The sequence below is a fragment of the Argopecten irradians genome, chromosome 5 (assembly GCF_041381155.1).
Source record: "Argopecten irradians isolate NY chromosome 5, Ai_NY, whole genome shotgun sequence".
NCBI lineage: Eukaryota > Metazoa > Mollusca > Bivalvia > Pectinida > Pectinidae > Argopecten > Argopecten irradians.
Window position 1 is genome coordinate 44,167,087 of NC_091138.1, and position 107,876 is coordinate 44,274,962.

At 35.3% G+C, this 107,876-nt stretch overlaps 4 protein-coding genes and 2 pseudogenes across 4 annotated transcripts; 2 read left to right on the forward strand and 4 right to left on the reverse strand.

Annotated features, from left to right (window-relative positions):
• Positions 1-7,763: 7,763 nt before the first annotated feature.
• On the reverse strand, positions 7,764-8,424 carry LOC138324445 (uncharacterized; annotated as a pseudogene).
• Positions 8,425-12,893: 4,469 nt separating this feature from the next.
• On the reverse strand, positions 12,894-14,610 carry LOC138324446 (chitin deacetylase 8-like; annotated as a pseudogene).
• Positions 14,611-15,388: 778 nt separating this feature from the next.
• Positions 15,389-36,251, reverse strand: LOC138324597 (indoleamine 2,3-dioxygenase 2-like). The gene is made up of 14 exons (XM_069269648.1): positions 36,112-36,251; positions 34,963-35,058; positions 34,317-34,436; positions 33,835-33,953; positions 33,227-33,241; positions 32,871-32,970; positions 29,156-29,273; positions 28,248-28,299; positions 25,629-25,695; positions 20,253-20,328; positions 18,750-18,848; positions 18,261-18,357; positions 15,937-15,980; positions 15,389-15,497 (listed from the first exon to the last, which is right to left on the reverse strand). Exons 1-14 carry the CDS (start codon positions 36,190-36,192, stop codon positions 15,448-15,450), a joined length of 1,134 nt encoding a protein of 377 aa, XP_069125749.1. The 5' UTR covers positions 36,193-36,251; the 3' UTR covers positions 15,389-15,447.
• Positions 36,252-52,366: 16,115 nt separating this feature from the next.
• Positions 52,367-60,520, forward strand: LOC138324598 (carbohydrate sulfotransferase 11-like). The gene is made up of 3 exons (XM_069269649.1): positions 52,367-52,792; positions 56,836-56,915; positions 57,994-60,520. The coding sequence occupies exons 1-3, from the start codon at positions 52,696-52,698 to the stop codon at positions 59,101-59,103; spliced, it is 1,287 nt and encodes a 428-aa protein (XP_069125750.1). The 5' UTR covers positions 52,367-52,695; the 3' UTR covers positions 59,104-60,520.
• Positions 60,521-71,448: 10,928 nt separating this feature from the next.
• Positions 71,449-92,796, reverse strand: LOC138323974 (indoleamine 2,3-dioxygenase 2-like). The gene is made up of 14 exons (XM_069268942.1): positions 92,532-92,796; positions 89,451-89,546; positions 87,386-87,505; positions 86,868-86,986; positions 86,150-86,164; positions 84,029-84,128; positions 83,628-83,745; positions 81,699-81,750; positions 78,974-79,040; positions 76,293-76,368; positions 75,155-75,253; positions 74,709-74,805; positions 73,662-73,705; positions 71,449-72,975 (listed from the first exon to the last, which is right to left on the reverse strand). Exons 1-14 carry the CDS (start codon positions 92,616-92,618, stop codon positions 72,926-72,928), a joined length of 1,140 nt encoding a protein of 379 aa, XP_069125043.1. The 5' UTR covers positions 92,619-92,796; the 3' UTR covers positions 71,449-72,925.
• A 10,275-nt stretch (positions 92,797-103,071) lies between these two features.
• Positions 103,072-103,746, forward strand: LOC138324447 (uncharacterized). Its single transcript, XM_069269513.1, has one exon. It carries the CDS (start codon positions 103,072-103,074, stop codon positions 103,744-103,746), a length of 675 nt encoding a protein of 224 aa, XP_069125614.1.
• Positions 103,747-107,876: the final 4,130 nt, after the last annotated feature.

The following is a 107,876-nucleotide window of genomic DNA, read 5'->3' on the forward strand; positions in this document are numbered from 1 at the left end:
AAGTGCCATACCGCCGACAGGGCATAAATGATTCCCATCATTTAACAATAATTAGTGGTTAATCGTATATATATGACTAATTAACAAAAAATAATTTAAAATAATTTTATTTGCATTTGGTGCATACGCAAGCAGTACTTCATTCCGTATAGGACATAGTGCTACGGATTTTTTTCGGGATGCAATTAATTATTTTTAATATTTTTATATTGAAGTAAAATTGGAAGCTCAAACTTTTTATGGTGGTAATTGTGTAAAGTAAATAACATTTGTAACTGAAAAAAAATACAAAATCGTTTTGCTAGATAAAAAATACCATTTGTCAGCGGTGGAGCACATTCTTAACAATTACTTGGAATCGTCAATATTATCTATTTAATTTTCCTTAAGAAATGCATAACAATAGTTAACAATATTTACATGTGATAATTTGCTTCTTTGATATGTGCGAAAATTTACCTTACTAAAAATAGCATGGATTATTGTTGAATCATCAAAATAAAATTAAAAGAAAACAAATTCTGCAGACATTTGCTATCGATTACGTCCTATGTCAAGCTGTGGTTCTTGTATTTTAAACATCAATGCGATACAATTGCATTGTGTTCAGAAATTTACAGCATCAATGTTAACCATCACATAGCAGTTAGAATTCGACGGAACATTACGCTTACAATAATGTCATAAAAAATTCTTTAAGTTTTATATGCCTTAATTTTCATACTCACGAATCAAGAAGAGTTATTGATATTTAATTTCTCACACTGATTACTAAAGAAAAAATAATGCGTCAAAATGTTCGCCCAGTTACGGCTCATATTACTTTATATCAATCAATAACATGTAAGAATTACCCAACCTAGGGATATGTTAGTCTTCTCCTTTGTTGGCACCACCACGACGGATAAAATATACCCTTAACTATGTGTCGAGGTTACATGATAAAACCACCATTGGTTTTTATCTCCCTTCCAGAAGAGTTGCAGGCCTGAACAACGTAATTAGCGTATTGTATTAACCTATATGTAAACTGTGATGTACATCAGTTATATTGTCAGTCTATATATTCGTCAACAATTAAGGTATTGTTAAGATGTGTGTAGTTGTTGTGTCTTTTCCACACAATCACCGAATTTGCAATGTTTTCCCGTTGATCACGAGCTTCTTTGAGCACTTTTTCGTACGTATCAATGTTTGAATGAGTGACACTATGAACGCCAAGCTCAAATCCGCGCTCGTAATACATTTTCACAATGTTGTAATCTGTATAGGCGTGAAAAATATTTAAGGATGCACTAATTGGACACCCGTTTGGATTTGTCCGATTACGTCCAAAAAGGAAATCGTAGTGTTGAATAGCTTGCACGTTAACGCCATCATCAAACCCAAAATATACCATTTGGGGGATGTTATATCGGTCCATCGGATGTTCAAATGTGCTACAGAAACAGTTCGGAAGTCTGAGCTGGGATGTTGTTGAAAACATGTTTTTTCGAATACCTTCTTTCAGATGACCTGTTCAACAATGACTGAGTTTTGATTGTCATTTGCCGTGATTTTTACACAGATACAGGCATAATAAATGGTATCATTATTTAAATGTTTTGTCCTTTTAATGGGTTCATATTAGCCACAAGCATAGCGTCGTCGATATAATGTCGACAAATGAAAGCCACTCCTACAAATCTAATATGCCTTTTCTCAAGCGTTTGCTGCGGAACTGTGATTGACATTAATTTTCGCCACACTTGTGTTGTGATTTTGATATTTTGTTGGTTTTGTTGAAGGTTCAGTGTAGTGTAGAAATGTAGGACTCAAACGCAGATTCGTAGGATCATATAAAACGAACTCAATCTCAGAATCAGAAATGTTATCTATATTATTTAAGATATATACAGGAAGAAAATATTGTAATATTGTCTCCCTTATACATGTTTTTACTATATTCAAATACTCTTGTTCCTGTAAAAGATTATTATTATTAAATTTCCAAAATCCCCTGCCTGGAACAAATTCATTAAGTTTCAACGATATGGTTGGGAATGAATGATTGCTTCATTCTTAGACTTATCTGGAGATGAAGTTTTCAGATATCAAGAAAAAATCAAGACGAGTCTGCTTGAACGGATTGGTTTTTCTACAAGAATATCTTCTAATGTCTTCAATCTGTTCTCTAAAAATATATACTAATGAAAAATTGTCTATAATTTCTAAAATCTTCTCTCTCGCATTAGTGTTATTGATATGTTTGTAATTTTTATCATAGTCTATATCAGGGTTAAGAACTAAGTTAAAATCTCCACAGACAATAGTATATCGATTATCAAAGACTTCAAGGATCATCCTTATTCGGGCCGTACAAGTTAATAAGTATAATTATGAAAGACTCAATTTCAATTTCTAAGGCTAAAAAATTACCAGTATTGTCTTTCTTCTCCTTGCGAACCTTGAATTCAAAATTGTTCCTAAACATAATGGCTACACCTCTAGCATTTGATCTGAAAGAACTAAAGTAGCACTGAAAACCCCATTCACTTCGTATAATGTTTTCTAGTTCATTACTAAAATGTGTACCTTGCAAGCAAAATACATTACTGTTAGTGGACAACAGATAGGAAAAACATCTTTACGCTTAATTTTGTCACCTAGGCCTTGATTATTAGCAGATAGAAACCGTATAGATGTCATAACTTTGTCTATAAATAAAGTATACTTGTTCCATCCCGGAGTAAGATAGAAGAAAGGAGAAAGAGTAAGAAATTACAAACATGAACAGAGAAAACATAAAATACATTGATATAGTGGTGGTCATAACAAGGTTCTACTGCAAACAGTACAAAATCATCATTGCTTTTCTTCCATAGCATAAAAATACCTGAACATGTATCTGAGAAAATATGCATGAGCACGCCGATATCTGTAAAACTGTAACAGGAAGTATAGCTATACTGGAAGTAGTACAATAATTAACCGATAGGGAGATTATTAAAATCCGGAAACGGTTTTACTAAAACAGCGAAAACGAAAGAGAGAGAAAAAGAAAACAAAAGAAAGATAATTATAGGATTAACTGAGTGTGAATAATAACGTAATGATAATATTATAAATTAAAAAAAAATCTTGAATTTTCCTTTACCAGAAGCATTATAAAGCACGAACTTTAGAAAATTTGTTTTTTATACTAATAATAAACAAAAAATCAAATTAACTTATATTTTTGTAGTTGCCATATAAAATCTGTATAGCAAGTGTATATATATATATATATATGAAACCATAATAAGATTAGAAATAAGTAGACTTACCGGAATTTAGAAAGATAAATCCCACACATACAAAACACACATTAATCACAAATTATCCAAAAGAATAAAACTTTGACACACAAAGACACCACAGAAGTAGCAGTTTCACGTATATTATCCAAACTTTTAGTAGGAATATCGGTAAAACCAGGATACAATTCCTGGCGGCACCAATGTGCCTAGTCCGTTACCGATCATGAGCTAGTACGATTTGTCACATAATATTTACACAAAGTTTGAGTCCTTCATAAGGAATTCGTCTGTGAGAGGTGTGCCAACCTGCAGTCGTCTTTTCTTTCTGTCATACAGAATTGTAAAAAGTTTACCGTCCATGCTAAAGGAGTGCTTCACACACTGAAGTCTGTACGCGTCCTTTAAGATCTGCTGGTTGATCTTCGTGAGGTCCTCAAAGATATAGTGTATCTTGTCTTCTTCAGCTTCGAGCGGGCTCTGATAATCTCAATCTTTTTGCGGCGATGTGTAAACTTAACGATTACATTCCTCGGTCTGTCCATGTTTAACTTCCCTAGGCGATGAGCTATATCAATGTCTCCACTAGAAATGTCTACGTCCAGTTTTGACGAAACAAACTTCACAATTTTGTCTACACATTCCTCCACGTTCTCAGAATCAGATATATCTTCAAGTCCATGAATTCTGAGGGAATTCTTTCGTCCGTGTTGTTCCGAATCGTTGAGACGAGTGATATTGGACCCCTGGAGACTGCAAACCTCAGATTCCAAATTTCCAATAGTCTGACGGAGTTTCTCATTTTCCGATTCCAAATCAAATACTCTTCCTCTTCAACCAATTCTCTATTCTCCTGTCGAATAGTGTAACTCAACTTCTTCATTTTGTAATCAAAGTCGGACTTTGTAATGAGAGATGTTAACAAAGTCGAGATATCATTAAGTCTTTCCTCAATATTTCCCCTAGTCCTAACACCAGTATCTCCTCCAGTGTTGTTTTTCCTGTGGCTTGACATTACCAAAGAATTACACAGAATATGTTACACAAAGTAAAGTTCTCACACTCAGGCAAGCCAATGTATAGATCCAGGTATTCAGTACATGTACTGTGAGTAGTAGTCACTAGCCTGGGTATCAGATCATAGTCCTAACATTCATGTTCCAAACTACACATTTCCGTCATATATTTCAGGAAAGAGAGTCCATCCACGTGTAATATGTGTACTTATGTACACTATCATCCAGAAATTATTTTACCACAAATGTGATAAAATATGAAAAAAATCACTTTTTCACAGGAGCACCTGACAAAGGACTACCCAGGTCGAACGTGACCTTGACCTCCTCCTTTGGTCGAAAAGAACCTGTTATACGGTATTTATTTGTTTGCTTGTTTGTTTGTTTGATTAATTAACGTCCTATTAACAGCCAGGGTTATGTAAGGACGGTCTCCCATGTATGTGGTGTGTAGTGTGTAAGAAATGCGTGGTGTGTGTTTTGGGAGACTGCGGTATATTCGTGTTGTGTCGTCTTGCAATGTGGAACTCGTTACAATTCTATATCACTGAAGCATGCCGCTGAAGATAACGAGCAACACATCCCAACCGGTCACATTATACTGATAACGGGCGAACCAGTCGTTCCACTCCTTGTATGCTGAGGGCTAAGAAGGGGTAGAGACTATCCTTTTATTGACTTTGTTGTGTCTCGGTCAAGGACATAACCCTGATCCTACCTCAAAAACGGACAAACTAGTCATCACTCTCCTTTTTTCTGGGCGTTAAGCAGGAGCAGAAACTATCTCTTTTATTAAGTATTGTGCGTCTCCGCCAAGGGACAGAACCTACAGCCTTCCTCACAGGGGCGAGCGCTCAACTGAAGACTTACATTTTACTTAAAGCCCCATTATGTTTTGGGGTGAAAAAATATCGTCTTGAAGTACCAATCTTTGCTAAACGGTAGAGCACATATCCTTATGAAGATATCCCCTAATAAAAAATGCCCAACATTTCTATGGTTTTCAAAAACAATACAAAACCCCTATTCGGACAGGAGGGGAACCCGTAGTTCCGCAACAGAGTCAAAACCATCTAGTACGTATGCGTAGGCACATAAAAAAGTGGAATTTCACTAACAAACTTCAACATCATGGTGAACGCACTTAAGACTCACCAAATACGTGTCAGCGAACACACATGGGTCCGTTGTCTTCAAACAACGACAATTTAGCGGTCAAGTTTTTCAAGTTTTATTATAACCAAATGCGATACAGCATATAGGCAACAATATACATAATTATATTAAATCAAAATTCACATATACAACAGGGTCAACGGCGATATCGGCATTATCGGATTATATATCCATGACAAGTGATCATGATCATAAATTACTAACTGTCTAATAAACATAATTCACGCTAAGCGTAAAATGGAATGCACACTCAAGAAATTTGAGAAATTTCGGTTTCAATTCCCTATTCCTTTTTACTACGTACATGTATACGGTACTAAGAATTACGTACTGACGGCAAATGATAGTCCACCAGGTAGCATCAAGGGTCAAAATAATATATGTTGTGTGTTTTAATGACGAAACTCCAGTAGTCTGACAATATTTATATCCCCTTGTAGTTCATTCTAATACTGACATTTGTATTAATATAAATCTTTGATTAGTTTAATTCGCTCAGTGCACATAAAATTATAGGCCTATATTTAAAAGTGCCCATACGATAATAAGGACACATGCACCTGGTGATCAATATACTTGATTATACACGCATACTCTGATGAAATGTATGATGATCCTTTTCTAATCACACGAAACGTAATCGAGAAACATTTAATCAGTTTATTATACAAAAATGAAATCTCGACAGGTATCGGTATATACAATATACCAGAAAATGTTTACACGTATAATTGATATAAAAAATAAAGTAGGTAACAGCACTGGTATCTATGTCAATCAAGTGCTGGGTCCTAACAAACACATATCTGTGGCGAACATGAATACTGAGAAAAGATATTTATATATATATATATATAGATGTAATATGCGATATGTATACATGTACATGTATATACAAATAATGTATACATGCAGTAACCATGTTGATCATGAGCATGTACAGTAATATAATAGACATGTCTCAACATACAGATCGACGTATCTTTCATCTACATGTATGCGCTATCTCATATTTTATAGACGTAAGAATATCTTTTTAAAATACCCAAAGAAGAAATAGAAAGCAGTTATAATACATAAATGGTAAGCTATTAGTCAACCTCTTTAAGTATTTAGATATATTGTGCTCTCTTAACTCTCAAATTATGAATAGATTAGTAGTTTCAAGATATTTGTTGATATGTTTTTGTTTGGGACAAAAAATGTATTTATCTCAAATTATTAGACGAGGGGAAAGAAAATCAACCGAACATCACCATCATTGACACGGCCACGTGTTTATATTTGTACGATAAAATACCCTATATGGTGCCCCATATATGCATTTCAATATGTACATCCACTATTTTTCGATTAATACGTATTTTGTATTAAACTTTATATAAAACTTTATGTCACCTTTGACAGGACACATCTATAATATGTGAAATCTAATATGTATCATATACTAAAACAATTATATAACATTGTACTACCCAACGCTTGCTCAAAACTGTCCTCTCTCTCGGCCATGCTTGTTTTGTTGGGGTGTTCTCTAAACGCCAACATATTTATCAACAATAGGTAGGTATTGTTTTAGAAAACAATAGGAAGGCAATTATATACTGTTTCATATAAGTCTTACCTGTAGATTTACCTGAGATTCACCTGTGGTACTCAACAAAATATGAAGTGTATGCAAAAGGGACTATACTTCTACTTATTATTGAAAGGACAACAAATTTATACATACATATAGCTCTACATTACAGAACTAAATAAATATTTTCATATTTATAAAGTTTGAAAAATAAAACAATGTTAGCACTAACCACATGCATTAATTTTACAAAAATGAAGTTATGGAGGAAATACACTTGTTCTTATTAATGAAAGGACAACACATGAAATAGATATTGATTTAAAATTTAAACATCTGAAACTGAAAAATTACACAAAATAGGTTAAAACATCTTAAACTAAAACAATACATACAGAAAATTAAAATATCTGAAACTGGAAAAACTACACTGAGAAAGTTAAAACATCTGAAACTAAAAAATTACTTACAGAAAATTAAAAATATCTGAAACTGAAGAATTACTTACAGAAAATTAAAAATATCTGAAACTGAAGAATTACTCACAGAAAATTAAAACATGTGGAACTTAAAAACTACATAGAGAAAGTTAAAACATCTGAAACTAAAAAATTACTTACAGGAATATAAAAACCTGAAACTGAATAATTACATACAAAAAGTAAAAACTTCTTAAACTAGAACGGCGAAATTGGAGACAGGTAAGATGTTGTTGTCTCATCCCAGGTGAAGAAGAGTGGATGCAGCATCGGCGTAGTCCATTAAGTCCATAGCTCCAGTTTCCAGCCTCTGTTTCAGAACAGTCAATCTGAAGTCAATTCTTCGGTACTCCCTAGCGTGGTCGTTGACTTCCTCCGGCCCTCTTCTGGATGTTGGGAGATCTCGTTAGAAGCCTCAGTGTCTTTGAAAACCTGGATGATTGTGTAGAGGTTTGGATGGGCGTGCTGGACCTTCTTCTTCAGTTTGGCGTGCCATGACTCCAGATGGTTCGTGGTGCGTGGTCCCTCTGTTGTGTAGTGGTTCCGCATGGTCGTGTCGCCCTCAATCCATTGGTTGACTACGGTTTCTGTAAAGGGTGTGGTGTCGTTCGGTAGCTCAGCATCTTCGAGGTCATCTAAGGCATTGAACCAAACATCTTCATCTCGTTCCTGGGGTATCAATGGAAGGAGTGCTGCTCGTCGCACTAACTTCCGGATGTCATCATTCTCCCTGTAGGCTGTCTAGAGTCCTGTCTGTTGTACCTTACGCCAGATGCACTGTGTGTATTGGAAAAAGCATCCCATCATGGAGATTCCAGGGAAGACTTGGCGCATCGCGTTGTGGAGGGCAATCTCAAAGTCCGCGGGTTGGGAAAAACTGTGGTTGGAGACAGTTGGAGTTACCAATGGGGTCATTGCTCCATCAACCTCCGCATGTATTGTGTATATCTGATGAAATAGGGTATGACAGGTGTAGAATGTCCCATCGCAGAAGACTTTATCAGCAGCAGCAAGATTTGTCAAGTTTCCAAATGTGGCGAAGGCTAAGATGCGTGCATCGTCTCCATCATCAAATAACAGGAAGCGCTCTCCGGTCACAGTCTCCGTCCATCGTCCATCGAGGTCGATCTCAGCTCTGGTCTTTGGACGTCTAGGAGTCTGTTTCCTTCTTGCTCTGTATAAAGCTGATCTGGCCGCTCTGAAAGTAGGGATCTGCTGCACAACGGCTCTGGCTTCGTCGTCCCAATCACTACCACGCAGCCAGCTTGGTTACTTCCTCCTGGTATATGAATGGAATGGTCTGACTTCTCGCTGACTTCTTGTCTTGACATATGACATGATTTCCTTGGCGACGATAGAAGCATGGTTGGCAGGGTGACTGTCGTGGATGTCGTCAGTGCTGGCAAGTGGAGAAAACCCACTGAAATGAGAATCCGGTTACCGTTTGTTTTACAGTGACTGGGAAAGTAATCAGACGGTAACAACGCCAGTAGGTCAGTTGATGAAAAGCGAATAAAAATTAATTACAAACTTCAGATTGATCTGAGCATTAGCCATGTTACAAGAGAGAAATGTGTGTGATAAAAATCAGATCAGAATTAAATGCAATCAATATAGAGAGCAAAAACCTGAATGATGAATTTTGGGATTCATCATAGCTTTATATAACACATTTGATTAATAAGCTTGGGGTACTTACCTCATTTAGTAATAAGAGGCCATTAGTACCACTCCTTCCTTGTAATTGATGGTGAACACACAATCACATAAAGCTGCTGCTGATTGATTGTTTATGAAATCTGGTCAAAGCTTATTTTCAAAACAAGGGTGCACGCTGAACATTTGTTCAAAGTTGATATTTATAGATCTAATTATTGGGATATATCAATAATACCTTATACAGGTTTCTGAATATGTTTTTCCTCCATATATCTTTTTTTTAATTTAAACATACAACAGAGATAATACGTTTCAATAGAAGAAAACAATACTTTACTCTCATAAATCATTAATAGAATTTAATAAAAAAAAAAAAAACACATATTTATTGACACATTATTATTTTTTTTATAATTATTATTATTATAAACATAATATATGAAAAGCAAAAACTGAAATAGAATTTACTGCAATTTAATACAATTACATTTACATTTACATATGTATATCTGTACAGGTAAGTACCAACAGGTAACTTTTACAGGTAAATTTACCTGTTGGCATTGGGACCCCTTTTGGGAAAAATAATATAATCACTGTCACAACAAACTACCTTACAGGTAATTTAAATTGGCGTTCAGAGATACACCCGTTTTGTTTACCCTCCGGGTATCGAGCGTATACGTACACGAGGTATTTTTAACTATGCAAACCAAACCGTTTTATTTTAAGAACTCTTTACTAATTAATTATTGCGTAATTATCTTTATTGGAAAGAAACCAAATGAAGAACCTTTCATAAGGGACGATAATGTATATTTTAACAAAGTTTGGTGAAAGCATAATGGGACTTTAAGTTTCTGCTCCTTTTTAGCGTCAGTATAATATGGCTAGGTTGGATGTTGTTTTGTGTATCTGGTCGTACACTTTAATGAATCATTGAAATAACGATACACTCACAACTCAAACATACCGCAGCCTTCTAAAACTTTTCTGTTCTTAAGTAGCAAATACCACAACGGATAATCAAAACGAGCGCGTTGCTGAACACCAATCCAAAGAAATATATTGATTGAAAATGTAATTTAATAGAATGGTGACATTTCAAAGGTTTCACAACATCTTATTAAATCAAGATTATAAAGTTCTGATTAATTATATGTTTTTTTCTGGTTTAGGATCGACAAATTCGCATACTAATATATATATCTCCTTCTTAAAGTGCTATATCACTGAAGCATGCTGCCGGAGACACCAAGCAGCAACACACCCCACCCGGTATCATTATACTGACAACGCGCAAACCAGTATTCTTAATCCATGTTTGCTGAACGCTAGGCAGGAGCAGAAACTACCACTTCTATAGGTTTGAGTATCTCGGCCAGGGGACAGGACTAGGAGCCTACCACTACATAATCTTTTCCAGGACCTTTACATACAGATTGATATACAAATACGTAAATGCATCAGAATAATTATTATGATTATGTGCAGACAAGACCTGTGTCAGCGGAATAAAGTAACGTTTCTCTACAACTATTTTAGATTCACGATAATGTGTGAAAAATATTTTATATTTTGAAAAGAGGCAAATGTATATAGCAATTCAAAGTTAGCTATTAGTAACACTTGCGAATCCTATGGGAGTCCGGTTTGTTTAAAGGCAAAGAATACACATCAAAAATAGCTAATACATATAACTATCTGATTAGAAATTTGAACAGTATATAATCGGTCAATATTATTTATTTGATTTTCATAAGAAATACATAACAATAGCTACATGTTATATTTCTTGCTTCGTGGTTATGTGCGAACAATTGCCTTACTAAAATCAATGTGAATTTTGTTGAATAATTGAAATTCAAATATATATTCTTCAGACATTTGCTATCAAACAACCTATGTCAAAGTGTGGTTTTTGTAATAATAAACCAATGCGATAAATTATGTTGTGTTCAGAAATTTACAGCACCCACGTTAACCGTCACCTAGAAGTTTGAACGGAACCAGATATACGCTCAGAATAATTTCATGAAACTACTTGTCTTAAAATCAGTAACAAATACGAATTACCCAACTTAAGGATATTTAGTCTCTTCCTTTGTTGTCATCGCCGCAACGAAAAAGATATACCCTAAATTACTATGTATCGAGGTCACATGATAAAACCACCACTGTTTTTCATCTCCTTTTCAGAAGAGTTCCATGCCTGTATAAGGTAATTAGCGTATTTTATTAACGTATGTGTTAACCGTGATATATATCAGTTATATTGTCAGTCTATATATTCGTCAACAATTAACGTATTATTAAGAATTGTGTAGCTGTTGCGTATTTTCCATACTACCAAATATATTATTGCAACAGACGCGAAGGTGAGAACAAGGCAAAGGGAAACAATCAAAGACAATCGCAGACTGCTATCTAATCCTGACTTAAAAATATGTTCATTACAATCCCAGTATTTAAAATCTTTGATCTCAGAAATATTGGTCGGATGCCTCATCCAGTCCAGAAGTTGTTTAGCTGTTATAATGTAGACATCTCCATACGTCAACATCTTTTCTATGGCCATGTCCATTCCTACCCGTGTATATGGATGGAAAAACCAAGCCATGTGCATATGAATTTCTAAGGGTGCACGGTTACTATTGTAATTTCTGTAGAAGTTGTCCATGATAAAATTGTATGCTTCGTCAATATTATTTGGTCTCTCAAGGCAGCCACCTGTATATACAACAACCGTATCCAGGGCTAGCTCTGGGTCAAAAATTGGATTCGGTGTCAGCGGAATAAGTTAACGTTTCTCTACAACTATTTTAGATTCACGATAATGTGTGAAAAATATTTTATATTTTGAAAAGAGGCAAATGTATATAGCAATTCAAAGTTAGCTATTAGTAACACTTGCGAATCCTATGGGAGTCCGGTTTGTTTAAAGGCAAAGAATACACATCAAAAATAGCTAATACATATAACTATCTGATTAGAAATTTGAACAGTATATAATCGGTCAATATTATTTATTTGATTTTCATAAGAAATACATAACAATAGCTATATGTTATATTTCTTGCTTCGTGGTTATGTGCGAACAATTGCCTTACTAAAATCAATGTGAATTTTGTTGAATAATTGAAATTAAAATATATATTCTTCAGACATTTGCTATCAAACAACCTATGTCAAAGTGTGGTTTTTGTAATAATAAACCAATGCGATACAATTATGTTGTGTTCAGAAATTTACAGCATCCACGTTAACCGTCACCTAGAAGTTTGAACGGAACCCGATATATGCTCAGAATGATTTCATGAAATTACTTGTCTTAAAATCAGTAACAAATACGAATTACCCAACTTAAGGATATTTAGTCTCTTCCTTTGTTGTCATCGCCGCAACGAAAAAGATATACCCTAAATTACTATGTATCGAGGTCACATGATAAAACCACCACTGTTTTTCATCTCCTTTTCAGAAGAGTTCCAGGCCTGTATAAGGTAATTAGCGTATTTTATTAACGTATATGTTAACCGTGATGTACATCAGTTATATTGTCAGTCTATATATTCGTCAACAATTAACGTATTATTAAGAATTGTGTAGCTGTTGCGTATTTTCCACACAATCAAATATATTATTGCAACAGACGCAAAGGTGAGAACAAGGCAAAGGGAAACAATCAAAGACAGTCGCAGACCGCTATCTAATCTTGACTTAAAATATGTTCATCACAATCCCAGTATTTAAAATCTTTGATCTCAGAAATATTGGTCGGATGCCTCATCCAGTCCAGAAGTTGTTTAGCTGTTATAATGTAGACATCTCCATACGTCAACATCTTTTCTATGGCCATGTCCATTCCTACCCGTGTATATGGATGGAAAAACCAAGCCATGTGCATATGAATTTCTAAGGGTGCACGGTTACTATTGTAATTTCTGTAGAAGTTGTCCATGATAAAATTGTATGCTTCGTCAGTATTATTTGGTCTCTCAAGGCAGCCACCTGTATATACACAACCGTATCCAGGGCTAGCTCTGGGTCAAAAATTGGATTCGCCAATTGAAAGTTGCGAGTCGCGTGTCAATCTACCTGGATATTCTTCACGGGGACAATTTTTTATATCTTTTATATTGATTACAAGAAGGGAAAACAATGCCAATTAAACATGTACATGTATTTCAATCCTAATACATTGATATTTTATATATCTTTTATTGAAATATATATATATAAAAAATACTGGGCTTAATTGAATTGAAATATTTGCTTAATTTTCATCACTACAGAAGTACTAAATAAAAAAAGAAATGTGTCAAACCTGTTACAGTATCAGTTGAAATAATAAAAAAATAATCTAATTTGAGAGAGAGGAAAAGTGAAAATTTCTTTGAAATTTAATTGATTAAAAAATGTATTTATATTTACTATTAATATTTTTTCATAATGTGATTTTTTTTTCTCGTAGATGTACACAAAAATTCTGGAAAAAATTGCCCTTCCTATTTTTTCAAACATGATTTTTAATGAAATCCTGAAGTTGTACCGATCCGGGCCGACTATTACAATTATCCAAAATAGCGGCCATTACGATTGCAAAACTTTGTGACTTGGGGGACAGTTAGGCCTATTAAACTTTAAAAACGTGAGTAAATCATTAACAGTTGTAAGCTGTGTTTGTTGGGGACATTGGCCAAATTCGCAATGTTTTCCCGTTGATCACAAGCTTCTTTGAGTACTTTTTCGTACGTATCAATAGCTGAATGAGTAACACTATGAAGGCCCATCTCATATCCGCGCTCGTAATACATTTTTACAATACATTTTTACAATGTTGTGATCTGTACTGCCGTGAGAGATATATAAGGATGCACTAATTGGACACCCGTTTGGATTTGTCCGATTACGTCCAAAAAGGAAATCGTAGTGGTGAATAGCTTGCACGTTAACTCCATCATCAAACCCAAAATATACTATTTGGGGAATGTTATATCGGCCCATCGGATGTTCAAACGTGTTACAGAAACAGTCCGGTAGGTGACAGTTTACTCCTTGGACACATGATACGTCCGCTGGAGTAACGAATTTTGTCGAAAAATACACAAAACAAAATTAGTCCGAGCTGGGATGTTCTTGAAAACATGGTTTTCGAGTAACTTCCCTCAGATGATCACCAGCGACTGGATTCCTATCGTCTTTTGACGTTATATCTAAGCAGACATGTACATATTTGAGGTAATTTAATTGTCCTCCAAATGGAGTTACATGAGCATTATCAAATTGAAATCGGCTTTTGATTAAAATCAAATTGACCAATGTAAATGCCCGCAGGTTAATTGGTAGTGAGGCATCGAAAACAATCGAAACATTAATCACTAAGTACCTGTTACGTATTGTTTGTGGTTTTGGCTTAAAGTCATTGTATCTTCTGATTGGATACGATTACCTGGTATGTACATTAGACCAATAGCAGAGCCACCTCGCTACACTTATTTAGACACGACTCCAAATTCATTCCATCATGATAGGGCGTAAGATGTTGTGCCTACTGCCTTTATTTCATAAGGGGCATGTTGCTTAGTGTCTTCGGCAGTATGCTTCAGTGATATAGCTCTATAAAAGGGGCAAAAGGTCCACTAAACAAGAAGACACAACACAAAATAACCACAGCCTTCTTAAAATATTCTGTTCTTAAATAGCAAATACTACAAAAAATGGATCAAAACAAGCACCTTGATGGACATCAATCCGAAACAAATATTTCGTTTTAATATGTAAGTTTTACAGAGTAGTGACATTTCAAAGATTTAAATATATTTCAAAATACCTATTGTTATATTTATTTTAATCATTAACACGATTGTAAAGTTCGGATTAATTACTTAAGGAACACATTTTTATTTTGTTGAGGTTATGAGGGTATAATGATAATGGGGTCCGTGTAAATTTTATTAATTATTCTCGCAACAGTTGCATATTTGTTTTATTAATTAAGACATATTTTTCTCTCCTGTCATCGTCAACGAATTCGATTGAACAGCTGATTGTAATCGAGTCAATCATATCTTCCAAAAGTCAATGCTACGCCAGCGACGATTCCCGTAGCAATAAGATCGCTGCACGTGTTGTACTATCATTATACACTGATAATGATAATACTAGAGAGCATTGTTATTGAGTCCATGTCAGTGCAAACTGTATATACAGGAGTTTATTCTGGTTAAGGATCGACAAATCTTCGTATCATAATCAGTATTCTAGTTAATTGTCGATTCATTTCTCATACTTTTGAGGAAGGCCATTGTATCTGAAACAAAATATGTAAATCATAATAATTAATCAAGACGCCTCGACATAATTTCTATATTCAATATAGTCTAAAATATTAGTATGATGCATATACTTCATAAATGCATGTTTATACAAGAAAATAGTAATCTTTTCGGGACCTTTACATACACATTGATATACAAATATGTAAATGCATATTAATAGTCATTATCACCGATTATGTGGCATCGTTAAAGTTCGCGTCTTTATTGTTATCTGATCGGAATTGTACAACTTCCATCATATTTGTAAAAACAACGATGGCCAAATGACACCAACCTGGGGAGCTCAAAATTTGAGCAAACAAGTGAAGTATGACGTATGACATCACAGTTGTAGAATCAACTACAGGAAAATATTAATTATGCAAATATCAATGTAATCGTTACACTATTTAAGAAAAAGAAAATACATACTCTGTATGCCAGGGACACTTCCCTTGCTAGGGATCACGAAATACCTGTTAAACAAATTTGTTTCAAGAGACAATTCAGTCTAGGAATACATTAAAATTTGCATATAGATCGGAAACAAACCAGTTGTAAAAGAAATTAAATTAGTTGGTTTTACTGTGATATGCTAGAAAAGCCCACTGTAGTGAAATGTATGTGAAATATTCAAGCTCGCTTGCTGTGCCTCATTACACATTGTGGTCGGACGTCTTGTATGCCTAACCCTGACCCTTGCCAGTGTAGTGAAGGATTTTGTGTATAGAACTACTCAAATTGCTCCTACAGTAGTGTGTTTACGTTATTAGATGCATGTTCTTGTCTAAATATAATTTCAACAACTCGTCAGTCGTTATGTATTTCATTTGATGAACGTACGTGACTTTGGATGTACAGCATACATGTGAAACCTGCTTAATCGTATTGATCGACGATTTGGAATTTCAACGGTATCCATCAAAATACTTTACAATGTCGTGGAATTTGTCAATATTTCTTGTTATATGTTTCATAAGGAATATAGAACAATACATTTATGCCATATTTTGCTTCTTGGTTATGTAACAGAATTACGCTCATTGAATTGGAGTACAAATGAGAGCTCAAAATGATTTTCACAGCTTAATTCATCAAACCTTATGGTTTTTAAAAGAATACTGAAGAGAAAATTACGCGGCACATATAACTTAAGGTAAAGTAAATACACATATACCCACATCATTATGTAACAACTGAAAAATATATAATGGAACGAAACGTATAACATCCGCTACGTTACAATTTCATCAACATCGACAAATTATCTCTTTACAGTCAAACCTCGATGATTCGAACTTCGATGAATCGATTTTCTCGCTGTATCGAACTTTTTGCTTGGTCCCGAATTAGTTCACTATTATATAACATTACTAACAAACCCATGTATGAATCAGAGTTCTCGATGTATCAAACTTTTTTCATGGGCCATTTGTTATAGAATCATAGGTTACTGATACTGGATGATTCAAATAAAATTTGTTTATGCCCCGCGGCGTGCTGTCACACCCGTATCTCGCGGCGGCCCTTCGCCGGACAATAGGTATTATGACAGCTTTTGTTGCTTGCTTGATATCATCAAGATAATTAATATCACTGATCAGGCCGATACCAGGTGCTTTGTTTTTACAAGCTACGCTATTAAATTATTAGTACGGCAAAGATACTGTTAGTCGAGTTTGATGATCGCCGCCGCCATTGGTAGCAGTTTGTAGAATTTACGGAATGGTAAATAGCGTGTTACATAATATAGTAACTCATTCTCAAAATTGTTACATTCGAAAACTTCGGCATAAATACTAGAGCAGATCGATCATTCCAAATCAAAGTATTTTTGTTGGTGTTGTAGCGCATTCGGTTCCTCCTTTTTAGTTTCGTTCTTACGTGTTTTCGTTTTTTATATTCATTCCGTAACATTTAAACCATCGCTTCAATAGTCACCACATGTATGTACATATGGGTTAGGCCTAGTACACATAAGTCTTGTTTATAATATATTGCTTACGATAGTGATACACATGATTAATTGCATACTTCGTTTTGTTTTTGTTGTGGTAAATACAATGATTATAAACTTTAAGGAACGGAGACGACATGTACACAAGCTAAGTACCACAGTTGGTCATGGTAAGAAAAACTTCGGTTTAACTCCAACCATGAATAATTGGAAGTCTCAATGTTTCGAAATTTTTCTGCCGGTCCCTTGAACTTCGATACATCAAGGTTTGACTGTATTTATTTTAATGTACTGTGATATGGAAATAAAATAAAATACATTATTGCTTTACATATTAAGTCACATACATAACAGTTATTTAATTTGGGTATTTTATGATATCTAAAACGCAATGGATAGTTTATTCAGATATCGGCTCCAGCAGAAGTAGACTTATAATGAAGATACTACACATCAAGAGGCAATTCAGTGATAGAAGCAAGTTTAAACGCATAAATACAGCGGTTATTCAGTTAATCCATTCTATAAATCATACAAACCTTTTTGACAAAGTCCATGTTGTTACTATCGTTGCAATTCACAATCGCATAGCTACATAACGAATAAGTAGGTATAATATGTAAGTTATATTCATTCCTGAGCAGGATTCATGAATGGTACACAAATGCATAATGAATGCTGTTTAACTAAATTGCCCCTTGAATTGATAACGAAAATTAGCATCTCTTTTTGTCATGAAGTATATTTGGTATTCTCAGTAAGAATTCACAACTTTCAACCGTGTTGACCACCTACTTACTTGGCGACCATCTTGATGTGGTAACTACGAAAGTCGGCTAGTCCCTGTAGACAAGTTTCAAACGCTGACATCAGTGCCTTGTCTCCGGAATAATTGACTAAGAAATAAAATAATACATTTAAAAACATTTATTGAATACTAATAGCCTAGTGAATATACATGTAGTAATATTAACAGAAAATATATAAGGGAGGGTTTGTTGGTTGGTGCCTTCGGCTGTATACTTCAGTGATATAACAATAAAAAGGGCAACAGTTCAATTGTACAAGAAGACACAACACGAACGTATTGCAGTCTCCCAACACACGCAACACACTGTATACATAAGAGGCTGTCCTTACATGATCCTGGTTGTTCATAGGACATTAATTAAATCAATAAAAAAGCACGTGAACTATTTTGCTGTATTATGCGTATTGTTTGTGTATTTTTGCTATTATACTTGTATATTGCATGAAGCAAATTCTTGGTTTGTTTTTGCTAACTTACCGTATTGTCGTATTCTGGATCTCTGTTCTAATATTTCTATAAGCCGCCTGTGTCCTTGTGGCATGTTGTGTCTAAACGCAAGGAATCTAGTTCGGTTACCTGAAACAAGATGGATGCCATTACATATTGAATAGGTAGCACATGGTATTGCGATATAGATAATATTTGTGTCATTCAAATGAATTTCACACATTCGTCCATTATGATACCTTCTTCAATGTTTAATTACATGTGCCATAATTCTCATAATAAGGAATGAAGAAGAGCTAATATTTTATTCACCATAAAAAATTACCAACATTTGGGGAATTACAATACTTACGATTTAAAGGTTTAAATTAAAAGACAAAGTAAAACTGTAAATGAGTTTTGGCAATACTATGAAATGAGTACTCGTATATACGGTCAGATTATTCGACAATTTTATTTCAATTTTTTCTCGCGTTATCAAGTAATGTAAAATTGATTTCTGCAGGCAGTATTCCAATTGAACATACATAAGGCATAAAAAAACTAGATTTTTTATGTGCTTAAATTTTGTATTGTAACTAATGTATTTAAGCATCATACATATTATATGTGCATATGAATGATTTTCATATTCAAATTCATCAAAACTCATGGTTTTCAATAGATTACTGAAGAAGAACAAATAACTCGTCAAAATGTTATGGAACATATAATTTTAATATACATTGTAGTATGTTTATTGGTTATTGGTTTTTATTTTTTAAGTCGTACTTAAGCGAGCTATAATAAACCAAAAATATCAAATAAACGCACTACAATGGAATCAACCGAATAAATTTCATTATCTTAATAAGATACGTGTTCAAAATAATTAAATTACTTACTCTCTTTCTCTTTTTATAAAAACAACTGACAACATCGCATTAGGTTCACGTTTTGGCGACTATTTTGAATTGACCTATATGGAGAACGAAGTGGTTTGCATGAACTGTCAGAATCATTTTCGAGTATATAGCCATCTCAACAGCTAAATGCACATCGTATATGGCGAAAATACAATTGAGAACTGAAGTACAGGACACTAGTGTAAATGTCACCAAAACGTGACCTGTAATGGGATGTTGTCATCTCCACTATAAAACGGAGTTTTTAATCAAATTGACATTTTAGCAAAACTTCACGAATGGTAGATATTTCCTGAATGTTGTAACATGAATGAGAAGTAAAACGAGAGGAATAAACCCGAAAATTTTGGAGACAGCTAACGGTATATTAGAGTACAATGAGTTTAACTCGTATGGCCCGAATAAAGAAATTTCCTTTGGAGAAGGTGGGGTGTATAAATCTTGGCTCCGATCCCCTGGACTACAACCGAAATTCTTAAACGAAATAAAGATTTTTTGATAAAGATTGAATTATTCGAAAGTAGATAAGAGCAGAAATCAAATAATGAAAAATGTCAAAATTAAGATCTGTATAATATAAAATATTTTTTTAAATATTTTTAAACTTCTGTGCAAATGTTCAATTTACCTTCAGTGTGCTGTACCCCAAAAACGGCGTCTAATAATGAGAACGTGGATGTTTGAGCACCACTGCATGACATCGCCTGGAAAGTATAAATTTACGCATATTTTTGTCAACTGTCATATGGTTGCATATTACAGATTTGTCTCCCTTGCGGATAGGTATCCATTGTGACGCCATTAGTATGTGAATTACAATAGCTACCGCAAGGGCAGATATGTAATATGCAAATGCAGAATAATGTAGTTAGTTGTTTAACGGTTTGATTAAACGCATTTTATACATAAATATTTACATTTGGCCACTGCGACTCCCATTACTCTAACGGCGCTAATCTATTTAACTGCCACCCAGATTGCATTTATATCTCCAATAAATGTAATCTAACAATCCTTTAATTGTTAAATAATCCCACATCATTACTATTAATGAAATGGAAATATAATAGACAGTTATATAACAGGGGGTCGAACGTGTCTAGGTATGCGAAAGTGTCTTTTCTATGCTTCATGAAATACTCTTATACGTGTATATTGCGTTTCAGTGACAATATGATTGCAGTTTCTGAAAATGCAAGAGATTATTAATGTCTTTATTTATTTACAAATTTATTGCAAAAAGCCTCCGATTTTCTCGCAAAACAATACCTGAGCATGGTACATGACTTTGTTTGGCTGAATGTGAAATTGTAATTCGTTACACCAGCCGTATGATAGACAGTATCATGTAAAATAACCTTTCAAACAATGTTTACCCACTCCACTTCACTGTGAGAAATCGCTGAATTTACAGTATAGAATACTAAATTACACTTTCGCATACCAAGACACGTTCCACCTCCAGATAACAACCATGGGAGTGTATAGCAAAAAACATGACTTTATCAACAATTAAAAATGTGTATCAATGAATGCATTTGCTCAATGGAAAATCGTTATTTAATTATACCCCCGCAACGAGGTTAAGGGGGTATATTGGAATCGGGTTGTCCTTCCGTATGTCTTTAGACACATTTTAGTCCGACGAATTCCTCCTAAACTTCTTGACAGATTTTGATAAGTGCAGAGAACCCTGGGGGGATGAGTAAACTCTATAGTTGATTAGATCTCATTAAAACAAAAATTATCTATGATGCCAAATTGATGATGGGAACGGGATTTTTTCACAATCGATGGATTCAAATAGTTTAATAGTGTTAAAAGCAATATTAATCATCATCAAAACAATGTATTACTATCTATACACATGAAAGGAGGAGTATCAATTCGGGCCCTCTGGTGGACATGACCGATAAGCATTATTTTTTGTTTACAGATACCGGGGGTAAGGACATCATGATATGACATATGATTAAGGCAGGTCCGAGTCCCCTGTGAGTTATAGGGGGTTAAACAGGAGGGACAAGTTTCTCTTTTGTCCAGTTTTGTTGGAACCATGCTATATTTTTAATGATTTTTCGTTAATTATAAAATGCATTTCTATGTTGAAAATAAAGCATTTTGGAAAATATGACTTAGGTGTCAAAATAAAGGTCAAAGTGACATATTTTTGTAAAATGTCAATTATCTAAGAATAAAGTTCATCTGGTGCCATAATATACCACAAAAGGTGTTATATATCATATTAGATTCCATTGAGCTATATATTTACATATTTATAAACTTAGGTAAAGAATATTGTGGATGGGATGGGATTGGAGAGGGGGAGCAGGATCTTTTTTAATTTTTGAACTTCAAATCGTCTATAAATGTGTTGTTATGTTCATAATTAAGATAAACTGGCTCAAATTTTACTATTTTCTCCAATGAATGGCATTTGAGAGAATTAATTATATATAATGCAATGCACATTTAAAGTTATATGTGCCTTAACTGGCCGAAAATTTGGACATGTTTTTTTTCTTCAATTATCTATTGAAAACTATAAGTTTTAAAGTTTTAATAAAGCTGTGAAAATCATTCAAATGGACAGACAAACATATATAATGCCTTATAAACGTTAGTTGGAACACATAGGTTATGCACTGTGAAATTCTTGTTTTTTATGCCTTATACACGTTTAGATGGAGACATACCTTCAGAAATCACTTTACAATATTAATAAAAATGTAACTGTAAAAATGCGCAATGAAATTGTGGACAACAATATGGCTTCATGGTCTGACCGTATGAACTCATTTCACTACACTGAAGATGTTAATATAATGATTTTTGGCAGTACTGCCAAAAATCATTTTCAGCTCTCTTTTGTACTCGTAAAACTAAAACCTATACATTGAAAGTATTGTAATTCTCAATATGTTGGTAACTTTTGGAGTTGAATAACATATTAAAAGCTCTTCTTGTTTCGTCACTATGAAAAATACGGCACATATAACTTTAAAACATTTACAAAATAATTATTGCATTTCAAAATTTTATAGCAAAGTATTTGAGCAAGTATATGACCCTCTGAACATAAGAAAAAACACATAGTGTTGTTTTAAAGATTAAAAAATAAAAATCCCTCTCCTCCCCCATCCGATCTCAAAATATTCTTTATGATATGCAAATATGTTGCACAATGCAATCTAATATAATGTATATAACTTTTTTTTCAGGTATATTATGGCACCAGATGAACTTAATTCTTGAATAATTGACATTTAACAAAATTAGGTCACCTTGAGCTATTTTTTACATTAATTTATATTCTCCGAAATGTTTTCCTTTCAACATATAAATGCATCTTAATTCATGAAAAATCATTTAAAAATATCATTTGGTTTCAACGAAACGAGACAAAAAGAAAATTGCCTCTTCTATCTTACCCCCCACAACAAACAAGGGACTCCGACCTGATCTTAATCAAATGTCATATCATGATGTCTTAAACCCCGGGTATCTGTAAACAAAAAATAATGCTTATCGGTCATGGCCACCAGAGGGCCCAAATTGACACTCCTCCTTTAAACCTTGAACATTCGTCATAGTTGACGACTAATCCCCCCGCTGCACATATTTAGTAATAACCCAATTAATATTTTTGTTTGATTTATTAACGTCCTATTAACAGCCATAATCATGTAAGGACGACCTTCCATGTATGTGGAGTGTAGCGTGTATGAAGTGCGAGGTGCGTGTTTTGGGAAACATCGGTATGTTCGTGTTGTGTCTTCTTGTATAGTGGAACTGTTGTCCTTACTATAGTGATATATCACTGAAACATGCCGCCGAAGACATTAAGATTGGACATCAACAATTGATTTCACAAACAGCCTTGAGGTTATCATCTTGTCCTTTGATACTTTGTGCAATTAAACCCCATTAGTATGGTAACATATTATTATCGTTATTATGAAAGGTCAATGGCTAATGTATATCGCATTAAAGGAATAATTCAGTCCAACAGTACATGGAAATTTGCATACATAGTCTAGTTACCTTACCTTAAGTTAAAAAGTATCAATTATGACACCATAAAACACATACTTAAAATCGACAATGTGGCAATATTGAAAATTTTGATTTGAAATATTTTACGCATATACATTATCATTATAACTGTATACCTATCTTTTTTGTAAAATAGAAATAAAAGAGTAAAGGCACGAAGGGCAAAAACGCCTCCTATTCAATATTTTAATTAAATTGAATGATAAGGATTTCAATTCTCTTGCAAATGATGAAGCCCATCTCATTCCATTGGCGTGAAACTTTGCTCTCCGCTGATTGATATTTATTCATTTCCGTCTTCTGATATTCCTTTGTTAAATGGACGTGATTTAGTCTCTTTTCTAATTGCCCTAGCAACTTTGTCTTGCTGCTTCTAATAGAGACATTTTCGTCAGATTTACGCTTGCCAGTGGATCCTTTGTGGCTATGTGTGTCAACTGAAATATTTTCAATAGTTCTTTATGTTGAATTTGTCTCTGTCCATTCGGCATTCATATTGGCTTCGCTGTTCCAAATATCGATACCCTATACAACTTTATCCTTCGATAGAACCACTAGAAAAATCAAGTATCCACTTGCAAAATATACCATATACCCATTGGTTGTTCGCGTACATATTAAAATGATGTAAAATCTAAACTAGACCTAACTAATTAACTTTGTAACTGAAAACTCAAAAAAGAGTACTAGAAACTCAAATGTTGACTCGAAACAGTTGACTAGAAACTCGACAAAAAGAATTCCTTGCTAAACATACAGGGAGTAGGACGTATGGTTCGCCCGTTGTCCGTATGATGTGACGGGCAACATGTTTCGGTGATATAGCACTATAAAAAGGGCAACAGTTCCACTATACTTTTGTTTGTTTGTTTGTTTGATTAATTTACGTCCTATTAACAGCTATGGTCATGCAAGACACAACACGGATATACCGCAGTCTTCCAAAACACGAACCACACGCTTCATAGACATTGAGAAACAACACAAGACGTCGAGAATGAAACAAAAACACGTTCATGCCCCTCTCTTATTTTATTATCGAAGTATCTGAAAATCTTCAGAAGATTCACCGATTGTCCGGTAAAGCTTTCCCAATACTAGCAGACGACCAATCATTGTCGTCAAGTACCCATTCTCACCATCGACTAGTTGTATTTGTATTGTTATACGCGAATTTTACCTGAAGAAAGACATGACAGAAAATCTTACCGTGTAGGTTTCCTTAAAATATTACCAAGTACACACAAATTTTCAAGCGATGGTTACAATGGGTACTTTCAAAATTTGCAAGAATTCACTGGCAAAATTTGACCGTTGCCACTGTAGCTGGTTTTACATATATTTTGGAATTATTTATGATGAAAGAATCTAGGCCTACATTATTCTTGCTATCTTCTAAAATAAAAATCTTGTATTGTTTAGACACGTTGTTCACATATATAATTTAAAAAAATATATATATTTTAAGATCTCGATACTGTATTATTGCAAATTTAATGGAAGGACATTCACATCATTTTTCAAATAAGCGTTAGATACATACACGCAGGTAGCTCTAATGTTATCAACTTTGTAGTTTGGATATTGGTTAAGTGTTTCTGAAGAGGAACTTCACATATATAATAATGAAGCACCAATTTTGTACTGTAAAATGGACAATGCAATTAAATATTTTGTTTTGTTTTAAATTTTCAGTACCTAACGAAGAAATGGAATTTCTTGGAGATGGTAGACAAGACATTTTTCCACATTTTGGTTGTACGTATTTTCTATGCAGTTATTTCCACATTTTTGCGCATAACTCTGTATTTCCGATTTCCGTATTTTTCCACATTATGTTTTCTGAATTTTGTCTACTTCACATTTTTTCCCGTATTTTTCAAATTGTTCTAAATTTTACTGAAATTAGAAATAGAACGCGAGTTCGATTTCTCTTTAAAGAACTTACTTTAACCGGTTCATCACGCACACCTTCAAACACGAGTCCCTCTGGTAAGGGTGTGTTTGGTCCATATCTAAAACAGAAACCATAATAATTATCACAATTTTTGTTCGTTTGATTAAATAATGTGTTTTTGACAGGATCAGGAAAGGACTGCCTCCCACGTGTGCAGTGTGTTGCGTGTATGAAGTGCGGATGTGTGTTTTGGAAACAAGACTAAGAAAAACAATAAACGCCATATATATAGTTACAAAAAGCCGTTTTATCAATTTAGTCTGTATCGTTACGTGATCCTGATGTTACCTTTCATGTATTTGATATCAAGCTTTAAATGAGGTAGCCAATGCTTTACTTGTAAAAGTGGTATAAAACGATCGGTTAAATATAATAGAATCTTTCACCCCCTGTGGGCTGAGACAGGAGAATCTCAACCCGAGGGGTAATATTCTAAGATGTCAAACATAAGGCTTGTCGATTGTTTGACAGCTTAAGAATCCCATCCCGAGGGTTGGGATATCCTGTCTCACCTAGGTGAATGATTATTTTTCTCTTATCCTGTGCACTACTTTGTATCTCACGTGCAAAGATCTCGTGTAGCTTGTTTTTTACTCTAGTGTCAGATTTTTTTGTTTGTTTGTTTGATTAATTTACGTTCTATTAACAGCTATGGTCATGTAAGGACGGCCTCCCATGTATGCGGTGTGTTGCATGTATGTTGTGCAGGGTGCGTGTTTTTGGGAGACTGCAGTATATTCATGTTGTGTCTTCTTGTATAGTGGAACTGTTGCCCTTTTTATAGTGCTACATCACTGAAGCATGCCGCCGAAGACACACCAAGCAACACACCCCACCCGGTTACATTAAACTGACAACGGGCGAACCAGTCGTCCCCACTCCCTGTATGCTGAGCGCCAAGCAGGAGCAGAAACTACCACTTTTATAGACTTTTCAATACAAATTTTCACATTTTTTTCTTTTCAGAATATTTAGGACCTAACGTTTAGGTTAATTTTAATACTCCAATTCATTGAATTAATATATGAAACAAAGAAAAGAATTGTCAACTATAACTACATTTGAAGTTGACCCTGGTTCATTAAGATGTAATATTTTAATACTAATTAAATTAATATCAATCTGATTAAAATACAGATCCTTGTAACCACTCCGTTCAACATAGGATCTGACAATACCCGATATGGGGTCACGTTCGGATGACCTTTTATCACGTGTATTCCAGATCAAATACATTTTCTACATATTTCTACGTGAATTGTTAACGCCATTTCGTCCAAGTAAGCATACATATTTAGAATTGTTGTGCACTTTGGGCGACATGACTACGTACACGAAAATTATTCGGACAGTTTTTTTTCAAACTAGTTCGTCCCCACCCAAAGGGCATCCTGACGTGACCCCTAATGGGATGTTCTCAGATCCTCATATCGAACAAATGATAATAAGGATCTGTATTATAATCATTAATATATGAAACAAAGAAAAAAATTGTCAACTCAACTACAATTGTACAGTGTTAATATTAGAACCATTTTTACTTAATTTCCACGAAATGAAATATTTGTTTTATTTGAAAGTACAATGTATCAGGGAATGAAATCCATGTTAGAGCTGCACAAAAAATATTTTCTGATGTAAAAAAAAAAAGCCCAAAAATTCTGGATATCCCTGTCAGGGTAAGAGAAATAATATATTCCATATAACACTGGATTTTGGTAAACGCGTAAATTTTTGGCCCTGCAGGTAGGGCGTTAGAATTGTACCTGCTGCCCCTATTGCATGATCGTAAAAGGCGACTAAATTTAGGATCTTATCTTTTCTCTTCTTCCTAACTGACTTTATCTTTCCTAATGCCTCCCTTGGCACCGCCTCACTTTTGGCCTTGAGTTGAGCGTTCGCCCCTGTGAGGAAGGCTCTGGATTCTGTCCCCTGGCCGAGACACACCAAAGTCTATAAAAGTGGTAGTTTCTGCTCCTGCTTAGCGCTCAGCATACAGGGAGTGGGACGACTGGGTCGCCCGTTGTCAGTATAATGTGACCGGGTGGGGTGTGTTGCTTGGTCCGGGTAAGAGAAATAATATATTTCATATAACACTGGATTTTAGTAAACGCGTAAATCTTTAGTATTTGAATTGCTTGACGCAGTACATATGAATGAATTTCAAAAAAGTATTGTCAAATTGTCGAGGCGATCTATTCTAAGGTCATTCTCAAAATAAACATATAAACAAACAAGAGACCTACGAACCTTCACGTTCACCCGAGATTTTATACATGATGAAAGAATGAAATAAAAATACAAACATTATGAATATTGACCTATTGCACCCAGCATGCTCTTGAAGTCAATTAGTAAAGTGTTTTTACCAATTTGATTTTATATTATATGAAGAGTACATGTATTCCATCACATCTGTGAATTCAGAAGGTTCCTGAAATTGAAATACCTATGAAAAATCTGTTTTCCGTAGACATGTTCTATCTATCTCACACTTATACTGAAGCCAACACACATACATGCATATTGATTGCAGTAATGATGAACCTTACATTTATTGTCTTGAAACTATCGAACATGAGAAAATAAAAATAGAAACGGAATACATACCCTCCGAAGTAAACTTGAAGTACATTGAAAAACGTATTTGGCGAGATCAAATCTGTAAAACATCAAACAAAGTTTAATTGATAAGACAAATGTATTTAGGTAGTTAGCTCCCTTACCCATGTGTGTATCAATCGTTTTTCACCTATTTCCCAAGAACAAACACATACAGGGGAGGTCGTAATTAAAATACCCTAGCTGGTAATATAACGTTAACTCTTCGAAACAAATTGTTTGTTTGTTTGATTATTTTAACGTCCTATTAAGAGCCAGGGTCATGTAAGAACGGCCTCCCGTATGTATGCAGTGTGTAGCGTGTGTTTGTATGTTTGATTAATTTACGTCCTATCAACAGCTATGGTCATGTAAGGACGGCCTCCCATGTATGCGGTGTGTTGCGTGTATGTTGTGCGAGGTGCGTGTTTTGGGAGACTGCGGTATATTCATGTTTTGTCTTCTTGTATAGTGGAACTATTGTCCGTTTTATAGTGCTATATCACTGAAGCATGCCGCCGAAGACACCAAGCAACACACCCAACCCGGTCACATTATACTGACAACGGGCAAACCAGTTGTCCAACTCCCTGTTTGCTAAGCGCTAAGCAGGAGCAGAAACTACCACTTTATAGACTTTGGTGTGTCTTGGCCAGGGGACAGAGCCAAGAGCCTTCCTCACAGGGGCGAACGCTTAACTCAAGGCCAAAAGTGAGGCGGTGCCAAGGGAGGCATTAGGAAACAAAGTCAAGTAGGAAGAAGAGAAAAGATAAGATCCTAAATTTAGTTGCCTTTTACGATCATGCATTAGGGGCTGCAGGTACAATTCTAACGCTCTACCTGCAGGGCCATGTAGCGTGTGCAAACCAAATTAAGCTCCACACTGTAATTAGGGAAAATGTGTTGATTCAGTTTACCGTGATATTTGGGGAGCAGTTTTGTCATTTTCCCAAGCACGAGTCCTATGTCCTCTAAACAGCTCGTCAATGAGGCGGAATCGGAGGCTTCAGTGGCGTATATGGCATCCAATATCCGCTGTAAAGTAATATTTAGTATGACAATGCTTTCAAATTCAAATATACCACAGTCTCCCAAAAACACACACCTTGCACTACATACCCACTACACACCCTATACATGAGAGGCCGTCCTTACAAGACACTGGCTGTTTATAAGACGTTAATAAAACAAACAAACAAGTCGAATTCAAAACTGATCTTTATGGTTCACATTTATATTCTGGTGTTGTCAGCTTGTGCTAACAGCCCACGTCAGTAACCATTTGTTGTATCTAGAGAATGATTGGAAGTAAAAACAAGAGGCCAAAGAGTGACGGTCACCCGAGTGCTGGTTCAAATCTATAAAAAAATAAACTTTAAAGTTGAACTTTCGTATTAGAATTTTTCTATCTTTTTGTTTTTCATTTTGATAGTTAGTGTATTATGTTACCAAACCTTATGCTTAAAATTCCAATTTGCTTTGCTAACGTTAAACAACAAAACCAAACTAGAAGTCAATCAGTGTCAGTGATTTTATAAATTTCACTTTTTAATCTATGGCGATTATTTGGTTCCATCAAACCTGTGAATTCAGAAGAAATTTTTGAAATTTTAGCCATTTTGGCCCCGTCCCTCTGGTCCCTGGGGGTCGGCCAGGACTAATACGGATATGACGATAAAATGCTATCTCAGGCTAATAATTCTAACCCAGTTTGACTAATTTCCTATGAAAAATAAGCAGATAACATTCATAAATGTGTTTTTCCTATATAAACTATAGTAAACTTGACCCCCTCCCCAGGGGGAAACATGAGACCCCAGGGTCATATAATTCACAATTTTTGTAAAGGACCTTAAGAGCTTTCCATCTATGAAGAGTATTTGATTCTACCAGTTTAAGAATTTCAGAAGAAGATTTTTGAAGTTATAGCTTATTTGACCCCTTTTGGCCCCACCCCTAAGGCCCCTGGGAGGCAGTCATGGAAAAATAGGATTCAATGGCCATTTCATAGGGATAATTCTGACAACATTTGACTCATTTCCTTTTACAAATGACAAAATAAAGCTCAAAAATGTGTTTTCCCTACATAAACTATAGTAAACTTAGAGCTGAAACCCAAGGGTCATATAATTCACAATTTTTACCTTTAGACCTTTCTATCTATGAAGAGTATTTGACTCCATCACATCTGTGAGTGGAGAAGGAGATTTTTGAAATTATAGTCAATTTTACCCCTTTTGGCCCCTCCCACAGCCCCTTGGGGGGTGGGGACCATATAATTCACAATTTTGATTGGCCTTATGCCTTAGAAGGTTTGTGCAAAATTTCTTGAATTTACTTCAGCGGTTTTTGAGAAGAAGTCGAAAATGTAAATTGTTTATGGACATACGACACACGATGCACGACGGACGACGACGGATAAAAAGGCGATTAGAATAGGTCATTTAAGACTTCGTCTCAGGTGACCTAATAAAATCTTGTTGATATTTGGCTATATGGTATTTTTTGATAAAATTAACGTCCTAATAGCTATCAGGGTCATTTAAGGACAGTCCTCCATTAATATGGTGTGTCTGAGGTTAGGGAGACTGCTGTATATTCGTGATGTGTCGTCTTGCAATAGAGTAACTCTTGTCCCTTTCAGTGCTATTCCACTGAAGCATGCCGCCGAAGACTCACATCAGGGTCATACAAGGACGGCATCACATGTGTGCAGTGTATAGCCATAATGTAGTGCGTGGTGCATGTTTAAGGAGACTTTGGTATGTTTGTGTTGTGTCTTCTTGTATCGTAAAGCTATTGCCCTCTTGTTGGTTGTTGTGTCTTCTTGTATCGTAAAGCTATTGCCCTTTTGTTGGTTTGTTTGATTATTTTGACGTCTTTATATATTTATATATATTTATGGTCATGTAAGTACAGCCTCCCATGTACATGTATGCAAACGGTCAAATTATACTAACTTGCGAACCAGTCGTCCTACTCCCTGCATGTTGAATAGAAACTAACTGCTAAGCAGGAGTAGAAACTAACACTGTAAATCGGCCAGGTGACCAAACCAAGAGCTTACTTCACAGGGACGAACGCTCAACTAAAGGTCAAAAGTGAGGTTTTGTCAAGCGAGACGTTCGGATGTTATATTGAAGAAGAGGAAAAAAATGTACCTGCTTCCCCTATTGCATGACAGAAGGAGAAAACGAAGGGTAGGAAGGAACTGATAAAGGAAACGGATAATTTAATAAACGATGTGTTAAGACTTGTGCGATGGAGGAAGAATTGATGAAATTCAGAGAGGTGAATAAGAGATCAGGTGAATATATTGCAAGATTTGAGAAGACTAGAAATGGAAAGAGCCGAAGTTTTGGATTGTATGGGTTTTAGTTTGTTTGGTTAATTAACGTCTTATTGGCAGTCAGGATCATGTAAGGACGGCCTCCCATGCGTGTGTTAAGTGCTAGGTTCGTGTCCTTGGAGACTGCGTAAAGCAATATCGTGAGAAATAGAAGTGATTAGGGTTCGTTAAATATCTTTAACTTGTGCGTGCCTCGAAGGAGATGGCCGGGAAAATAACGTCATTGTAGGGATTGTACAACAACTAAGCGTTATTATGTGTGTTTGGGTTGGGATAATGTTATTAATAATGATCCGAGTATTGTAGAATAGGACTGCTGAGCATAATAAAGTCGTTATTATATATAGCCATTGTTCTATTTATTGTAGGAAGATTATATTATGTATATTTGACAATATGCTTTGTATAAAGGCGGTGCATGTTTTCGGATACTGCGGATTGCGTCTTCTTATGGTGCTATATCACTGGAGTATGTTGTCGAAGGCAGCATGCAACATTTAAGGACCTGTGATGGTGGAGGAAAACCAGAGTTCCGCCTACCAAACACTTTGATCAAACACAGCGATTAATGTTTTCGTGGCCATTACTTCGCATTTGAGAACTAAATGTTTAGCTTATTTTGTTTGTTTGTTTGATTCATTAACGTCCTATTAAGAGCTATGGTCATGTAAGGACGGCTTCCCGTGTATGTGGTGTGTTGCGTGTATGTTGTGCAAGGTGCGTGTTTTGGGAGACTGCGGTATATTCATGTTGTGTCTTCTTGTATAGTGGAACTGTTGCCCTTTTTATAGTGCTATATCACTGAAGCATGCCGCGGAAGACACCAAGCAACACATCCCACCCGGTCACATTATCCTGACAACGGGCGAACCAGTCGTCCCACTCCCTGTATGCTGAGCGCTAAGCTTGAGCAGAAACTACCACTTTTATAGACTTTGGTGTGTCTCGGCCAGGGGACAGAACCCAGAGCCTTCCTCACAGGGGCGAACGCTCAACTCAAGGCCAGAAGTGAGGCGGTGCCAAGGGAGGCATTAGGAAAGATAAAGTCAGTTAGGAAGAAGAGAAAAGAAAAGATCCGAAATTTAGTCGCCTCTTACGAGCGGCAGCAGGTACAGTTTAGTTTATTTATCTACGTCTTACATGTATCAAATATTGCCCGATGAAAAAGAGAGGAACTGTTCAATGGACTGAATAGGGCTTATATATCTTTTAACATAGCAATTATTTGGTGTAAGAATGATATTTTTTCTACACAAAATAATTTTATCTTCAAAGTAACCTACCTGAATTGCAGGAGCAAATGTAAGTTCAATCTCCATAGCTGCTGTAAGAAACCTGTCGGCTTCATTTCCCCCAGGTAGCTTGTAAATGGTTCGGAAGTTGCTGCAATAAGTTAAAAGTATGACTTTAAGATTATATTTTGTCGTGTTGGTAAAGTTTTATACAAACCCTTTACTCAAGCAATGATCAGTAGATCGAGATCTATATTATAAATATCATTGTTAGATTCGAATGATACTGATGAATTTTCGTCATCTTTGTGACATTTAGTCACTCTAGCATTAAATTCAAGATTGTTTTTCATGTCAGAGTTGCGTTCTAGCTACGAGTTCCGATTTGAATAAAGAGATGTACTTACCCCAGCGATAATGGTCTACAACAATCAAAGTATGGATTTCTTATTTTCTTCATTATTTTATATAAAAAGATTAGCATTTTGTTCTGGCCGAATATAAATCATTACACCAAATAAGTTTAGTAATTTAAGTTTTGACTATACCAAACATGATGTGCAAAGTTAAAAGTTTGATATTATTCAATATTTGAATACTTGCAACATTTGTTTGTTTGATTAATTAACGTCCTATTAACAGCTATGGTCATGTAAGGACGGCCTCCCAAGAATGTAGTGTGTTGTGTGTAAATTGTGTGTTTTGGAGACTGCGGTAAATTCATGTTGTGTCTTCTTGTATAGTGAAACAGTTGCCCTTTTCATAGTGCTATAACACTGAAACATGCCGCCGAAAATTACAAATACAATTTTAACATCAAAGCCTTTTGGTCAGTGGCAAAGGCACATTATAATGTCTTTTGATATTTATACTGTGTCGTATTTTTTCTTTGATCTTATTCCATAACAGTAAATAATAAAATTGAAACTAGAACTAGCTGTTAAATTTATTACGTAACTGATAAAAGTTGTACTGGACCTACATCGCATAAGGAATGTCATTGTAATCAACTTACGCTTCGGGGTCAATAGGTCGCCAGTTCCACACTATGATATCACAGTAACACATAACTGGTGCTAAGGACAACCTTTCAGAAACTCCGTAAAACGGTACAGCTATACATGCTGGTATTTTCTGAAATATGTCACAGCTATTCATGATGGTATTTGCTAAAATATGTACAAAATGTCACAGCTATTCATGCTGGTATTTGCTAAAATAGGCACAAAATGTCACAGCTATACTTTCTGGTATTTACTGAAATATGCATGATTAACGTACATATTATAGATCTTGCAACAATTGTATTAACAAAATTAAAACAAATGGTAAGATAATTGGATAGTAATAATTACTTTGTCCTAAGATACACTGTCGCATATTATTATCGCAATATCTACTTTTGTGAGGAAACTGAAATGAAATACTAGCTTTAAAACGAACTGATTTGCCATTTTTCGGGTTCTGAAAGTTTTCAAGTTTGTTATAAAGACTTACCCCAACAGGATCATCTGTCCCATTCTGCCAGATATAGCCGGCCACAAACAAGCACAACTGCATGTGAGCAAGTTGCAACTCTGCTTCTCCAGAAAGCTTCTTATGATCGAGCAATTCAAGCTTCAAACAAAATCATTTTTGTATACAAGATAAAAATAGTACAAGTAAAGACATTATCATATGTTATCGTATGTTATGTTACAATTGCGGTTTCAAAATAATTTTTAAGTTTGATAATTTTATTTACCACTTTATTCTTGCTGAACATTTTAAAGACGAAACGGGAATAGTAATATGCCGAATACCATTAAGCACAGGTTATATACACAATTAATACATTTTTATTTAAAGTAACTTATCCTGTCAAAGTAAAATTCCTAGTGAATTAGGGACCGGGATTTTGGTCGCATTCTTGCTGCACACTGTACTGTATATCTTCTCATTATGGATAATGAAGATATTCAACAAAAATTTCAAAAAAAATTAATGTGTTTGTGATTCCCAGTTTAGGGTCTAGTGTCTTGTCTTTATACTTTCTATTTGGGTGTTAAGAATCAACAAAGCGTTCATACTGGAATCTAAATTTGCTGTCATATTCCAATCCACCTGTGGTAGACATACATATGGGAATTCATTAAGATCATACCTTGTCTACATGTCCTCTTATAGTTCTGCTTTCCATCAGTTCTAAGATACGGCTTGACAGGTCGTTCCATGGCTTGAAATATTCCGGAAGCTTTTCCTGCTTGGAGATAAACAATTAAAAGAACGTTCTCTTAAAGCTTTTAGGATACAGCGAGTATGATACAGTAGTCCCTTCATCATTGTCTTTTGATTTCAACTGTACAACTAAGTGATATCAAGCTGATTTAGTTAATCTCTGCTTGATCTATAATGATAGTTGTTTTATTGTTAGAGTTCTAGTTCCCATGATTACCATTCTAAATATGCATAAATTAGGCGGATTTGAAATTTTGCCAATTTGCCCATTGTCAGCACTATGTGATTGGTGTGATGTGCTTGTTAGAGTTTCTGATGCTTTTTCCCAGTAAACAAAGCGCAATCATGTAGCCACTTCAGATGCATTTTTAAAATAAATAAAAAGTTTGATCAAAGATCAAGAGGTAATAATTAGGCAAAATTGATAAATCTTACAAATTTCTTAATGTATGCATAGTTCGCATGGATAACATGTTAACTACTCCTTTAAGAACGGAAATTGCATGCAATGCTTGAAGTAAGTGGTGCATGTATTAGGATATTCGGTATATTTGTGTAATCTTATAATAACTGAACGTTTTTATATTGTGTTTGTTTGTTTGATTAATTAACGTCCTATTAACAGTCATGGTCATTTCAGGACGGCCTCCTTTGTATTTGGTGTGTAGGTTATTTTAGAAGACTAGTATTTTTGTGTTGTTCCAATATAATGCAACTTAATATGATATTTGACATTTTTCCTGGTATTTTATTATAGTTTATGAAAAATTATTATTAAAAATATATTTGGTTCCAGCAAAACTGGACAAAACAGAAAATTGACCTCCCTGTTTAACCCCCATAACATACAAGGGACTCCGACCTGACGCTAACCCTCAGGTATCTGTAAGCAAAAATATGCAACCAACAAATTTTTATTATCAACTAAAATGTTTCATCTTACAATTGTTACTGCATTTATTCCTAAGCTTGCGATTCTGATCTATGATATCTGAAATGTGTAAAAGATATTACAATTCAAGTGTATACATAGCTGAATTATATCACACTTGTTTGTTTGTTGCGACATACTCACCAAATTATTGTTATTTAGAAATCCCGCATTTTCAGAGATGTTGAAATCCTCTAAGTTAAGCCTAATTTTGTTACCCTCCATTGCTCATTCATTCGATTTTAACATATATTTTTCAGAGAGGTCATCAATGCGGTTTGTTATCACGTAAACAAACACATAGGGCTATAGATTGACATATAATCTTCACACGTTTATGACCTATATCGTAGCTCTACTTGAATTGCGCCATAGCTAACTTTTAGTGTGTACGAACTTGGTCATGCATTAGATAAGGGGTCCCAGACCGGCTGTATCGCGCACCTGGATAATGCAATAATTACTAAAACATTAAGAGGAGAGAAGCATATCACATATCAATAAAGGACCTCTTTCACAAACAATAGCAATTTGCCCACGGTCAAATTTTACTAAAACTAAATGTTATATGTAGCAACATTAATGAAAACCCATGAAATACGTTTAAAAATTCAAAAGGTCACAGGTGCTATGGCCAAATTAAAATTACCTTGTAGAGGTGTATGACAGGGTTCCCTTTTTGATCCAAAACTGTATTATTGTTCGTGAAAGCGGTACTTCGTTTATTCGAATAATGATGACACAACAATTTTAGACTAAATTGGTTCCCTTAGCAACTCATTTAAGTGAAGGAGGGTCACTCTCTTATAAGAATATATATATCCATATGTTTCTGTCTATAGAGTGTAAATATCCTTTGAGAACATTTATTCCTTCTATTTTCCCTATAGACTAGACTGCATAATGCTGGAGTTTAAATACATAACTTCGTTTTTGCTTATTTTAACGTCCTATTAACAGCTAGGGTCGTGTAAGGATGGCCTCCCATGTATGCAGTGTGTAGCGCGTGTGAAGTGCGAAGTGCGTGCTTTGAGAGACTGCAGTATGCTCATGTTGTGTTTTTATTGTATAGTGGAACTGTTGCCCTTTTTATAGTGCTATATCACTGAAGCATACCGCCGAAGACACCAAGTAACACACCCCATCCGGTCCCATTATAGAGAGCAACCAACTAAATGATTTTACATAGACCACAGTGTTAAACTTTGTTAAAGTTTTGTACTGTATTATTAAAACAAATAAATATTAGTTAGGTATTGTGTCCTATAATTAAAGTCTATGTTCTCATATAACACTAGATAGAAAAAAAAAGTTTGGGTCCTTCTGCTCAAACTCCAACCAGGGTAGCTTTATTGAAATCAGGCGCATTTTGCACTAAAAAATCCGGAAATTCTTATGTTTTTACCTATTCATTATCAAAATTGATATTTTGAACCTAAATCTCGATATGAATTTCCAAATTGATATCATGGTTATCTAGGAATAATTACCTGTCAGAAAACATTTTTACTTTTGAAATTCATAATTAGCCAGCCAATCAGCGGCCGGGTTAAGATTCTATCATGGGCTCAATCTTGTATACACAGGGGCCATTTCAAAGGTCTTTTTTTAGTTGGTTGATCCCTATACTGACAACGGGTAAACCAGTCGCTCCGCTCCTTGTATGCTGAGCGCTAAGCAGCAGCAGAAGCTACCAATTTTATACACTTTGGTGTATCTCGGCCAGAGGACAGAACCAAGAGCCTTCCTCACATTGGCGAACGCTCAACTCGAAGGCCAAAAGGTAGGCGGTGCCAAGTGAGGTATTAAGAAAGATAAGGTCAGTTAGGAAGAGAGAAAACGATAACCTCAAATCGAACCTCTGGTAGCTGGTAACAAGATTTTGGTTATACGGTTTTATTTTACCACTCGGTGTCGGATCAACAACCAGCATTTATAAATGTCAATAAGTTATGTTAATAAATGTATTCAGAATCAAGATAACCATTCGCCTATGTTACAGTACACCCTCGACAAAAGTACATTTTTGGGAATTTATATGTTTTATTAAATTGACGTCCTATTAACAGCCACGGTTATGAAAGGATGGCTTCCTACATCGTATGTATGTGGTGTGTAGTGTCTGTGAAATGCAATGTGCGTGTTTTGGAAGATTGCGGTATGTTCGTGTTGTGTCTTCTTGTATAGTGAAACCCAAATCAAAATTACTATAGTAAAGCAGGTAGGGAACGTAATAAATGAATTCACTCATAAAAATTCATAACGCATGTAACCGTCCTTAAAGGTCCTGCCCGTTAATAAACACGACGTTAATCGAATCGCTTTGTTTGTTTTAGTTTTACGGCCCATCGACAACTAATGTCATTTCGAATCGCCCAACAACTTAGTGATGATCTACACTTGCTGTGCTGCATTAATGCTATCATGCGAGATATACATAGGCTTATCTGTTAAAACGCGTACTTGAGATAACGCCTGGGTTGCTCAAACACGCAAATAATAAAGCTATAAACAGACAGGGTCATGTAATGTAGTGTCTTGCGTGTGTGAAGTGTGAGGTGAGTGTGCTATCAGACTGCGGTATATTTTGTGTTGTGTGTTCCTGTAAAGTGAAACTCGTGTAACGGTTCGATTTGTCGTGTCCTTTAATATGTCACAAACCTTGAATAACCCAGGTTCTATGGAATCACTCGCGGTTCCCTCCCTATATGTTCGTTGTGTAGGTCAAAGGTCACCTAAGAAACCAGCTTCGTGTACCATGAAGTAAAAGTCAAGGCAGAGATAAACTTAACGATATATTTATTAACAACACATGGATTGCAAAGGTAAAACATATCACAATATACATATACTACTCCTCTCAACTTCCACACGTTTCCCCCATAACCTAAGTACGGTACAAATATATAACCCAAGGGACCGTAGAATATACAGATACTAATACCTACACCTACAGTATAAACCTACAGCTAACATCTTAGTAATACTGTAACATTTAGCACCTAATAAACCTACCCACAGTCACCGCCCGACTCCTAACGTTAGAGGGGACTAGAAAGGAAGTAGAAAGTGAGCCTACCAGCCAAGGGCTTTCTAAAGACTGACGAATTATCACGTTACACATCATTTATACCCCGTGTAGAATACGGCAAAAGTCTCGTGCAAAAAGCTACAAAATACTCGATCCTGGCCTAATGCTATAGAAAATATCAACCAATGAAATTACGTAATCCAAAATATCGGCAAATGGCTATTAAGTACAAACGGAAGGAGAAACGCGTCTACATCCGGTAAAACACAAGAAAATATCAACATGACAAGCTACCGAAGAATAATATTGCAAAATATGCCGAAGTATCAATCCCACGACCAATACAGGCAATGAGATTTCAAGTAAGGTATGCCAACAATAACAACTGACCCATAAATAACCCAACCCGACGTTGTAAACTATGATTCCTAACCACTAAAAATCCATTCCCGCTACATTCCTCCCCCCCCCCTCAAAAAAAATAAGACAAATGCTACACCCAAGCATTTGGCTGGTACAATCCTAATTTCAATTCGAGTCGTATCCACTCGCACATAAATACTGCACATCTAGTACGCAACAATAATTAGAACAACATCAAAAACATGAATAGCCTCCATTCTATTTTTCATGGGTCAGATAATATCCCAACATGTAAAATATACATTTAATCTATTATGCTTCGACGTATCTTAGATCTGATCCATATGTATAATATATAACATCAAATTAACCTTATTTTCCATGACCCTAATAATTAACTTTGTACAAATAACTGAGGTAATGAATGTAAAGTAATATAGATAAACAAATATATATATCAGTTAGCCGCATTTAACTAGCACTAAATGCTTTTGAGAAGAAGAAAAAAATATCAAAATTATAGCTGATGGAAATTAGCAGTACATGTAGAATGCATATAATGATATCAGAATTAATGAGATTGTGGATATACAAACAGATAACCAAAGCAAATTTCATCCGTTATAGGAAATTATATAGGACTGCTATTTATGAGGATTTGTATAACTTTCAATATTGTCAGAAAACAGATTAAACATAAAAATATCTGATTTTATCATCGAAGGTGGCCAAAAAAAATAAAAAAATAAAATAAAATTAAATAAAAAATCCATTCCATCCAGTATAGACGGACATAACTCCAAAACAAATAAACTATACATATGTATATACAGTGTACATATGTAATGTATACACATACACAAAAAAAACTTCCAGGCATTCAACACAAGTAACCATGTCATCAGAGAAAAAAAATAACTGAATTGAATTATATACATTCAATTCCAATAATACAATAGCTTGTACTGGATTTATTCATTAACACATGTAACAATTAACAAACAATACAGTCAATGTTTCTTCATTCCACAGTTTTTTTCGTTACCATGCCCCGGAATGCAGCGCGACGCGTGCTTCCTGTTGAATAGTTGGCAGAAATATAGAATACTATATTTCTATAGACACATGTACCACACATATTTTCCCATATATAATTTATATACACACAAGGGAAAAATTATCACGTAACACATCACTTCCTTCGCCGACACAGAGAGAGAAAAAAAGAAAAAAGAAAAGGATTACATCCACCCCACACATTATTCTGCAAACGAATCAAAGATTTCCTCCCTCCCAAGGTTGATTAAGTCGGATCCGCTTGGAACCTTTTTCAACGTGAACCTCCTCATTCCGACACTGATAAACTGTGTCCTGTAGACCAGGGATGCGGCCGCTTGTGGCCTCTCTGGCTAGGCGCTCCCTTTCCCGTTGAGCCGCAAGCCTCCTGACAGAGGCGCCTGCACGCCATTCCTGTCCCTCAAGGGATTCGGGGGGAAAAAGGCATTATTGCCCCTCGCGGATCCATATAGTAACGATTTGATGACTCTATACCAACCATATCGTCCACTGCCTGGTTGGACAGATGATGCTTACGCACCATATGCCTCCTCAGTTGGCTCCTTTCCACTTGGGAGAAAGTGGCACTGTAAACACTTATAACGAATGACGACTGGGAGGTGCCTCTGCTCCCAGTGGCGGTGGAGATGTCGGTATTCTTTGAAAACCAAGGGCCCACAACCCTCAACCGGACACCTCATGCCACCCTCAGGCCAAGGACCCCTACGACCATTCTCCAGCGTGTCTAACTCAACGGCTGATACTGAGAACTCCATGATGAAGCTGCTAATTATTTAAGATAAAACAAAGCGTAAGTAAGATTTCAGTTTGACTGAAGGGACATCATTTTTCAACCAAATAGAAAGCTGACACATTTCGCCTTGGCAAGCTATATATGATTTATAATACCACACAATATTACCGAGGTTGACTATTAATCTCAGTATCTATATAGAAATTATTCCATAATATATTACAGTATCAGATTTTATCCTTTATATATATATATATTTAACTCCATTAAAGTTGCTTGCAATGAGCTGAACACTTGTATATTATATTATGTATATAAATACTTTACTGAACAGAATACAGCTACAGACAGCTGAGAGGAAAGAAAGGAAATAAAGAGAAGAATTTTATTGTAGGGGACGGTGGCTGTGGGTAATGTGCTAGAACTATGGCGAATACACCATGGGGGTCCCTCACAACTCTACCGGTACGTGTACGAACTGGAGAACCAGGGGCTTCCAGATACTCCGCATCCTTACCAGAAACAGTACAGGGTGCTGGGATGGGTTGTTCCTTCCCCCAGACTTCCGGTATCTGCTTCCGCTGTTAAGGCTTAAGGTGATCTACATGAACGCTAGTGGGATGGGATTTGGGAGTCTTTTGAATTAGGTATGTAACATCTGTGTATTTCCTCAGGACTTTATATGGCCCTGTCCAATCCTGTCCCAACTTGTAAGAAACTGCTGGTAAATACCATCGCCACACAAAATCACCTTCTGCATAAGTCCTAGATTTTAATCCCCTATCAAAATAATTCACCTGTCTCGCAGCCGCTACACCCTAAATTCTCATGTGCTAAACAAAAAGACTTCTGATGGACTCTTGTAACCAGGCTACATATTGACTAGGGCAATAATCTGGGTCATTTTTAGGTAACCCTACCACTAAATCTAACGGGCATGTTGTCTCCCTACCTAACATAAACATGTGTGGGCTATACCCTGTGCTTGAGTGACATGTTGCCCTATAAGCCATTAACACTGATGAATTAACGTTCTATTGAACCGTTATACAAGGCCATCTGATTGTGGTCTGTACGGGGTAGTACGGGTCTTTTCAATACCCAATTTCTCAGCCATACATTTAAACAATTCACTCTCAAATTCCGTCCCCTGTCACTATGAATCTGTCTAAGTACTCCAAAACGACTGAAAAATTCAGAACAAAGTTTATCTGCAACTGTAAGGGCAGTATGATCGGGGGTAGCAAATGCTTCCACCCACTTTGTAAAATAATCACTCACTACAATGATGTACTTGCTTTTATTATTTGTTTCAGGCAGACCTCCCAGAATGTCGATAGCTATTCTATCCATTGGTCTCCTCCCAGAATGTCGATAGCTATCTATCCATTGGTCTATGCACATGAGCTATGGAGGACCTAAGAGCAGATTTACTTGGACCTGGGCCTGGTTTTCTACGTGCACACTGGTCACACTACACCACTGTTATATTGACTCTGTAAGTCCTGGCCAGAAAAACCTTCGCTTAACAAAAGAAATAGTTTTGTCCCTACCGATATGGCCGGAAGTGGGTCCATTATGCAGTTGGCTCATAATATCATTCCTTAAACAATAGGGTGTTAAAATTCTTTGAATTGTCTCCCCTGTCTATCTGTTTAAATCCGTAAGGTACATGACTCCATCATTACCAATGCCCAACTTCTCCCAGTTGTACATACACTCTAACTTCATAGGGCCACAAACACATCCGAGATCTACATGGTTTCGAGGTACATTCTTGTTTCAAAGAAATGATTTTAGCAATATGCTCATCTAATCCTTGTAATGATTTTTTTCTCTACTCCGCAGGAATCTACCCAATTACTAAATGGTTCTTCCGAAGAGTAGGCACTGAGAGGATTTACTCCAACAGACAAGGTGTCTTCCTGGACATGTTCCTAGCCTGTTTCATACTCGATGGCCCCCCCCCCCCCCCGGACTACAATCTGGACAATCTACTCGTTTACATGGTCTAGTTGGAAGTCTTGACAATCCGTCTGCATTTCCATGCATTCCACCAGGACGGTGCACTATTTCAAAATTTTACATCTCTATGATACTCAACCACCTGGCTAACATTCCCTCAGCATCATTAAAGTTTTTTTAACCATATCAACGAAGCATGGTCTGTACGAACAGTAAATTTCTGACCCAAAAGATAATGCTTAAAATGCCGTAAACAATGTTACCAAAGCCTAAAGTTTACTATGGGTGGTGCAATAATTTCGTTGAGCTTTGTTTAAGGTTTTACTGGCATATGCGATTACGCGCTCCTCCCTATCCCGAATTTGCGACAGAACAGCCCCTAGACCGGAATTGCTAGCATCTGTATCTAGTATAAAAGGACTATGGAGGTCTGGATAGCTGAGGATAGGAGGACTTGTAAGCAATGATTTTAGCTCATTAAATGACTTGTCACAGTCTTCAGACCATTTAAATGTTTTGTTTTTTTCTAGTTAACTTCGTAAGTGGAACTGCGATGGTAGAAAAGATGGGAATAAATCGCCTATAGTACCCTGCCATGCCAAGAAAACTTCTTCGTTCCGACACATTGGTTGGCGGGTGCCATTCTAGCACTGACCTACTTTTGCCGGGGTCACAGCTTATTCCGTTCTCTGACACCACATGGCCCAGATAGGAGACATGTGTTTGGAATAGTTCGCACTTACGGGGTTTTCAATTTTAAGTGTGCCTCTCGTAAACACTGAAAAACTGTACTGAGGTTTTGTAAGGCCTGGGTAAAACTAGAACCAAAAACAATAACATCATCCAAGTAGCATAGACACTTAGACCACACTATACCATCCTTAACAATTAAGGTCATGACTCTTGAAAAAGTAGCTGGGGCGTTTGTCAATCCGAACGGCATAACTGTAAACTGGTGCAGCCCTTTATGTGTAGCAAATACTGTTTTAGCCTTATCCTTTTTCTCTCCCATGCCCACTTGCCAGTACCCACTCGCTAAGTCTAGTGTGGAGAACCACTTAGCGCCATGCAACATATCTAATGTGTCATCAATAAGCGGAAGAGGATAAGCGTCCGTTTTTAGTAACAGCATTAAGTTGCCGATAATCTACACAAAAACGAACAGCCCCGCATTTCTTGGTCACCAAAACATCCGGAGCAGACAAAGGGCTATTGCTAGGTTCTATGACCCCGCTTTTCAACATTTTATCAAGCTCATCCTCAACCACTTGTTTCTGACCATAGGATATCCTACGAGCTGGTATTTTTATTGGCTCTGCCTGTCCTGTGTCTATATGGTGTTCACCTAAGTGTGTACGACCCAACTGCCCATCAGGCCCCATAAATATATCTTGATAGTCTACAAGCAGTTGTTTTATTTGTGCTTTTTCCTTGTCTCCTAACTTATCAGACACCCCTTCTAACAGAGGTTCTAAATGGCCCGGTAAGTTACTATCAACTATCTCATCATCAGTCCTATGGACCTTTTCTACCACTTCTACCGTAGCTACCTGCGTATTTTCGAGCAACTTGACAGGCTGAGACGACAGATTCAAAACCGACAAGGTAATTTGTTTCCCTTTCCTCGGTTAAACTAGTGTCTTTGGCTAACAACAAACCATTACACCCAAAATTTTTGACTGACTCCACTATACCTTCTTCTCCATCTATGTCACAATCAATATAACCAGGGAAAATAACATTCTGTATTTTCAGGAATAGAGACTGTCTCATTCACCCTAAGTCTGGCACAAGTATTGGCTGTAGCCACTACAGGCTGCAATTTACACCTATAATTGCCCAACCTGAGGACTTTCTCTGCAAAGCTTATCCCCCCCCCCCCTTATGCTTTGTCAAGAAGTCTATGCCAATAAAACCCCTAAGTCCCTCCAAAATAGCGACTACAACCTCCTGTGTAAAGACTCGGTCTCCTATCCTAAAATTACAAACACACTTCCCATACACTTTTAGATTGTTTCCTGAAGCAGTTGATAACCTCAAATTACTTCTATTCAACTCAGGCTTATTATCTGGTGATATTTGATCATACACTTCGATGGTAACTATAGTTACTGATGACCCTGAGTCAATTAGATACTTGGAATTTGTGTTAGCTACTGAAACGTCAACATACAAACTAGGTTGAACTGCATTTAACATAACTACTGGCCCACTTTTATCACTATCAGAATAGGGGGCTGTACTTTTGGGCACAAGCCCAGCCCTTAGAAGTTTTCCTGCCCTTGAACCACTTCCCCACTAGCCTGGCTAGTCTTTGGACATGTGTATGACAAATGACCCTTTTTCCCCACAAGCATAGCATGTTCTTTCAGACATAGGAACCTGACCACTAGGTTTTCTATTAAAATGCCTCGGAGGGGTGGACAAAGTTTTTGTATCTCCTGTAGTAGTAGTGCCCCTATATCTTGGTTAACAGGTTCAGTGTCTGTGGACCCTACTGCATGAACTGGGCCTAGCTCTTCTGACATTGTCCTAAGTTTTCTAAGTACTTGTTTTGTTAGTAAAGGCCTCAAATTCAACAACACTGCTTATAGCCTGGTCAATTGATTTGGGGTGGCTAATGTACATGTCTCTTAAGTTCATAAGTATCCAAACCTTCAATGAACTGGTTAACTATACACCTATCTTTCTCCTCCCTCGTTGATTTAGGAAATGTCAATGCAGACAGAATTCTTAACCTATCACCAAACTCCATTAAAGACTCGCTCTATTCTCCAAAACTCTCTACCTGAAGGGGAAAACCTCTCTAACAGAGCGTCTTTTAGGATGTCATAATCCCCAGCCTGACTAAGGGTAAGATCTGATAAAACTTTTAGAGCAGTAACCCCTCAAACACATGATGAGTTACTGAGTCTGCTCATACCTATTCCACTGGTTCCAAGATGCAACTCTTTCGAAATGAATGATAAAGACTCTAAAATTAACTTTCCCATCAAAGGACTGAGGCTCCTTTTCCTTACGTTTTTATATTATAACTACCACCTGTGTAGAAGAACTATTTCCTTGTACCTGCATAGGGGTTTCCTTTCTGACATACTCATGTGATGAGTTTTTCACTACCCTGTCCACTAGAATGGAATACAGGCTCCCCAAGCCCCTATGACATGGTATTGTGTCCCTGTAAATCGAGGGAATACTGTCTCACTAGGCCCCTGTGACATCATATTTTGATCTTGCCAACTTACATTACGAGTTGGGGTATAAATATTATTTGCTGGACCCCTCAAATTTGATAACTGTACAGGCACAGGCTTAGGTACAGGTTTACGAGGCTGTTACGGGATATTGACATTGGTATGCGCCGGCCTAGGTCCCTGTGTATTTAACAAACCCTGCCTATTGTTACCGTGCACAAGTCTCTGGTCTAATGTATGTGTTGGGACATTAACATTTGAGCCTCTAATTGTGTTATTACAGCTTGAAGATACGGGCGAACTCGACAATATACCTGAAGTTTTAGTATGCCGATTCGGGGCCACGTACTGTTCACCCGGCTTTGGCAAGTTGAGATTACTAACAGGGGGCGCTCGTCTTGTCACAGTAGACTTAGTATTGGTGTATGGTAAACTATTTACAGGTAATCCCTGTTCACTATAACCACTAGTGTTACCTTCAGCAAACGAAGGAAATGAGTCCTCACGAGGAGACAAACACGGAAACGTCGAGAGATGTCGATTGACGTGCTACTGAGTCACCATGTGTATAAATAGAACCGATAGTCTGTAAACCACTATCTAATGTACACGTGGTATTCGTCAAACTAGAAACTACTACCAAGCTGTGGCAAATACCCACTGGTATAGCTAACAACATATCCATAGTCAGCCATGTCCGACATATTAACTACTACAATTGTCCTTCAGCCATATTGACATTTCGCCCAACAAACAGATAAGATAAGAACTTCCAATAAAATAAGATATAAATACAAATAGGTACGGATTACACGAGCACCGCTCACAGCACCAATTCTGTAATGGTTCGATTTGTCGTGTCCTTTAATATGTCACATACCTTGAGTAACCCAGGTTCTATGGAATCACTCGCGGTTCCGTCCCTATACGTTCGTTGTGTAGGTCAAAGGTCACCTAAGAGCTTCGTGTACCACGAATTAAAAATTCAAGGCAGAGATTAAACTAAACGATATATATTATTAACAACACATAGATTGCGAAGGTTAAAACATAACACAATAAACAGAAACTTTCTCCTCTCAACTTCCACACGTTTCCCCCATAACCTTAATTACACGTACAAATATACTTAACCCAAGTTTACCGTATGAATATACTGGATACTAAAACACCTACACCCTACATTATAAACCTACAGCTAACATCTTAGCAATACTGTAACATTTAGCACCTAATGAAACCTACCAATAGTCACCGCCCTACTCCTAACGTTTAGAGGGGACTAAAGAAAGTAGGAACGTGGAGCCTAACCAGCCAAGTGAGCTTCTATAGACTTGACGAATTATCACGTTACACGAGTGGCAGATTTATAAGCCCCCGTGTAGAATACGGCAAAAGTCTCGTGCAAAAAGCTACAAAATACTCGATCCTGGCCTAATGCTATAGAAAATATTAACCAATGAAATTACGTAATCCAAAATATCGGTCAATGGCTATATAAGTACAAACAGAAGGAGAAAACGCGTCTACATCCGGTAAAAACACAAGAAAATATCAACATGATACAAGCTACCGAAGAATAATATTGCAAAATATGCCGAAGTATCAATCCCACGACCAATACAGGCAATGAGATTTCAACTAAGGTATGCCAACAATAACAACTGACCCATAAATAACCCAACCCGACGTTGTAAACTATGATTCCTAACACTAAAAATCCATTCCCGCTACACATACATGTATATCTGATCATACATACAGATTATAGATCTGAGTTTCTGTAAAATTTATATATCTACTTTCATTAAACTTTCTCCAGAACAGCTGTTATGTTTTTGGCACCATTGTCTTTAAAATCCATAACTTATGTAATTAAAAGAAACAAAAAAAAATATGGAATTCGAGGTTGCAAGATTGCGAGGTGGCTCTGACCGGCCATCCTAATGTCAGATACCATTTTTCTTCTAGAAAACAGTCATATTAATATGTATATAATTGCAAGACTTCAAAGTATTGATGATTGATCATGAGAATACCTGAAAGGTATTGCAGATCAAACTTAATGTAAGATTATCTAAGAGAAATTAAATTTAACTTAAAGGCCTAGAACAACATATCTGGGGTGGTTTTTGCAGCAAAACTATACCAGTAATCATCTATTATTTGCGACAACTCATTATCAATCGTAAAAATCTTGTGACATGTAAAACTGATGGTTCACTTCTTGGATTGGAGTTTTGCTGATATTTATAGAAACTGGCTGGTTTGCTTGTTTTCTTACAAGAATTGAGTTCCTTCGCTGTGTTATGTGTCAATCTTGTGTCCAGACTGTAGAAACCTGGTAAAAAAAGAAAAAAACAAAACAAGAAACCACAAAGAAACACGAACAAAAACATGTTAATGTGAACAAAAGTTAGTATGTAATAAATTCATGAAATTACTAAAAATCGAATATAAAAGAGGACAATTTTATTGAACAATTCCCATCTCATTTTTTCTCTTTAGATACACTCGCTCAACTTGACAAAAACTTCAACTTATTAATGAAGAAATATCTAGATGTTGTGTAAACTTGAGAAGTGATAAGATAAAGAAAATTCACATTGTTTGACCAACAGGTGCTGTGAAGAAACGATTACTTTTTCATTTATTACTATTTTTCATTATACTAACATTGTACAGTCAGCTTACGATGTTACATAGATCTAGTCAGTACATGTAACTGTTAAGTGTTATTTCATGATAGGCCATGATATATGCTTACATATATACATGTAAATCATAACGATATTTTTTATACTTATAGCGATGGAGATAGGCGAAAGATGGAATGTAATTGAGATCAAAAACCATGAAAAAATAATAATTATGAAAAATAAAAAAGGCATGTTTCACGAATGAACGCAAAACAAGTTTCTCACCTAATTAGAGTCCTCTAATATAAAAATCCCAGAACAAAGTAAGCCTTGCATACACATCAGCTACGTAGGTTGCTAAAGTGTCCCTTGGTATGATTGGTCGGACTCTTTTGACAGCATACTTCGCCTTGCAAAATGCAAGTTGCCTTGTGCCGCTTGAAATGTTGTTGGTCCACTCCCTATTCTTACATAGCAGGCACACAACAGAGATCTAACCCGCAAATACGTATTTCTGCTTAAGGACCTTGACGTGTTTGTTTTACGGAAGTGAGCCGGAAATCCTATGGACATGTCGATTGGCCTTGGCGACTTAAATAACTAGAAAATGTCAAAGACTAATTTGGCGGGCTTTTCACTATATTTAGTTTACAATACCGTCATTGCCAGGTAAGTTAGAAAACTAGGTAATGCATTGGGTTTTGATGTGATTATAACCTATTAAACTGACCTTGACTTTCAGACCTGAATAAAAGTGTTAATCCATTCATATTTCCAAATTCGTTCTTCCAGCAAATGATAACGAGATCGAATGCGCCTTAACTTCATCTGACTTACGGTGTTGTTAAGTATATATACCTCGGTATGTATATGTTAAACTCTGGACCTGTAGATTATCTTCAAATAACATCATTGCATGAAAGCTGTAAAACTAACGATAAGTTAGTTATGACCATTTAAACAATTTATCTATGATATGTGTAATTTGACCCCTGTGAACTTGAATATGGGGTCAAGGTCATTCCTAGTATCTGGACTATATATAGCCCATACCCGGGACATCTTATTTAGGAAATATGTTGATTCTAGTCATACAGAACTTCAGGAGAAAATGTTCAAGTTTATTCGTTAAAAAACAGTACCTGTAACCATTTGACCCTTATCGAAACCGGTAAATTGCCAATTTTTTTGTAATAAACATGTAGTAGAGAAAGGTTACGGTTAAAAATTATCTGCAAATAATATTTATTGGATATTGAAATGTCTGTGATATAAAAGTAAACTGTTAGAGAGTTATAAGTCATTTTTAAATTTTAAGATATGCGACGTCATAGCGGGTCCATTTTGTGATTTTTTTGATGAAGATTTAATAATCATATTCAAACGCTTAGAGACATTAGAGGGGTCTTATTGTAATAGTTAATTGCAGACAATATCAGTTCATTCAATTCGACAAAATATAGTGTTTAACATTTTGGTGGGAATTTAGCAAAGATAAAAGGATTGTTTTTTAAAATGGCAAACATCATTAACCGGAAGTGCTACCGAAAATAAAAACACACCAAATTCATCAGAATAACATTCTGCATCGATAATGTAAAAAGAAATTTAGCAAAATTCAAAAAAATAAAAATTCGTGAAATTTGATCCCATAGCGAACTTTTTGTTTGACCTTTGACCTAATTGCTGTAATTGAATAAAAGTTAGTTCTTTTATACGATCTACATAAAACATCAAAAATATTTGCTGGGATCTTAAACGATTTTGAGTTATGGCTGTTTTAAACTTTTTAGGTATGACATCATTTGACGGCCATCTTGGATTTTTTGACCTACTTAAAAATGTTGCGGTCACTCCTTTTTGTTTGTTTGTTGTGATTCAATTGAACGTCCATATTAACTAGCTATGTGTCTTGCTGAGAAGACGGGCCTTACATGTATGCGGGGTGTTGTGGGGTATGATCTGTTGCGAGGTTGCGTGGTTTTGGGAGAGTGCGGTATATATTGCATGTTGTTTGTGCTGTTGTTATTTGGGTGTGGAATAGGTGCCCCTTTTAGTATGTGTGCTATGTATCACTGATGCATGCTCGCCGAAGACACCATGCAACACACACCACCCGATACACCATACTGACAGAACGGGCGGGAAATAACCAAGTCGTTCCAAAAACTCAGCCGTATGCTGAACAGCTCTGGAGTAGCAAGGAGCTAGAAAAACCCACCTTGTTGAAGTAGACTTTGGTGTGATCTCGGCCAGGAGAGACAAAGAACCCAAGAGCCTTACTCTCAGGGGGCGAAAGGCGTGTCAAACTCAAAGGCCAACATAGATGAGTCGGGGCCAAGGGATAGGAAAGAAACACATTACCTGCAGGGACGCGGTCACCCCTTCAAATGCCATACAATATAATGATAAGGTACACATAATACAAGAGCGTTATAGTAATACCCTCTCCTCCTATCCGCATAATAGATAGATAATATTATTTAGTATGTATGTTACGTAAACAATATGCTTACATATTATTAATACAAATATATATGGACGAGAAAGATTTACTGCAATATTATACCCTAGCTATTTGTATATTTTTGTCTCATACCTCTGTGTAATTATTACAGATATCACTTCATTTTTTTTTTCATTTCTGTATATTTAATATATATTTATGTTTCGTCACTATATGAATCAACCAACTGACAAAAACAAACATTTGCCTATTAAAACACTATGAATACAACGATTCTCGTGCATCGATTAACTGTTTTCAAACATCACGCCAGTTTCATAATAATAAAAAGAAGTCCCCCACAATATTTTAATGTATAATCTTTAATGTGTTGTTTTTTGATACAGTAACGCGCTTCACGGGATATGCAGATAGCTTCTTCTAATAATAGCCGCTATGAAAATTAGAAAAAATAATTCAATTCCTATATAAAAGCCTCAGAATACATGTACTATAACAGGTAAGCCTATATAAAGAGACAAGATATCCCATCATTTTAATGATTTCACTAAAATATCATATAACATTTGTAGACATGTAAGGCAGTCTTGGTCGGCATTAGTACTTTGCATGGGGTAAGACAGTACCTGCATAACGCCCGTAGGTATGAGGGAAACATTTGGTGATATTATAATATCTAATATATATTATATAATATATAATATACACAGTAGTCGTTGTACAAACACCCAGACATTTATAATTGTAGGTAAGTAATTCTGAGATAACTTTATTAACAGGCTAACTGATGCGTAACGAAGATCAATGTAAATATATTGATAATATCAACCGTGTAAATGGGTAAAATGTCAATAATTTGATATGTTCAGTAGAGCAGCCCTTCTAACAGTAACTCGGCTGGTGTGTCCAGGTGGATATTGGTGACGTCATTATTGCCACGGACTGGAGGCTAACCGGACCAAGATGTAGACTGTACATCATTTCGAGATTTTTTGAAACTCTGGTTAAAATTATTCTCCCAGGGCTCGGATATCACCGGAAGAAGGACGTTGTCGCAACAATTAATCAAGCAATACGACTTATTTAGTTTGTACACTGCTTCTGATAAGGGCATACGTTAATACATAATTTTATCTTTTTACTTTACCTACTGCACCAGCATGGGTATGTAAGATGTCATACATATGATTTGTGGAAGAAACATTGGATGGAAGGTTTTACCGGGAATGTGAGTTACAAATGTAAATGGAGAAGTTAAAATGAAGTGTGTCCGTCGTATAATGTCTAGGAGGTATCCTCTACTTCTGGCGGTACCATTGCTATTGGAAACGATCTTCATTGTATACATATTTACCGGTAAGTTTTTAAGGAAAAAACTTATAAAATAACTCGCCTTTGTTTGTAAAATTATGTTCTAATGTGATGTAATAATATCTTGTTGCGTGCGTACTTCCCTTCTCCTTTTTATAGTGCTACCATACTGGAGAATGTCTAAAAGAAACTGTGCAAGCACTTCACACCCAGTCACATTATAATGACAACGGACAAACCAGTCGTCCCGTTTCCTTTATGCTAATAGTTGTCATGGAAATCAAAAAAATATTTCAAACATTGTCTTTTATAATATTTTCAGACAAAGTGTATTGTTGTATATAAGACACTACAGCTGATTATCATACGATATCTGTTTCATAACATGAACAGCCTGTCATAAATGTGTAACCCTTTCGTTTAATTTTTGTGAATATCAGATATAAAATGTGTTTTCCGAGATTTTTGGATTTGACACAATATCACTAACCATGAATTTTGGAGTGGCGAAATGTGTTTTTTCATTGAGAATTTTCTTCACCTAGTACATCATTAAATCTGGGTATTCATTTTATAGAGAATTACAGATCTTTTCTGATGAGGTTTCCGTATTGTTAAAGTCTCTTTTTCTACTTAGATAGATCAGACACTCTTCTTAAACATAACTCTGCTATACTTTAACGAAGACAATTATATAATAGGAAAATATTGCTTTAATTTTACCTAGTATATGTCCACAACGGAACAATTTCCATAAATCAAATATTTTGACAAATAGGTACACTATCTAATAATTAAATACCAATATCTCAAAAACGAACAAACGGGTTTATGTTTTTCCTTACATTCCCTTGTAGGGTATCAACTCCTATTTTAAAAATATGTGAGAAAAAAATCGTGACAAAGTCAAGCAAACAAAGTTTTAAGCTTATTTCAACACATTTCATATATTATAAGTGTTTTTAATTTGGATCTATCAGTCTTTGTGAAGTATGTTTTAAGCATTAATGTGATTCGCGCCTTCATCAATTCTGTTTAAACGAGAATAAAATATTGAGTGGATAGCTTTATTTGATTTGTGGTGTGTAGGAAAAGCATATATCGCCATAATTAAAGCATATTTTTGTAATGTGAAAAATGCCCCGGAGAAGATATATCCCACGTACACAGTTCACTTTATAATATATAATTCCATTTCATATGAGTATAGATGATATCTGCGAACGTACAGTAAGCAATAATTACCACAAGATACGCAAGCGAATATAATTGAAATGTATCAGTAAATATTGTGGATTGAGTAAACTCGCACTTCTTCTCATACGTTTATAAGTAGTTCCAGGCGATTTTGTAAAAGCTTTTAACAACAATCTACAACGGTGATACATTTGGTTTATTAGACTTATGCAATTTAAAAGTCCTATCTACAGTTAGGGCATTTCAGAATGACCTGTCATGCATGGAAGGCGTTGGGATTGTACATTTGGGAAGTTTCTACATTTGGGAAGTTTCGACATATTTGTAGAAGAAATGTATTTTCTGATCATAATCTCAAGTTGCGTTGCGCTGATCTGTCTGAATAGTTTCAGACTAATACAGAAGTACAAACGAACAGCTGTTTAGGATTACTGAGAAAGTTAATACTCTGTCTTTTGTAATGCTCATCTGATTAAATTACATTATTTTTGCTTCTCTCGTTCTTCAGCATACCGTCCTATGGCCTGGCTTGTATCTTGTAACATGTTCAACTGCTTCATGATTAGTGTTTGTTACATACTGACATTATTTTTGTGAGTGTTCGATTTTCGTGTAACAATGCTTAGTTGATCACAACACGACTACGTAAATAAATGTAAATAAATAGTAAAATGTACAATGGCCGAAAACGGACTGACATAATTGTGTTACTAGTAACAAGTTTTCGTCAGCAAAATGTGTACGTACAAATTTTGTGTCAAAAACCTATTGTTATAAGCATGTTATAGTAGTACGTTTTCGTCAACAAAATATGTACGTACATATTTTGTTGACGAAAACCTGTTGTTATGATAGTAATAGATTTGGCTGTACACGAAATATGTACATGACAAAAACGTGTAGTTTAGAAATCTACTGAAACCGTATACCAATTAACATTCCTTTGTTCTGTGATTGATCGTTACACGGTCATATGCTGACTTTACCAGATAAAGGCTTTGAAAGGCAAAAACAGTTTTTAGTTTCCTTTCATTATTTTGTTGTTTTCAAATGCATGAGGTTTAATACATATTGAAACTTAATTCTGAAGGTAACCCGGATGGCTGTAATTACCACTTTATCAAATACATATTTATTCAAAGTTAATAGCCTGCAACTGCGAAACCGCCATATTCTTATGGTAAAAAACTAGACATACTTCTCATAGTAGTAAACCTGCCCCTATTATTAGTCTTTTTTGCCTGTAAATCAGGGAGGAAAAAGGGGGGGGGAGGGGGATCGAATTAATCTTGACTCATATAGTTATAAGAATAGAACTATTATAATAATACGTCTAAATGGGTTATTACTGAGAACGTCTTATACGTTGTATATCATGACTCATGGTAGTATATGTATACATCGCGTTTCGCTTTTGATGCCATGCCCTTATCAGGTTAAGTCACTATATGACCGTTTAAGAATCAATCACAGAAGAAAAAGAATGTTAATTGGTATATGGATCCAGTAGATTTCCAAACTACACGTTTTTGTCATGTACACGTGTCGTGTACAGCCAAATTTTACTACTATCATAGCAACAGGTTTTTGACACAAAATTTGTACGTACATATTTTGCTGACGAAAACGTTTTACTAGTAACACAATTCTGTCAGTCCGTTTTCGGCCATCGTAAAAATGGGTGTTACATGTCACAATCCATTTAAGTTTTACATGGTGTGGAGATTTCCATATGTATTACCTAAATAATGTTTAATATAATCTTTACATGTGTCCTTTGGTTTTAATTAAAGTTGTATGGTCCAGAACTTGCTCTCTTTTTTCATAGAAAAAAAAAAACATTTTTAAACAAGTTTTGAAGGCCCAATATGATTATGTAACTTTTCAATATATTTTGTAATCACAAAAATATACAATGACCGAACATTGTACCAGTGACCTAGAATACAGATGAAAGACGTGTATTATGATATTATTCCATGCAGATAAACCCATGATATACGGCTATGATTAAAAATCGTCTTGTAAACATACCTGACATCGTGAAACAGTCGTCATTACAAAACCGACAATTACCGAAGCGATTTCTATATAGGCCTTCAATGTACATATTCTCTACTACCGATAACATATTTGTTTCTGTTTTTCCCGTTCCGAAGTCGACCGGGTCACGTGAGATTTCCCGGAAATCGAAAATTCTTCGTATCGCTTAGGTTTGTATTTTTTGTGGACCACATTAATTATTTTCTATTTTTATTTTTCATATTTACTTTTTTTCGAAACTTCACTTGATCTCAGTAACAACTAACTTTGCTTTTGTAGAGAGAACGTGGTAGTTTTCTTGTAAATGTTTATTCTTAAAAACAACGGAATAATTATGTATATTGGGCCTTGAACTTTCCTATATTTACCGACTTTTTTAAAGTTATAAAGTAATTAAATTTAAAAAAAAAATGATTTTTCTCGTTTAAAATAGCTCGGAAGTCTCCCAGCTGTTTCGATTTATTCCGATATGTACGGGCGTTGCCGATGTTGGACACGTGATATGACTCGGGAGGTTCCGATCTGTACGGGTATCGCTAATGTCGGTCACGTGATACAAGTCGTATTTCCGATATTACCGGAAAGTTTTAAACATGACGTTGGTCTGTAACAGCTTTTAAAATACATATTTATTCCCTCTATCTGAATGGTATGTTGGTGCTTTAATTAACCTAAAGCCTCATATGCATGTTTTACAATAGTTTGTTTGAGTGAAAATTACATGATATCGAACCTTAACGAAACGTGATTCTACAGCTGTGGCTATTTAATCGTTTTGGAGATATGACCAGGAAATCACTGTATCACATTATCCGATGGATATTTTATATATGTTACTTGGTTTCCAGTTGAACGAAACGTGATTCTACGGCCGTGGCAAAATGAAGTTTTTAGGGAAATGACCAGGAAATCACTGAATCAAATTAAGGTAATGGACTCTCATAGCAAACTATTATATAAACCTAAGATTTATAAAATCCTTACTTCTCTCAATAAGTATGTCATAGTTCTGATGGTAAATTGTAAATACTTTTCATCTGGCCATGATTAAAAGTGAGATATAACGTTGATTGTTTCTTTTATTGCACGCTAAATGGAATTTTAATACCAATGGTTTAAGTGAACAGTCGGTCAAGGATGGCTAAAGTTGGTAAAAATGGTGTGAATGTATCCAGTATTATTTCTTATGAAATAGAAAAATAAAATCTCTTGTCAAAATCTGTCTGCGTACGAAGAAATTAATTAAAAGTATGGGAATTCTAAAACGTCCTCCCGGCTCACTATGTCTGTGGTTACCTTTCCACGCAGCCTCGCTTTCAATGCTTTCAACTTTTGTTTACTTTAATGGTCAGAACTTGGAAACTAAGCAGAACTTGACCGTCCTATTAATATGTCAGAACTTTTGGAAGGCCAATGAACGCATTTAGACTGGTTTTCTATGCCCGACTATTCACTTTAATCTTTATATATGGCAAAAATCTTTTGTAGTCATATTTTCGTCTTAGGTAGATTCGTCATCAAAAGAGCATTCTTCGTCGTCCTATGCTTTATCCTCACCAAATGTATGGATTGATTTTATCTAAAATAATGATAACTTTAAGCTAACTAATTATTACAGGGTTTAATTTCGTGTTTCTATATAGCTTTATAGCGATTTTTGTCGAGATACAGTGTCATTTGTTTTTTATATCCCTGTGTTGTGACATTTTCTAAAGTCTACGAATGAACACTGATATCTATGTTATCAAAGGTTGCGTTCTTGTTCAACGAAATGGTGATATTAAATTTATTATTAACCATATCGATTTATTTTATTTCATTTTAATTAATTTAAGCAGGTAATCATTGTTTAGTCGTTTGTTTGTGTCCATATTATCATGTGTTAAATGATGTTTTAGTATTTTATCAAATATAAAACATATATATATTCATTCGTCGTAATATGTTGATAGATCATTTTCTTGATCATTTTCATTTAATGACAACGTTAAAACATCTTATTTCAGAACATTCAACAAAATGATTCAACACTTAATTCTCCTGTGTACATACAAAACCAACGAAAGGAAACGTTGAATTCTATCTGCAAGAAAATTACAATACATCCACCGTCAGAAAATTTGACGATTGTGTATAACAAAGTACATAAACTGATCTATTGTGAGGTACCAAAAATCGGATCCACATTCTGGTTACGATTTATACATTTACTGAAACAGAACAAAACGGCAAGTCCATTTGCTATAAAACCCCATTCGGTCATCTCTTTAAAGGTTAAGGAAAAGTTCACATATAGAGACCTGACTTTGGAAAATTCTACTAGGTTTTTGTTTGTCCGTAACCCATATAATCGTTTGTTTTCCGCATATATTGATAAATTGTTTTCTCCAAACCCGTACTTCTGGTCCAGTTTAGGAAAGTATATTATCAAAACCTTCCGACACCATCAATCCCGTTGCGGACATGACGTGACTTTTCACGAGTTTCTTCAATATGCCGTTCATTCCGAAACAACACACAAGCAACAGAACAACCACGTGACATCCATTTGGCAGCTTTGTTCGCCTTGCCATACAAACATTAAATACAACATCATTGGTAAGATGGAAACATTTAAAGATGACACGAACTTTATATTGGATGACCTTCATCTCAGGGAGTACAAAAACATATTAAAAAACATGTCGGTAGACGCAATACGTGACACTCTATACGACACTGCTCACGCATATATCGAAATGCGAAGTAGCGCTTACAGGTGTATATCGATAAAGGAAGCTGCCGAACGAATATGGACAAAACTAAAAGTTAGAGGTTTTATTGCTGCCGACCTCCCAGTTCCTAAAAAACTTAGCTATAAAAGTAAAAGAGAAGTGTTTGAAATATTCGAAGATGCTCATTCAAAATCAGTTTCCAAATTAGGACGACAAGGTTTGAAGAGACAGCAGCGTGCATTCTTTGTACAAGCTTTCCGGAAAATACCCAAACAAACAGTAGAGGAAATAAAAGAAGGATTTGACATGGATTTTAGAATGTTTGGCTATGAAAAAGATATGGAAGGACTATTAAATGACATTGATTATGCTAATGATTCCTTCACCAACATTTTGTTTTGAACAATGTTTATGCTATGTGGTATATTTTTTGAAGTTTCGATTTCGAACGGTTTTTAAATTTGTGAATTGAAAGCAGTCGTTCTGTCAAATTCATTAAAATCAAACTTTTTTCACTTTCCTTTTCTCAAATTTAAAAGTTGTGTTTTCTTTAGAAATCCGTCTTATACAAATGTTATACATTATATGTAAAATATTAGGCCCACGGGGTACCGTATCGGAATATTCTGTTTGGTCTCATGACAAGAATTTTTGAAAACCGATCGACCACTTCAGTTGCGAGATACCGCCCTCCTAAGTCCTCGATTGTTAACTGTATACATCGACTGCTAATCAGAAAATCCCTTATAGAGACAGGCAGATGGAATAACGTCCCTCGCGAGGAACGGTTTTGTCCCCTCTGTACAAACTGTGTTTGAGCCGAATACCACTACCTATATGTATGTAATAATGAATCTGTTGTAGTATTACGAGAAATTTATATACCCAGACACTACTTTACTATTCAAAATTCTCACAAAATGAAAGGAATGTTCACTATATGCAATACAACATTATTAAGGAAAGTAATTCGTTTCATTCAGAGAGTAATTAAGCTTCTTTTAAGATGATCCACCACTGACGAATGGTATTGTTTCACTATCAAACACAGGAGCAGACGATTTAGTATTTTTCTTCAGTTACAAAAATTACTTTCTTTACACCATTACCACCATTGTAAAGTTTGAGCTTCTAAGTTTACTTCAAGTTAAAAATATGAAAAATATTTAATTGCATCCCGAAAAAAATCCGTGTCACTCTATCCTATATTGAATGAAGTACTGATTTCGCATGCACCAAAGGCGAAATAAGTTATTTATATATTTTTTGTGTTAATTAGACGTATATATACACGATAAAACACCAATTATTGTTCAAATGATGAATATCATTTATGCTCTGTCGGCGGGGGAGCATCTTTAAATGTTTCAATGTATCTCGATTTCTCTATTGATGGCTGTGTCAATTTATTATTTACTTCTTTATTTTTATTGTTATATTTTTCTTTTGACCTCTTGTTACATACGAACATATGTCATGAGTGAATAATAAAATCTTGAAATCTAGTTTAGAAGGTCCCAGTGAACACAGTTCCGGGTTTTTTTAGACATGTCTATCGAAGTAAAATGATTACACACAGCGGTACTGATTCTATTAATATTAAAAAAACAAACAAACATATAACGGTATGTTGTTCATTCAATTTTCAACTGTTTAAGTGGTATACATGTACATGTAGTTCAAATTCATGATGTATGAAAGTATATGTAAATATAGTAGAAACCATCAATTAAAGATGCTCCACCGCCGACAAAGCATAAATGATATTCATCAGTTGGACAATAATTGGTGTTTGATCATGTATATATTATGTCTAATGAACACAAAATTAACATAAGATAATTTATTTCGCCTTTGGTGCATGCACAATCAGTACTTCCTTCAATATAGGATTTATAGTGACAACATGAATTTTTTCTAGGATGCAATTAATAATTTTTCATATTTTTAACTTGAAGTAAAATTGGAAGCTCAAACTTTTCAATGGTGGTAATGGTGTAAATTAAGTAACTTTTGTAACCAAAGAAAAATACTAAATCGTCTGCTCCTGTTTTTGATGGTGAAAAATTACCATTTGTCAGCGGTGGAGCATCTTTAACGGTAAAAGTGTATTTCATCTTTTCATTTTTCATATTTTTTTCTTGAAATTCTAGATTTATCTTAATATATCTGCCAGTAGTAATGATTAATCATAAATGTGTCAATCACATTTTGGCTGATTAGGGGTCCAAAGTGAACAAGTTAATCAAATTCTCGAACATCTCTTAAAGCTATGGAAATATGAGTATATAACAGTAACTGTATAAAGTGTTCTTTTCTTGTTCATTAAGTTTCTCTAAATCGGTATTATATAGTAGCTGTGTTTTCGAATTTCACATGGTAACGTGACATTTTAGTTAGAGAAATTCTTCATTTAAGGAACGCGATACATATGGTTATTTTTAGACAGCGATGATTGACTCAAAATGTGTTTTTAATGACATCATCAATTTTGTTAAAAGTGAACGTCTCTTCACATTTATTTACTTTATCTTCACGTATTATGTGCCAGCACTCCATACCCAGTCGTATTATTTTGACAACGGGCAAACCAGCCGCCTCATTTCCTTTATGCTGGTATTTGTCATGAAAATAAGAAAACATTTCAAAGCTTTGCCTTTTATAATATTTTTTTTAAATACTGTACATGTGAGACACTACAGCTGATTATCATACAATATATGTTACAGTATCAGCATTCCATAACAAATCGGATATTATTGTGTAACCCCGCTCAAAATGAACCACCATAAGAAATTTTTTTTTTTTTCTTATATCTTGCTAGTAAAAAGATATGGAATTCAATTTCTGATCAATGACGGATCTATTTAAAAGTTTCCTTTATGCCTTCGTTTAATGTTTGTGAATACCAGATATGAAATGTTGTTTACTCCGCGATATGTGGATTTGACACAATACCACATGCCCTACATTTTGGAATAGTGAAATGTGGTTTTTCATTGGGAACTCTAGCTTTTCTTGACCTGGTACATCATTAAATCTGGGTATTCATTTTATAGAGCATTACGTATCTTTTCTGATGAGGTTTCCGCATTGTTAAAGTCTCGTTTCTACTTGGATAGAACTTGTTAAACATAACTGCTGTATTTTAACGAAGACAATTATAATATAGGAAAAAATTGCTTTAATTTTTATCTAGTTGATGTCCACAACGGAATAATTTCCATAAAATGTAATCGTTTGTCAAATAGGTTCTTATAGTATATTATAATTAAGTTGCCAATAGCTCAAAAAAACGAACACACGGGTATATGTTTTTTTCTTACATTCCTTTCTAGGGTATCAACTCCTATTTTCTAAACATATATGAGAAAATATTTTAATACAAGAAAATTGTGTACATCCTTAAAAAACAAAAAATGAAAATAACGTAACCAAACCAAACAAACATTGTGTTTAATAGAAATGTTTGTTTCAACACAAATCATACATACGTGCTTTTTATTTATAAGTCTTTGTGAAGTATGTTGGTAGTTTTAAGCATTAATGTGATTTGTGCCTACATCAATTTTGTTTTAAACGAGAATAAAATATGGAGTGGATAGCTTTATGTGATTTGTGATGTGCAGGAAAATCAAATTTTTGTTGTTTGTTTGTTTGTTTGATTAATTAACGTCCTATTAACAGCTATGGTCATGTACATGGCCTCCCATGTATGCAGTGCTTGTATGTATGTTGTGCGAGGTGCGTGTTTTGGGAGACTGCGGTATATTCGTGTTATGTCTTCTTATAGTGGAACTGTTGCCCTTTTTTAGTGCTATATCACTGAAGCATGCCGCCGAAGACACCAAGCAACACACCCCACCCGGTCACATTATACTGACAACGGACGAACCAGTCGTCCCACTCCCGTTATGCTGAGCGCTAAGCAGGAGCAGAAACTACCACTTTTATAGACTTTGGTGGAAAACCAAATACCGCCATAATCAAAGTAATGTGAAAAATACCTCGAAGAAGATATATCCCACGTGCACAGTTCACTTTGATAATATATTATTCCATCTTATATGAGTAAAGAAAGATATCTGCAAACGTACAGTAAGCAATAATAACCATAAGATACGCACTCGAATATTATTAAAATCTACTGTATTAGTAAATGTTATGGTATGAGTAAACTCGCACAAATAACTTTTTATTCTTCGAAAAGTAGTAAAAGGCGATTTTATAAAACCTTTTTACAGCAATCTACAACGGTGATATATTTGGTTTATTAGACTTATACAATTTAAAAGTCCTATTTACAGTTAGGGCATTTCAGGAGGTCCTGTCATACGTGGAAGGCGGTGTGGTGTGTGGATGATTGTACGTTTCGGAAGCTTCGATATAATAGTAGTAGAAATGTATTTTCTGACCATAATCTCTAGTTGAGCTGACTGATCTGTTTGTATAGTTCATACTCATACAGACATACACATGAACAGCTGTTTAGGATTACTGAGAAAGTGAACCTAATATTCTGTCTTTGGCAAGCTCATCTGATTAAATCACATTACAGTTGCTTCTCTCGTTCTTCAGTATACCATCCTATAATCTGGCGTGTATCGTGTAACATATGTTTCATTGTTTCATGATTAGTGTTTATGTTACATACTGACATTATTTTTGTGAGTGTTCGATTTTCGTGTAACAAAGCTTAGTTGATCACAACACGACTACGTAAATAAATAGGAAAACGGGAATTATATGTCATAGTCAATTTTATTTTTTACATGGTTTTGACATTTCCATATGTATTTCCTAAATAATATTTGATATGATTTTTACATGTTTCCTTTGGCTTCCAGTTAAAGTTGTATGGTCCAAAACTTCCACACTTTTTGTTATAGAAAAACAAAACATTTAAAGTGTTCTACATATTTTTTCGCCGCCTTTTTAAGTTTTAAATGCCTCATATATGTACCTTGTCAGGGTTTTTTTTTTTGTAATCACAAACATATACAATTACCGAAGTATACCATCGTGAAACAGTCGTCATTGCAAACCGACAATTACCGAAGCGATCCCTATATAGGTATACATATTCTCTCTACTACCGATAATATATTTGTTTGCAAAAGTCGATCGGGTCACGTGATATTTTCCGGATAATCGAGACTTTTTCGGTATTCGTTTCGGTTTGTATTTTTTGTGGGGCCACTATTAAACTATGTTTTTTATTATATTTTCTATAATTTTTTTGTTCGAAACTTCACAGTTGGTCTCAGTTACAACTTACCTTGCTTTAGTCAACATGTTGTTGCAGATAGAGGAGTAAACGTGGGTAGTTTTCCGATCATATTCCGATCTGTACGGGCATTGCCGATGTTGCCACGTGATACGACTCATGAGATTCCGATCTGTAACGGGTATCGCCGATGTTGGTCACGTGATGATGCAAAATCGTATTTCCGATATTACCGGAAAAGTTTTTAAAACATGACGTTGGTCTGTAACAGCTTTGTAAAATGCTTGTTATTTCTTCCCTTTATCTTAATAGTATGTCGGTGCTTTTATTGGTCTGACGTATCATATGTATGTTTGTACAATAGGTTGTTAAAGTGAAAATTACATGAAATCCAACCTTAAACGAAACGTGATTCTACAGCTGTGGCTATTTAATCATTTTGGAGATATGACCAGGAAATCAATGTATCATATTACCCGATGGATATTTAATATATGTTACTTGGTTTCCAGTTTAACGAAACGCAATTCTACGGCCGTGGCGAAATGAAGTTTTTAGTGAAATGACCAGGAAATCACTGAATCAAATTAAGGTAATGGACTCTCATAGCAAAATATTATATAAACCTAAGATTTATAAAATCCTTACGTCTCTCAATAAGTATGTCATTGTTTTGATGGTAAATTGTATATTCTTTTCATCTGGCCATGATTAAAAGTGAGATATAACGTTGATTGTTTCTTTCATTGCACGCTAAATGGAATTTTAATGCCAATGGATAATTTTTGTTATATAGCAAAAATCTTTTTCTCTTGTAGTCATATTTTCATTTTAGGTAGATTCTTCATTAAAAGAGCATTCTTCGTAGTCCTATGATTTATCCTTACCGAATGTATGGATGATTTTATCTAAAATAATGATAACTTTAAAGTTGCTCCTGACAAATGGTATTTTTTCCACTATCAAACATAGGACCAGACGATTTAGTATTTTTCTTCAGTTACAAAAGTTACTTACTTTGCACCATTACCACCATTAAAAAGTTTGAGCTTCTAATTTTACTTGAAGTTAAAAACATGAAAAATAATTAATTGCATCCCGAAAAAATTCCATGGCACTATATCTTATATAGAATGAAGTAATGATTCTACGCATTTACCACATAGGCGAAATAAATCATTTTATGATGTTTTTGTGTTCATTAGGCATTATATATACTCGATTAAGCACCAATGATTCGTTCAAATGATGAATGTCGTTTATGCTCTGTCGGCGGCGGGGGAGCATCTTTTAAATTAACCATAATTATCGCAGGGTTTTAAATTTCGTGTTTACTATATAGCTTAGCAATTATAGCGATTTTTTGTCGAGGATTAAAGTGTCATTTGTTTTTTAATATCCCCTGTGTCTTGAGACATTTTCTTTAGGTCTCTACGAATGAAAACTGACATCTATGTTATCAACGGTTGCGATCATGTTCAACGAAAATGGTGATGTTGATTATTTATTCCTATATCCGTTAAATTTTTAATCCCTAATTTATTGTTTAATTTAATTTTAAGCAGGTATATCATTATTTAGTCGTTTGTTTGTGAGCGTGTGCCATATCTATCATCGTATTGCGAATGATCGCTTTGTAGTATTTTATAAAATATTAAAACAGAGATATATTCTATTCCGTCATATAAACCATGTTGATAGACACAGCCGACTTTATAAAAAAATCATATCAGTTTACGGTATTGTTGGCATCGTATTACATATCTTGATCACTTTCATTTAAATGACAAACGTAAAAACCTTACACCCTTATTTCCCAGAACCTTCAACAAAAAATGATTCAACACTTATTCTCCCTGCGGCTTGTACATACAAAACCAAACAGAAAGGAAACCCCCCTTGAATTGACTGAATATCTATCTTCCGAAATTTACAATACAATCCAACCTAGGGTAGTCAGAAGGATTTCGACGAATTGTGTATATTCAAAGCACATAATAAACTGATCTATTGTGAGTATTACCTAAAAATCAGATCCACATTCAGGTTACGATTACGATTTATACAATTTACTGAAACTCAACACAATACGGTAAGTCCATTTGCTATAAACCCACTAAAAGTCGGGTCATCTCGATTTAATGGTTAAGGAGAAAGTGGCTCAGACCTGACATTTGGAAGGATTTTGTTTTTGTACAGTTAACCCATGCTAATCGTTTGTTTTCGACGCATATATTGATGATAATTGTTTTCTCCACAACCCGTACTTTCTCGGAGTCCAAGTTTTAGGAAAGGATATTTTTTTGAAGATTCGTTTCTATTTCGAAACGGTTTTTAATTTTGTGAATTGAAAGCAGTCCGTTCTGTCAAAGTCTTCATTAAACATCGAGCAAACGTTTTTTCAACTTTCCTTTTCTCAAATTTAAAAGTTTTGTGTTTTCTCTAAAGAAATCCGTCTTATACCAAGTGTTATACAATATATGTAAAATATATAGGCACCATGGACGGTACCGAATCGGATTATTCTTCTGTCGTCATGAGCAATGAAATTTTGAAAACCGATCGGCCTGCTTTTTGACGTTGATCGTCACAATAACGAAAGCCCGCCCTCATTAATACCGCCTCGTCCCTCGATGTAAAACTGTCTACATCAGTCGACTGCTAATCCAGAAAATCTCCTATAGAGGACATGCAGATGGAATAACGTCCCTTGCGATGAACGGATTTTGTCCCCCTCTGTACAAACTGTATTAATCTGCACCGGGGGTGGGGATGCTGTTGCCCTTGTTGTACTTCATCACAACGGCAAGCATCAATGATGGATAAAGCACTATATATATACAACGACGCAATCCATTTCCACTATTTATGTAGAGGACACAACTCATCGAATATAACTGCAGTGTCCTCGACCAAAAACACAAACCAACTAACACAATCATTCAATGCAACACACAAGCCATACTCATGGGAGGGCAGGTCCTTTCATGGACCTTAACTGACGTTTCAATCTAAGCAAACGTTACATGATGTATTCACACTGATGTTTAACAAAGTGTTTTCAGTAAGAGTTTTTTTCACAATGTTCATCGTCATTTATTCACAATATCTTCTGAAAAAGCTAAAACTCCCTTGGCTCTGGTTCTATTAATTGATACCATTATAATGAATTCAAAACCTTCTATTTGACCAGCCTGTTTCTTAACTGCGTTTTGACTCTTTTTTAAGCTGGAATATCCTCTCCGTCACAATCTGAAAAATGAAAAATCATAAGGGTTAGTGAATTCAAGACAGGTAATTAAAACAAACAAACATTAATACAAATTAAATAATTTTATAGTGAATACCATACTGATAACGTTGACGAACCAGTCGTCCCATTTCCTGTAAATTGCTGAATACGCTATGCGCAGGAGCAATAAACAGAACCACTTATATAGACTAAGTGGTGTGTCTCGCTAAGGACACAGATGACCACACATGCCTACACCCACATCATGCAAGCGCTATCCAATGTCTCAAACATGAGCTTCCGGTGTTCCACTATCTTACTCGAGACACTTAGAAATGCTTATAAAGATACAGATATAACATTATTCCACAATTATTTACATTCATTTACAACATAGGTAATTGAATGACACTCTACATTTAATCGTCTCAGTATATCTCGCTGCAATGTTTTTTTATAAAATAAAAAGAGATTATATAGTACTATGTGAATTGGGACCTGCAGCGTTTAGGGCGTTTAGAATTATTCCTCGCTAGTCCCTATTGCATGATCGTAGAAGTGCACACTAAATTTAGGGATATTAGTCGTATCTCTATATCTATCATTCTACCGGTCACTTATACACTTCCTAATGCCTCCCTTGGCACCTCGCCTCAATTTTTTGCCTTAGGAATTCCATGATCAAACTTTAAAATCATTCCTTGATAACGCTTTCATCACTGTCACTCTCATTAACAATTTTCGGAATCTAATTAGCATCATTTATGCACTTTCCCCAATCTCTGACCTCATATGACTGGTTTTCACAGTGTTGATGGCCCTGCAGGTAGGGCGTTAGAATTGTATCTGCTTCCCCTATTGCATAATCGTAAGAAGCGACTAAATTTAGGATCTTATCTTTTCTCTTCTTCCTAAAGTATTCTTCCTAACGTCTCCTTTGACACCTCACTTTTGGCCTTTAGTTGAACGCTCGCCCCTGTGAGGAAGGCTCTGGGTTCTATCCCCTGGTCGAGACACACCAAAGTCTATAAAAGTGGTAGTTTCTGCTCCAGCTTAGCACTCAGCGTACAGGGAGTTGGACGACTGGTTCACCTGTTGTCAGCATAATGTGACCGGTAAGAGTATGAAGCTTGGTGTCTTCGGCGGCAACAGTTCCACTCTACAAGAAGACACATGGATATACTGCAGTAGTTCAAAACACGCACGCAACACACTACATACATGGAACGCCGTCCTTACATGACCATAGTTGTTAATAGGACGTTAATGAATCAAACAAACAAAGACTTTCGGGTTGAAACATGGCCGCGCTTTGTTAAATACATATCATTCATTCATACATTCATTCTAGACAACATATCATATCATACCCGATATATCCTAATTCATACATATCTATCACACACGATCCATACCTGGCCAGGACTCGATCGCACATAAGCTTACTTCAATTCTGTCACAGTACCTTATTATCCCATTCTACACCCTAAACCGTAATGACCTTTTCCTATATTTAAGCCCATTACACATTCTCTCTCGTAACAGTATCACCACCACTCTGAGTTCTGACCAGTGGTCGGTGATATATAACGGTTCATTCGAACAACATCTAGTAAAATAGACAATATTCTATGAATGTGTTATCAAGATATATGTTTAAAACTTAAGTGTCCCGGTAAATCTGATACAATTGATCTATGTAATTGATATTTTTTTTAGCCCACCATCATCAGATGGTGGGCTATTCAAATCGCCCTGCGTCCGTGGTCCGTCGTCCGTCCGTAAACAATGCTTGTTATCACTATTTCTTAAAAACTGCTGCAGGGATTTTGTTCAAACTTCACATGGAGGGTCCCCTTGGTCCATATTTGTGCCATACAGATTTTGAGGCTGATCGGAAAAACAAGATGGCCGCCAGGCAGCCATCTTTGATTTTGGCAGTTGAAGTTTGTTATCCATATTTCCTGAGAACTACTAAAGGGATTTTGTTCAAACTTCACATGGAGGTTACCCTTGGTCCCTAGTTGTGCCATACAGATTTTGAGGCTGATCGGAAAAACAAGATGGCCGCCAGGCAGCCATCTTTGATTTTGGCAGTTGAAGTTTGTTATCCATATTTCTTGAGAACTACTGAAGGGATTTTTGTTCAAACTTCACATGGAGGTTACCCTTGGTCCCTAGTTGTGCCATACAGATTTTGAGGCTGATCGGAAAAACAAGATGGCCGCCAGGCAGCCATCTTTGATTTTGGCAGTTGCAGTTTGTTATCGATATTTCTTGAGAACTACTGAAGGGATTTTGTTTAAACTTCACATGGAGGTTACCCTTGGTCCCTACATGTACTTGTGCCATACAGATTTTGAGGCTGATCGGAAAAAACAAGATGGCCGCCAGGCAGCCATCTTTGATTTTGGCAGTTGAAGTTTGTTATCGATATTTCTTGACAACTACTGAAGGGATTTTGTTCAAACTTCACATGGAGGTTCCCCTAAGGCCCTTGTTGTGCATATTGCATTTTTGGACCAATCGGTGAACAAGATGGCCACCATCTTGGATTTCGATAGTTAAAGTTTGTTATAGCTATTTCTCAGATAGTACTGAAGTGATCTGTCTCAAATTTCATATGTAGGCTCCCCTAGGGACCTAGTTGTGCATATTGCATTTTGGGACCGATCGGTTAACAATATGGCCGCCAGGCAGCCATCTTGGACTTTGTTATTCAAAGTTTTTATCGCTATTTCTCAGAAAGTACTGAGGGATCTGTCTCAAAATTCATATGTAGGTTCCCCAGGGCCCTATTTGTGAATATTGTGATTTAGGACCGATCGGTCAACAAAATTGCTGCCAAGCAGCCATCTTGGATTTTTATATTCAAAGTTTGTTATCGCTATTTCTCAGAAAGTAATGAATGGATTTTTCTCAAATTTCACATGTAGGTTCCCTAGGGCCCTAGTTGTGCATATTGTGATTTGGGACCGATTGATCAACAAGATGGCCGCCAAGGAGTCATCTTGGATTTTGATAGTTGAAGTTTGTTACCGCTATTTCTCAAAAGGTACTGAAGCGATCTGTCTCAAATTTTATATGTAGTATGTTTGAAAAAGTTTAAAAAGTAGAGAAAAGATCCATCTTTCGTTTGTCAGATATAGATCATTCTTCGGTGGGCGCCAAGATCCTTCTGGGATCTCTTGTTATTTTAAAACTACGCAATTGCATATCCAAAATATAACATTAACGATGCCGTCGATTACCAAAATGTTTATTTTCCGCCTGCTATGACTTATAGCTAGGCCGCATACAACTCTTGTTCGAGCTTAAACATACAATACAGGTAAAATGTCACGTGGCATACACCTGTATGTTATATCTCCTTTATCCAAAATAGATTGTCATAGTCTATTGAATTGTTCGCATAATAAACTAAAAACTCAGCAGCATTTACTACTTACAAGTACATTAATTAGATATAATATTTCCATGTGAAATTTATATTTATAAGAATCCCTAATACATATTGATTCTTTCCTTGCCAAGATTGACGTGACATCGTTCACAAGGACAATTTAAAGCGGTTATTTCTTTTCATACATTTGTCTTTGATTATTTTTATTTGATATCGCATATAATTCAAAATATCTTATTAACATGAGAAAACAAAGAATTGTTCTTCCTTGTTTGAATAAAATTAAAAATAAGACATAGTGATGTTTCGATCTCCGTACCTTTAACACGCGGTGCAAACGCCCCAACCATCTGAGCTAAACAGACACACAACCAAATTGCGTTCTGACATTGTTTCATACGCTTTATACGGATATTGCTTTTTAGCGGATATTGAATAGCAACGACATATCGTTTACAACGTGTTTAAATTTTATTTATTGTAGAGATAGTTTCCACTATTCTGCCATTGTCTGTCCCGGAATTCGGGTGTCTTTTAGCAACTGACATGCCGGATCGGTTTAACCAGTGTTAAAACTACCGATATACTTGTGTCTATAGAGAGTTCCACTATATCGAAACATGACCATTAACACATGCTCTATCAAATCATCAATATTCACAATTTAATCTTTTACCTCTGAAATATTCTATAGCCCAGAATAAATCGGATGTTCAAGAGGTAAATTCATGAATAATATATTGATTATAAAATAACACCCCTCTTTAGTCGCCTTTTACGATTATGCCACAGCAAAGGAATGGAGAGATTATTTTTTGAATAAACATATAAGAATGTTATGTTAACTTCATTTTTTTATTCATTTAAAACTCTAAACACGTAAAGTGTAAATATAAAAATCTATATATTCGTAAGAATGCAGATAAATAAATATATATTTCAATATGGCTTGTAACAAACATTAATATTGACGTACAATTTATATATTTTTCTTTCATACCTACAGGTGTAATACTTGCTGGTCTAGGACAATACACTCATGCCGCCTGTGACTATATCGCATGGCTACCCATGCAATAAAGCCTCGTGACGTCAGGGCGTCAACGAAATATATATTTCCTCGGTAAAATTTTAACTTTTTATTTTCTCACAAATTTCACTGCTTTTACTATAAAAGATGCAAAAAACGTAACTTTGGTTGAAAATATCACGTAATTTTTCAGATATGAACAATTGACTTTCAGCCGTGGATTTCTTAGAATTTATTTCAAAATGGCGGGATATTCTAGTGAAAAAATTGCAATAAAACGTCCAGGTATGAAAGAAAAATACTATTTCATAAGTGGATATGAAGGATACTGATTTTCTACCCTCGGGATCACAAAATGTTGCAAAACCCTGGGCAAGCCTCGGGTTTTACTACATTTTTTGACCCTCGGGTAGAATATCCCTATCCTTTATATCCACCTTTGAAAGAGTCTTATAATCTTATACCGCAACCCTATTTTATATTGAAATCGAGTTCCTTTCAAGAGGAGAATATTAAATGTATATACCTTAATCGAAATGGCTTTTAATTCTGAAAATGTGAATGTAAACGAGTTTGATATTTGGTAGAATTGCAAAAGTTTTTAGCTTACCGTTAATACTACACTTATCATCAACTTCACATAATACGACAAATGTATCACTACGCCTAGCCAGACGGAAAAGCGAGTTAACATCTGCACGGAATCCACTTTCTTCATCAGTCAATTCAAGCAGAAATATTGACAATCAATTATTATATATTTACATTAAATTACAATGCAAAATGATTGGTATCTGATTAAAAATAAGGTAGCTATCGTATCTTTCATTCCTGTATTCAAGTATATTGAAACAGCTCCATTTGTTATTAGTTTATACGATACGTATATATATGGTTAGTATTATTTAAAGATGCTCCACCGCCGACAGACCATAAATGATAAAAATCATTTGAGCAACATTTGGTGTTTAATCGTGTATATATTTGTCTAGTTAATACAAAAAATAATATAAAATAATTTATTTTGCTTTTGTGCATGCGCAGTCAGAACAACAGTCTAAATAGAACATAGTGCCACGAAATTGTTTTCGGGATGCAATTAATTATTTCTAATTTTTTTTATCTTGAAGTAAAATTAGAAGCTCATTGGTGTAAAGTAAGTAACTTTTGTGATTAAAGAAAGATACCAAATCGTCAGATCCTGTTTTTGATAGTGAAAAAATATCATTTGTCAGCTGTGGAAAATTTTAAGATATATAGGAAATATATTCTGCAAATTGTTTTATATTTTGATTGTAGTCTTTCGCCTAATTTCAGCTGCACCAAAATGTTTCATTTTGCTGTCGATTCATTCCGCAAACCTTTGAGAAAACCCATAATTTCTGAAACACAAAAATACAGAAAAAAAAGTTCAGAATATTAAGTAAAATATCCTAATACCCCCCATCGTCGAACTAGTCGCACGATCCCGACCGTGTCCTATAAAATGTTATGTAACAAAACACCGGATAGCTCGAACAGCTATGCGGCGAATATTCTTATTCCTCGAACAGAAATGTATGTTTCTTCAATTACATAGTATTAAACCACGTATTCCTCGATCAGGTGAGAAATGTCCATACTTTCAGCTTTGTATAATTCATTGGTTTCAACTTGATATTGCTATGAAAATTCAATTAAAAAGCCATTGATGCGCGTTGTTTGTCATAGTGTGAGACCAGACATTTTGACTGTTGGTGAAGATCTTTACCAAAATCGGTTGAATCGACTACCCTGCAGCTGTTTTCCTCGAACTATTGGTCTGGTCCCCTGCTGTTCGAGTTATGGGGGTTTTACTGTATATTTTGTATAACTGTTTCATTGATTGAATCACATCTTATTGTATCAAGTGATACTTATAATAATTAAACTAAAAACGAATGATTACAATAATTTTGTTAAAATAATGTAAATATCACAAAGCAGTTATAAACATATTTATATTGAAATGTTTACTTTATGCACTGCCTTTACCCAATTTATATATCAAAACATATCACAAAATACTATAATATGGATTGACACTTACCATCTACACCAGGAATACTGCCCTTGCTTGGAATCACCAAATACCTGTCAAACAAAAACATGACAATGTTTTTTTTTTGACATCCATCACTCTCCGTTATATTCAACTTCATTCTGTCAAACGCTCTATTTCAAACACCTAGTATTATCCATACGAAGGAATGTTATCTTGCATTCACATTCGAAAAAGGCGTTAAAATGCTTTGCTGTCCCGTTACGTTTTTTCTACGGTTAATAACTGTCTACCTGTTAAAGTCTTATTTGACATTGCTTCATAGTTGGCCTTAAGAGAAGCCTTTGCCCTTGTGAGGATGGATCTAGGTTCATTCCAGTGGCCTAAACAGACCGCGGTATATTAGATGACAGTTTTCTATCCGTGTTTGTTGGTTTATTTTACCGTCCAATTAACAGCCAGTGTCATGTAAGGACGGCCTCTCATGCATGCGGTGTGTAGCGTGTGTGTAGGGCGGGGTGCGTGTTTTGGGAGACTGTGATATGTTTGTGTTGTGTCTTCTTGTATAGTGGAACTCTTGTCCTTTTTATAGTGCTATCCCACTGAAGCTTGCTGTGGAAGACACCGAACAACACACCCCACCCTGTCACATTATACTGAAAACGGCCGAACCAGTCGTCCCACTCCCGGTATGCTACACGCTTAGCAGGAGCAGAAACTACCAATATTATAGACTTTGATGTGTCTCGGCCAAGGGACAGATCCCAGAGCCTACCTCACAAGGGCGAGCGCTCAACAAAAGGACAAAAGTGAGGCGGTGTCAAGGGAGACGTTAGGAAGAACAAAGTTAGTTAGCAAGAAGAAAAGGTATAAGATCCTAAATTCAGTCGCCTTGTATGATCAATCAATATTGGCAGCAGGCACACTTCTAACGCCCTTCCTGTAGGGCAGTTCTGTCCGTGTAAAGCTGACAAGTGTTCCTCATATTATCATTTGGTAAAAATATTTGCGTGTGGATCAAGTTTCCTTTGACGCAGAAAACGATTGGCACGCGGGTAAAGGTTTTGTTTGAACTTGTATTTTTCTTTGACTTACTTGGTGACTAACTGAATGTGAAAACTACGGAAATCCGCCAATGCTTTCTGACAACTTTCAAACGCTGACGACAGGGCCTTGTCTCCGGAATTATTCACTAGGAAATAAAACAACAGTTATTATAACATTCTTTCAACCTTTCTTGACGTTTATTAAAAACGAATATAGCAATATATTGATACTCTCTTTCAACCTTTCTTGTTTATTAAAAACAAATATAGCAATATATTGATACTGATCAACTTGAAGCAATTTGTATATAAAAATATCATTTAGGTTTTACGTAAAAAGAATTTATATCTAATTTATATCAAATTGTATAATTGGTTTAATAATCTGTCGTGATATTGATTTCTTTCACGCATTATGAATACCATTGAAAGATTATAATTAATATTGCTTAAAAACTTTTTTGACTTTTTTTTGTTATTCTCTAGCTTACTAACCAAACTGGTGTATCCCGGATCGCTGTTGTACCAACTCTATAAGACGTCTATGTCCTGCTGGCATGTATTGCCTAAATGATTGGAACTTTTCTCGGGTACCTGTAACAAATGGGTTTGTAGTATTAATGTATAATATTTTCTACATCAACGTATTACAGGGCGTTAGAATTGTACCTGCTACCGCATTGTATGATGGTAAAAATTGACTAAACTTGGGATTTCATTTGGTTTTTTTGTTAACGTTTTCTTTTAGCTTTACTTGAGCGCACGCCCTGTGAGGAAGGCCCTGTAATTTGTCGCCCGACCGAGACACAGACACCACAAATTAAAACACATTGCATACATAGGGCCGTCCTTAAAGATGCTCCACCGCTGACAAAAAATTATATTTTTTCACTATCAAAAACAAGAGCAGACGGTTAAGTATTTTTCTTCAGTTACAAAAGTTACTTACTTTACACCATTACCATCACTGAAAAGTTTGAGCTTTTAATTTGACTTCAAGTTAAAAATATGAAAAATAATTAATTGCATCCCGAAAAAATTCCATGGCACTATATCCTATATGGAATGAAGTACTGATGATTGCGCATGCACCAAAGGAAAATAAATTATCTTTTATTATTTTTTGTGTTAATTAGACATATATATATACACGATTAAACACCAATTATTGTTCAAATGATGAATATCATTTATGCTCTGTCGGCGGTGGAGCATCTTTAAATGACTTTGGGTGTAAATAGTACATTAATTTAATAAAAACAAACAAGGTAGGTCTTTATACAAAAATGTAGCACTTTACTACTTTTCCTGGATGATTCCGCTAAAACAACCCCAAAAACCCAACATGGCCACCTGTTGGTAATGTTGTTACAGTGGCTCCAAAAATTGAACAAATGTGACATAGGTCAGAATGATCTGGGAAATGTTAACAACATTTCAGCAAGGTCAAGATGACCGTCGTTAGCTTGTGCTATTTTCTTCTCGCTTCAAACATCTGAAGCATGAGAAAGATGCATCTTCGGTACCTTCTGATAAAGTTTAGTATCCTTGATTGCTATAGATGTGTGGACGGAAGGACCAAGTACGAATCCTGATGTTGGATTGCATATCAATAAAATTTTATATAACTTACCCTCAGAGTGTTTGATCCCAAGAGCAGCGTCTAGTAAGTGGATAGTGGAGGTTTCAGCAGCATTACACGAATTGGCCTGTAAAGTGCACAATCATAAAACATAAAATGTACAGAACTTAATATAGTCGGGGAGGAGAAATAGGTTCTCCTAGAAACCTTGTACCCCTCTGGCAGTTTTCCGAAACATGTTTTTTAGGATTGGTATGAAGTCTAGTTTCATTTTATGCTTGTTGTCATCATTGACAACTAATGTCCCATGGGGTCTAAGGTGGCCATCTTGGATTTCAGTTATCAAAAATGGCAAAAATCACACATTCCCAAATACGCGCATAGGTAGAGAACCAGACAACACACAGAGGCATATAAGCACATTTTTTGACATGATTGAGACATGCTGAATACGATAAACTCATAATAATGACGTTACGTCTTCTGTGTTTTGTGAAATGGCGGGGAAATAAGAGTCTTCATTAAAAAATCGATAAAAGACATAATTTTCATCACAAGAAAAATATTGTTACACAAAACACCAAAGGCCCAGGATACTCATATTGGGCCTGCAGCATGCTGAGATGAAGGGCTACCAAGTGTGTTAAAATAAATGACCTTGACCTTCATTCAAGGTCACAAGGGTCAAGTAGGTAAAAATCTTTAAACGACTTCTTGGAAATAACTAGGAGGCCTGGAGACCTGATATTGGGTCTGTGACATGCTGGGATGAAGGGCTACCCAGTTTGTTCAAATGAATGACCTTGATCATCATTGAAGGTCACATGGGTCAAATAGGCTTAAATCTTTAAACGACTTCTCAAAAACCAAAAGGCCCGGGATACTCATAATTGGGCCTGCAGCATTCTGAGATGAAGGGCTACCAAGTGTGTTCAAATGAATGACCTTGACCTTCATTCAAGGTCACATGGGCAAAATAGGCTAAAACCTTTAAAAGACTTCTTGAGAATAACTAGGAGGCTTAGAGACCTGATATTGGGCCTGTGAAAGTCTACCAAATTTGTTCAAATGAATGACCTTGATCTTCATTCAAGGTCACAGGTCAAATAGGCTAAAAACTTTAAACGACTTCTTCTCAAGAACCGAAATGCCCGGGATACTCATATTGGGCCTGCAGCATTCTGAGATGAAGGGCTACAAAGTTTGTTCAAATGAATGACCTTAACCTTCATTCAAGGTCACAGGGGTTAAATAGGTTAAAATCCTTTAACGACTTATTGATAATAACTAGGAGGCCTAGAGACCTGATATTGGGCCTGTGACATGCTGGGATGTAGGGCTACCAAGTTTGTTCAAATGAATGACCTTGATCTTCATTCAAGGTCACAGAGGTCAAATATGCTAAAATCTTTAAACGACTATGTTGTATTGTGCTAATAGTCAGATGACCGTTAAGGCCCATGGGCCTCTTGTTTTCGGGATGCAATTAATTATTTTTCATATATTTAACTTGAAGTAAAATTTGAAGCTCAAACTTTTCAATGGTGGTAATGGTGTAAAGTAAGGTAACTTTTGTAACTGAAGAAAAATACTAAATCGTCTGCTCCTGTTTTTGATAGTGAAATATTTCCATTTATCAGCGTTGGAGCATCATTAAAACTAAAAGTATAATAACATCAAGGCTATATAAAAAAAAAAACAAAGTCGATAAACAGTCTCACAAAGTGATTTCTCAGACCAATCTAATACGAGAAAGGTAGCATTAGCATATTGGGATGTGAGAATATCAAAAGTATCTGTTTTGATTCCATTTATGTTCATTTTTCTCTTAGTCGAATAACTAATATTTGCATTCACTTGTCGCTTCGAAGATATATAAACTAATCAAGCCAAAGTGAAGTGTATGAGGGTATAACTGACACCCAAAACGTGACTATTATGACGTCACTAATGTTGACATGGTAACGTCAACTGATAACCGTAAAAATGACGGTTTCATCTTGTGGAGTATACCGTCGTTAATGAATGGTTTTCCTGGTCTAACATAAAACAATTTGGATTCAGGGACCCCCAAAATGAATTAATATAGTAAATATAAGTATTAAATATTTCTGCATAAAAATATAGGGACCTATTGGGCCAACTTGACAACAAGATTTTATATCGGAAAATTTTGATAGATTTCCTCCTTGAATTAATAAAGTAAATATAAGTATTAAATATTTCTGCATAAAAAATAAAAATATAGGGAGATATTGGGTCACAACTTGACGACAAGATTTTTTATATCGAAAAATTGTGATAGATTTCCATCTTGATTAATTTCGCATGCAACATTGTAATGTAGAGTATTAAACCATCTTAAAATATCATTACCAAAACGAAAAACACTTAGCACTTTCCTAATGTAATTCCAAGACAAAGGCGAATGATTTTTTTTTCAATCTCAATAGAATTATACTAGGAATACAATTATCTTCTGTGTATTCCATACATCATAAAGTAGACGTATATTTTCTACAATGTATTCGCCCATAAGAGAAAAAAACCATTCTGATCATAACATATAAGATTGTCAAAATTTAATCGAAGAAACAAACAATACATTAGTACTAGAGATTCACACTAGCAACCATAATCATAATCAAATTATGAAACGAATACCAAAGTTCGGTGTTTGGCAAAAGCAAATGGAAATTGATTTTAGTTATAATTATAAATCTGATACTTACATATACTGGTTCATCACTAACGCCTTCAAATACGAGTCCTGGTGGTAGTGGTGTGTTTGGGCCATATCTAAGATAAAAATCCGAAATTAAATTTGGGAACAATTTATTGAAACGAACTATAGATCCCTGAAAATTGAAAAGACCATTATTCGTTTCAGCAAGACTAGGTTATACTCCCAGTGTGTACATATTACTTATTCATTAAACCTAGCCAACCAACCAATGCATTTCATTGCATACAAGGAATGCTGTCCTTAAATGACCGTGGTTGTTAATTGTTGAATTCCTTTACATATGAAGTTATATCTATTTTCATTTTCTTGTTTGATGAAAAGCTCTGTGATTCGCGAAATACTAATAATTCAATCTTGCTCATCAAGTGCATTTTTATTTATGTAACATTATTATCACATAAAAATAATGTTTGTAACATCATATCTATATCTGAGATCTATTTGGAAATTTGATTATAACAAAAATACTGTAAACCAAATGTCTTTCGCGCGCGATTTATTTTCGCAAATTTCGCGATCAAGGTAAATAAGTTGTTCTGTATGCTTAATTTTGGTTTTCAGATATGTTTATTGAATATTATATTAAAATGATTGGTTACCTAAAACCACAGGAAAACGTGGGAATACCTACCCCAAAAATGATGAAAATCGACCGTCATATTCTATTATTGGAACACAAAACAAAAACTAGCCGAAAGCGAGATTATAATGAACAACAACTTACTTACTGAAAAAAAAGATATTAACTTTTTCCACATTTTAATGATTATTTTCTGATTTACGATGGTTGACAAATGTAAAGTATAAGCCACATTGTGTTAAAGATGCTCCACCGCTGACAAATAGTATTTTTTCAATATCAAAAACATGAGCAGACGATTTTGTGTTTTCTTCAGTTACAAAAATTACTTATTTTACATCATTACCACCATTGAAAAGTTTGAGCTTCTAATTTTACCTCAAGTTAAAATATTAATTTAATTGCATCCCGAAAAATTCTAAGTGGGCACTACTTATCTTATTATATAGAATGAAGTAATGATTCACGCACGTTCCAAAGGCGAATTATTTGATAAGAAGCTCTGTGCTTCGCGAAATACTAATAATTCAGTCTTGCTCATCAAGTGGATTTTTATTTATGTAACATTATTATCACATAAAATAATGTTTGTAACATCATATCTGATGACTAACATTAAGCTATATCTGAGATCTATTTGGAAATTTTGATTATATCAAAAATACTGTAAACCAAATGTCTTTCGCGCGCGATTTATTTTCGCAAATTTCGCGATCAAGGTAAATAAGTTGTTCTGTATGCTTATATATGGTTTTCAGATGTTAATTGCATTATTGTATTAAAATGATTGGTTACCTAATACGACAGGAAAAACGTGGGGAATACCTACCCCAAAAAAGGATAAAAATAGACCGGCATATTCTATTATTGGAACACAAAACAAAAGCTAGCCGAAAGCGAGATTATAATAAACAAAACAAACTTACTGACATGAAAACAGATATAAGTTTTCCACATTTTAAGATTATTTTCTAATTTACGATGGTTGACAAATGAAGTATAAGCCACATATGTTAATATTCGTTATAATACAATTTGTATTTTAGCGTAAGAATGATACGTCAAAAGACAAACGAGACTTTTCATTCGACAGGGCACCGTGAAGGGAGGTTCTTGACTTATTGCACATATGTACATCACGCAAGTATAAAGTAGAGAGTTGCTCTCGTCTCTTGCATTGCAGCGATCCATTTACATTTACCTATTTTCCCAATCGCGCATGTTACTGACTCTTGTACTCTATTTTCTATCGGAATTTGTTTGTGTTTGCTTTACGTTTTTGACCGATTATTGTGTTTACATTCATTGAACTTGTGAAGTGCATTGCGGGAGGTCCCTATAGTTCAACACTACTATTTTTATGACAATCAGTCTACAAAAAATTCGACCGGGCAGGTTCAAAATACAGAAAGATGGAATTTCCATTATAATTATTTCATTTGACACATTTGAACAATAACTGATATATATTACTTAGTAAGGTATCTGACACATCTTAAATATGTATATTACTCAAATCTATATGGTTTATGTAGGTTCATGTCTCTTTAAATATAGATATATTTCCATTCAATTTTAAATCTGCGAAACTTATTATTTGCGAAAATGTTTTGAAACGGAAATCGCGAAATTAAGGAGCCACGAAAGAAAGGTGGTTTACAGTATTCAGTTTCTGTATACAATGTATTAACATCTACAGAAAGTTACTTCTTTATTGTTATATCGAATATTATTTGTTCTGAAATTGCTGATAATTCCTGAAGATATCACGAGTTGAAATAGAGTATTGAATCACATATTTGATCGGGACATGACTGTTAGCAGGATGTAAATATAATACAGTACACAGTTGTTGACTTGGATTGAGGGCAACAGATGATTTGTTGGACCCGAAGACAAACTGTTTGTTTGAGGGTCCAACAAATCATCTGTTGAGCGAAAACCCAGTTAACAATTGTTTTGTTAAACCCATTGCATTGACGTCACGAATAGTAGGTGTGATGTTACTCCGGTCCAACTGCACATTTTAACAGTTCTTTGGACCACTTGATGAAACAGCATTTTTTTCAATACAGTTTATATAAAAACTATTTTAAAGGGGTATAACAACGACCAAATATAACATACATACCCTCCGAAATAAACTTGCAGTATGTTGAAAAATGTTTCGGGCTTGATATAGTCTGTAAAATATAGACAGGATAAAAATACGACTCGGATATAATACAAATGATTTGATCATGTAATGAGAATAAAGATACCCACAAACTAAAATATACAATGCCTTAATATGTTATTCCATTCACTCAGGCTAATTCTTTTATATAACCAAGAAGCAAAAATGTATTGTTCTACATTTCTTATGAAACATTTAACGTAAAACATTGACCAATTCCATGACATTGTTAAGTATTTTAATTAATATCGCTGAAATATCAAATCGTTGATCAATACGATTTACGGGTAAAATATGGACGCTGTACCTATATCGAGCCAAAGTCACGCACATTAAACAAATGAACTGCATAACCACTGAGGAGGTGATAAAATGATTTTTTAGGCAAGACAATTCACCTAATAAGGTAAACACACTACTGTCAGAGCGATTTGAGCAGTTCTGGAAAAAAGTTGCATTACTCTACGAGCAAGGGACAGGGTTCGGCATACAAGAAGTTCGACCTCAGTGTGTAATGGCGGATAGCGAGCGAGTTTTGAACATTTCACACACAAGTCACCACCATAGGCTTTTCAGGCATATCACAGTAAAACCGAACCGACTGATATAATTTTCCATTAGAACTGGGGGTTTTCCGATATATGTACAAATTTTAATGTTCTCTTAGACTGAATTGTCCCTTTAATCTGTTATTCCATGATTATAAGTGTTCGCATCAATAGCTTCCTTGCTGACCCATACAAATATACACGATAACTGCGAAATTGCAATTAAATATCAATACGAACAACAGCTAGTTCTAACAGGCATGTCTCACAGTAAATGGATAAATAATTGATTATAAACGTTTGCGAAATGTAGCAGTAATGATCTTATATTTTGTTCATCGCTGTTTCGTTGTGCGTCGACAGTCTGGCTCTTTCTTTATTATGAATATTACACAATAGCAAATCAAGGTGCCATGCTTATTAGCCAAAGCATATTTGAAAAGGCAGCACAACATAAGATTGAATTTAGGATCAAAAAGCCAACTAGCATATCATTATTTATAAAAGAAAGTGTACCGGCGGTACAATTTGCCAAATGCATGTTTCCAGGTGACAATTAGAAAAGGATGGATAGATTTTGTTTAAACTTCATACAATACTGGATGGCATTAAATATGAGTCAAAAGGTTAAATACAAATTTAATTGTTATTTCAAGTAGATTATTACAATAAAAATCATTATCAGAACTCTGAAAGCAGCTTCACTTCGCCATTGGTTTAACTCAAATAGCATACACGTATTAAGAATCAAAATATCGAGGATGCATTTGAGTTTTATGATTAACATTAATCTGTTCTCAAAATTGTCATCCCGATTGTCCGGTTTATAACATTCAGGGTATTTGTTTTTACAGCCAGTGTCATTTAAAGACAACTTTTCGTGTGTTGCGATGTGTGAGTGTATGTATGATTTTGGGAGGCTGCGGTATGTTCGTGTTGTGTCTCCTTGTAGTAGTGGAAACTCTGCTCGTTTTACAATGCTATCTCCTTAAAGCATGGGGACGAAGACACTGAATAATAAAAACAAGCCCACATCCACATCATCCACTCACATATACCGACAAAGGGTAAACTAGGGTTCCCTATGAAGAATGACCTGTAGTCACGTTTGGGGTTCGAACTTATTTCAAAATGGCGGGATAACATAGTTTTAAAATTACAATAAAACGTCGAGATATGAGAGAAAATTACTCTTTCATATGCGAATTACAAAATGTTGTAAACTCTCAGCAAACAGTTTTTTACAACGTTTAGTGCCCCTCCGGTAGGATATCCCATTCCTCCATATCCACAAATGACTCACCCTTCTGAAAGTGACAAATACCACTAGTCTTACCGCGATATTTGTTAAGCATCTCGGTCATGTTTCTAATCACAGCTGCAACGTTCTCCAAACAGTTCGTCAGTGAGGCGGAGTCGGAGGCTTCAACAGCGTATATAGCATCCATTATCCGCTATAATTGTAAAATTTATTTGATTTTACATATAAATCTCAACAACGCCTTAATGGCGCTTCACTCTACTATATATAATACTGAATAAGCAAAATAATTTATTAAAGCATTTCAATGTGTTTGATAATGCAGCATGAAAAAATGTTTTTATTGTTTAGTTAATGACAAAACAAATCATCATTGTTGTGTTTAATTTATTGTATACAGCTCGATCAATGGAATCAAATCAATGTTCGGCTTAAAGTTTTTTTTTATATAAAATGTGAAAAAATAAATGTCTCACCTGAATAGCAGGTGCAAATGCCACCTCTAATACGATAAACGATCGCAAAAAGTTGTCACTTTCCTTTCCGCCTGGGAGTAGATAAAACATCCTAATATTGCTTTAAAATAAAAAAGAGGAAAATGATGGGAAATAGAAATAAATATACGCGATAAACAATACACAGATCTATGAACATTTGAGAAGAGAATGAGTGTACAAACGCCCTTGTTGAAGGATTGCATACTACAAATAATGCCATATTATATATCATGCTAGCTTCATCTTGCCACATATGCAATGGACCATATTATGGTATTGTTTGAGGACGACTTCATTTGATAGTGTCTAATTAAACGAAACCCGGTCATGGTCATATGTTTATTCCTACATTTAAGTAACGCGTTTTTATTAAGGTATTATTGCGTTATTTCAAGGGACATGAACCTTAATATTTAAGACGTGTCAGATACCTTACTTATTATATATCAGTTTGTGCAAATGTGTCGAAAAAAATAATTATTATGGAAATTCCATCTTTCTGTATTGTAGACTAGACAAAAAAAAGAATGTGTCTATGAAGTTTCAGTTTCGGCTGATTTAAATATCTCTGCTGGTTATTTAGAGTTATAGCAAAAAGACAACTACTCCATTTAAAAAAGAATGGAAAGTTTCCTTGAACCTGCTAGTTTTGCTCCACAAAATATGATATTTTCAGCAATGTTTCTATGGTTACAGAAAAAAAGCACAAAGTGAGTGAAAACCTAAAAATAGCAAAAGACACTACTAGATATTTTCACCATACAGAAAAAAAAAAACAATGTGTCTATGCAAAGTTTAAGAACATCATCGAAATATCTCTGCTGGTTTTAGAGTTGTGCTCAGGAAACGATTCTTACACAAAAATCTGCCATTTTCAGCATTGTTTTTCCATGGTTACAGGAAAAAAGCACAAAAAAATGAAAACCTTAAAATAGCAAAGGGCACTACTAGACCATAAGACCAATGTGTCTGAAGTTAGCGTTTCGTGGAAATATCTCTTTCTGGTTTTTAAGAGTTATGCTCCGGAAACGAAACCTGGTACAAAAAATAGATATTTTCAATATGTTTCACCATTAACGGACAAAAAAATGCAAAAAAGTGAAAACCTTACTAGACCATAAGATTGTGTGTATGACCTCCCTGTGTTTTTATGGGCGAATGCACTACGGACTGGACTACACCCATTTGTTATATTTAAATCGTTGGGCAAATTGAATCCACAAAAATGCACTACACACAAATCAAATGAATGTAAACAAAAACGTGGGTGAAGCGAACACAAACGAATTCCGATGGGAAACGAGTGGTACAAAAAGTGGGTACGTAACGTGAGCGATTTAATTGAAGAGTCGGTAAATGTAAATGGATCGCTGAAATACAAAAGACGGGAACACCTTCCCACTTCATATACTTGCGTGATGTGCATATGTGCATCTAAGTCAAAGAACCTCCCTTCGCGGTGCCCCCGTAGAATGAAAAGTCTTGTTTGACTTTTGAGCTTCTTCATTTCTTACGCTAAATACAAATTGTTTTTTATAACGATAATATTAACAAATATGACTTATACTTCGAAATGTCAACCATCTCGTAAATAAGAAAATAATCATAAAATGTGGAAAAGTCATAATTATTGTCGTGTCAGCAAGTTTACTGTCCTTTATTAACCTCGCTTTTTCGACCAGCTTTCGTTTTGTGTTCCAAAAATAGATTAGACGGTCTATTTTAGATATTCCCCACGTTTTCCTGTCGTTTTGCATAACCAATCATTGTAATAAAATGTGCAATACAGAACTACTTATTTAAGGTTCAAGTCCCTTTAATATGTCAAAAGCACCGGTACTCTCGTTACTTATAAACAAAAAACAAAAAAACACATTTGTTGTTCCGCAGGGTTCCGCGATCGGTCGTTTTAATTTCATATCGTTCGGGTTTTATACCCCACCATTATGTACATCTCTATATTTTTACTGTTTCCCTTGATGGCAGGCAAATTTATTTAAACAATCTATTGATAGAATTTCACCCAATCTAAGGGTATCTTTAATTTACTATTTACTTATTTTCAAACTGAATTTCATTACTGAATAAAACCATACTTACTCCAGCGTCAGTGGTCTACAAAGAATCAAATTTATTTTTCTTATTCATTGCAACAACTATCAAGCAAGTAGGGTTTATTTAATATTCGTCAAATATATATAGACCTTTATTAGGATAATCTGATAAAAATACAGATCTTTATAACCACTCCGTTCAAAAGTTTGTTTTAACATACGTGGTCGTGTAAGGACGGCCTCCCATGTATGCAGTGTCTAGCGTTTGTTTGTTTGATTATTTTAACGTCCTATTAACAGCCATGGTCATGTAAGGACGGCCTTCAATGTATGCAGTGGGCAGCATGTGTGAAGTGCGATCGGATCACAATAATGTGATCGGGTGGGGTATAATGCTTGGTGTCTTCGGTGGCATACTTCAGTGATATAGCACTATAAAAAGGGCAACAGTTCTACTAGACAAGAAGACAATCACGAACATACCGCAGTCTCCCAAAACACGCACTTCACACACGCTGCACACTGTATACATGGGAGGCCGTCTTTACATGACCCTGGCTGTTAATAGGACGTTAAAAGCATCAAACAAACAAAGTTATTGAGGTCTACATGGTGTTATACTGCCCTGGTAGATAACAAATAAACAAATAATGTAGTTGTATTTTACAATTAATGTGGAACATGAACTATACATACTTTTTTCTTTAAAAAAGACGTTTAAAAGAAATGTTTTATGAGACCATTCGTTAATAAAGACAACTTACGCTTCGGGGTCAATAGGTCGCCAGTTCCATAATGTGATATTACAGTAACACATGACGGGCGGGAGGGACAATCTTTGTGATACTCCGTGAAATGGCACAGCTATACATCTGGGTATTTTCTGGAATGTTAAACAAATAGTTGTAGTCAAACCAATTACAACATTGACGATACACGAGTTCAAAACTGTCGTAGATGCGTCATTGCCATTTGCAAGAGCAAAACTCGAAGTCGAAGTTCTCATAACACTAGCTAGAAAAAGGTGGATTTTTCAGGCCAAACGTCAACTATTGTAGCGATTTTTAATTTAGAAGCATTATGTTCTGAAAACCCTGAAATGCTTAATATGTTTCTACATATTCATTATCTCAAGTGAACGTAAATATTTATGTAATTTCCAATTACATGTATATATCATTCATAATTATATAGCCATCGTTAATGGTCTATATTACATTTGGTTGGTTTTCACTATAATAAATAAGATGCATTAATTATAAGGAACAACTGATTTGCTTACCTTTGCGGGGTCTTGAGGTCCATCTTGCCACACATATCCAGACACAAATAAGCACAACTGGATGTGCGCCAGTCTAAGCTCAGCTTCTCCGGAAAGTTTCATGTGGTCCAAAAGTTCTAGCTTTATAAAAAAAGATGTTCTTCATAACAATTATGCATGTACGCAACCCGTACCCCAAGAAGAAATTAATCCTATAACATTTATCTAAAAAAGCTGATTTTCCTTATTTTTAACGATAAAAAGTCGTTCTTGTTTTTTGTACTTATAATTTATAAATCTAATGAAATACACGCTCCCTATGATGGTCGTTACAGGGGACACTCAAACATGTTGTATAATCTGTACCTACTCTTGTACGCTACAGCATATATATAATATATACTTCAGTATCTTTGAGTCTACATATTGAAACAACATTAAACAATAAATCTTGTTACGTACTAGATACTGTACTAATATGTGCGCTAAGATATTACGTTCGTGCGTTCAAGATAATAATCTTTTAGGTAACAAAGATACTAGGTTGTACGTACATGATATCAAATACGATGTCCGTACAGGACGTCCTAAGTATAAATGTAGTTTTAGTGGTGTGCATACGAGTACTGCGACAAATGGTACACGATACTGTAACAATAGATACTAAAAAGATATTAAGTTTATTAATCGATAATGGGACAGTGGATAAATAAAACTATATATATTTGTCCTTAACAAAATAATAAGCAATATATGTTCTATTTAGCATTACTGTGTATATGACTTTTTAATACATTAAGCTTAAATGTTTCCATTTGAATGTGTGCAATTATGTTACAACGAAAGTTGTTTTGTATCAATACATTTGTCAACTATTTTAAAAAGGTAAAAACATGATTTACATGACTTTCTCTACAATTCTAATGCAAATCATTGAAGACAAAATACTGAAAAATAGATACAATCTAAAATAATACATGCATAAACTTTTAATTTATTGTTTCGAAGCAAAATATACTTTATTTAATATTCCTTATTAAGAAGGTTTACACAAAAAACCACTTTATAATGAACAATTACAAAGAATTCATTGATTATGAAATTGCAGACTGCACATTGAAATAGCCATAGGTAAACCGTTTGATTATTTCGTTCGTACCCCATTTCGTTCGAACCGTACCCCAAGAAGAAATTAATCCTATAACATTTATATTTTTTGGTGTCTTAATATACCGTGGACCCCTAGAGAGGAAAGACAAAATGCTCACTGATTGGCTGGTTGTTTTAGCCAGATATGAAGAGAATTTTTAGGGCGCAAATAAATTTTGCAAGATATATGTAAAACTGGGCAATTGTCCTAGACATGTAAAACTATCAATCCTCAATCCGACCATTTTGTCATCTTCTTGTTTAAATGGGGTATATACATGTATTTAAAATGTAATAATTATTAAAACCAGCATTTATATAACATTTTTTCAGTGAAATGTAAGAATTTATGGTGAAAATAAATGCAGTATTTTATGTCTAATATGTGGTATGTTTCACCCGAGTGACATTTTCACTCAATATTGACCTTATTCAATAGGAACACAGCATTTACCGTGATAAGATCGTTTTGGGGGAAAACCTTGTTTTAATATTAAGCCAAAAACAATATTACATACATCTTTACACATTTTGTTACGTGTATTTGAATAAAAAAAGTCTTCGAAATTTGTACTCTATGTTAGGAACTAAATTAGTAAGGTGTAAATAAATAATGTGAGTTAACGGGTATCGTGACAGATTAAAGTACATAGACCTAGGACTGGGACGTAAACATGTTATAAATAAAATGTTTCTTTTTTCATGGTGACTAACAGTTCCATTTTTGATCTCGTGAAGTGGAAATTTTTATATTTTCACACGTGAATCAGACCCGTGAAAAATGTCAAACATTCCACCCCACTCGATCAAAATAATCTTCATCAAGAAACAAGGAATGCATGTATATTCTTCAATATTATCTTCAAATCTTGCCAAAATATTTACCATATGGGTTTTGGTACCTAACGTCGACGAGATATATTTTGTAATATCTTACCTTGTCTATGTGTTTTCGAACTGTCTTGCTTTCCATCAGTTCGACGATGCGATCGGCAAGGTCATTCCATGGCTGGAAATAATCTGGGAGTTTTTCCTGTAAATAAAAATAACGTCGTTCTTCTGCATACGTTAAAACGACGTTACTACTTTAGCATATAAAATTCAGTTATATTAAATTAGTATCTGTCTTACTGTTACATAAGCTTTCGCTTCTTGGCATCTTTAAGATTTATCCCTTTCTCTGAATTTAAATTCGTTTTATACCGAGTGCTTTTAAGTTTAATTACTAAATTATCTTGGTAATAAATTCCTAACATAATTTGATTTTAACATGGATTTGATGAAAATAATATTGTTAAGGCGATACAAGAATCAGGGAATTGTTTTTTCCTGTTATTGACATTAACACACAATCTAAGAGTTCTTAGTTCAAGTTTTCTTCCATACTTTACAGGGTCATTATAAGGTAACTGGGGGAACATTTATGCAATATTTACCCAGGTGAGGACAATACTCTAAGATTTCAATCCGGAAGGAGTTAATATTCTTAGACAAAAAAAGTAGGCATAGGGTCACTCTGACAATCATTATTAAATTCTTTTTTCTCGTACTCCAACGCAAATGTTGATTTGTTTTATTGCGCATCAAACGAATTAACAAACAACACAATGCGTGAAACATTATGACGTTGTCAGTATCACGTCGCCACAATACTGTGTTCACGTTACATGACAATATCATTTCAATGCATCACCGCTCTGTGGCAAAGCTGAACGACCTATTAACATCCAGGATAATTAATGACAGTTTCCCAAGCTTGCAATGTATGGTCCAGTCAACCATGCAGTAGATATCATATTAGATACAGTGGAACCCGGGTATATTTAAGTCCTCAGGGAACGGAAAATCTCTTCAAATTATCCAGATTTCAAGATAAGTAGGACGAAAAAATATGGATATCCAGATTTCAATATAACTAAGACAAAAGACAATGGATATGTGTGAACAGAAATTATAATTCATTTCATATTAAGTGTGTTCCACTCTAATTGAAAAGAAAACTGAATGTTGCAAACAATAAAAGATATTAAAGCTGACAACTTAAAAAGGATTAAGCACACTTGTATTTCAAGAATCGTTTATGAGACAATCCCCTATCGAGGTCTGCCATTTTTTGTTTTTCGCTCTGTCTGTATCCGGTGCTCTCACCGACCCCTATATAAAGCGCGTGAATCGACACACGTGCGCTCAGTCAATACACTTACATACCCACCTCGCAGTTGTCCACTGTGTATCACCTACTATTACGTAACAAAACACTTACCTATAAAGGTAAATAGGGCTTGTTTGGCAACAAAATACATAAAATCCTTTAAGTTGTCATTTACATATTTGTCAAAAAATTTCCACACAAATGAATAGAAATCCAAATGATTAACCATCCACATATCTCCACGTAATATTATCGTAACCTATTGCATGATCGTTAAAGGCGACTAATTGAGGATCTTATTTTTTCTGTTCTTCCTAACTGACTTAAGCTTTCCTAATGCCTCCCTTGGCACCGCCTCATTTTTGGCCTTGCATTGAGAGTTCGCACCTGTGAGGAAGGCTCTGGCCGAGACACACCAAAGTCTTTAAAAGAGGTAGTTTCTGCTCCTGCTTAGCGCTCAGCAAACGGGGAGTGGGACGACTGGTTTGCCCGTTGTCAGTATAAAGTGACCGGGTGGGGTGTGTTGCTTGGTGTCTTCGGCGGCATGCTTCAGTGATATAGCACTATAAAAAGGGCAATAGTTCCACTATACAAGACACAACATGAATATACCGCAGTCTTCCAAAACACCTCGCACAACATACATGCAACACACCGCATACATGGGAGGCCGTCCTTACATGACTATAGCTGTTAATAGGACGCTAAATTAATCAAAAAAAAAAAAAAAAAAATATCCTAACCGATGTACTCGACTGGCCATGTGCACGTGACTACCTGTCCCGAACAAGCGACAACTGCTGTACCAAGGACACACACGTGTCGGTGTGCATGTAAAACCTAGTGTATATTTGAAGTGTTTCACTATTGAACTCGTTTTGGATATTATTTGGGATTTAGCTGACAACACATTCATGTATTATTTCAATGAAACCTTGTCAGGTGAGTGCAGTGTTTATTTTCAGTTTGACATTGTTATTTGCAATATCGGGGCATGTGTATACGAGACATGTTATGTTTGGAATGACGCAGATGTGTCTAGTCCAGTGCTTTATATAGGGGGTTGGCCAGTGGAGCAAACTAAGCAGAGCAAAAATAAAAATGGCTGCTACTTCCTTGGATACGACACTGTCATAACTGGAGAATGTTTCAGAAACAATTTTCCAAAAAAAAAATCAAATGCATGCTTTTAACTTGCATTGTTAGCTTTGATTTACCCACTTAGTAGTGAGACAAGGTGAAATGTTGTCCCTTGGAACATGAGATATATAAAGGTAACATGTATCTAGCTTGGTTATAGCCCTCACAACACATTGTAATAGGCGATTTGCTTTGAATGAGGCTGGAAATGTCACGACTTTCAACACAACAAAAAAAATAAAATGATTATGTATGGTTATTTATGATTACTATATAAATGATCCTTCGTTTTGCGGATCAACTCCACCCTTGAGAAATCGACCATTAGGCCTGGCAGGCTTTGATATATGGCATGGCCTTTCCAGAGCACCAGTGTATGGCCATACTGGTCTTTATACTCCATATGTAAAAACTAAACCATATATATCATATTTGAATCTTAGATTGCTACAAATATACCACTATGCAAGTCAAATGCATTGTGTTAGGATAGCACCTCAATCGAAAAAAATTTGAGACAAGGTGAAGTGGAATCACAAACAATAAATGATACTCGGTAAACTCGTTACAACATGGAAGTTCGCTGTTAAACCCACATCAATATCATACAGTATCGTATCCTTTTAATCCAATATTATAACTGTTATTATCCTATTTATATTATTCCACTACTGTGTATAACGTAGTAACTCTTATAAATTATGTCGTCACAAACAGTATGCTTACCAAATTATCAAGGACCGTAAATCCCGTCTTTTCAGAAACGTGGAATTCCTCCAAGATGAGTTTGTCTTTTTGAGACTCCGACTCCATTTTTTATCATTCAACACCAATAAATACGTTTTGTTTTAGTCACAGCTAATAAAAATTGGCGGATAGAAAAAGACGTCAACAGAAACTTATGATCATATAAATATAACCCTGGTTAGGTTTGTTATGTGCTGAGTCATCGATGTAACCCAACCGACACGTCTGGTTCTTAGGTTGACTGAACACTCTCTGTAGAGTCATATATACAAGGGGATATATTTAGATCAAGACCTTACCAGGGTCACACAAGGACGACCTCTGCCAGAATGACGACTGTATAACATTATACGAGTATGTATGTTTACAAAATTACCCGTAACATAACATGCTTGTTCCGTGGTGTTCTTGAAATTTTGTTTTCAGTTTTCAAACGATGTCTCCAAAGCAATACATATCAGTTTTCAAACGATGTCTCCAAAGCAATACATATTAGATACTTAAGATATAACGCTCGACATGAGCCCCGTACATTTTTAAGTAAAAATGAAAAGTATAATAGAAATGGTATTTTAACATGTAGTATTTTTCTTAGAAGAAACGACATTTTAGTTGGCGCATATTGAAAGGAGATGGTGCTAATTATGCCAACGCTGACGTTTCTCCGGTTTCATGTTTTTTGTCAAAAGCCAAGATTCCTGCTATTGTTGCTATGTTTTCCATCTTGTAGTTTAATGTTTTACTTCTACAACCTATTTTCAGAAGCTATACTTTAGACCACTATTTATTTGTAATCAATATTTGTGAAATAAATTAATTCCATTTGGCTATGCATAAAACAAAATTGTATGGTTGTCAGTATAATGTGACCAACTGTATGTGCATATTGACGTTTTCGGCGGCATCCGTCACAATAAAAAGGCAAGAGTCCCACTATTATTACAAGGGGACACAATACGAATATACCGCAGCCTCTTAAAGCATACGGATATCCACACACCGAATCACTTTGCTCAAAAGAGAGACACTCTTAAATGACCCTGGCTATTAAAAGGACGTTATCCTAATCAAAGAAACAAATCTATAAAAACTGGCGTTAAAACGTTTTGTGTATCGCTTAGTATTCATCGATTTGTCTCCAATTTTCTGTATTAGTGATCAGTCTTATAATTGCAATTCGTTGGGCCCAGAATGCATTTACTTAGTGGTTCATTAAAGTTGACGGGATCCTATGATAACAAATATCACGTAACCTTCGGATGTCTCGCATACAGAGCGAGTGACGGAAAGTTGTTTACACATTCTTGTATTTTATATTTGATATGTAAATCATGTATCCAGGTATTGAGGTGTAATTATTCTAATGTCAGTTATTGTAGTTAATTAGACCGTGACGAGATTGCTACGTAAAGAACACCAACAGACCTTATAGATTTCGACAATAGTCTTGTGTGGTAGCATTGTTCATATTTTAATGGTGTTTTACATAGTCATTTCAATAAATCAACGCCCGGTGTTAGAATGGATTCCTTCGCTGTGTCAACAATCGCGTATAATTGTTATACAGTTATTATACAGATAAGTAGTTCGGGTAACTATTATGTCTCGTGTTCGGATGTGTATGTGTCTTATTATGAAAGTATATAATATTCAAGCTAAAATTGACGATCGCATAATCTTTTTTGCAGAATGTACTCCAAACCTATTATGATTTCGGATACGAGATTACACAGTCAAACAGAAACAGATACAGAGGTGGTTTAAGGCTATGAATTACAAGGATTGGCTGGTAATACAAGCTGTCCAATAAAAAAGCCTGAAGTGGCAGGATTTGTCGCCATCTTTCCATGAAACGTATCATTTTGAGTCACGTGATCCTCTATTCTATTAGTATGATATCAGTTTATTGGTTTTTTATCCATTAGTAGAATCTAGTTCACTTTTGCTTGTCTCTTAGACTTTGAACATTTAATAACATCGAATGTATATCCATAAGCATAATACACATATTGTTTAACGTTTCCTCTTTCATTTCTGTCCTGAAATCGCCTCAATTTGGCCTTCAGTTTAGCGAACATCCCTGTTAGGTAGGCTCTGGATTAGGTACCCTAGCCGCGATACACTATAGTCTAAGATAATTGTAAGTTTCTACTCCTGCTTAACGTTCGGCGTTAATGGAGTTGCAGATGTATCAAATTTCATTAGTTTCCGTTCTCGATCTACTCGTAACTGACATGTAAACAATTGACATTGAATGTGTATACAATGAATAATATATACAGAATTTAATCGCGAAATGATTGGTCAAGTTTTATCTCCATGTGCGAATATAATCTTACTAACTCAACGACTTTTATTGTGCATAAAAATGCTGATTTTTAATCGGAAATCCGAATTTACCTACCTTTCTAAATTATATTTAACACGTGTTTACATGTTTCTGTTCCTGCTAATCATTAAGAATTAAGATACAATTTACTGGGACGACTGGTTTGTCTGTTGTCAGTATTATGTGACCGGATGGAAAATCTTGCCTGGTGTCTATGGCGGTATGCGTCAATGGAAAAATGCACTATCATGCGCAATATTTTTCACAATTGTAAAGAGACACAACAAGAAGATACCGCAACCTTCTAAAATATACATACATGTATATCTACATACGTATGTTGCATTTCTTGTTGCTGTTAATTAGACGTAAATAATCAAAGTAACATGTATATGGGCATGCAAGGCGTGATGTGATGACGAAGCAACCGTAAACTGATTATAGTACACGTATGTTTCACGTAAATATTAGATTTAAATACAATTAACCCCCCACACACACATGTCGGCCACCCTGTTTGCGCTAAAACGTTCACTGAATCTATCATTGACTCTGTACGCATTCTGATTGGCCGACACGGAGAACTTTGATCGAACTTCTTTTCCTTTGGTGTCACGTCATCATTTGTCAACGTCATCAATAACCGAATGACGTTATTCTATGTTGCGATCGCTGCTTGACGTCCACACTGGTGTTGCAAAACGTATGCGTCGTGGTCGTTGTGTCAAAATAAGTGATGTTTACATACATTATAAATTGACCTTATGTGCTAATAACACATCTTGACGGACAAGAATTTCATTGATGAGTTTCGTGTATTTAACGTGTATGAAACGAACATAATATGGATGGTAATGGCTTGATGATTATCTGGCGGGAAATAGACGATGCCGTGTCGTGCAAAAGCTTTAACAAGTATACATGTAGTTCGACATTGAGTTTTATTTTCTGGAAGCAACTATGAAGATTTGAACTAAATAAGACGATAAATGAGTATTATTTAACACTAAAGATGTTCCAAATTAAAAGAATTTGATTTCGATGGATTCTTTATCAAAAAATGACTTTTGAATATCAATTAGTGTATTTTTGCTGATGAAAATATTACTACACCTTATTTGCAAATTTCGGTAAATATACGTTACTGTATCCCCGCCGTATTTCTATCGGCTAAAACGAATATGATTGTGGTAGAAACAGGTCACACTACTCGTGGTTGTTGAATATTGAATTTATTCCATACTCGTTAAAAAGTTATTTTTTTAAAGTTACAAAAGACACTCGCTAAAGCTCGTGTCTATTTTAACTTTTAAAAAACTAACTCACTCGTGTGGAATAAATTCAATATTCAACAACCACTCATTGTGTAATCTCTATAAATACCAAGACGGAAACAACTACATACGTGTCATTGAAGTTGCCAATCATTAGACTTGTGTACCAGGTTAAGAGTTCCACTCTACAAGACAGAACACAAATATACCCCAATCTCCCATAACAGCACCGCGCACATCATATACGCTACACACTGCATACGTGGGAGACCGTCCTTACATGACCTTGGCTGTTAATAGGACGTAAATTTAATCAAACAAACAAACAATATCTATGTTTTGTTTGAATTGGACTTTATGTTTTGTTTGAATTGGACTTTCTGTCTTTTATTTTTCACACAGACATACATTTTTGTATCAACAGCAAATAGTTTAACAGGATTATCTACTACTTCGGGGAGATCACTAATGAAGATAAGGAAAAGTGTGGGCTAATGACGTTTCCTTGTGGAATTCCATCGATAACCTCTACACCGTTTGGACTAATCACCATTAAGTACCACCTGTTTTTGTTTTTTGGATTTTTTTAAAAGTCCCCTGTAATCCAAAGTCGATGGGGCACATTATCGAATGTTTTTTTTTTAATCAAGGTACTGAGTCTTGTTTCCCTTGTCCAAATCTATGTGTCTATTGATAATTATAATTACGTCGATAAACCATGTTAATGTTCTGTAAACAACCACGTTGATTCCATATGTTTAATTATGTGGTATCTAAACATTTTCTCGAATATTTTGCATGTTTGTTTGTTTGTTTGATTAATTAACGTGCTATTAACAGCTATGGTCATGTAAGGACGGCCTCCCATGTATGCGGTGTGTTGCGTGTATGTTGTGCGAGGTGCGTGTTTTGGGAGACTGCGGTATATTCATGTTGTGTCTTCTTGTATAGTGGAACTGTTGCCCTTTTTATAGTGCTATATCACTGAAGCATGCCGCTGAAGACACCAAGCAACACACCCCACCCGGTCACATTATACTGACAACGGGCGAACCAGTCGTCCCACTCCCTGTATGCTAAGCGCTAAATAGATGATAAATTTAACTACCGATAATTCTGAACATGTTTCTTTCCTTTCTTATACATGTATATTGCAGTAATGCTCGCTTTTTAGCTCGCCTATTCGAAGAATAGGGGGAGCTAATGTTGTCATCCCGGCGTCGGCGTCAGCGTTGGCGTCCCATTTCACGTTAAAGTTTTTGAGCAAGTTTCTGTTTCGTCAATTGTTTAAGCTTAAGTCATCATAAATGTTTATGATTTTATTTTCCTAATGTGTATGGATGCTGAACGTGATAATACAACCAATTTGGGGCCCTTTAGGGGGTTTTTGAGTCTGTTAATTTGTCATATTTCCATGTTAAAGTTTTTGAGCAAGTTTCTATTTTGTCTATTGTTTAAGCTTAAGTCATCATAAATGTTTATGATTTTATTTTCCTAATGTGTATGGATGCTGAACGTGATAATACAACCAATTTGGGGCCCTTTAGGGGTTTTTTGAGTCTGTTAATTTGTCATATTTCCATGTTAAAGTTTTTGAGCAAGTTTCTATTTTGTCTATTGTTTAAGCTTAAGTCATCATAAATGTTTATGATTTTATTTTCCTAATGTGTATGGATGCTGAACGTGATAATACAACCAATTTGGGGCCCTTTAGGGGGTTTTTGAGTCTGTTAATTTGTCATGTTTAAATAGTAAATACTTAAACATCAACTTCTTCTGAATAGGCGAGCTTTGCTGTTCTCCAACAGCTCTTGTTTATGCAGTTGGTATATAATTGATGTTGAAATATTTGAGTTCGGGGTTTGGTAATTATTTCTGCTAGCTGTTGCAACAGTTTTGGGTGTATATTGTCTGGTCCTCGAGATTTATTTTTGTCATATTCTAAATCTCTTGAACACCTGGGTCCGGTTGCTCAAAGCGTGATTACATGTAGCTTAATCGCATAATCAGTGAAATGTTCCATTTTCATTTACTGCAAATGTTGTGATTTTATCTTCACTAAACTTAGCATGTAAGTAAAGAATTCAGTTCTTAAGACTATGATAAAATTTTGTAAAATTCGCATCACCGGAAATTATTTTATGTTGATTTAAAAATTATCGTTAAACTCTGATTAGCTTAGTCACATTTTTGAACAACTAGACCCCAGGGGAGGGGTAAGTTGTCCGGGTGGCCTTCGAAATCATTATCGAGTTCGAGAACGTGATCCAGGAACGCTTACTCGATGTTCCAATGTAGTTCTCTATCAAAATTAGGTATTCGCATAGAAGGCTCTGGGTTCTGTCCTCTGGCCGAGAAACACCAAAGTCTATAAAAGTGGTAGTTTCTGCTCCTGCTTAGCGCCCAGCATACAGGGAGTGGGACGACTGGTTCATCCGTTGTCAGAATATTGGACCGGGTGGGGTGGGGTAAAAATGAAGAGAAAAACACATTAGCATACTTATTAAGCAAACGCTTCAGCTGTACTTGTTTGTTTGTCCTCGAGCCATGACCATCGCTGTTAATAGGACGTCAATGAATCAAGCAAACAAACAAACCTGAAATTGGTCTTTCGTATAGATTTTTTAAGATGGTTGGGAACCTCCGTGGCTTCAGATTCGGAGACTGGCTTTGTACGGAATTCAGCGTCTATGTCGAATCTCTTGTAACCCTCTGAGAGTATTTCATCTTTCTCGTATGACATAACAACACGCTGATTACGGAAAAGTGCCACTTTCCTATGTCTGGAAGGTTGATAAGACATTGTCGGATTCTGAGTCCCATTGAAACAAGCATGCCATCATGGTCATCACTTCTGGCTGTATAAAATAGACTTTCTTCCCATGGGGCTCAACAAGTACACTCTGTAAAACAAGTACTGAATACACGGCACAGTAACGCTTGGAGCAGTTCTGATTCTCACAAAAGAGACAGCCTATTGGAGGCCTCGATCACAGTCTGAAAGGGTATCACTTTATCCCAAATACGAAAGGCATTCCTCTTCATATCCACTGCGGCTCGATAAGTGGCCTTAAAATCTTAAGCAATTCAGCATCTCGACCTCAATTGGGGCAACAATTTTCCTTAAACTTCAAGCCATCTAACTCCATTTCCCTAACAGCACCACGCAAAGTAAATTCCATAAGGACACTGAGTGGGCAATGGCAGCAGCAATTATTGGGCTACTCCCCGCGCGGGCGTAGATTGCGTATTCTCTCATACTTCACATGGATATCCCGTTGTTGCTAGTGTTGACAGACCCATATTTGATTCTTCCAGACAAGAATATCCACAATTTCACCAGTGTGAGATTTTTTTTTATCTCACCCTAGGTTTAAAACAAGCTACACGAGATCTTCGCACGTGCTTAACAATGGTATGACGTCACGACACCAGTATCATGACGTCGCGGTAATAGTACAGTTGTGTGACCGCACGTAACGTTGTGCGCACGATGTATGCACGATATGCGGTCTGGGCGATAGCTATCGTGGTTGATACAAATTAAGGGATTCAATTTTATTGAGTAAACAAGCGAAACAATGATGGGGTTTTATTTCTCTGTATTGACGACATGGTAAATCTAAATGTGGTATATATAAAGGATATCCATTAAATAATATATATGTATTTTGTTTTGTTTTGTTTACTTGATAAATTACGTACTTGAGGCTGATAAACAGTCTTCTGTACCGGCTAATTAGACCTTTACAATGTTGATTTTTAATATCGTCAGACTACAATATTTCAGTTTTAAAATTTGATTATTTATAAATAACTTAAACAAAAATAGTTTGAAGCAAGACAGCTTTATTAATTAAAACTATTGTCATGTGGTCTCATTAAGAAATTGCGTTTAGATATTCAAATTTAACTATACGCAAAACCGTTTGAAAGATACAGTGTACATATATAGCTTCATTTATTCTAGCTAGATTACAGATTTTACCTGAAATCTACACTAGATCTTTTGCACTAGTATATGTATACATGTACCTGAGCCAGGATATTAGTTAAATTGTCAGAGCGGCGAATTACACATACATGTAGGGTATGTACACAGGCGGTCACAACATGCTACATATGTATCAATTGAATTGAATGCTATAATAAACCCCCTGGGGTTAAAGAAAATAGGTATACCTTACCTGTGACGCCAGACTCATCATCATCACAGGTAAGGTGTCAATATCTTAGGTGGAGGATGGGAAGAGAGGGAGAAAAGGGTCCTAAGCCAAGTGACCATAACGACAGCCCCAGGTCTGTGTGCCTATAGTTTACAGTTCACAAGTCATTAATAATTACGTGTATGCAGGTACAGTGATTACCTGTATCCCCACGTACATATATACACTGTACAGAACATGTATATAAGTGTATGTGACAGACTTTTGTCGCTATAACATTGGGTATTCCACACATGTACATGTACATCTAAAACATGTAATATGATAAGATATTGTATTTTATGTGTATGGATAAAAACTAAAACAGATCTACATGTATGATTAAAATGTCTCTTGACAACACGAATTATATATGACACTCCTCATTATTTTATGTTTATGTCAACACTTTTAATTAACAAATTTATTTAATCTTCTAATAAATGTACACAATTTAATATAGATTTCATGTTTATATATATATATAATATATAGAGAGATCGCCCAAACTGTCACTACAATTAATAAATCAAAATTAAATATATTTTAAATGTTATGATGAAATATTACGTGTGGAAACATATGTTTAAACAGAAATTAATTATTAGATTTAGATATCAATAAACTGACAGTACAAGCAAATTAGAATCATCAACACGGCCCGGATGGATCGATTTCGCAAATTTGATTGACCAAATCGTCCCGATCGCACAGCTGTGCGGACGATGTATGCACGATGTGCCCACGAAGTTTTTGGAACGATGTGCGGTCACACAAATGTATTATAACGTCACGACGTCACTTCATCCTCGCTTGCTTAAGTGACATGTTTATTAAAGACACAAAGTGTTTTACGTGGTAAGAGAAAAAAAATCTTTCACCCCTTTTGGGATGGGACAGGAGAATCTAAACCCAAGGGGTAAGATTCTTAAGTTGTCAAATACTCGGTAACGCCTCGTGTTTTACAGCTTAAGATTCTTATCCCTAGGGTTGAGATCTCCTGTCTCACAAATTTCCCTGCAGGTAGGGCTTTAGAATTGTACCTGCTGCCCCTATTGCATGATCGTAAAAGGCGACTAAATTTAGGAACTGATCTTTTCTCTTCTTCCTAACTGACTTTATCCTTCCTAATGCCTCCCTTGGCACCGCCTCACTTTTGGCCTTGAGTTGAGCGTTCGGCCCTTTGAGGAAGGCTCTGGGGTCTGTCCCCTGGCCGAGACACACCAAAGTCTATAAAAGTGGTAGTTTCTGCTCCTGCTTAGCGCTCAGCATACAGGGAGTGGGACGACTGGTTCGCCCGTTGTCAGTATAATGTGACCGGGTGGAGTGTGTTGCTTGGTGTCTTCGGCGGTATGCTTCAATGATATAGCACTATAAAAAGGGCAACAGTTCCACTATACAAGAAGACACAACATGAATATACCGCAGTCTCCCAAAACACGCATCACGCACTTCAAACACGCTACACACTCCATACATGGGAGGCCTTGCATGACCCTGGCTGTTAATAGGACGTTAATTAATCAAACAAACAACAAAATACGTGTATATAAAGATTTTACCCGAGGGCTGACTTGGACAGACTCACGCGAGTCTTCTTTCCAAGTTTCATTAAGTGACAACCGGTCAAATGACGTTCAACAATCAACTCGATAGATACATGTAAAACATGTGCATAACGTTTTGGTCTGCTTAAGATTAAGGATATATACATATCTATATTCATTTCAGTAAGACTTCTTGGTCCAAACCTCGAGCAATGTTTGCTCATATTTTTATGAAATAAACACTAAATAACAGGATGGCTCTTAAATCTTGGCATACCCCTGATGAAAAGAGGAAGTTGTTTATTTTATCAGATTTACTATTATTAGGAAATATTGTTTGAAATTTCTTACAAAAAATAGCAAATAAGGTGAACGAAAACAAAGCCTTACTGGCCTAAAAAGCATAAGGCTTCGGGCATGCCTCTTGTTGAACGTTCATGAATTAGCCCTCGGGTTGTGATTTCGTTGTCACATCCTCCAGGTTGGGAAAGACTATATCAATCCATTACTAATTTAAGCTTATAAAAAAATAAATGTGCTCAAAATTTTGAAATGTAAAAGTTACCGTAAATATGATTTCTATATGTTCCATTTTGAAATATGCTGTTGTTTTCTGGAATAACTATTTACTCTATCTCTGATGAAATTGAAAAAAAGGTACATGTATAAGGAGAGGCACACCTCATTCTAAATCATATAATGAAACTAGTCTGATTTCTTAAAAATCAGAAGAAATAGCACTGTTTAGTGCAGTTCTATAAAATAAAAAATCGGAACAAGTGAAAGCGTATTAACGAGTGCTCTTGGATTATTGGAAGTTTACCGATTCTGACATTTTGTAATATGATTCTTTCTGGACGACAACAAGTGCAAGTGAGTTAGCTTACTATACTTCTTAAAAGTCTAACGCTCTGTTGTATATATGGGCCATAAATCTAAGAAGCGGAAAGTAACTGTCATAAATTGTGGTCACTCACCCATGACTGAGGACATGTCACGTACAGGTACAGACACCATGCACGCGCAGACCGGGCACACAGGTCATGTACCATCACCGCCAGTACACACACAACGAGCGAGATTATATCGGGGAGCACAAAATGAACTTGATGGGTCTCCAGCCGCGGAAAAATTGAAACGGCAATAAGGGAGATAAAAAATGAAATGATCACACAGGATGAACGATTAGAGGGATTGAAATTTAACACCTCCATCTTAGAAGACAGGCTGGGCAAATTAGAGTATGAGAGAGACATGGCTCGAGACCAATGTTACGAACGGGAGGGCCTCCTAGAACTACAAACAAGGTCCATGAAAGATAATTTGATTTTCGGTGGCTTAGGAGAAACTGGACTGGAGGAAAATACAGAACTAGTGGTTAAAGATTTTATCAAATCCGAGCTAGACATCACAAAGGAAATAGTCTTTCAAGTAGTACATAGGTTAGGAAAACGCGCCGACGGCAAACCGAGATCTATTGTGGCAAAGTTTGTTAATAGAAAAGATCGTGATCGTGTCCTGAATGCAGCTTCTACCAAACTTGCTTCTAAACGGCAATTCAGCATTAACGAGCATTTCCCGCCGGAGATAAACGAACGCCGTCGTGTTCTATATCCAGTCTTCAAAGAGGCTAAACGTAACAATCGACAAGTGCGACTAAAAGCTGACAAACTGTTCATTGACGGCCAACAATACCATCCTCCACCTCCTCAGCATCATCCGGATTCGAACGCGCTCCTCCAAGAGGACCCTCACCAGCCTCAGTATCCAACTTTGGCGCCTACAAGGATGCGCCCAGACTTGCGCGATCAATTCAGACACACAGGTGTATCTGGGTAAACCGCGCTGCGTGTTTTCCAGGGATCAAGCGCCTCAGGATAGTGCTGGTCGCCCTCCAAACCAGCCTAACCTCGTGTCGTTAGGACAGACCAAACAGGAGTTCTACCCTTTTGTGGTACCAGTAACATTACCTTTTTTGCCTTGAACATTTTTTATCTTAACGTATGTGGTATAAAGCAAAAGCTTATAGTCCCAGAATTCCTAGATCTTATACATTCCTACAATATTTTTGTTTGTGTTGAAAGCAAAACTGACGAATTTGATATTTTAAATGTCCTTAATCGCTTTTCTTATGATGTTTAAAAACAGGGAAAAGTTCTGTAAAAAAAATCTTGCGGAATAGTAATACACAAAACTGAGCTCAAATTGTTGTTAAACTTTCATCAAACAGAATTCGAATTTGTGCGATGGGTTTCTCTATCTTAATATGACATAAAACTATTACTTGGAGGTATTTATATCCCGCCTGATAACTCAAAATACTCTTCACGTGATGCTTTTTACTGAAATTGAGAACGAATTGATTAAACTTACCAAAAACTCACCCCAAAGTGCTCTACTTGGTGATTTTAATGCAAAAACCAAAAACTACCCCGATTTTATCGAGCCAGACGAAGCTCTATCAGATATACTGAATATAGATACAACTGATGAATTACACTCATTCGTGTATGGACTATAGAAAACTTAGCTCGTCTAACACTCCACTTTTACGATATAGTGAATGCAATGCGGGAATTAACACCTATGGTAGTAAACTTCTTGATTCGTGTAAAAAAATAATATCTATATAGCTAATGGCCGCACGGGCAAAGATAAGTTTATCGGTAAAAGACATGTAATGAAGCAACTGTAGTTGATTACCTTATTGTATCAGCGGATCTATTTAATGTGATATCTAACTTTGAAATAGTTGATTTTAACCCATTGTTTTCGGATGTTTCATTGCAGAGTTGAGATTGTATTTCGCTTTACATATAACGCTACTTTTATATAAACGACCGCAAGCCCTGTTCATTTTCAGTCTAACGATAACTCCCTAAAATGGCAAAACAACAGAAGTGATTACTTTATAAACAATGTTGAAAATGATAATGAAGGTATCCTAAACGACATTAATCAAAAACTAGATAGTTTACTAAGTAAGGAAATAACTGATATAACTAGCTCTGATATAAATGTTATAACTGACGACATAGGCAAGCTATTTAAATCAAGCTCTTCATAAGCATTCGAAGTAAAAATGTTATAAGAGAAAACATAACAATAACAATAATAAACCATGGTTCAATGGTAAATGTGCTAAACTTAGGAAGGAACTTCATAAAGCAAAACATAAAATATAATAGAAGTAAAAATAATGTGAATAGAATTAGTCTTAAACATAATAGCAAGGAATACAGGAAAGAGATAAACAAATGTTATAAATCATATCAGTTTAACAAAAAAAAAAGAAATAAGATTTCAAGAAAAATCCCCAAAATCTTTGGAATATACTTAACAAACTTGATGGACCTGGTAAATCACGTGACGTTAATTTATCTATCAATGAATTATACAATTATTTTAAAAACCTTAGTAGCAGTACCCTTAATGACGATGGTGAGTTTGATATCACAAATATACTAGATGGTAAAAATAATATGACATTTAACGAAACTATATCGGAAGAAGAAATAATAAAGGCGATCAAAAAGTTGAAAAATAATAAAGCTGGTGGTTTGGATGGAATTATAAATGAGTACATTAAAAATACAAGTAACTCTTTATTACCCGTTTATGTAAAACTGTTTAACATAATTTTAGAAACGGGTAAAGTTCCGGAATTCTGGACAGTTGGCGTTATTAAACCAATTTATAAAAACAAAGGCGATAATAGAGACCCGGACAACTATAGGGCAATAACTTTAGTGTCATGTTTTGGAAAATTGTTCACTGCAATTATCACTGAAAGGCTGAATCACTACGCAGAAGACGTTAACCTTATTTCTAATGCGCAAGCTGGGTTTAGGAAAAATTATTCAACCACGGAAAGCATTTTTATCCTACACTCGCTAATCTCTATATATCTTTCACAAAAGAAAAAATTATATTGTTCCTTTATAGGTTTTAAGAAATCATTCGATACTATATGGCGCGTAGGTCTATGGAAAAAGTTAATTGCTCAAAATATAAGTGGAAAAGTTTTCCGAGTCATTTACAATTTATAGTTGAACACTAAGTCTTGTGTTAAAAATGGAAGCGGAATGTCAGATTTTTTCATATGTAATGTCGGAGTAAAACAAGGTGAAAATTTATCTCCGATTTTATTTTCCTTGTATTTAAAGAGACAATTCGCTCAAGTTAATTCTTTTACATAATCAAGAAGCAAACTATGGCATAAATGTATTGTTCTACATTTCTTATGAAACATATGGCATAAAATATTGACAAATTCCACGTCAATGCTTAGTATTTTAATTGATACCGTCGTAAATACAAATCATTGATCAATACGATTTAGCAGGTACAAATGTACGATGTACTCATACCCGAGCCAAAGTCACGCACGTTAAACAAATGAACTACATAACCACTGAGGAGGTGATAAAATGATTTTGAGGCAAGATATTCGTCTAATAAGGTAAACACATTACTGTCAGAGCGATTTGAGCAGTTCTAGACGAAAGTAGCATTACTCTACGAGCAAGGGACAGGGTTCGGCATACAAGATGTTCGACCACAATGTGTAATGGCGGACAGCGAGCGAGTTTGAACATTTGACACGCATTTCACCACCATGGGCTGTTCTGGCATATCACAGTAGAACCGACTGATCTAATTTCCATTGGAACTGGATTTTTTCCGATATATGTACAAATTTTAATGTACTCTTAGACTGAATTGTCCCTTTGAATGATTTAGAAAGTTTTTTAAGGGAAAATAATGTAAATCCATTGGAAGAAATTGAAACTGCGTTACACACATTGGATTGTATCTTAAACTTTTTATTATCTTGTATTCCGACGATACTGTTCTGATGCACTTGATCGTTTTTCATAGATATTGCGAAACATCGAAGATTACTATAAATGTAAATAAAAAAGTAGTGATTTTTGAAAACAAGAAAAGTAGAACACATACATTTACTTTTAATAATGATAGGCTAAAAATTGAAGATTCCTACTCATACCTTGGTATCATATTCAATTATAATGGAAAATTTTACAAAGCTAAAAATAAGTTAATAGAACAAGCGAATAAAGCACTTTATGCTCTATACAGGAAAATCCGAAATGCTTCTCTTCCGATTGATATCCAACTTAGATTGTTTGATTCACTTGTGGCTCCTATCTTACTGTATGGTTGCGAAATATGGAGATATGAAAATACTCAAATTATTGAAAAAATCCATATGCAATTTTGTAAAAATATCTTAAACTTAAGAAATAATACACCACATTTTATGGTATATGGCGAATTGGGACGATATCCATTAGAAATAGAAATTAAGACAAGAACTGTGACTTTCTGTCACAAGCTCATCACAGGGGTACAAATGGCTGGCTTTTGTTCAATCCATTTTTGATAATGCTGGCTTCAGTAATATATCGAATTTCCAAAAACACATGCACTATTAGCAAAGATAAGTTGAAATTATGTATCAATCAAAGATTAATTGACCAATTTATTCAACATTGGAATAACGATATTGAAACTTCATCTCGTGGTAAAACTTATTCAATCTTTAAAAGTAAGTGGGAACTAGAATTTTATCTCAAAAAATTGTGTCCAATAGAACGAAAAACTTTATGTAAATTTAGAACTTCGAATATTAAGCTACCAATTGAAACAGGTCGGTGGGCGGGTGTGAGTAGAGAAAATAGGATTTGTACATTATGTAATCTAGACATTGGTGATGAGTTTCATTATTTATATAAATGTGAAAATGATTTAGTAAAGGAAATTCGATACAAACATATTCCGGAATATTATTACAATTGCCCAAGTGAATCTAAAAATGAAAGGTATGTTCTCAATATGTTATGTTGCACTTCTGGAAAAACTTGTCAAATTCATATCAAATTGGAAACCCTATTAGTCTCTTAATTATGTATACTTATTTTTTTCTATATATTTCTTACTTTTAT

Coding starts and splice junctions, on each gene's coding strand:
- LOC138324598 (XM_069269649.1), top strand. CDS start 52,696: ATGAAGTGTGTCCGTCGTATAATGTCTAGGAGGTATCCTCTACTTCTG. Junction 52,793..56,835: donor CATTGTATACATATTTACCG/GTAAGTTTTTAA, acceptor CTTGGTTTCCAG/TTGAACGAAACGTGATTCTA. Junction 56,916..57,993: donor AATCACTGAATCAAATTAAG/GTAATGGACTCT, acceptor ATCTTATTTCAG/AACATTCAACAAAATGATTC.
- LOC138324447 (XM_069269513.1), top strand. CDS start 103,072: ATGATCACACAGGATGAACGATTAGAGGGATTGAAATTTAACACCTCC.
- LOC138323974 (XM_069268942.1), bottom strand. CDS start 92,618: ATGGAGTCGGAGTCTCAAAAAGACAAACTCATCTTGGAGGAATTCCAC. Junction 75,254..76,292: donor TGGGATCAAACACTCTGAGG/GTAAGTTATATA, acceptor CATTTGTTACAG/GTACCCGAGAAAAGTTCCAA. Junction 73,706..74,708: donor CACATTCAGTTAGTCACCAA/GTAAGTCAAAGA, acceptor TTTGTTTGACAG/GTATTTGGTGATTCCAAGCA.
- LOC138324597 (XM_069269648.1), bottom strand. CDS start 36,192: ATGGAGGGTAACAAAATTAGGCTTAACTTAGAGGATTTCAACATCTCT. Junction 35,059..36,111: donor TTCTAAATAACAATAATTTG/GTGAGTATGTCG, acceptor ATCTCCAAGCAG/GAAAAGCTTCCGGAATATTT. Junction 29,274..32,870: donor CATTTGCTCCTGCAATTCAG/GTAGGTTACTTT, acceptor ATTACTTTACAG/CGGATATTGGATGCCATATA.